We start from the raw sequence: 121,896 nt of genomic DNA, 5'->3' as shown, positions 1-121,896 counted from the left end.
TGCAGACCTAATGCGTATGTAATACGCATGCGTAACGGTCGCATGGGATTATAGCAAGCGCCAGTTGCAATGCAGATAGCAACAATTTCATATAATTAAATTATATTCCGTATAATTTTGTTTGACATTACATTAACTTGATTGTTGTAATAACTTTATTGTACGTGTAAATAAGTGCATGAATTAAAATTAACACAAGATGGGATAAGTCCGCCGTTGAACATGTATTTTGTATGTACAACTGGTGATTTATCCCTTGTATATTATATCTTACACCTGTTTCCGTTACTTGTGGTCGAACCACTTCTATATTGGGTGAATTTCACAACTGTTTGAACGCGGCGTGTAGCGATTCATTAGTGTCGCATATTTTTTTTAAATAAAGAATATTTTTTTAAAATTAAACATTTATAAAATTAACATTGTACCAGTACTTTACTTATTTGTAAAATAGGATAATTAAATTGATTACTGTGTGCGCTACAATTTAATAAACACTAATGACAGCCCGCAGCGGCGTTGAAAGCGCTCGTGAAATTCATCCTATTATTCGCCAGGACAAAGTTTAATTACATTTAGATTATATTATGAAGTAGTATTTATTATAAACGAACGCTCTTGGGTTTCGCTCCATTGGGAATTTCGGAATAAATAGTACCCTAAATGTTATTCCAGGTTGTATTCTACCTGTGTACCAAATATTACCACAATGTGAGGACGTATGTGTTTTACTGGCGGTCCAGTACATCCTCACAAACTTTCGCATTTATAATATTGGTAGGATGCTTGTTTTATTTATTGTGTCCATAGATATGTATCGTGTCAATTTTTTTTTTCTGAAAATTTCTATTTGATTCATTGTGAAATATTTTTATTTGAATCGTACTTAAATTTGATGAATTAGTATTATATGGTATTTGTTACAAATTAGGCTTAAAATTGGCTAATAATTAAATACAACCCTTCACTGAACCTTGTACAGGACGCACGCTTTTAACTCTAGTGACTCTTTGCAATCTTTCATATAGAATTTTGCAATCGTATCTCTTTGCGTATCTGTGCAAACAATAGATTTGACAGACCGTTTCTACCGCTGCGGCCGCGGTGTCATTATAATTTTTAAAATTTTGACATAGACAAGTAGTTATACTATCTTACGTTAAAATAATTAATCTGTAGTAAGGATATGTCAATTTTATGAATGATTGATTTTGGAAATGACGCCCTCGGTGGCGCAGTGGTTAAGTTCTTGCCACTGAAGCGAGAGGTCCCGGGTTCAATCCTTGGTCGGGTCATGATGGAAAATGATCTTTTCCTGATTGGCCCGGGTCTTGGATGTTTATCTATATATGTATTTATTATTAAAATATAGTATCGTTGAGTTAGTATCCCGTAACACAAGTCTCGAACTTACTTTGGGGCTAGCTCAATCTGTGCGATTTGTCCTAATATATTTATTTTTTTATTTATTCCTCAAGAAAATTGACGGATCGTAATGAAAGCGCGGGCGCGGGCGCGGGCGCGGGCGCGGGCGCAGCAGTCGAAACGCTCTGAGAACAACTTTATTCTTATAATCTCACTTCACTTTTTAATTTTATGGCTCCATCGTAGCCAAACGATGATTTTGCCAGTCAAGGTCGAGAAAGCACTGCGAATATCACTAAGCATTATAATCAGTTAGCATTTCTAGAGCAGCACTTTGTTTGTTTCGTTATGTCAATGTCAAATATATACGTATGTATACATGACATATTTTTACTTTTTATTTTTACATGTTTTGACTTTTTATGAATAAGAGGATTTATCTTTTAATATTCCAAATTTTATATCAAATTAATTCTAACATAAAGTTGACCAAAATCTTCCAATGTAGATGCCAATATATATATTTTATAAGTACGTAATGAGTCGATATACGATATATGTTATCAATGTGTGTGAAATTGTATATTTTGAATGATTAATGAATTAAAAATTATTACCTTAAATTTATTATCTTATCGAAAAATTAATAAGTATAGTTTTGCATACTCTGTATTAATCGAGTACAAAAAAGGACTCGTTGCTCTGTCGCATCATCGCCACTGCGCGTTGCCGCTCCGTTGTTTGTCGTTGACGTTCGTCAACTTTGCGTTGATCCGTTGACGACGGAGCAATGGGGCTGCGCTCTTCAGCTATCAAATAAAACTATATGAATGAAAAATATGTTAATGACTATTGGTTGTAAAGTTGCCGTTATTAATCTCAGGTGAGCGATCGAATGTCTCGCAACACGACACTAAGCGATATAACGCAGCCCTTTTGACGCGTCGTCATATAACAGAAAATTAGTACTCAAATAAACTGTTCGCGTTTTAATACTATAGCGCATTGCAGCGTTCGTTGTTCAACTAGGGTAACTGTCAAGAAAGAATTAACACAGGTATATTATTGCAATATATAACAATTATATAGTTCTTATGCAATAATGCCTACACAGAAGAGTACAAAATGATATACTTATTAATAGTATTCACGACTGTAATGAAAATAGCCTTAAATATTACAACTAAATACATTAATAAAACGTAATAATGTAGTAGTGCCAAAATTATCAGAAGTATCCCTACGAGTACATAATATTTTGCTATTTTTAATATTTTGAATGTGTCATGCCAAATTGAAAGTATACATTAAATAATTATAAACTTTCCATAATGCACAATTGACATTTGCGGACTCTGCGAGACACAAATGAAGTTTTGTATTTGTTACTGCTATAGCAGTCACGTGTCCGCGGAAGTTTTCAATAACATATTTCGCACATTTTTGTCATCTATTAAAATAACGGCAGATTTCTTTATAAATATCATTAAACATATGATGTAATGTAATTAATTGAAAGTGGATGCAATGTAGGATTGTCTTTTAAAGATTTGTTGTCCGTGGTCCGACCGCTGAGTTAGTTCTACTGGTCGATCTAGGGAATGTTTACTTAAAGTAAATAATGACGACTGACATTAAATCTGAGAAAACAAATAAATAACATGTTTCTTTTTATATAGCTCGTTTAACTTATGAGGTATAAAGCGGTTTGAAAATTTTTCACTTTTCAGTCGGTTTGATTGCAGTTATTTTTTATCAAATAAGTATACTTTTACCAGGATTTTTGTTATTAGCTTTAAGATGTTTATTTAATTAGAGTATATATGTTCTATTATTATGAGTGGTTTTGATTATGTACGGGTAGTTAATTAACGAGAATTAAGGCGTTACGATGGCTGCGGAATCGTTCGCGTGAGCTGCAAAGAGCGTGTATACATCGAAATATTTTCTTAACAAAGTTAAGAACGTACCAGCGAATGCATTCAATATTTAAGAACACAATGCACTTAGAATGTTATCTAAAAAGCATCCATACTTATGCAATTACTTAAAGTAAAGTAGGATCAATTTAATAGGTAACATTTGACACTTCGTCAAAATTCATAAATGTGACCTAGTTGGGCACACAATATTTATTGTTCCAAAATGTTCCAGAACTACAGACATTTTATAATTTATACCATTAAAATACTATTGATAGAAAGAATACATTTTTGACAGTTCTAGCTATAGGCTGACAGATGTCAAAATATGTGAACTATTAAAACTGGTCCTACTTTATACTACATATTATGGTTAGTTATTTAGATTAATGTAAATTAGTGTATAGTGTAGATATCTACATGTATAACGTATTTGTATATAATGTACAACAAGAAAGTCGTTTTGAAATTGTAGTTTCTGGAGACAATTGAGAGATTGTAATAAGCTTAATTTCCGTATAAGGAGCGTGCCAGAGCAGTGTTACGACTGTAGTCTGTACGGACAGACGTACGTTTCGTTTTTTGCTTTTACGCAACCCTTAGAAATAATCGGCGCACATATACTCTGTTTATAAAGAAAGCTCTGTGTCATTGACTGGGTTTATACCATTGAAAAATGTGTTTGTTAAAATCTTATTTTCTATTCTTTAAGTACATTGTATTATGACTGTGCCGTACCCGGGGTCTATTTATTTAAAATTTAATGTATAAAATCATAAAATGTGCAAATGGTGGACGCCGTGTGACATTCTCAACTAGACAACCATAGATCAAACAGATATAGAGGCTATTTACATTGTCCGGAACGTAACACGTAGTTTTTTGTGCTGTTTTTTTGTTCATTTATATGAGATAGGAACACTTTCGATGGTATTCATTGGTTGGGGTATATCTATATAAAATATTTTTTAATATTGTAACGAATGTGGATCGCAAATATAAAATCTCTGTCGTGTGTGACCGGACAGGACATGAATGCACTCGGCCCTAGCGCACCTTTATAAATTTGTTTTTCAAAAACTGTACCTTGTGTCTAATTTGAAAGTAAAATATTGAATTGTCATTGGTCAAATCGACTCAGTGAAAATTGACATTTCAAATCATATTTCATTAATTACTTTTAAGATAATTTAAATATACACAAGATACCACAGTTTGGTTCATTATAATTTTGTTTAAAGTTATTATTATCGACCACTATGGTCGATTGTTCGTAACATTGAGCTAATGTGTCCGTCAAGTTGCATGTAGATGCACTCTATACGTTGGCAATAGCGAAGAAATTTGTATAGAAGAAATATTTGTAAAACTACATTATGTTACCCATCAACAGCTGTCGGTTGTACATGTTATGTTTGTTAAAAATATTTTTGAATGAAATAAAACATCTTTGAAGTAGAGAAATTCACACGATGATAAGTTACTATCAGAGAGTGGGTTTGCATTTAATTTCTAACTATCGAGTCGATTCGAAGTGACCAGCGAGCCAATCACATTGCGTTGTAGTTGTCGTTCCGTCACAATGGCGCATTGTGATTGGTTACTTGCGTCTAACTGCGAATCGACTAGATGCTGAGATATAAATAACAAAGTCACATATGGACACTGAGTGATTTTAAGTATTTTGTTCGTTACGTGTGTCATTAATAGGTATATCGCTTTTAATAAAAGTAGGTATGTAAAAGAAACAAAGTTTAAATTTGTTTTTATATTGATTCTTATAGTAATGCAAAAGGTTTTTTTGTATATTTTGTGACTATAACGGGATAGATTTATTGATTTAATTAGTATTAGTAAATGGCGAGTGAACTCTTGTAAACCAAATAAGTAATAACTCTTATTTGATACCTTCGTTCTTACATTATGGATTTAGAAGTTGTGTGTAAAATTTGTATTGTGAACTGAATTACTAGTATATGTATTGATAATGTACAAGCAGTTGACGCCACTTAACGTGCTATATTTAGACGTGTTTTTAAGTTTTTGAACCTTATTTTTTTTCTAGTAATTTATAGAATTATATATTTTACATAAGGTATATGTATGTAAAAAAAAATCTCATTTTGCTCTCGTTTTCGACTTTAATTATCTGAATCAAATCTATGAATTTCCCAATTTATTTATTGTTTTTGTAGCATTGATATACGTTTGTACATTTTATATCTTTTTAAATTAGTTCGCTTTCCTACATTTTCGCCTCCACTTGGTGATAATACATGTTACGTGCCATGATATATGTATACTTTTCATAGTTTGTATTTGTAATTTATCAAGTAATTCATGTGTACATATTATTTGTATATTACTACCGAGTGATGACACAATATGGACACTGTTAAGTTTATGAGTACGACAATAGATGACAGTAAATATACAATTGTTATCCACATTCATACATAATAGTTTTTTTACTAACCATATTTATAGAAGTACATAGTCATCTAACTTGATTGAGTGCTCTTCTAACCATCAGCTGTGCGAGCGAGATAGCCAATAAAACAATGTACATACAGGGATCTTAATGACACGATCTTTATTTACCATTTGCATTTTAAAGGACCTGTTTCACTACTATCTGATAAGATAGTTTAGATAAACTAATTACTAGATAAATCTGCTTAAAGTTATTTGCCTGTTAGCTCTGCACTTTTGAAACAAAATGTTTGACGCCATCTGTTCGATATGTCACTCAGGCTGTTACAGCAAGCGGTGAAACCGGACACAAGTCTGGGTTGCGTTTAAATGGGCGTTTGCCTAATTTCGTCAGCGTTTAGTTAAACTCAGTTTCAGTAAGTTACCTTGTAGTGGCTTGTAATAAAAATCAAGTTACATATAGATTAGTAACAAATTGAACAGTATTTTATTACTTTATTTATTCTTCAAAATCATGATTTATTCTCTTATTCTCTGTATAGGTAATATATTTTCAATAAAATAAAATCTTAGGTTGTTAACATTAATGAGTGTTGCCATAAGAGGTTCATATTTTTTCCAACAAAATGGAATAACGTAATATTTATATATTTTCGAACGTTTTAATGTTCGAAAAATTATTTCATATTTCGAGTAAGCAATCTTCAGAACTTCAGAATTAGATTCTCACATTGTGTACGGGTTTGGTGGATCAGCCAGAGTGGGGATAGAATGAGCTCGTTTGGTATTATAATCGCACATGGTTGATACAGATATGAAAGAATCCATTATAATATTTATATTGATTATATAAGTATAATTTTCGAATGTCCATATTTGGATGGTTCAATTTTCACAAATACGTTCAAAGCGCTCAAGGTACTGTATTATAAATTACATAATATTTCACGTTAATCTTTATATAGTCCTTATGTATCTAACAGTGTGTTCCACCAATATTATAGTCTATTTAGTTCATATATTACTCTCATTATTTTATTTGGACTAGGCTGTGAGCAATCTGTACATGGGATGATTGTTAATATACTTAATAAATTATTATGTTGCTTTTGAATGTGTTTCCTTTAACCCAGAAATTTTGCTTGTCGTGTCGCAGCATAAGATTTGTAATGAATGAATGAATGAATAAACGAAAGAATGAATGAATGAATGAATGGATGGATGAAAATATTTATTTCAGACTATGTAATGCTCCTAGGAGTATTACACAGATATAAGAACAATATAGGTCTTACATTTCTGTGGAATACTATTTATATTCCTTGGTCACTTAGTCATATTCAGGAATTCCCAGTACCATCTCGTCCAAATTAATGATGGATAGTTTGTCGGGACGCGAAAAGTGGGACGCAAGATGTCTGGCTCAAAAACATCCAGAAAGTGAATGGGAGCCAAAAGCTCAGGTCAAAACAGTCGAGGCAATTATTCAGGCTAAATCTGGATAAGACGAAATTTAGGGCGATGGCGGTCGCAAACATTCAGTAATGAATAGGCACATAGAGTAAGAATTTACCTTACCCTTAGACCTTTATGTAAGCATTCCGTCATTGGATTTTCGTTTTCTGTATTATATTTGTCTATGTGATTTTTTTTGTTTATCTAGCCACAGAACAGCATCTAGCTACCCCACTGTGATTTCTTTCCAGACTTATATAATACTGCCACGTTGGCTATAAATAAAACTGTAAAGAAAAATATATCCATGGATTTAGGAAAATATCATTTCTATAGCTATTTGTCACAATTATCAAGAACCTTATTTCACGGACTTCGTAGGTACAACTTGTACCTACTAATTCAATGCCTTATTTGTACATATTCTATGCGCACAATCGGTTTGTATTTGTCACAGTGACGTTCAGACAGCAGCTAATAAATAAATTCTTATTGAATTTCAAGTTTTTGACCATTATCAAATCGCAAAATATAAAAAAATAAGATCTCTGAACTGAGTCATGTCTATTATACCATTCGATAAATTCACGCGACTGTGTAAAATCATATCTGAGCATGGAGGCGTTATGCAGTCCCTTAAAGATTTGTGGAGGCATGATACATTAAAGGTGATGTAATAGAACAACGAACTCAAATATTATAGGTACTCGTAACATTATAGCATGGATATTCCCTGAAGTTGGTACCGCCCTCATCCAAATCGATCGACTGACTAGAACTGACGAGAATGCAATCTGCGAGTAAAATGTGTATGCTATATATGAATAGGTGCCATAAGCCTTGTGTAAAACAAGTCTGGAGCCCTTCTAATTTACCTAGATCTTATTTAGTGTATGTAATTTTGTGTATGATGAAAAACAATGAGTCATAGCACCCCACATCATCTTTTGTTTTTGAAACATAGCCTATGACAATCACTGGTAAAGGTCTGAGACCCTCAGAATACCCCGCGTCTACAGCAATAGAAAAAAGAACCGTTTTTGAAAGTTTAAAGAGAAATAGCTATTGAAAAATTAAAGTAGGTACGTGCTTCTGTACTTAAAAGCAATTTTCAACTAATTGCGTATTCAGATTTTTCCAGTTAAGTACCTATTTGCCATAGGCGCTGAAAAGGTACCTAAATCGGACATCTTGTGACACAAGGTGACTCTGATTCTGCTCGTCACAAACAGGAAGGTTTCCTCGTCGGCATGGACAGCATGGGGAACAAGTACTACCAGAACTGCAACTACATGCTGGGGCGAAATCGCTGGGTCATCTACAACCCGAACGTCAAATGGGATTACGACGCTAGCCAGGTTTGTATAAAAAACGGTGACCTACCAAATAGATTTACTTTCTTGATGTTTTATAATATGTACCTACCTAAGGATAAGTTTTGTCCCATTCTGTCAATTTCAAATATTGTAAAGTGATTTGAACAAAAACTATTTTCACTTAAGGAGTTTCTGTCGTAAATGACGGCTTTATGATTCAAACAGTACCTACTTAAGTATATGTTTATTCTTAAAGAAAAAAATCCTTCATCGTTACTCAAACCTCTCATACAAACATTATCAATTTAGATCCTAGCTTCCCGTGGCTTCGTTCCCATAAAAATATTATGGAATGAAAAGTAGGGTATGTTACTAAGCATTCAATGTATATAATGACAATGTACTCGTAATAACTGGATAGTTTCGGAAATTCATTGATTAGTTTCAAAGCTTCTTATATTATTGTTATACACACAAACTTACAAATGGCCTTTTTATAGTTAAATGTTAATTTTATATATTAGTACAGATAACATAACTAGTAAACAGTTCACACTAATTTTCGTGGTAAGGTCGAACAGGTACAATCGCAGTGTTCAATGAGATTTTCGCACTCTGTGGTTAGGCAATTTTTTTGATACATCTCGTAGCTAGCGTGGGAGAGTTCACTACGAATGGCGGTCATACATCATTCACTTACGCTCACAAACTATCGTACGTGCCCACTAGTTTTTTATTACATTACTGTATGAAAAATAAGTTCACAAATTAAAATAAAAAAGACTTATCTACGGAAGATAGTCCCATATTGGGATCTCTTAGTTTTCGTAATATAGTGTGTTACTGATTTAGTGTTATAGTTTGTAAGTCGTAGATTACACTGCGTAAGTAACCAAAAATAGACCATGAAGTCATGAAAAATTACATTTTGTTGTTACTCATGTGTACCAGGTGTCGCCTGAGTGGTTCGGCTGGCTGCACTACAAGACCGACTGCAAGCCTTGTGAGGACATCGCCAAGTACTGCATTTGTTGTTGCAGCTGGTAGGTGCCCTGGACAGTCTTTATTATCAAGTGTGTTGTTGCTAACACTGGTGTCAGATTCTATTTAAGTAGTCTAATGGCTGATTGGAATTTTACGACTGTTTTACTTGATGGTCGCCCGCTGCGGCCGCGCTGTCATTGCGATGCGTTAAGTTTATGGTGGAAAGAATACAAAATCTAAGGTTTTGGTTTTTTAACAACTAGCTATTGCCCCTAGCTTTGACTGCGGTCGCCTATGCTTAAACCCGGGTCATTATCTATATATATTTAAAATTTCATCAAAATTAGCCGTTTAGTCGTGATAGTGTGACAGACAGCTCTCGCTAGATCAGAAATAGAATGTTACCCATGCATAGGTTCAGACGGCATTTGTACCAAAGTCTGCGTAGGGTTCGAATTTTAAAAAAATTGTTAAAACCACCAGGTATCACCGCTGGTTGCTGCCCTACCAGGAAAACGCCACGGGCACAGAGAAAGCTTACTACCCCTATAGCACCGTGAAGAGTCATATATCTGTTTGGGATGGTAAAACAAGTTCCTTTTTTGTATGAAACACAACATCGTAGATATTTTGCTAGCTCCATACTGTCGGCTCAATCAGATCTCTTCGCGAATGATCGTATATTGCGTAAATTGTATCAGAGTTTATTTTCACCGCAAGGAAAAACCAACAATGTTACAAACTAAACCACCGCAAGAAATTGCAGAAATTTGGCGAATTATTTGCCGATAGCGGTGGAGCACGCATAAAAAAGTTTGCTGGGTGAGCTTAAAATATTTATTTCTGTAAACAGCAAAGAGATGGCGTTAGCCGTAACCTTTTTATAATGAATTTATGATTGACCTAATTTCACACGGACTCAACGAACCGATAAGTTCGTTAATTAATTTTAATAACTGTTGTAATCACTGATCAACTTTTTGATTAATGGCTGTTGGGAATAAAATTAAATTAATTAAGAGGGATATTTTTTATATAAGTATAAATTAAAATTACGAAAATTCGGGACCCTTCAGTCGATACCATTTACTATATTATTATCAAAACTAACAACAAACAGATCTTTCCTAGTCACAATATAGTTATTTAATATATTTTTAAAGGATTGACAAATGAAAGCATGAGCAATTGAATGTCAACTTTTATTTCACAGTGTTTTAGGGAATGGTGATTTCAGTGAAGGAAAACATCGTGAGGAAACCTGCACTCTAGATTATAGTTTACATTATCACTCGGTATATGGTCGTAATTTTATATAAGCCTTTAGGCGATTTGACTAAAATCTAAGTAAGGTTTAATTAACCATTCGATAATAAGAGGAAAACATGATAACATCTGGAGATGTAATTGTATTTGTAAGCGAAAATATGAATTAGGTACTAGATGTTGCCCGGGGCTTCGCTCCCGTGGGAATGAGAGTCTATAGCAATCTTGGATAATGTACCTTTCTAATAGTATAAAAATTTTTGCCTCGAACATAAAAACTCTCACAAACGCTTACCGCTTTATAATAATAGATGAATTAATTAAGTAAGGCTTTTTATTTTCAGGTTGTGCAGTCACCAATCGTCCAGTCTGTTGAAGATAGATCTTTTTTGGAATTGCATTATAAATTTCGTGACTTTTGATTATGCAATAAAAGATAATAATAATCACGGTTGTCTGATTTTGACATAAATATTTAAAAATATATTAGTCACATTTTATAGGTCTTATGACGGGGTAGAATGATCGAATTTGCAATGGGTTTACATAGGTAAATAGTAAATATTTATGTATAAATCGTGTGATTTATACATATATATTTATCGTTTATTCTTTGTAGAATGAGTTAGCTCTAAAGTGTTGTTTTGGGATACTAACTCAACGATGCATTCACATATACATATAAAGTAGACTAGCTGCGCCCCGGGGCTTCGCTCTCGTAGTAATTTCGGGATAAAATGTACCCTATGTGTTACTCCAGGTTATTTCTACCCGTGTTGTCAAGTTTCATAACAATCGGTCCAGTAGATTTCCGTGAAAGAGACACAGATACACCTCACATTTATAATATTAGTCGCATAAACATCAAAGATCCAGCTTGATCTGAAAAAGATCGTTTTCCATCTTGATCTGACTGACATCCAGTGTAGAAGTCCGGCGTGATGACAATGGTCACAGGGGCAGAGGTCGTCCTAGTACCTACTAATCGCCTCTATATTAAAACAACGTGAGTTCTAAATAGAATTTTCGCTAATTTCTTTTTAATTTTCTACTCGCATGCTTGTTGCTTTGCTCAACTACTATTTTAATAATTACTAAGTTTTTAAAAGTTAACTATTAAAATAGTACGCAATAGAAAGTATTGGGGTTAACCCAATCTGTGTGATATGTACATATAAATAGGTTTATTTATATTACCTATATCACAAGAACATGTTGAAGGTAGGACTATGTCCCTAAATTCCCATACACAAATTATGTACTTAGGTCCTAAACAATGCGTACATACTATTAATTTAATGTTTTTTCTAAATTTCGAATAATTTTTTTAAAGTCATATCAGTCATTTCTGATATGCAACAGACAGTACTTAAATATTTATTGCGTGTTGCGTGTCAGAAATGACTGATATGTGAAACCGTAATATTAGAAATTTTATGTAAGTATGATTTTATGTTTATTGCATAAAGAAATTCATACTTACCATACCTATACCTACTTCATTTATTCTTAGAAGTCTTATATTTTTATAACTGGAATGTATAAAGCTAAATGAATTTTATTTAGTATATGTAATGTAAAATAGTAAAACATATAAATATAGGTACATAAGTTATACCCAATGATCTGTATTCTTATACCATTGGTAAAAATATGTATCAGTCCGCTCTATCAGTAATTCAAAATACAAATTCTCTAATCACAGTAAGTTGACTAAATCAGTTAAATGCAAACAACGCAAAACAAATATTAAACATACAATTTCCCAATTACAAATTGGACTAAGAAAATTATTATCAAGCCGCGCCGCGCCGGTCTGTAGCTAACTTCGGCGTCATAACAATATTTGGCGCGCAGTGGATGGGGCCTGGTGAGAGGCGTGTCGGGGGGCGGAGCACCCACTTTCAGAGCGCGGAGTCTGGTGGCCCGCAGCAGTCGGCCGGCCACCTGCGGCAAAGGCGGTGTAATGCCACGCGAGTGAGTGACGTGCTGTGGGGCAAAGGCCCGCTCGTTCGAAAATAGAAAACGGAAAAATTGAACCCCAGACCCAGATGGGAGTTTACGAGGAGCGGGGCACGATGCACTGGGTAATATTTTTAAAACGTTTATTCTTTTTTTGTGTTTGAATTTCAAGTTTTTATTCAGTTTAAAAATTTGTTGTTAGAGTTTTTTTTTGTACCTATAATATATTTTTTAAATTTATTTTTAGTGAATTGTACCTATTATTTATTTCGTTCTAATCTAAGGTCTAAATGTCACGTACGCTTGATATGAGCAGTGGCAACAAACATCATGAATTTATTTGTACATTTGTTTATTAACAACATCAAAAGGATAATTTTAAATCATACACGTACGTGTAATACCTTGATGGAGTGTTATTTATTCATAGTAACTAATATTAATGAGTCACATTGAATGAGCAAAAATGAGTTCCATTTTCACTCTTTATTTACCCAACCATAGACATTTTTTTTTGTTTTGTTATTCATATGGAAACCAACCATAGACCATATAGCTTAGAGTGCTGAGAAAAACATATCACAGGAAGTGGAAAGATTGGTTTCCATGTTGACAAAGGATATTTTCTAACTACCACTTGTATCCTGAATAAAACGAATGTGCCCAACATAAATAAATTCACGCGATGAACCCGCGCGCTTAATATAAAAGGTCTGACCTTAATTATTATGATTATTTTAATATTGATAAGAGTTGTGAACTGCGTAGCTGTGTGCATGTGTTTATATTTTTATTCTATTTATTAGATAAGTATAATGGACACTTACCTAATAAATAGAATAGTATTTTTTGGATACGGGGTTAGTAATAGGCTTGTATAAGGCATTATAAAAAATACTACACGTTTTGAACACCAATAATTATTATTTTATACTATATTATACCAATAATTTTTAAATAATTATTTTACATTGTAAAAATGCTATGCTATAAATATTTATTAGTGTTTTAATGCTATACATTTATTTATTCGTTCGATAAGTTAATTCATAGTTGAATGATTAGAAAAGAATAGGTTTTAATGAGTTGAAATCTTTTTAACCATTAATAGTAAGGAAGAGCACGGTCTGTAACTAAGCACTGAACAAAAGAAAAACTTTTAATAATACCTACTAATGATTAACAATATTATAACTTACTCAAACAAATATAAATTATACAACTAGAAATCAATTTTATTTATTTCACATGATGATGGACAACATAAATACACCTTATTGATTTGATAAGCAAATTTATTTGTTATTTATTTGATTATATTAATTACAATTAGCTTCTTTAAATTGAAAAATAGATAGTTGGACATAAACTTACTGTGATAGATAGACCATAGATTATCGAAAAATATAAATGGCGGTTCGCTTTTTAAAATAATATTATTAACGTATACCGACTTCTGAAAAAAATGTTTAAAAAAATGCCCTTCATATGACATATTAGAGACTTGACTTAAATTTCCCAGCGGTTTTGCTCCCGCGGGAATTTTGGGAACACAGATTGACTTGGCGCGTTCGAACACTCTTCAGCATTATTATGAATAGGTACCTATTTAGTATATAAATATATTTAAAATAAAAGTTATACAAATCCAACGTAGATGATATCGGAATTATAGTACTAACACATTCGTGCTATTTATTATAAGTCACTACAAAATTGAAATATATATATACATATGTAACATAACAATTCCACTAGTATTATAAATGCCAAAGTTTATGATATATCCATATGTGTGTGTATGTCTGTTACTCCTTCACGAAAAATCTACTGGACGTTATAAAATCTGGTACACGAATAGAAAATAAACTGGAATATCACACAGGGTACTTTTTGTCTCGAAATTCACACAGGAGCGAAGCCCCGGGGCCCAACTAATTTAGTTGGGTGAAGAATAAGATCAATATTTTTAAATCGCTAATAGGATCAATTTCGTACACCACGTTACTCGTTAAATGTAATAATTAAATCAATTTCGATTGTAATTAATTATATTTAACCACAATCATTTTGGAAATTTCCAGATTTTATTGGTGTAATTTTTGCATTGAGTTTTTATTTAGTACACTGTGGCTTTTCTCACTTGAACCTTAAAAGCGGTGAAAACCTTTTTTTAATTTCGATAAGTACTTAATTGAAATTGTTTGTGCATATTTGATAAATTGTGTCATAACTATAAAGAAGTTTATTGAATCTTGAAAGTTATGCAATACATTCTACAAAATGTACATCTTCGCATTCATATTTAATACTAACAATTTGTTTGTGGTTAGTGTGATTTTTTTTTAAATTTGTTGTAAAAAATCTGCCAAAAAAATATATTTTCTTTCTTTCTTCTTACTATTAACTGGTTATTTGGTTTCTTTCGTGGGTCTAATAGAAGAATTTTTTATAGAATCAAGTAATACTTACCTTTATACTTAGTTTCTTATTTGTAAGTTTTATTGGCCTGAATTGCTTCGAGGAAAGGATTGTATGGCCGTGTCCCTTTTTTTTGCTCGACTTGGGGGGGGGGGGGGCACTGCCGTGTCCCCAGATAATGTAAATAAACAAAAAAAAAAAAGATTACGCTTTCTTTTGTTAGTTTTTGAAGTACTTTTGATAAAATTACATAACAATTTACAAACAAACCATCGCCAATTGACAATAAGAGATTTTTATATAAGACCTGACCTCGGTGATGCAGTGGTAAGGTTCTTGCCACTAAACCGACGAGAGGTCCCGGGTTCGATCCCCGGTCGGGTCATGATGGAAAATGATCTTTTTCTGATTGGCCCGGGTCTTGGATGTTTATCTATATATGTATTTTCTATATATGTATTTGTTATAAAATATAGTATCTTTGAGTTAGTATCCCATAACACAAGCCTCGAACTTACTTTGGGGTTAGCTCAATCTGTGTGATTTGTCCTTATATATTTATTTATTATTATTTATAAGATATTAATATATGGATTAGCATCTACCATAAGCATTTATTATATTAATTTTCATTTATATTACATTTCGTACAAAAAACCAAACACATTTTATATATAAATATTCGATTATATTATAAACTAGAGGCCCGTCCCGATCGTCTCGGTCAATAATATAATAGATTATACATGTAAACCTTCCTCAGAAATCACAATGTCTATTGGTGAAAACCGCATGAAAATCCGTGCATTAGTTTATGCTTTTATCGCGAACAGACAGTCAGACGCGGAAGCGGACTTTGTTTTATAATATGTATAGGATGATTTAGATACAATATTATGTGTATCAAGGACTACGGTAGGAGCGGAGCGAGCCGTGGTCGCCGCCGAAACAAATATACGAGTAATAGGCCTACGCCCCACACCCGTCGTCGTTCACTTAATACCGAATGCCATCCCACTAATATTATAAAGGCTTGTGTGTTTGTTACTTCTTCACACAAAAACGGCTAGGTAATTTTTCTTTTATTTTGGCATTGAGGTAGCTGATATCTTGGATATTAACTTTTAGGGTACTTTTATCCCGAAAGTCTCACAGGCGCTTTATATGGTAGGTGGCGCTTCTGTGCATAAAATTAAAAACGCAAGTAATTGTTTTAAATAATTACAACCAATTATATAACGCGGGTAACACCGTGGGGTGCAGCTGGTTTCTAATAAACTAACACCATTATTCGTAAAAAGTTACCATGCTTTAAGCTAAAATATGTTTTGTCACTGTTGCACTTTACAATATTTGACATTGACAAAACGAAACAAGACACACTTAAGCTTAAAAGTATGCTTGAAATTATTTATGATTAACAGGATAATTTTATATATAAAAACAGTTTAAATTACTTAATTCATTTAACGTGTTTACACATACTTTTACTTGTATGATTAAATTTCGACGTGCCTATACATTTTTAATCATCTTTCCAAACTTTTCAATTTGATACTCACACTCTCATAATTGTCAACGTTGGCAAACATTTTATTAAACTACTAGCAGCCAGACCCGGCTTCGCTCGGGTGAAAACATAATAATTATAAATCTTAATCTTCCCCAGGAATCTCACTACCTATTGGTGAATATCGCTTGAGAATCCGTGAAGAAAACTTCTCACCATCTATTTAAAATATCGTTTTAGAATCCGTGCAGTAGACAGACGCGCAGGCAGACAGCAGAGTACTTTATTTTATATAATATGTATATGAATGTAAGAAACATTTTTCTTTTTGCTATTTATGGAGCGCATATTTATTATGTAATGTAGGGAATTGCTATATAAGGAATTTAATGATACATATAATAATTGAGATTAAAGATAACTATATAGATGTTGCCCGGGGCTTCGCTCCCGTGGGAATTTTGAGATAAAATATAGCCTATAGTAATCTTGGATAATGTACCTTTTTAATATAGGTAGTTTGGGAGATTATCCGCCTCAAACATACAAACTCACAAACGCTTACCTCTTTAAATAATAGTATAGATAAACAAGTTTCAGATTTTTATTATTGTATGAGAAATCGATCATGTCAAAAGAAAGAATGAGAAAATCGGTAAATACGTAACGCTGCCAATTAGTGAATGAGTTATTTAATCATAAACATACAAATTATATTGCAAGTAATTTTAGAACCCTGTAGTGGCATTATATTTATATGTTTATTTCTCACGTCAGTTGTAATCAGAATTTAAAAAAATGTAGGTTTAATTTAAAATGAAAAATACTTCGTGGACTTTTGTTTTTATAATGAAGTCCCTTGCCGTGCTTCGCTTCTTGCGATAGACTCTATACTAAGTACTAAGAGGATTTCATCTGTTTTCATAAATGAAGTTGTTCAGTCAGGCGGGAACTGTGCAAACGAGAAATGGTAGTATAGGAACCTACCTTGGCTAAATAAAAACATGTTATTTATTCTTTCCAAATGTTTAAATACCACTTCGAACTGTAACATTAACTGTACACGTAAATTTCGATGCAATATCGAATTTTCTATTCAATATTCTATTGCATTGAAAAATGTTAGTATATTCGGATAACATCAAAGTTCCATCGGGAAGTAATTTTGTTTGGATTCCCAGAAAAGCCATATGCATTAGTTAGGTAGGTATTTTAAATATTTGCGCTGTTTGTTATGTTTTTAAAGTTTTTTTTTTAATATAACCAACATCTGTAGTTTCGTTTTACACATATAATATTGAATTCTGTTATTTATACATGTTAACTATGTTGCACCTATAGGTGGATTTCACAAGTGAATATATTATAATTTTTATTGCTCCTTTAAATGTAGCTATTTCTAGTGCCACAGAATAACATCAGCACAGAATGGAAGTTGGTTAAATAGGAGTACAATTAAACTGATAAAAAAACAATACGTATGCCAAGCCTTTTATATTCTTAAATAAATTACAACTTCGGCTCTTCTCTCTTAAATAGGTAAAGTGCACCGTGGACCTCCATAACTCGACTACATCTATTTTATAGAAGCCCTTCGACCTCCCTTCAAAAACTTGACATCTCACCTGCCAGGTTAATTTCAATTAGATAATAAAATAATTTTATTTTCAGTCGACAAGATTCATTGACAACGTTAGTATTATTAGCGCAGTAAGTAGGTAGGTTGGTATAGTAGGTATACATACTATGACTATGTAATTCAAAAATTTGCAATGGGTACATTTAATATATTCGTAATATTTTCGTATTGGCCCTGTAAATGAGGCCCAAAGGGTATTTATTTTGCTATTAGGTCGAGTCATGTTACAGTCAACATAAAAAATAGTTTGTTAACATTACTTAACATACAAATCACCCAAATTCAGCGTTATTTCCGACGACGCGTAGAGGTCCATTTAGAGACTGTACCATTGACTGTACCAGGTTGGCGGCTTGCCTACTTGATTTACAAAATGTTTGTTTGTTATAAATGTATAGTGTGAAAAATAAGTAGATACATAAATGTATGTATGTAAGTGTATGTGAGGTAACACTGATTTTCCATAATTGTTTTGTGCCGTCCATTGGTCAGTAGGGCTTACTGTGTACACTGCACACCGTATAGTGGAGAGTTCGCGAAGTGTAATCGCCTCTATTGCTGTCACACATTACTTTGTGAGTCATAAACTGAGCTTAGGAATGGTTCCTTACGGTGGCTATATAAAACACAACAGTTCTATCCATAATATAAAATAAGACAGTAAAATAAAAAATCAAAATGTTTTTCTAAAATAATTGTTCTGCAAATTCTTCCTTAAGCTTTTGGTTGCTTTAAGTGGAACGCGTTTATTAATTACGATGGTGGAGTAAGTTTGCAAGTAATTAAGCTCGATAGTGTTAAAGCTCCCGATAAGCTTTGTGGAAACGCGAAGTTTCCTGGAAGTGTTGATAACCCGTGCAGCGGGTGGGAGTGTCGGCAGCCGTGGCCTTCTTACCAGCGGTAATAATAAAAGTTCAGCTTTATTTATATGAATAACTGAAATGAAATTTCTTCATTTCAACTAATCGACCATTTGACCGGGTTAACAACAAAATGTTTAAAGACATTTTAACAATCAAACACGATAATTAAATGTCATTTGAATTTATCAAGCGTTTTTTTAACTATATTATGCCCGTGTAAACTTTTTACGGGAACAGTTATCTTTCCGGGATGAAAGGTACCCTATAACTTTTTCCATACATAAAACTACATACCTATATGCACAATTTCAAGAAGATTGGTTGAGTAGATAGAGCGTGAAGAGGTAACAAACTTATAATTTCGCATTTATTATAATGTAATATTATACTTAAAAATTGTATACTGATTAAAGGATTTTACTAATTTCTTGGCTGCAAAGTTATTGACGTCACAGGATATTGTTTTTTTGACAGTAGAAAAAAGTAACCGATAAAAACTCACATCTTGTAATTTGGTTAATAAAGTGAACAAAGGGCTAAATTATTTCGTTTCATTCAACAACATTCATTTATTCGCGTACAATATCAATTCCAATTGAACGCATAAAATCTCACACGAGATTCAGTATGAGGTACGCATATTGAACAAATTTTCATACTGGTAGGTCGATACCTACATAGATTGTACTATTGGATGTAATCCGCAGTGTAAAACCCCAGGCCCTGTAACCCCTAGGCGTTCCACTAGACAGTGGAACGCCTAGGGGTTACACTGCCTGGCGGAGGGCCTAGGGGTACACTGCGAATTACATTCACCAACATTGAACAATGATGTGGAATTTTAATTTTCAAAGTGTTGCCAAAATCTTTTTTGCCCTTCCAACTGTCATTAAGTTTAAAGCATCTATCTACCTATAAAAGATCTTATGCCACGGGTGGCGTGTGACGTCTGGTCCCGTCATAGAAAAGGACCACTCCATATCCTCTCGTGGATGTCGTATAAGGCGACTAAGGGACACATTAGTCTTAACAGCTGATAGACAATATTAGCATTCCCAACGAGGGTTGACATCAGGCAGGCTGTAAAATCATAGCCAAATCTTCGAAATTAAATGGTATTTTTTTAAAACGAACTTTGGGCTTTGGGGCGTCATAGTTCCGAATATAACCGGGAGCTAACACGCGAGGTTCAGAGTGAGTTTATTGTACATCATATGCTACTATAGGTTAAACTTGATGTAAAGGCATTATCTACCAATTCACGCTCAGGATAGTGTGTAAATGTTATTTTAGGCGTGTAAACGATACCTTCGTATACCTTTGTAATATTACATTAAACATTACACAGTAAATACATTTTAAGACATAAATGAACCTGCACATATACCAGTGATAAACATACATATAAATATTTACAGAAATATATATATATGTATCTTACAGAGCTACAATAATAATAATATTGTCGTGTCACTGACTTCGTGAAATGAGCTAGTTTTGTAGTGTTCTTTTAATTACATCACACGCAATAAAAATCACTAAAAGGGAGTTCCAAATACGTACAGCCGTAAAGCAAAAGAATTGGCGAAAATTGAGTGGCCCATGAGAGTGGCAAGACGCAAGTTATTAATGCATACACTTGAATGCAGGTTCCTGTCATGAGTGCTTCTAAAGAAGTAACATTTAAAACTCTAATGACCCAGTCATTATAATATACGAAACGATTAAACAAATAGTTATTAAGATAACACAGAATATACAAATATCTACGCTGGCAGTTTGAAGTTAGCCAGTTGAATACGGTAAGAAGGTTATGATCTTTGCTTGATCAAAATATAAATCCAATGCAGTTATTCAAAAGTTGCTTCAGTTTCTTCAATTCTTAGTCTAAAAAATAATACATCATCGCATCGAATGTTCAATGTTTGTGTGTGTGTGTAGTCCGCAGTTTTACCGTTTTTATCGCTCTAAGCATTTTTTTTTCTAGTAATAAGAATCTAGTAATAATTTCAAACTCGCGGCTGCACCGATTTTTTTTAACACAAATGTAGTAAAAAGCATTGCATAATATCTATGCAAAATTATCGACAATGCTTTTATACGCGCGTGATTGCGTATATTTTCCATACTTACAGTTATTTACATTTGCGACTTCTACACCACATTAGATGATAAGCTTTAGTATTTCTATTCGATAATTCAAGATTGTTAGAATAAATACGGCGTGAATTGATATCAAACATAAAACTTTTCGCATTAATGTAAAAATATTATTTAGGATAATATTAGACGGATAATATTAAGTATAGAGTTCACGGCTGCCCACTGGAACTATGTATCATAATAACAAATATCGACAATATGCGTGGTGTAACCATAGATAAAAGAAATGGGGTAACAGAGTGGCAGGGACGCTGCCGCCATAGGGTTTCAAAAAGTGAAGTATTTAAAACAAAAATTATCATTTTTTTATTATTAAATCTCAACTTCGTGTTCAATATTTGAAAAAGCTGGTGTACATAAACAAAGTAGAAAAATAAATTAAATCATTATTAATAATTCATAAAATTAAAATCCAAACATTTGACATGTCTGGCCGTCCAAATCAAAAGGGACCTTGTGGCGGGTGGCACTTAGGTCTTTATTGCCGTTGTTCGAATACAAAACGACGGCAATAATGACGTTAGTGCCGGGCGCCATAAGGTCCCTTTTGATTTGGACTGTCACATTTTATTAATGATTGAATTAAATTACAGTAAAATATTTAAGTTATGATGATTTTAAAATACAATTACATGAAAAATGTAATTGTATTTTAAAAATACCGTTTCAAAATCAATTATAATGGAGATGATCCCATTATAATTGATTTTGAAACGGACTTCCTTCATGAACTACCAACTAGGTTTAGTTCAAGAGTAAGGTGAAAGACTATATTACTTTGAAAATTAATTGAAACAACTTCTTTTTAAAGGTACATAATTGAAAGTTGCCAGCCCTAATTTTACTAGTATACGAGTATCTTGAAAGTGCTCTCGAAATAACGCGAGAAACAATTTTTTTGTTGTTACTAAAAATAATTATCTTCACAGTGAATTATGACCGCTATATTTACACCACTACGGAGAATATAGAATGGAATTAATTAGGTATGTTCTTCATACTGAAATGTTTTATAACGTATACTTATTTGAGTGTAAAGGTATCAAAAAGACGATGACTACGCTACACTAAAACTTATGTTTGCAAAGACATTTAAGAGTCGTAAATTTCCTCAAGTCTCTTTAATTCCACAGGACAAATCATAGATTGTAGACGAGTTTGGTTGTCCACAAACATGTGTGAGATCTTAACACAGGACGAGTCGACTCATCTCTGCCAGATACATAGAAAAAAAAAATATGTCAGATGCAATTTTTCTTAGACCTTTTCATGACGTGACCTGCTGCTGGTCAAAGGTTTCTTATTTTCCCACCTACCTCTGTCTAAGGCAGTTTGCCCATTATTTCAATTTAATGAGGCCATCTCGCCATTTACTCATTGGTCGCTCCACCAGCACTCAGATCAGATACTAATATTCAACAAATTTTCCAGCAACAGAGTGAGAGGTACCTATCATCGGCTTACGAGGGGGGTGGCGAGCTATCACCGGCGGCGCCGGCCGCGTCGCCGGGTTCGCCGCGGGACTGCACCTCGTGCCGCAAGCGCGAGCCGCCCGACGAGCCGCCGCAAGCCGCCGCCGATGACCCCTGCGCCGGCTGCGGAGCCCGCATCACCGACCGCTACTATCTGCTGGCTCTGGAGCGACGCTGGCACACTCCCTGCCTCAGGTGCTGTGAATGCAAGATGCCGTTGGACTCCGAACAGCGGTGCTATGCCCGCGACAGCAACATCTTCTGCAAGAACGATTATACTAGGTCAGTGGAGTTTTATTAATTGCTTTTGTTGACAGAAAGACGTCACGTACTGCGTCGAGTACCTACTAATATATGTATGAAATACACTCCTTATAACGTATATAAGTCATGGATAAAAGAATGGTGTCAGGTGTAAGTAAATTGAAACTAAAGGGAGAGGACCAGTGAGAGGACACTGACCAAAAGTGGAGTTCATAAGGTGGAGATGATGTTATTGATTTCTGTCGAGTCGTGGTGTGTAAGCTGGCCAACAGCATCACTACTCTATCGTGTGCACATTTCCAATTTCCATACAGATTATAATTATTATTGTCCAATCCGTCCAGTAGATTTTGCGTGAAAGAGTAACACACATTCATCCTCACAAACTTTCGCAATAATAATATTAGTAGCATATATTTAATTTTCGATTTAATTTAAATTCGCTTATGTCTTTTAGAGAGAGTTTTATATTAAAATACTCATATTAAGTACCCACCAATTTGATTAACAAATAGCCTTATATATTGAACAATTAACAATAAAGACGAACAGAAATACAGAAAATAAACACTGTATAAAACAAGATGCATCAGTTTTTCTGACACGCAGTTACCAGGAATAATTTTTATGACGCTCTGCGATCATTATAATTTGTTCTTGCGCATTCGCTCTGCCGATCATAAGCACATATTTCAACCAATAAAAATACTGAAGTGGAATACCAATAACGCATTGGTACAGTCGACTTGAGAAGCTGCTACCTTTAAACCCCGCGCCGGGGTAACAACGGCGAATTGCATTCTGAACAGGTTGGCGTGTTGTCGAGTGTACAGCCATAAATTCTATGAAGAAACTATTAAAGAAACGGCAAGTACGTACACATATGTGCATAGTTACGCATCTACTAATTACTAGTATCATAAATGAATCTATATCATTTGAAATTACATTTTATTTACAAAATTGTTTACGATAAATAACTTGCCGATAGAATTTTGGTCGGTCCTATACTTGATATTTATTACGAAATGTGTTGAATTTGATTAGAGCTCTCCTAATATGATCGGAATATTCTGTTATTTTATATAACGTGTCCAAATCACGTTATATAAAAATCTTGCAAGTTAAATTTAACACAGTTCTTAAGCTTGTATGAGCTGAAATTTGGATTGCAACAAAATGAAAATTTAAGACGATGATCGCCTTAAAAGTAAGATAAAACTTGTCACTGAGAATTCGTGAAGGTCAGGAATGAATATCTGCGCAAGCAAGTGTGTAGCAGTGAACACTGGACGATTTTAAATATTTTGTTACAGCCCGGAGTGTTGACATTGATCTCTTTTAAGGGCACTTAAAAGAGATCAATGCTTTAGTGGAGACTTATTGCACCTATGGCTATTACTCAGTCGGCCTGTGCGACTGTATATCATTTTTTAATTACCTTTGCACCTCCGAGTCCTTGGTTTCCACGCGTTTTACGACAATAAACAGAGAATTAGTCTGTGTCTATGTGAATTGAATAAATCTTCATTATCGATTTTGATAAGGTAATTTTAAATTGATGTTTAATGATAACGATCTCCTCGACATATTATGAAGTCCTCATAAAATGTATTTTTCACTTCTTTTGCTCGTAAAATTTCGTAGTTGGATGTAGGTTGCCTTAATTGAGATTTTGTCTGGTCTAGAGCATAAAGTGAAATTTCCTAGTAAAATGTTAATCTTCGTCTAACCAAGGGCGCACATATAGAAATTAAGTATAATAAACACATTTTTAACTATGTTTGTTTTTATATTCTTAATAAAATTAGGCTAAATAAATACTAATTTGTTATCACAATAAAAATTTTGAATCTGAATTTTATTAACGTTAAATTTCGCAGGATAATGAAATATAATTATTTCACGTGTGTAAACAACAAATAACGAGCGCCATTTATTGTGTGACGATGAAAGCAAATAGGTTGTAATACGCTGTATATACTTATATTAAATGGTTTTTTCCTTAACAAAAATATTCTAATAATATTTATAACACTAGCGGCTCGTCCTGACTTCACTAGGGTAAAAACATACATAATAATTTACATACATTCAGGTGACAACTGCAAGAAAATCCGTGGAGTAGTTTTTTGAGTTTATCGCTAACAAACAGACAGACGCGGCAGAGAACTTTAAGGATTCAGGTTTGGAGTACGTACTTCTTCGAAATAAACCTGCCGCCTGCGATTTTGTCTGCGTATAATGTTCTTATTTACATCCGTCTATCATTTTAAGAATCTATTAAATCGATCGAAGTTGATTCAGATAGGTATATCAAATAGTTTAGTTTCGGAGCGCTAAGAATTTCTGATCATAAATCGAGGTGTGAACTAATAAAGTTTTGAATATTTGTCTTCTGTCTTGTCAATGAAAGTGGATTATTGTAATAATCTAGTTTGTTATGATATGTGCTGTATTATAGATAATACATAGAAGTATTAAAAATGTCAACGAAAACATTCTTCCCAAGAAACATCGTCTACAAATATCTTCTGATCTATTGACAAAAAAAAAAGAATAGATAGTTCCTGTTGCAAATAAGTTTGTGATAAAATCTTGCGTGTAAAGCTTCCTGGACTAACTCGAGAGACGTGTGAACAGTGCGCAGCGTCAGCAAAAATATTCTGAGAAGTTAAACGAGTATTGTCATCGCTCAAATGTTTTTTTACACGACCCGTACTAATATTACAAAATCCGAGTCAGTAAATTTACTACAGAAACTATGATATAGGAGATATTTTATGAAATACACTAGCTTATGCCATTGTAATGAACTGTTGCATTTTGATATAAGTACCTTTATATTCTACCATTATACATATTATACCTTTATAGTCCATAATCGTCTTATTAAAATGTTACAAATCTATACAACGATCTCTCGTAGCTAACTTTTAAATAATTAATCAATTATTACAGAAATGTCTATATGCATATTGTATTATATTAGAAGGTATGTTCTTTGGAGTGTGCGTATTTTCTGAAACTCCCACGGCAGTGGGAAATATCGGAGTGTATACATACATACACGCTGCTACAAATGTTGCCACTTTAATAAATCTAATTAAACATGAAGAAGCCATTTCGTTAACCGACTCGGCTTAAAATTACATTTTGCGTAGCTAAAAACTTCATATTTATTTTCGTCAACCAAGGGTTACAAAGAGGTAAAATAATTATTACAGTTCCTATAACATAGTCACTTTTGCAGGTATTGCGACGATTTTTTAAATTCCACATTTATTTGTAGATGTAGTTGTTCTGCTGACGCTACCTGGCGTCGGGGATCGGTGCCCCGCCGCGAGTACAACTTTCCACGAGGTACCTCGATGCCAAGTGACTTCTAAGACTTAGTAAAAAAAATGCTATTTCATTTTTTGATTATGACAAGAAATTATATGTTCCATTAATATTATATAAAGATGCCAAACTGGTTTACTATGTCAGATGTATTTGATCCCTGAAATCGGAAAGGTTCACTATTTTCTTGCGAGGTGTAGTCGGCCACATATACGACGAAAAACGACATCATAAGACAGAAATATTAGGTATATAACTAAGGTGAGTCGCGGGACAGGACATGTCTAATTTCTTATCACAACTTAATACTAAACTTAACATCAACTTGCACAAAACAAAAGCAATTATCTCAACAAGCCGACATTTATAACAGGGGTGGTCAAAATTGAGGAAGTGTAGTTCATACGATACGAGCTAACAGATTTACATACAAATGGCTTATTACCGCGATCGCTGTTATTTCGTACGAATACGGTTGACTTGTCAAGTTCGCTAACAGTTGTCTCTATGCGGTGGTAAACAAAGGCGAGTTTATATTGCATTTGGGCGAGTCGATGTGTAGACGACTGTCGTGGGCGCTTTGACCCCGACAACACAGAGGTATTAACAGATTAAACCATGTTTTTTTAACAGATAACACGATGATACTCAAGAAGCATGCAGCGTGACGTGCCTTGTCAAAAACTGAATAATTACGAGCAAAATTAGTGTCATTTCACTTGCGGACAATGGATTGAATTAAATTAAAAACATTCTAAATTAGTCAAATATTGTGTGGTTTGACAGTTTTAGGGGCAATAACACAATTTCTATTAAATTATTCAAGATATCACTTTTGACTACACACTTTGATGGATGTCAGTTTAGCGTTGATATAATCGGTTAATCCTATAATTTATATTTATAGTTTGTTGATGCAGCAACATCGTCTGGAATAAAATAATGCTCGGCAAAGGCAACACAGAAGCGCCTCGTGACCTGAAGGTCCCAGGTTAGTATCCTACACGACCCATTTGAATTAGTATACCAATCTGACTCATCACTTGCTTGTTTCTTTACAAACTTGCTTGTAAAGAAAAACCTCGTGAGGAAACCTGCACTCCAGTTGGTAATTTATCATCTAGTTTGTGAAATGAGGGCAATCAACTCCATTCATATTGTCAACAGCACAAGTTACCCTCCATGAACCTCTATGGCGCTATAATAGCGAGATTGCAATGAATTTGGGTAGGTTGATGTGCTGTTGACTGTACGATTATGGAAGGAAACACAGTGATGAGATATGAGATGATGTGGACAAGGAGTAAACTGAAGCTACGAGCGTGTCTTGAGTTTGTGGCAGCTTTCTAATTCTGTGATGTTTGGGCGCATACGCATATCTGATAAACGTACGTACAGGCCCTCCGACCACGCGCGCTATCTCACCACAGACATCTCTAAGGCTCCTCTCGGTGAGATCAGCGCGTGTCACAAAACATACAAGACAGCGATTTCGCTATCCAAATAATTACTAAATTTATATTGAATGTAATCGAGTATACATAGTTTTATTATAATACAGTTTAACATCAAGGTGCACGATGCACCAATTTTATTTTTAATGCATTTAATAACAACTTTTGGATTTCCCATTTATTTCTATACAATTATTTATTTGTTAATTTTGGCGGATTTGGTATAAATTGATGGTTTTTCATAGCTATAAAAGTCACACTAACTAATATATATTCACGCATTCGCGCCAAATCTGCACCAGCTTTTAAAACACTCAGCGATGATAATAGTCACGTAATAGTTTCACTCCAAAAACAATAAAATATTCAAGCAGTAAATTCATTGTGTGTGAGTGAGAGTTATGTACCTACCAAATCTTGTTAATTGTACCACATTTATTTACTTGTAGGTTGTTACCTAATTTTTACTGTTAATTTTAACCGATATGTGGTACTAAGATGAGGCAAAGACCACATATGTGTGTTGAAAAAATGATGATTACAATTTTGATTTCTTAAAATATAGCGTGAAGGATATCATAACATTCGACTGACTGACTAGCGCATCAAATTTTTAAATATAATGTACAAGTTTATGAAAGGTCTTATAAAATATCTGTACGTTATTTACATTTAATGTGGTTGCAATATTAAAATCATGTGAATACATGAACTAGCTCCGTAAAAAAAAAAGAAAATTCGAGTACGTTTTGGAACGATTATTGAAAGTGGTCGATGTCAAAGCTAACGCGGCGGGACGGGCCATCGAGTCGTCTGCTCTCATTGCCCGCGACATCAGTCCGATGTTTTCATCCGATGTCGTCATTGCAGCGACAGCTCGCCACTCCAAAACCAAGAACAAGACAGCTCTGAGCTCACGTGTCGGGTAAAAAAAAAGGAGATAACATTTTGGAAGTGTTAGTACAGAGGAACAAACTTGTATGGCCCCGCGGCGTGGGCGTCGCTGCTGTTAAATTTTGATACCAAAATGAAGAATATTTTTCCAAAACTCTTAATTTATTTTTGATATGTATTGCCTATAGTCAGCGACGATCTGAGGGTATTCAGAAAGAACTGGTCAGAGGTTGTGCAAGATAGAGAGAAATTTAAGGGGATGGGGGAGACCTTTGTACAGCAGTGGGACAACAAGGATTAGCAAAAAAAAAGTGTCGTTGAAGTAGATACAACTACTTGTTTAATTAATGTGTGAGTTCATGTTGTCAAATTTATTCTATTTTTATGTAATCCAATGTTGCCTCACTTTACCCGCAATTTTACCGCACCAATCTGTTCCCCAGAGGTAATTCTTGTAACTTGACTCTTGGCCATTAGGAAAAATATGAAAAACTAAAGCAGACTATAAATACAATGAATTTTACTCGGGGAATTGTGACTAAAAGGACATATGTATAGAATTCAGTTGGTTGTGAAAAGGCTTGTAATAAAAAAATAAACATTTATTTTCATACTTCTTGTGGAAATAAATAATATTCCGACGTTCGGCTGTTAATGGTGTGAAAGTGTAGAATTGCAGTAATATTATCAGTCTTTTTTTTATAGCGGCTGGCAATGTGAACAATAACAAATAGAATTTACGCTTTATTAGTTTCGCATTGTGAACAGCATTTTTCCAGATTGTATATCAAATGTATTGCAAATAATACCATAGGTACAAAATCACGTTGAAAAATACAAAAATTGTTTTGAAATATTTGCATTCCCTTTTTTTTGGCATACATGTTCCGGTTTTCGTCTCGTATCCGTATAGAACTAAGTAGGTATGCTATGCAGAAGAGACTAATTAATCATTTGTTATTTTATTATTTATTTACACCATTGTTTTTGCTGTTTGGTTATTTTATTATTACACGCTTCCTGAGACCAGCGGCGGGGCGTTATGCTTACAATTTTATTTTTTTATATCGTTTTTTTTCTATCCTTCAATGGGCATCGACTGTAAACTAAGTATAAGCACTTTTTTTCTATAAAGCAACCAAACTCGGCGTTTTAATCCGAACGATTGAATAGCGTAATCCGTCGCTGCCCGGCGGCTTGTGTAAACATAAATATAATTTATTCTATTACCAAATAGACGTTTTGTGGGCCATCGGGCGACTTTATCTCCGCGTCCTTTCCTACTCAAATAACATTATCAGCTCCCAACGCGGGTGAAATACAAGAAACAATAAACGTTTGTCGTAAACTGACGTTATGTGGACATAAATCAAAGTCGGCCCCGGCTTCGGGACACTTGTTAAATTGCTCATAAAAGTCTTCAACACAACGAATACGCGTATATTAGAGTAGCTTTATGGCATCCCGGCGCTTCGGCAGCGTTTGATTGGTTCGGCTGTCTTCGGCCGCTTTCGACTGCCGATGTTTGAACAGGGAACTAGACAGTTGGCATTGTAAAGGTCATAGCACATTTACTTCCACAATGCAAGATAATGTTGTAAAGAAATTTATACTATACTTATAGGGATCCTCTGAGGAAAATTTAACGCTCTATTTTCAATAAACGTGATGTTACTCAGCTGGGTGGGAGCGGTAGAAGTGCGCAGACAGATTATTTGCAACTGAAGAAGTTAAATACAAGTTGCAGGCTTTAGCTAAGTAGTGTAACGGCTTATAGTAGATAGAGGCTGGATTTCCATTCCGACTAACTAAACTGGACAACTGAAATGAACCAACTAACTCGCAACTAACCAACTTTTTGTTTGAAGTTTGTGAAGCTAGTCCGATTCACCGATTGAGCCCGACTTGCAGATTTTGTTTTGCCTCGTAAGGACCTTTTGAAAATTCCGTAGTGAGTACAGTTTCCAGAAGCGTTCACTCTAATGAAAGTCAGTTTCGGTAATAGTTACGATTTCATTTCCCTTTACAAATCTGCTGCAATTAAATATTTTATTATTTACCTTACAAACCTAGTTGAACCAAAATGTTTTCACGATCCTACAAGATTTCTTTTACGAACTTAAGGACATCTATCGACGTAAGCTTTCAACCCCAAAATTCACATTATCTGTAAAATTGTTTTAATGTAGCCCGTGACACCTGTCGCGTAAACGAGAGAAAGTGCTCCTCAGCATGACCTTCGCTGCATCGATGAAATAGTGGCATTGTCGGCGGCCACGCTGGCGACCTTGGAGTAGTGACACACTGCCAAATTGAATGTGTAGTGTGGTTGGTAGTCATGTAGTAACTAACTGAAGGCTTATTTACCAAATTAACCCATGAAAGGGAACTGTTTCCCATTGTCAGGTAAAGAGATCCAAGTGTTTTTCGTAGAGAAATGTATAAAGAGAAAACGTAGATTTTAATATTGGCATTTATATTCCTTCAAAAAAGCACAGAATTGCCGAACAAAATCAGAATTATTTTTCACGCAAACGTGAATAGTTAGTCAAAGTAATCACCAAAGGCTTCGACCGTGTGTGACAGGCTTAAAAACGACCGTTACAGATACATGGGTACTGTTAGTACAGAGGTTTAACTGGACCGTGTTAGAACAATTTAATAATAAAACGTGTAGAATAAGGCCTGGGACGTATGTGAGAATACATCAAAAGAGTTGCTATTGTTCGGGAAAGATTTCATTCTTATAGGGCCGCGGGATCGCTCTCCGTAATGTCTCAATGATCTCCACATTTGTTTTTTTTTTTTTTAATTTTATATCGTGTTTGCGTTACGCATTGTAAATATTTTTAATGGGATTGCGATTTTTCAACAAAAATCTGATTTTATATGCCTAGCAATACAAAAATAGCGCATAAATCATTATTTTTCATATATGTTATGTATATAGATTTATTCTATGATATTGGTACGTTTTTTCGATAATATAGCGTACACAACAGTGCTATTATAATGATTATTATATATAAACACAAATATTTCACAATATTGCCAGCCACATAATTGATAGGTGTGTAAATAGCAGCTTGTGAGAATAAAAATACAAATAAACATGAAACCAAATATTATAATTACAATAAAAGACATTAAAACTTCATGTCGTAGTTTTTAATACAAAATGACGGCGGGCGCTGCGGTGCCGACGGATGTCGATGCGAATTCCATATCATTGAAATTATATATTCAGCGAATGTCTCAGAGAAGTTCACTGAACAAGTTTTGACTCCGTTAGATTTTGATCTGATAACGTTCACTTATTTTATTATTGAGATTTCTTGACGAGCGCTATCACTCATTTCTCGATGAGGCAATAATAACAGTGAGCTTAAAAAACTGATTCAAAATTCTACAGGACCTGTAGTTTTGACTTTTTTCTATTCGGTCACTTTTGAAATCAAGTTTCGAAACCGATTTCTACATGAGAATAATTATATTTCGTAATAAACAAAGGGGCTATTTTGTGGGTGCAAGAGGAGCATTGTGGTCGCAGCTCAGCTTCTAACTTAAGTACTTACGTGTTGTGTTGTTGACAGGAAGCTGGAAATCGAATGGAGATTTAGCATGATTAAAATAACTCATTCTTGGGATATAAGGTTAGTCTTACTTTGATGAATACGAATTACTAATTATTTTGTCAGTTCACTGATCTACATCTAAAAAAAAACATATTTTTAGTTTTTTATAAATAAAAGCTATTTGATATATATTTATAGTCAATAAAATTTGATAGCTATTTTGTACAAAAACAAATTATATTTTTTCATGATACATAAAAAATCATATAACACATAAAACTTAACCTAATACTATATTTTACATTTGTAAATACTGTTAAAAATAATTAAAAGCTAAAGCTAAAAACTACCATAAATTGTGATACGTAAAATGTTCGTGTTTTGTTTGATTCGCTGTTTGATTCCTAGCTCTTGACGAGAAATGCTAAAATTTTGAACATAACTTTGCGCTTGAGCATATCTTCGGGAGTTCGCCTGAACCGAACCTGTTTCCTCGTATAGCACGCCGACTGTGTAACGCGTACGCGTGTACTATTTTGTATGGAGTTGTGGCTAGACGCGTGTTCGGTGTGCACCGGCCTTTATACTGTTCTCCTCACCCACGATTATACAATTACGAATATTTTTTACTTTTATCTCCCTAGTTGGCATTAATTGAACAAGTAAAAAAAAAATGTAAAGGACTTTTGTAACCTACATAAATCTGTCGTCTGTCTGTCTGTTCGCGATAGACTCAAAAACTACTGCTCTGATTTTCATGCGGTTTTCGCCAATAGATAGTGTGGTTTTTAAGGTTTAGGTTTATATTTTATTATGTTTTTACCCGATTTATTATCTGTAATATTTTTACAGATAATAAAATCTTTCCTCACAATATAAATCACGTATTTTGATAGAATATTTTTGAAAAGTTGTGAAAAGTTGTATGTATATACTTCTACCATTATTATATATGTATATATATATATATATATATATATATATTCTCGCATCAAAATCCGTTGCGTAGTTTAAAAGATCTAATCATACATACATACAGAGAGACACCGAGGAGCTACTTTGTTTTATACTGTGTAGTGAAGTTCGATTGCCGTAAGTTTTCCGAATAGAATGATTATTAAATTGGGTCACACTCAAATAAATCAAGGTTATTGTTTTATTATTTATTGGCTTATTAATGTAATTTATTACTGAAATAATATTGTTATTCGTATAAAACTTTACTTATTATATGTTCGATAATGATAATACGTGTCATGTCATGTCATTCACAAAATCATTTAAAATATTATATTTAAATACTGACTACACAGTACAGTCGACAGCAGATCGACCTACCCGCCACTTTACCGACATTACTAAGGTACCACGGTGCACGATTAGGCAGAAAATTAAAAAACGGAAATTATTTTGTTATATATTTTCTGTCTGTCCGTGTTACAGGCGGTTTATTTCGAAACTATTATTATTACAATCGTTAATTAAAAAACAATCCATATGTGCGCGTCGTGTATGGATAGGATTTAAAAATTTATTTGACACCGTTTGAAAGTCAAAGTTAATAGTGAAAATGATTTGCTAGTCTCAATATTATAAGCTTAATCTATGCTTGCCACTACGGGACTCTTAATGGTTGAAACCAAGTCGCACATAACCACTTTTTTATATTTCCTCTGGAAATGTCCAGAGGGAACAAAAAACACAAATTGTATATCTAAGGGAAATTCACGCGATCCAAACGCGGGCAATTATAAATAATAGAAAATAGAAAATCTTAAAAAGCAACCGTTTATGACGGGAAGCCATAGACAACTCCACACTCTCATGCATGATATTTTTATGCAATTAAAACATTTGACTTACGAAGTAGGTATAAAATCATTATTGTATTATAAGTGAAAAATATTCTTATAAAATATGTGGTTCTGTGCATTCATAATATCTTATTAAGAATTACTATAAATATGCTATAGGCTCTCTTATTTTATTTAACATATTCTGAACTGAACATTTTATGTACAGATATTAAATTTTTATGGCAATATTTAACGACTTTACAATACACGATAGATATAAAATTTTAAGGTTAGTTTTAACCGTAATTTTGCATTAGTTTTTCAAGGAGATGTCCGCTTCTCGTACAGGGATTTGCAATATATATATACTTTTTAAGTTTATTATTTTTGAGTGACTTTCGTAGTTATTATTTAAATGGTAAGTTGAGTAACAACATGCATTTATAGGTACTATAAAATCACAAAGGTGTCTAAAACATATTAGGTAATTTAGTTTATTTTTAATGAGTTGTAGTATGTGGTGTTATGATTTAAGTAGCTTTTATATATAACAAGCCATATAATGAAAAAATACGAAGACATTGGTATTAACCTATACCTATGTAAATCAATCATGTAATGTCACTTATCTCTGTTAATCCACCTGACTTGTCTATTACAGAAGGATTTTTAAGATATTTTTACTACATTATTATATTTTTTTACCTGGAGGTTGTGGAACAAGATCTGAGTTTTGACTCTCGATGATCATTTAAGATTCGTACCACCACGTGACATATTCAAAGGCATTTTTGAAGTCAAGACTCTTGGAAACCTAGCATGTGAAGGAAATTTAAACATCTTGTTTTTTGTGTATTGACGTAACAGCTAGGCTGACAATGTTATTAGACTTTCAATAAAGTTCATATTTTATGGCGTTTTTCAAATTATTAGTATGAAATTTTTTTATTATGATGAATATTTTTGTGGTGCCCTAACAGATGATTTGCACAGGGTTTCGCGGAGCACACTTTGAGAACCGTTGATCTAAATAACAAAGAAAAATTTTGGAGTAAAAATTATACATTCATCTTTATACTAGAACTTTAGTAGGTACTTATATCAAGTACCTAATCTTGTACGCATTGACGTGTATCACCGTTAACATCCGCCCAAAGATTCTCGAAGCGAAATCATTCTAAAACACCTAAGTATGTAGGTATTTTTACTTAGAATCGATTACAACTGGTGACTCTCATGTCTCGAGATAACATTTAATTACTACCTATACATATTTTTTTTATTGCCACTCCCGTAGTGCGTTATCAAGATCATCTCGATTCGTATGTTTGTTTATGAACAAAATTTAGATATTTTTTTTTTATTGCCCGGTCAAGGCATGGGAATGGTCAGTGGCGTTATCGAATTAGACATATTAATATGCGCGCACCTTAACACGAACCATAGAGTTTAATGTTTACGTTTTTGACTTCTTCATCGGGATGTCTTTTTTGAGGTTAGTTTTGGCGCATTTCTAATGCAGTTAGGTTCGAAATCAACGATTTTTTTAACTCTGCTTGTTGCTATTGGCTACAAAGGTCAAACTTGCAAACTGAATAGGTCCAAGGTTCGATTCCTGATGTTGTCAAAATGGTAAAAGATCTATTTATAAATTGAAATAGGGTTGGGATGTATTTCCATATATTTAAGTCTAGTACCGCTGAATATCTCACGAATCGCGTTTACTATAACTCAATACCTATAAATGTAAAATATGTTTGTTCTATAAGTCACTAGTTCAAAACTTGAGCATGTAGCGTGAAATTCGTGCCGTACTGCATCCAGCCAAATCCCACCCAAGTCTCACTCTATTCAGGTAGATACTATAGTATACGGGTATTATATACCCAGATTAGTTGGGCTTACCATTTTATTAATTAAGTACTAGATGTTGCCCGGGTCTTCGCTCCCATGGGACTTTTTGGGATAAATTATAGCCTATAGCAATCTTGGATAATGTACCATTCTTATGGTGAAAGAATGTTTGAAATCGGTTCGGTAGTTTCGGAGATTACCCGCCTCAAACATACAAACTCACAAACGCTTACATACCTCTTTAAAATAATAGTATAGATGTTATGATTTGACGACCTCGGTGGCGCATTGGTAAAGTGCTTGCCTCTGAACCGAGAGGGCTCCGGATTCGATCCCCAGTCGGGTCATGATGGAAAATGACATTTTTCTGATTGGCCCGGGTCTTGGATGTTTATCTATATATGTGATTGTCATAAAATATAGTATCGTTGAGTATCCCATATCACAAGTCTCGAATTTACTTTGGGGCTAGCTCAATCTGTGCGATTTGTCCTAATATATTTATATATTTTAAGGATTATTCTGTGGAGGTCCCTGTTAATGTACCATAATTATTATTATTCTAGTAGAATACACCACGTAATGATCCGGCGATCCATACATCCTCCATCGCAGCGATGATACCGTAAATAAGTGCAAAAGAGCAATCAATCCAGCAGACATAGCTCCACATATAAAAGTCTAAAATCAGTTTCTCTATCAGACCGTATCCTCAATAAAATTCTTTATGTTAGGTACTTGGTACGTAAACTTTGTATTGGTCTTTATAAGGTTCGCGATAAGGTTGATTCTCGCGGATTACAGTGGTTGGTTGGCGGTTAAAAGTTATTCTCCAGGTCCCGATGATCGCGTGACGTCACGGCGGCTGCGCACATGCCGCCTGACGGATTAGCGTAAGGCGATCAAACTCGTTGTTATCACGCGAGATTTTTTTGATGTGTCCCAGCTTGATGCAGTTCTATGCATAGGGCAAGTAAAGCTTGGTGGTAATGATGTGCGTGATTAACTGCTGATAATATTTTTGTTGAAGGTTATTAATATTTGGGAAACAGTTTGTGTCAGTGATATAGTTAATAAATCGAACTTTCGATTTTTGCAAAGTATGTTCAGATACTTGTTTAATAAGTACTAGTAACGTTGTAATGTCTTGTCTTGGTATATTTATTCAACAGTATCGACGACCTCGGCCTGGCTGGACCAGATAAACTTACCACGCTGGATGTTGCTTCAGAGCTGCACTCGGCTTGTCTACCCCGTCGGGGATTAAAAACCGGTCAAGTGCGAGCTGGTTTTGCGCACCGAGGGTTCCATAAAATTCGCTTTGACTGACGGCCGGTCATGGGATTAGAGCCAAATCTTCTAAAGGTATATCTTTTACTAGCTTTTGCCCACGACTTCGTATGTGAGTAAAAATCCGTGGAAATTTCAGGAAATCCCTTCTCCCACTCCCCAGTTTGGCATTGTAGGTTCCACATGCCAAATTTCAGCTTACTACGGCCAGTAGTTTCGGCCGTACGTTGTCTGTCAGTCACTCAGTAACGGAAGAGTTTTAAATATATTGATTGGGACTGATGCGTTACGGTCGTAAATGAAACGGGGAATACGCAGGATGACAATGAGAGGGAGAGAGAGAGATGTTTAAAAGACCTGTCCATTGATACTGGGCCGTATAGAGTAGTCGTTAGACGAGAGAAAAATTAAATACGGCACCTACCATTTGTGAATTCTTTAGGTACATACCGTTCTCTGATCAGAAGGTGACATGACAACGGGATAACAGTGAGAGAGTACCTACTCTTTCAAATAAAAAAGAAGGTCGTTTGATTAACACAGATTGTGAGATTGTGCCTACATTGAACATTTAAATTTTAAATCAATCTTTCAACAAGACAATTGGCACCGGATGAAACCAATGATAGAACTACGCTATCAATCTTTGACATTTTATCATACACCAGCGGCCCGGCCAGGCTTTGCTCGGGTAAAAATATAATAAATTGTACACCTAAACTTCCCTTAGAAACCACACCACCAAACTTCTATTGGTGGAAACCGCACGAAAATTCGTGCAGTCGTTTTTTAGTTTATCGCGAACAGACAAATGTGTTAGATGACTTTGTTTTATAATATCTAAGGATAACGCTAAGGATAGTATAAATAAAGTCGCTTCATGAAGCGATTAAGCACGCTTAGAGCAACGTATTTTGGAGCGGGGTTTTTTAATAGTTACTGTGATTCTTATGGAAGTTTGTTGTATATTTCTTAGCTCAGCAAGTGCTCCTATAGTCCTTACTAATATAATATTATAAAGAGAAAAGATTTGTTTCTGTTTGTAACTAATGAATAAACTCAAAAAAGCCACTGATCCTATTATATAGAACAAAAGTTCAGGAGTAACATAGGCTACTTTTTATTATAGTTTTTCCCGAGCGAAGCCACTAGTAGATAAATATTTTGCGTGTAATTGAAATGATAATATGTGTAGATATGTATGTTGAACCTTACCCACGGCGACACTCTGCGTCTGCGTGATGTCTAAACAAAACTTTTGTCCCGTTTCCTACTAATAATATTTATTAGTAGTATTTTTACTAATACTATAATAATATTTATTTTAAATTTATACGTTTATTTAAATTGTAAGCTATTAGTTTTAGGATTAGATAAATATTAGCTTACAATAAGGTACCTAACGCTTGCGTAACCAGGTTACATACGTTTCTTTCTATAGGTAAATTATTAGATTTTTTGATTATAATTATAATTAATAGCTAAAGAACAGTAGGTGGCCTCTTATTTTTGCTTATGGGTGAATTTCAAAAATTTATATCTATCTGAAACAATTGAGTGTGGAGGGAACTACTCCTTATCTTCTCGTGGAGGTAACCAAATGGCATGTATCATGCACCGTGTAGCTGATACAATAGCATTCTCAAAGAGGTTGAGGTTGGGCAGGTGAGGTTGACAAAGGTAATGACAATTAAAAAAAAAATATTTTTAAGCTGATACTGTTATCGATCACCAGCCATTTAAACGTCCCTGCTGAACTCTTGGGGCACATGACATCCTTATGGTAGGAAAAGGAGCAGATTATGGGCTATGACAGTTTAATTATAGGCTAGGACGGACGGACGGACGGACAGACAGACATGACGAATCTATAAGGGTTACGTTTTGGCTACGGAACCTTAAAAATAAGTCTTCACGCGGCATCACAACTCCTAATGAAACTTGGAACACGCGAGAATGAGATAGACCATTCCTGTTCATTAATACTTATCCAATAAATGTTTCAACTGCTACTACTGTACTAGCTTTTTGCCCGCGTATATTTTACCGGGATTCATCCCGGTAAAATATACGCTGTAGCTTTCAAGCTACCCTATATAATTTTCCATACTTCAAACCACATGTATGCAAAATTTCAAGAAGAGGTAACAAACACACTTTCGCGTTTATAATATTATTTAAGTTTCAAGTCGTTTCAAATAATGCTCAGTGCACCTACGTGAAATGGAGCATCACTCGCATGATGTCATTTGTGAGATATTTTATCAGACATTATCAGAGGAGGTCAAACTGACCCCAACCGACCCGGTTCATTGATAGTCGGGATAAAGTTCAAATTCAATGGATGGCCACGACATGATCCGGCAGGTAAATGTTACGTAATCTATATTTATGACTAGTGACGTGTCTCGGCTTTGCTCGTGTGAAACCATAATAAATTATAATATATATAATAATATATAATTAGGTGTACCTAAACCTTCCTCTAAAATTATATATTGGTGAAAACTTGAACAAATGTGCCTGGTAGTTTTTGAGATTGCGTTATATAGACAGAGGCCAAGGGACGCGAGAGGGGACTTCTTTTTATTATAAGTAAGGATTAAGTAAATCTATCCACTTCTCAGAAAAGTTTAATTTTGATGAATAGCGATCAAGGCAACATTGTAATTTAGAGTGGGTTGCACAAGTCAACAATGACGTTAACTTTAATCTTTAATCAGAAAAACGCAAAGCACGCCATTTTAGAGTTAGAGTCAACGTCAAAGTTGACTGGTACAACTCAGACTGGAATGATACATTTCATACCCCGACTCGTCTTGTGTTTAATCGCCGAGAAATTTGCTATGTCGTCGGTGCTATTTATACATTTTCACTATTGTCTAACTTCACGTTCCCACGAAGTTCAGTTTCAAGTGCTTATAAAGTTTCGAATACAGAAAACTCTAGTCTAAGTTGTGTAGGAAGCTTACCTGTATCTACATACCAGAAGGCTTAGTGCGTGTTTGCATTTCATTTCTCACCATCGAATCGATTCGAAGTGTGACGCAGCGAACCTATCACATTGCAGTGTGGTTGTCCGGCGTGTATTGCCCGTGGTGTATAAGGATGAGTTGCACTTTAACCGGCGCGCCGCTGACGTTAAGACAAACAGCCGTACTTTGCGTTTTTCTACGCACGTTTCTAAAGTTATCGTCAATGTCGACGTCGCAATCCGCTCTAAAACAACTCCAGTATTTGGCGTATTGATCAACTTTCCCTAATAAGATGAGAGATTTGACTAAAGCCAGACCTCCACAGGCACTTTTTGACAGCATATTCTTAAATAATATTTTGCAAACCACATTTCACAAACGTCTTCTTCTGATAAGAAATGTCGAAAGAAAGTTATTTTTATCAGTGTTGATCTATATCTGGAAGACTAGACAACGTAGAAACGGAAATACAACTTGAGAAACTCGATAAATTCCAACGAAACTGAAAGTGGACTATCTGAAGTCCCCCGGAGTCTATTCTAGACCGAACTTTATTATTTGTCGTGTCGAATTTTCACTGGCATATTTTAAAAGTTACTTCTCACTTTCTTAACCATACATTGAATTGCTCTACTACCCTCCATCGACTTTGCGTCCGAAGATTGTTTGTTTGTTGACCAATTTCAAACATTAAACATCTTTTCTTTGTATATTTACTTTGGAAACGCCTGGACGTAGTTTTCCCGGGAACATGGAAAAAGGAGAAACTAAGCCACAAATGCAGGTAAAAGAAACTGTCAATTGAACCCGAGTGAGATTCTCTTTACGGGTTTATTACATTTAGTTCTTTACTAAGAAAACGTCCTGTTTGTCATTATGTAGTACTTGAATTATAGTAAATTTTAGTTAGTTTTGAATTAAAAAAAATAGCTGTGTTTAACCGTAAACGAAACGAATATTTCTGTGGTGTTTGGACAGACTTAAATTTAGAAATTATTAACTAAAAATAATAACATTGATTCATCCTTACATATTATAAAACAGTCCTCATGTCGCGTTTGTCCGTATAAACGAAAAAATCCTATAAATTCCGGACGGAGTTTCTTACGATTTTCACCAATAAATAATGTGATTTCTGAAGGATATATCAAATAAAACGTATCTTCATTAATATTATTAAACCTTTTTCATTGTTGATAATGGCGATTGAAACTGAATTGTTGGAAATAGTCAAGAAATATATGTAGGAATTGAAGGAAGTTTTAATGGTAATTTATTTAAGTGTTCGAATATTTAGAGAATATTTTATAATCGAAACCACGGGATGCAGTTACTTACAGTCTTTCTGAACTACATTTTTCACCATTGCAATACCAAACAGAATGGTCAAGATTGGTTGACAATCGCCCAGTGTTGCTAGCCAAGGGGACACATCGCCCAAATTTAATTTCTACTTTTCATAGTTTCTATATACTTAGTTGAATGACTTGGTTTTTTTTTTTGTATACTTTTTCATCATGTGCTGTATGTACTATTAGAAAAAAAATATAAGATACAAAAGAGGTAGGCCCATATGGCATGTTAACCAGGACTGTTTAAATGATTTCGGCAATTTCTTTCGGCATTTCTTTTCAGCTGTGGTTGTTCCGTAATGCCAGTAGTTTATAGCTTTATGAGAAATTACTGGGCAATATAAAATTTGACGTGAAAAAGTGTCTGTGTAGGTTTAATTTCTGAATTTAAATGATTTGATTTTGAACTCCCGTGTGGTCAAGCGAAATATAATAATGTACCCCTAGAGCGTTTACTCAACGTGACGTAACACTGTAGTATCGGTGCGTGATCGGCACGGGTCCCAGTGTAAACATAAACAAAACTGTCACGCGTGTGCAGACAGCCTTATCACGCGTCCGGGTCACCGGTCCGCTTATCTTAGGGCCGGTGTACAACGATAAACGATGAGACCAAAGCATTGATTCTACTTATTGTACAGTCGCCATCTTCCACCATTAAAGTTGCAGGTAAAGTTTCATGACGATTTTGATTGATTATGTAGGAACTGAGTAGAATAGCCGTATGGTACTCTTAATGGGAAAATATACCTACTTCAAGAGACTCGGTGACGGGTTAATGAAGGGTAGAATTTTTTCGTTCATGTTGGTCGCCTCGGGTATAGGAAGAAGAGGAACGAGTAACGTCCTTTTTTGTATCTGACCCGCTGTTCAGTCCCAAAAACGGACGTTGCCTAGTAATTTTTTTTCCAGTTATTAAAAATTTCCGCTACCCAAAACCCTTATAAATCTATGCCTTATTGTCACGGCAATTTTCATGATGCCCTCCATTATAAATATGGAACTCGACCTAGAAATTTGATTGATTTATTTGATTAAATAATTGGAGGACTTTATGAAATCTTTTGCGTGAAAATCGAGCCTCATCCATCACAGGTTGTGAGAGATTCTTCAGTCTATAAAAAGATACGTTTTATATTTTTAGTAATTGAGAAATTACATATTATTTATTTTTATCTCTAGATTTTTTTCGGGTAATTCATTGGATACGTCTGTAATGAAATTAGTGGCGTGAACTTTTAATTAAGTGAACCACGACTAAAGACCTCAGTCTTTAGTTTAGTTTAATAAAGAAAAGCACGTTGATGAGACTTAAAACATTTAGACGCAAATTGGTAAATTAAAATCGAGCATTCTGCGTATTGACATTGTCATCATCATGTCTTGTTTTGAATGCCATCTCCAGTTCAGTGACACTTCATCTTTTCTCATAAAACGGCCTCACTTTTGCTATACGAAAATATATTCGTAATATAATCGCTGCGGACGCGATGTCGTAAAATGCTGGCTTTACAGAATCGTGGCTGCGCAGAATTGCCACTAAATATCCGAGAGAAATGTGTCCTGTCGCCGCTCTTTTATCGAACCGCCACCTGTCACTGGCTGTCGTTCCATCCGCTACACATGTAGGAGTAAGTACATAACACACGTCCCCGACAAATTCGTTATTAGTGTTTGCGTAAATATTATCGTTAATTCTTTTAAGTGTTTGTGTTGCTTAGGAATTATGTAGGTTTTATTTTTAATTCAGATGTTTGAAAATTCCATAAAGAGGAGGCGCAGAAAATCCTATTCGCGTAATGTAATTACACATTCACCCACCTATAAGTATGCTTTTATGCGAAGAATGTTCATTTTTTTCCATCTGTATTCTTGATTATTATTTTTTGATTTGTTGTTTACATTTGTCGTTGTTATGTTTTTGTTAGATGTTATGGTTCGTTAAGCTTTTTGGAAAATATATATGGAACGTTGAAAAAAAAAATCCATTTTGTTTTTCAAAGCCAGATGACGATTCTTATAGACTTTCTTTGATAATGTTCACCCTGTGTCTGTTAAAGGGAAACATTAAAGTCATATTGTTTTGTATATTTATGTTTATATTTGATGAAGCATTGGTGGTGTAATAATTTGACGACCTCGGTGGCGCAGTGGTAAGGTTCTAGCCACTGAACCGAGAAGTCCCGGGTTCGATCCCCGGTCGGGTCATGATGGAAAATGATCTTTTTCTGATTGGCCCGGGTCTTGGATGTTTATCTATATATGTATTTGTTACAAAATATAGTATCGTTGAGTTAGTATCCCATAACACAAGTCTCGAACTTACTTTGGGGCTAGGTCAATCTGTGTGATTTGTCCTAATATATTTATTTATTTAAGGCGCTCGCCTGTGGATTAAAAGGTTCCAGGTTCAGATACCACTCGTGCCATATGAGTTTGTATACCAATGCGACTCATGTATAGTAGTTTTCATCGACCACCACTAGCTGCTTGTGAAGGAAAACGTCGTGAAGAAACCTGCACACTGGTTGATTATTAACTTGTGTGTGAAATGGAGAAGGCAATGGCAAACCACTCCATGAATAGTGTCAAGAAATTTGATGTGTGCGTTTGAATTCTACGTAATGATCTCGACCCTCAGCCATGAGAAATACGAATGAAGAATATATTGATTTAGTAGTCGTCATGATCTAGTATAGACTAATGACCTCTTATAGGTTATCTCGGCGTACGCCTGTAGACGCTACATAATCATAGAATAGATCACAAAACACACTAAATTATGCCACAGATGTAACGACTGTATTTTTTTTATATCTACAACCAAGTAGAAGTAGTAATCCACTCATTCTACTTTCTATTTTAAGTTGAGAGATTCATGACTAATAGTGTATTAAAAATGCAACTGATCGTTACCTTCAGGTTGGTAAAAAATGGCTTTTATTAAAATACAAATTTAACATTTTTGGTTGAAAACTTTAAAATATTTTTATCTAAGTTTTTTTTTATCTTTAATTTTTCGTCCTTATGATCGCGAAAATAGAACTGAAATAGAACCCTATAAAATAAATCGATAAGGATTTATTGTAGTAAATCAAATAATTTATTTTATAATGGCTCGCAGGATACCGCCGAAATATTATTTTAAAAAATATGTGAAACATATTGTATAAAATTAATAAATCTAAATATACAGAAGTGTACATTCTGTACTGTAGTTATTCTGGTGCTACAGAAGTAGTTCGGTACTTCTATGAAGTTCCATGTGTTATCTCGAATACGACACATGCACATTGCATGATCTGTCTGACGTGCTGACGTAGTGCCATTTTTATGACGATATGTGATACGGTGAAGCTCTCAGTACGCAGAATGTTTTTTGCCCACTTTAGGTTAAGTTACGGTCGTTTACGATAAATCGTGCAAATAGGTATGTGTTCAAATAATGCTCTTCAATTTGTACAGGATTAACTTTGAAATTAATATTGAATTCTTGGTTGGCGAATAAATAATATGAATATTTCAAGTAAGTATACAAAAATAATTTTAATATTTACAATCATTTTTTATAAGCCAATCGGTACACGCACTTTGGAGCTAAGAAAACGGAAGTGTAACCGAAAACCGCACAAATATTGTTTACAAAACATTTGACCTACAAATTCTTTGTTAGGGCAGATGGCCCATGGGGTCCTTTAGTGTGTCTTTTGAAAATAAATCATACGACTACGCAATAAAGACTGGTTTTGGTCGAAGCCACCAGGGAAGCTTGACAAACGAGCGATGTCAATTATTATTGTGTGGTTTCTCCTATTGTGGCTTAGACGTCTATATTTTGTGCTGTCGTCGGGCACAATAACGTCGCCCTTGTTACACTCTTTTTGTTCGTGTTGTATAATATCCCTTTTTATAGCTAGCTTCGAAATTTTAGACGATTTTACTAACATAAAATTTAAATATTATTTTTAATAAGCACACAATTCGCTTGCCGCCGATTCTGCTGCTTGGAGGTAAGATTACTGATATTGCACTATTAATTATTAATTAATTATATGTCCCTATGTGAACGGACCTTTAGATTATTGGCTGACCAAAAAAAGGTCAATAATAGTGACGCAAGAATAAGGAAACTGCATGGAATATAAATTGATGTGTGGAATAAGAATAACGCACGTGACGCACGCTACACGAAATGACTATTATAGCCATAAAACTGGCAAATATTTTATTATTTTTTATTTTATTTATTATCATACATCTTACATTACATTATTTTAATACGTTAAAATGAACTTAGTGCAGTCTGTAGCAAAGCACCAACATGTGGCAATAGACGGACGAAATCAAAGAGAAACAGGTTAGGATGGTTTAGTCATGTCTTAATAATAAACAGAAATAATATCAAAGTGCATTGGGGTAAGCACGTCTGAAAAGGGGGAATCAAGAAAGTCCAAACTACGGATGTAAAACCTATAGCAGCAGAAAACCTATGTTAATATTAATTTTTGCCCGCGTCTTGGAATCGTGAATTTCTGTGCGAAAGCGGAATAAATATGATTTTCATACAACATTTCGAATAGTCATTTGGGGATTGATTTTTGAAAAAAGTAGCCTATGTTTGAATAGACTTCTTTAACTGTATGCATTCCTAATTTCATCAACATCGGTCTAGCGATTTAGACGTGAAAGCGAAATACACAGACAGACAGACGTTCGCCTTTATAATATTAGTAGTAGTATGTATTGGTACTCTAGAACAACGCCGCCGACCCGGGTATTCCCTCGCTCAAACATATTCAAATATAGTCTTTTGTGGGCAAAAAGCACGAAACTAGCAAAATAATACGATTTATCGCTTCAAAGAGCTTGTATGCATCCAGCACAATCGGCTGCTTACCGACGCGTGTGTAGCCCAACCGTGGGGCTGGCGGCATGAAAAAAGCAGAATATAAGGATGGAATTAAATATAATTTTAACCCTCGACGAAAAAGTGTTCAAGTTGAATCTTTACCGGAATATTTGCGTCTGAGGACAGAGGCAAAATATCCCCAAAATTGAAACTAAAAATTAAAGTTTACGATGATTTCCTTACTCATCGTAAACTTTTAGTTTGATAATAAAATATATTTTTTTTAGTTTAACTTTATGATAGTTATTTTTTGTTTTTGACAAGTAAAAAAACATATTTGAAATAATATGTGTATTTATAAAAGTTGACAAACTTACATCATATGTGGCGTATGCTTTTGTTTTGTAAGAAATGAAATACAAATAAGTAAGGTTGCCATGGTTTCTATTTAGTAGCTATAAATTACCACGTTTCTGAGTTTACCTTTTATCTGTATTATAAACCCTTTCTAGATTCCTTCGTGATTTGATATAAATTTCAACATTATACTTTGGCGCATTCCCGAGAAAAGTCTTTTGTCAAAAAGGTTTTTTTACCCCAAAAATCTGCAGCTTTTTTGGTACTATTCACATATGACAGAAAAATATATTTTTAGTAGAAATATCATAATCATTTCTTATGTTAACATATAAGAACGCAAAATGAGACGACCACTAAATCATATCTAGTTGAGACTCTCGAAAGCACAATTACTGTAAATTAAACCATTTATTAATTCATTCATGTTAATTGCGATACTAAAATAATGTTTAATGAATTTTTATATAATTATTTACTATATTTTTATAATGAATATTATAAAAACTCCCTGTTCCTCCCATAACTTTGCTATTATTAATGTGCAAAGAAATCACATCGTAAAGTTCAGTTAATATTCCTTAACCAGGTACTTAGTACAAATGACATTTATTTTCCGTATCCAATTAAAATCTAATTATATTTCAGTTGGAATAAATGGAACATTTAATTAAAATATAAATAAAGTTTTGTAAAAATGCACGTTTTTAGTTTTATATTAGCTGCGTCCTGGGGGTTGCTCCCGTGGGAACCTCGCTAGGTATAGCTAGCCCGCTAAATAAATACGACTTGATACTTCCTTCTTATGTATTTATAAAAGCAACGAGCAAGAAAAGCCTACGAGCCAGGCTTTTCGTTCCCTTAATTTTCGTCCCTTAAATTTCCATCCAAGAAACGAAACGCAATCTTAGAGAAATTATATTTTAATATTCGAAATTATTTCGAAAGTGTTTTAATGGCTACGTGTCCCTTAGTCGCCTCGTACGATATCCATGGGCGTTATCATATGACGTGTTATTATTCTAGGGTAAAAAAAGTGTATTATACTTTTTAAAATATTTCCCATTCTGCAACTTGTTCCAAGGGTTGTTGTTCATTTGCCACAAAGTTAATTCGTCACTGAAATAAAGTCTGTAAATTTGTCCACATCTCAATGTTCTTACAGTATAAATTCGTCACGTTTTGATGTAGAGTTTTGTAAATTGGTCACAATGTTTTTTTTTTCTTACTAACAGCAAAAGGAAAACGTGGACAGGTATTTCAATAATCAACTAACGACTTGGAACTATATGTTACACTAATTGTATTTTCACATCTATATCGAAGGTGGGGTAGATACAGCCTGCTAGGATTAATAGACGGGCTCTTAGTAGTAAAATAATTACTTGACTTAACATTGCTTAGGACAATATGTTAGGCCATTTAAAAATCCCAAATCACTTTGTGTCTTAATGATGACATCTCAATATGTTTTTTTTTTATTTGCCCTGTTGACATTAAGTGCAAGGGTGGACAGCCCTTGTGCGTAAATAAATAAGTCGGTTTCGATTATTATTCGAGTTGTTCTCGAGTGGTCGATTCAATCGATTGTTGGTTCACTGGGGCTGTTTTGTTACGTTGTTTGTTCGTTTGTTTTATTGTTTCGTTTGAGTTAAGTGGGTCTTAGTATAAATGGAAATATTGTTAACAATTGTTTAATTTTAAAGCGTTTTATAAACATCAAATGTCCAGTTGAAATTGTAATCGTTTTTAAATTTGCTTATATCGATTTAAAAATTACAGATAATTACGATTTTAAAAGTTAGTAGATAAAATCCACCGTCAGTTTATGCTCTGGTAAAACCATAATAAATTATTCACATACACCTTCCTCAAGTATTACACTATCTATTGGTGAAAAGCGTACAAAATCTATCTTTGAGTTTCTCGCGTGCATACAAACAGACGCGACTTCTCTTTTATAATACGTAAGTATTCACTTTGATAAACGTCAGTAAGTATTAGTCTCCTAATTTAGCTCAATAGTTTGAAACTGTAACAAATCATAACAAATTGAATACTTAATCAATTAAATAAAATATTAAAATTCAAAATTCGTTATTCATCCATATTAACACACAATTATTACTTTTAAGTTCTTTTTACCAAAATGCACCACATTTTAAATTTAAACAAAAATCACTTTCTTATCACCCTTGCAGTGACATCTACTATCACCTTAAACGGGCAATGTTCATGCAAAATTGAAATCAGCCACATGCCACGTGCTTCCCAATTAGCATATCAAGACAGATACTGAACGATTGCATATTTCTATATTGCATATATATATATATATATATATATATATATATATATATATATATATATATATATATATATATATATATATATATATACTATGTATACAATTATTATAAAGAGGTAAGCGTTTGTGACTATGTAAGTAGGTATATACATTAGACAGAAATTTTAAATAGTAATAATATGAATATTAAATTTTAACTGATTGTTCTATGAATTTAAATTGAATTGAGTCCGTAATTTACAGTATTTACTTATAAACATTAATTTTGAGTGCGACCTCCTCTCATCTTGCTCTCATTCAAGCCGCTGTGCCCGCCGGGGTCCATAAATATGCTTTTTTATATAATTTTTAACACCATGTCAACTTTATAGTATGCAATAAAAATATTGAGTTTGTATTTTTGAGGCGGGTAAACCCCGAAACTACCGATCCGATTTAAAAAATTCGTTCACCATTAGAAAGTTACATTATGCAAGATTGCTATAGGCTATATTTTATCTCAAAATTTCCACGGAACGGACAACATCTAGTCATTTATACGTCCCAACCCTTTCGTATACGCAATGAGATTTGAAATATCCGTTTCACGTGAGAAACAACAGCGGTAGTATTCTGGTTGTACGACGTCACGCTGGCCCCATTGTGCCGCGCGGCTCCGCCTGCCCGCGACCCCCGACCGCGACCCCGCCGGCTGTTTATTTGCAAACACAACGCACGCCTCCCCGCTGCGCAAGCGCACCCCACAGACATCACAATATTCACAATTTGTCGCGATTTTGGTAACTCTATACTCGCGGGTGCTTGCTCCATTGCGCATTGATACTTTCGTACTTCCTGGTTTTGTTTGGCTTGCGCTTGGGCCGGTGAAAAAAATATTTTATTTGTGTTTCAACTTTTGCTCGGACAATAGTTTTTGTATTTCTAATAGTCGTGGAATAGTTATACATGACAGCTGCTTCTGTAGTCATTTCTGTAGTGTGTTTTTATATAAATAAGCTGACATAAACATTAAAAATATGGAAGTTAATATAGCACGGTTTTATTATTGAGCACGGTTTTTATTATTGGTCCTTGGTCCTACAATTTATTTGTCATAATAGTTTCCAACACTGACACAACAGTTCACAACTCCAATTTAATTAGAACAAGACAAAAATTAGTTCTTTTGTAATATCTATCGAAGTCATGAACGGATTCTACTTAGAAATTAAGTAAAATTTAATTATTAAAGAGTTATAGTCAAATAATTATGGCGTTTTGTGGGTTATGCAAATTTATATATTGAAACATACAAACATTTATATTTATTTTTACCGCAAACTATATCACCTATAATATCGTCTACATTAGAACACTTTCGAAATATACATACTTACATCCTTACTTGTTACAAAAAAGCCTCCTCTGCCGCGTCTGTCTGTCTATTATTTCCCATAAAGTCAAAAACTACTGCACTGATTTTCATGCGGTTTTCACCGATTGATAGTTGTGATTCTTGAGAAATATTTCATATGTTCGGTCCGCTAGTTACGTTATAAAAATAATATTTACTAACATTATCATTTTGTAAGCGGGCGAAGCTGCGGAAAACAGGTAGTTAACCCTACAAATATTATAAATACGAAAGTTTGTGAGGATGTATGTGTGTATGTTTCTCTTTCACGCAATATCTACTGGACGGATTGTTACGAAGTTTGGTACACGGGTAGAATACAACCTGCAATAGCACATAGGGCTTTTTATCCCAAAATTCCCACGGGAGCGAAGCCCCCGTGTGCAGCTAGTACGATACAAATCAAATATATAGTTCATGGTCCGCCATCAACACGTAACAGAATCAATCGAAAACCAGGATCGCTTTCGATCCATTCGGCCACGTGTTGATGCCGGCCAGCCACGTTTTATCATCCAAACGGAGCCAACCAGCGGCAATAAACAAGCTTTTATGAAAGTCTTTCAATATTATCGACGACAGTGCAATAAAAATTTAAAACAGTAGGAAACAAACGGACAAATAAAATATACATTTAGATAAAATTTAATAGGCATTGTAAAACCCGAATGACAAATTCGAGATTTACGCTTTTTTTTTTAATTCGTTTCCATTTACGACGCTGATATCTTGGTAATTGTCGAGAGCCGTTAGTCGAGATACGGGTCCCGTATGAAGACGTATCGACCTATTTCGCTTTTAATCTTCACACACAGGTACATGAATGTGCGTTGAACTCTGATGATAGATCAAAATAATATACTTCAATTCATAATAAATAATGAAGTTTTTTTTTTAAGAGAAAAATATTGTGCCATCCATTTGTTATGTCATCTGAGTAGCGAACATTCTTACTTTCGATTAGATTCTTGATTTATGATAAAGAGTTCACGCGAAAGAAGTCGCAGGCATCAGCTACTTCAAACTAAATGTGACCCCTATATACGTTAGTTGAACGTTGTATTGGAAACTTGATTTTAAAGAGATTTCTCTTTTTCTCCAACGGTTCAAATACATTTTAATAGATGAGATCACGTAATCAGTCAGACATACAAAGTAAAGGACTGTTCACACGTGTGTCTCCATTCCGATAACCTTGTGATGGAGCGGGGACCTAATCTCGCGGGTCCATCGTGCCACTTGTTATCTGTCAGGCATAGAGTGACCACGGCTGTCACAGATGATATAGAAAAATAGATGGCAACTACAGGAGCGTCATTTTTTAATCTGTGACTCACCGAAAATGCGGGAGAGGTATGATTTTCGTACGATTGTAATTAATTAAACTGATTAATTGTAATGACATTGAACGAGTCGAGTTTTTCGAATTATATAATTTTTATTATTTATCCATTTAATTAACCTTCTGACAAACGGAATAAGTTTAAATTGGTTTCGTCTTATCTGAAGTTGCATATGCATTAGTAAAATTGTTATAATTGATAACTTCAGCTGTCTACTTCATTTTTAATCCAATTATGTTAATTTTTAACATATAATTAGTACTTATGAATATCTTATTGACACTTGTTAAATTATAGAAATTATTTTCCATAATGTTACAAAATCGACACGCGTCAATCCTTTCCTTACAAAATAGATTAGATGAATATTCATCAAATTTATTTATTACTAGCATCCCATCTGGGCTCCGCTAAACCGTAATATATTATTTATACACTTAAACCTTCCTCAGGAATCACACTATCTATTTAAAAAGCCGCATCAAAATTCGTTGCGTAGTTTTAAAGATTTAAGCATACATGACAGACAGTGGAAAACGACTTTGTTTTATTATTGTGTAGTGATGATTATACATAATACTCCTTTGCGTTATGTAAATCAGGATGTAAATATATATATTTGCATTATTGTACATAGCTGTGTAGGACATATGTTCGTAACATTGAGCGTAGTAAGACACGCATTTGAACAGTTATTCAGCATAAATTAAGCGTAATAATTTACTTACGCAACTTAAGGCGCTGTACTCGCAGACTTCAATTTTGCCAAAAGCGCCACCAACACATTTTTATCTTCCCATGTATCTTCACAATTTCTTTTATTACTTAAAATTAAATTTTTGAACAGGTTATGCCACATCGGATAAATATTTTTATTAGAAAGTATGATAGTTTTCCATTACACAATTTAAATACACATTACAGTTGACTAAATCAAAAATGGCGGCTATAAAATCCGTTTAGTTTACTGTGACCACTTTGTTTAATACTTAAACTTTCTTTCTATAAAAATTCTTTGTCTATTGTTGCAAATCTGTATTCTTTTTTTCGCATAAAAATTAAATAAATTGACAAAAATGCGAGGGTGGTTAATGTTATCGTCTTTAAAAAAATGTAGTAAATAAAGAAATTAAAAATACTTGTATGTAGTCAGTAGTCACGTCTTGCGTCTCTGTCGCTCTGCCTGCCATTAGTGTTGTGGGGTAAAAACACATTGACGTAATATTCGCCGCTATATTAGCTCGCAATGCAACATATGCAGCTCTGCCTATTGCCGACCGCTGCAGCCAGCTCTGCCTATTAATGGCCGATGTATGACGATGTTTTTTTTCCACTCGTAATAGGTTTTTCCGCGCAAACGCTCAATGACGCGGATAATCTATCTAGGGACGAAGTATTCAATTGATATTTTAATTTTGTAACTGGAATATTTGTAGGCGTGAAATGTGCGATAACTTTATCGTATAATTAATGTTTTTTATATGGGAAATTTATACAGGAACTAATTGCGCTCCGGGACTTTGCTCCCGTGGGAATTTTGGGATAAAAAGTACCCTATGTGTTATTCCAGGTTGTATTCTACCCGTGTATCAAATTTCATAACAATCGGCCTAGTTGATTTTCCATTTACATACACACATATATCCTCACAATCTTTCGCATTTATAATATTAGTAGGAAAGTATAGGTTCTATAAATGTATCAAAGTGATGAATATATATTATTGAAATTATGACACCGTTATAATTTAAAATTAATAACTAAAACCTGTATATTTATGATTTGGTTATATATAGATTTGCGGGCAATTTATAGCTTCAGTCAATATTTAGGTTATTGTTAGAATTTATTATAACTTATTCATTTATGAAATGTGGATGTACTTAATAAAGTGGTAGGTACTTTTAATGATAAAAGTGCCAGGCCATGCCGTGTGAATATAAAAACTTGTAGCAATGATTACTAGAATACAAAAGTTACTTATTTCGATAAGTATATGTTTTTGCAGCTTTTGACAGTTTAGGGGCTGCACCACTGCATTACTGAACTGCACCACTGAATTAATTAGGTACCTGTTGGTTTGCACAAATATCTTATGAAACTCACAAACTTCGTATAGAAATTCATACTCTTACTCTTGAAAATCTCGTCACATAATAGTGAAATGGTCGTGGTTTAAATGTGTGAAGTTATTTCCCAAACGCTTGACTGAAAGTGGTCTATTTATACCACTGTTAACCTCGACTGAGTCAGGTAAAATGCACCATCAATTCATTCTAATTTAGCTATGCCGTCTAAAATTATGATGCTAAGAATAAATCAGTCCACACCAACCACTACCATGAAAACTCGAAACTTTGTCGAACTGTTTTACACGTACCATTGACAGATTTGTTAGAAGTGTCACTGCTCTGTCGTACTTCGTTGCGTCGACGCAGCGTTGCAGCTTCGTTATTTTACTTATAGGTTTGATAAAGACGCACGTCGACGCTCTGCAATGTTGCGAGCAGTAAGGCCGTGCTTTTAAGCAAATGGGTGTTAGAAATATTAAACGAAAGCCAGTGCCCCAATGGGACGTTAAGATGGCTGACAATGATGGTTTCTAATATGTAGTATTTGGTTCTGGTATCACTCCGTGTTCATTTTTTACTCGTCGTGTCATCGGGCGGATTATATTTGTAATGATTAATCAATACGTGACATAACAAATGTCTTCCAATTCTTGTTTCCCTCTGATTAGTGACTTGTTTCAGTAGTAGGGGACAAGTTTCGGGCGATTGGCGTGCAAAGCGTGACAGAGTGAACCTCAAAGTTGCGCGGTGTTAATTAACGACCAACGCCATCTATCGGTGACGCCCTATCAATCTCCCAGCGACGCCGCTGAGCCATTTGTCGTGCGCTCCGCTAGGAATTTGGGACGAACGCTTTGCCAGATCTATTTTTCCGGAAAAGGATATTTTGTTACTTTTCTCTTAGTCTAGCTTATGTTTGGAGACAGTAATCATAGAATCTTAAAACCTGTTAGGTTTATGTTAATTAGGTAACCCTTTTTGTCAGAACTATCATTGCTTGCGTCCGGGACTTTATATGCCATTCCAGGTTTAATCCGTCTGATGGATTTTGCGTTGGAGTAACAAATCATAATCAGAATGTAATTTATGAGACTGCACGACTAATATATACTAAAATAATAAAAGCATTTACAACATAATTACTATAAGTTAAAATTAAAAATTAATACTAAAATAATAAATACTATTGAAATAAAAAAAATAATACTAAATCGCCGTTATCGTGCGGTAAAATTCCCAGAAGGCTGGCGACATTTCCTCGTTCCTATTTCTTTGTAAAGGGTTTTGCATCCGCATTCATTTTAATTTTAACTATTAACCATAATTCATTAGCAGGAACAAATATCGTAGGTTTTACAACATTTAACGGTATCTTCATGTATAAGATGGAATCGGGAGTTCTAGAAGCACTGAAAGTACAAATACTGTCCGTTCGGGTCCAGTGACAGAAAGGTGGTGGTTGTGTTACTTGTTGAATGCAACAAGCTCTTCGGGCAATAAAAGCCAGCATCAAAAATAAAATTACATTTTGGTGAATAATTCGATACATATACTTTTTAATTTAGAATTTAACAAGAGCTCAGTATTTACATACATTACATTTTGTTTAAAAGTCAACATGTATTAATTTTTAGCGACATACATGGAATGAAGGGTCTGTCAACATTTATATATTTTTTCATAATATCCTTAATACGGAGCGGCTCGTTACAATCGCATTATCATACACCTGTTACGGGTAGATTTCAACTGTTCCATTATGTATTCGATGCCATTTGCGCAACTACGCGTGGCAAAATGTCTTTTTTGTTACCCGTTTCATAGAAAATATAAAAAGTTATGAGAGATATTAGGTATGTTAAAAATGTTGATTTACGAGTTGAATTATCTTCATTAAAATAGAATTTATGAAATCTTGAAATGAAATTTATCGCAAACCAAAACAGAAACCGAATAAATTTTTTTGCTTGACTTCTGGCAAAATGATACCAAAAGAATGGGTATCAAAATACCGATATGCAGCCATTATAGCACGAATTGGCGTGTTATATTCCTTTGGCGTAACAGATTATTGTCAAATAAAAACTGCCGCGCCATTGTTGGAGCGAGCGTGGCTAATCGCTGTTTTTCTTGCATGAGAGACGCGGTCTCATTTTGGTTTTCGGTTTCGGTTCCGAACGTTCGCTCGTTAAGCTGACACGCCTATTGCAGCCCTTTTTAATTTGTTTGCTTGGCGAGTTAATTTGTGAGTGACCTCAGGTTATCATTATGTCATTCATATATAAGCTGTACTGCGAAGAATGTGATGTTAAAGTCAACGTTTTTTGAATTGGACATAATTAAATTTTGTCGCTTAATATTCACTTGCAAAATGTCGACGGAGTGCTTTCGAGACGATTTTAATTATGCATGGTCATGGGAAATCTTCAAAAAAATAGACCTAACGGGAAAGTAGATCGATCGTTGCGGAGGGGAAAAGCGTTAGTAATTTTTACTTAACTTACGAACAAATGAAGTTTTGGACCTAAGTATTAAAATAAAAAAATAGTTTCGAATTTAGATAACACTTTTATGGTCTTGTTTTTGGTAAAAAAAAATTACTTACTAAATATTAACTAAAAAGCACAACACTAAACAAAAATTAGAATCCTTTATATGAAGTTTCTGGTGCAAGGAGCCCAAAATGCTGGCGGCATTGCCACGTAAGTATATATTATAAAACATTGTTAATTTTATCCATTATCACCTGTGACATGATAATGACCTTATTCTGAAAGTTTCAAATTTAAACATTGCGTGTGTGTTAATTATTTACTTAAATATTCAGTACATCATAATGACAGTCGTTAAATCTAATTGAAATGCTCGACAGATGTTGTTAAGGACTATTATTAGCGGACATGGAGAAGAAAAGGCAGGAATCACACATGATAGGTAAAAACCGTATAAAAATTCGTCCGGTAGTTTTTGAGTTTATCGCGTTCATACAGATCGACGCGACCTCAACGATATTTTTATAAATATAAGTAAGGATAAGGGTTCTACAATACCATAACAACAAAGAATAGTGGTGTGTTGGTGAATGTAAATTCAGATTAACGGTACATGCAAGAACTTTTCGCAAACGTGATAAAAAGCCGTATGAACGGATACACGAATACTGTCTCTCTCTCTCTCTCTCTCTCTCTCTCTCTCTCTCTCTCTCTCTCTCTCTCTCTCTCTCTCTCCCTCTCTCTCCCTCTCTTCCCCCGACATAGAGCGTCGGAGTCAAGGATTAGCTTTCCTAGTTTTTGTATTTTTCTCGCATAGTCTTCGGTAACCTTAGTTGTCAGACTATTGGCACGCATATCATCCTTTACGACATCAAACCAGCTTTTCTTTGTTTTGCCACTTTTCTATTTTGCCTCTGGATATAGTTTTGTGTATTCTATCACCAGATTATATTTAATTAATTGTGGGTTACGCACCAAAAATACTTATATTTGGAGTACCTTGCTGACATTTATTGTGAATTGGAAATTCATTGTATTTTATCAGTAAAATACGACCGTGTTCAATTTATTTGTTCGAATTATCTACATCGAAAACAAGTTTTCGAACAGGTAACCCTCGTTGTTTTAAAATATTTTTCATTCTACCTAAATCATGTTAGCTGTACGTACACACTGGGATTAATAGTATTTTAGAGCACTAGTCAACTTTGTCGTTGACTTTAACCTGCCCGGAAAAACGCAAAGTACGTTTGCATCCGCCAATTTTGTCGTTGACTTTGACCTAGGTACCGGAGTTAAGACAAAATTGAGTACTTTGCGTTTTTCTGCACAGTTTAAAGTTAACGTCAAAGTCAACTGGCACAACCCACTCTAAGTGTTGAAAACACACACAGACAATAACCTCGTTATCATGCCATCAGCTACACGAAAGCGTTCGCGGAGTTTAGGCGGAACGCGCAAAGAATAGCATTAGCATTTAGACTGACTCGAGATTGCTGTTGTCGTATTGTTAGATAATATCGATACGTAGGTAATTAACGGGGTTTTAAACAACTAGTTGATCGTAAGATTTAACCAGAATATGCTCTCGTGTGTGTGAGACTAAGTAAAATAGGACATTTTGTGGGGCGTAATCTTTACCTACATCTCGTTACAACTAAAGCGAATTTAATCTTTGTCCTCATTCCACTTCTGTATAAGTTATAAAAAGAAGTCCCCCCCTGAGGCATACGTCTGTCTGTTTGAACGCGATAAACTCAAAAACTGGCGGACGGATTTTTTTTTGTACAGTTTTCACTAATAGATAGTGTGATTATTGAGGAGAGTTTAGGTGTATAATTTTTTATGGTTTCATTCGACTAAATGTAATTTTGTCTTTATAATTATTAGACTAGATCAGTTCGCGTCATTATCCCCTTCATCATACCCGCGTGTATTAATAAAGTTTCGTCTCATAATCCGATTCTCAGAATTTGCCGAAAATACAATCTTTTACATGTCAAATATAACTCTGAGCAGGTAAATATAACCTATATATAAATAGCTTCGTAAACCATATCCGTAGGTTGCTGTCATAATCACCCACTCATTATAATTGTTTTATTTTATATACTTTTACAGTTTTGTTTCTATGGGCTCGCTATTTTTTAAATCAATCATTTGATTTAGCTAAGATTAAGTATTTTTTTATTTATGCTCTAAATTTTTTGCCCTCACATTGTTACTATGTACTTAAGTACTCACCTCCTATTTGTTTATATAATGTTTATTTGTCGACACTTAAGTGAATCATGCTGAGTACACTTGTTTTTGGTTTTGCAACTGGCCATGTTTCTATTGTTTATTTTTATATTAACTTTTGTTGTAAAACTGTTTTGTGTACCTAATAAATAAATAAATAAATTAGGTTCGTTCTGATCACGGGTTTAAGTTAGATTTAAAAAATTTTTGAGTACCTAATTGACGAGGTCCCCGGTCTGGTCAAGATTGAAAATGGTCTTTTCAAGATTACCTTGTGTCTATGTGTATATAGTAGTAGTGTTATAGTAGTGTTATAGAGTATATAGTATACCTGAGATAGTATCCCATAATACATTCTCGAACTTACTTTGGGGCTAACTCAAAATGTATGATGTCCCTATATGCAAATTTCTTATTCGTTATGTTAAATTTAAAGGATATATTTTCATTTTCAATCTCAACTTGACTCGATTTTCGTGTTATTCAACAACTCATTAGCGAGCGAAAAACTCGAGAACATCGCAAGGCCTTCGCTCCCTATTCAAATTCTCACCTCCGGGATGTGCTGCGAATTATAGAGCGTGGGTCAAGTGCAGATAGCATCGCTCGTGACCGCGAACACGACGCCGTGGTTCGATCGCTTCATTCTAGTGCTGGCCGGAGGTTGCGGCCCCACTGTTGGCGGTATCAAGAAACTATATTCGTACCTACTTCCTTATTTACATAATTAACGCTACTAGAGCCAGTTGAACAAGTTATTTTAGGTCATTTCTGTATGAATTAAGGAATTTAGCAAACAAACTCACTTTCACATTTAATTTCATTATAGTTAGCGTGTCGACTCTGATGGTTTTTGTGATACTCCGTTTTACATTTTATAATACATATTAGGATAATATATTTAAGTGTATGAAGACGCTCATCGCCTTGAACGAGAAACACAAGAATAGCTGTGTTTACGCCGTACCGTGGCATGCCTTAATTGAGAGAAATACCTATTACTTCCAGCGTTTTAGAAAATAATAACTGAAAGCCATACCTGTTAGCAGTTTTTTGGCCTAATGAGGGCACAATTAAGCCAACAAAAGCGATTCAGCAAGCCATTTAGAACGTAAAGAACGCGCTGCTAAGGAAAATTAAAATTGTAGTGTGAATGTTTACGTCAATACACACCCTTATTACAATTTTATTGCTTTTTCGGATTCCTCTCCGCTAGCACTGCATACTTCGCTCACTGGGAACGACAATACTTCTCAGAATAAGCAGTGGATAGAAAAATTAACTTAACTGCACTACTTATTTACTCCAATGGATACTTAGCGGTTCATCGTAGAATATTCGAAATGTTTCAATTATGAAATTCTGCTAACATTATTTGCTTTGGGTGCACCTCGGTCGCGCTAACATTTACACAGAAATATATCATAATTGCGTTTTGAGAAACTTTAATTTGTATTCGAAAATTACAGTCCAGGAAATGCTTTAGCTTCGTGTGGGAACCGGAATTGCATTTGCTAAATATTTCAAAATAATCACGTGTCCTTTTGGCAGGGATCTTAACTTACTTCACATAGGTACATTTCCATTTAAAATAAAATTTGCACAACAAGGTTATTAGTTATTGTCCTTATTTTTAAAGAAAACACGTAAACATCCTAGTCCACAAACGAAATAGTTTTGTCACAAATTCTTGCGGACGAAATTGGTATTCCTTATAAAGATTTAGAAAATGTGTTTTTAAAATGTCTGCAAGAGTTGATCGTGATAGGACTCATGGAAACGGACCACACCGATCAGGCCAAGGGAAAAAGCTGAGACAGAGCGCGGTCAACATTCGTACAGCGTTTTAGGTGTATTGTACCTTTGTTATTATAATCATGTATTGTATTCTCTGGAGATTGAACAACATAACGTATCAATAAATTCTATTTTTATTTTTTATCTATATTTTTTTTTAAATTTCGAGTGTAAAGATAAGGTCTTATTTAACTATATGTCACAGCAGTAAGTGTAATTAATTATCTGTCCTGTCCTGCCTTCGTTGGATACCCGAGCCATTTAAAATTTAAACACCAAAAGCTCCGTCAATCGCACTATTGGTAAAAACCGTTAAAAATCCGAATCGTAGTTTTAGAGTTTGTCGCGTTCACACAAACAGCGAGAAGACAGCGGGACTTCTTTTTACAATATGTGTAAAGAAAACCTTTATGGTTATAAGATTTTATCATGGATTTATTAAGTACTACTAATTCCATGGATTTTCTTTAATTTAAAAATGGTACTGACATTGTCAGACTATACATGTCATGAAGGAGAATCGGAATTTATTTTTGTTAGATTAAGACGAGTTTTTAGATTATTATTACAAATTAGTTAAAGAATGTTTGGACTATGATCTTTCAATGTTCTTTCTTGATTTTACACAGTTGAGTGCATTTTGTTCATGGTGAACTTAATTCATTTTATAAATGTTGTAATTACCTATGAAAAATAAATATCTTGATTTTTCACAGAATCGGGGGTTTTTTTTTCAATAAAACCTAGACAAAGGAAACATTATCATTATATATGTATATATATAATGTATATATGTACATATGTATGTATATATGTATATATATACATATATGTATATATATAATGATCATTATATATATACATATATAATGATAATGTTTCCTCTGTCTAGGTTTTATTGTAATAAAAAGAAAAGACGCGTACATACGTGTCTTTACTTTTTGGGTAGTGCTGGGACGTCTCACTCGAGTCTCGAACCCACTATCGGCCATCTCTTGGCCGGATGGTTTTAATTACCCACTAAAATCGCCCAGACTAACCTAAGAGACGACTTTTTTGAGTTTTACGAGAGCTATGTTGTAGGAATTTGTGGCTAGATCGTAAATAGTTGTTGCTATAAACCCGGAGGTGACAGAGTACGTTATAAAATGTGTGATAATGCAACTCGTTGCGATATGCTTTGGTGCGGAAGCGAGTGTTGTATAAATACACTTAAGATCGATATCCCATGATATCTATAAGTACTTCGTTTTTTTATTATTTATAATTATATCAAAAATTGCCGTCTGATCGAGGCGTTTAAATTACAGGAAAACCCTGGATAAAGCATTAGGAATTTCTGTTCAACTTAGCAATAGCTACATAATCATCTTTTAGCTATCTTATTGGATAATATTTTATCCGACCTGATCGGTTCTTTTTTTACCTCAGTTAATTTTGACCGTCACTTTGTTTAGTTCATTTCGCTTCTGGTACCTGCTTCGGAACGAAGATTTGAATAACAAACTCTCTCAGCTCCATTTTAGATTCCAGATATTACCACCAATACATACAATGGAAATTGAACCGTTTGTTGCAGGTTATACGGTTCAAAGCGGTGTGCCCGCTGCAACACGGCTATATCGGCCATGGAGTTGGTGATGCGCGCGCGCGACCTGGTGTTCCACGTGCATTGCTTCTCCTGCGCGCTGTGTAACACCCCCCTCAACAAGGGAGACACCTTCGGAATCAGAGATTCAGCTGTTTATTGCAGGTATAAGGGTACTTTAGTTTGTTTAAATGGATTTGTTATACATGTCACAAATGGTTTTTAAGACTTGTCTGGTCTAGTCTTTAGTTGGTCTGATCGAATCATTCTATTATGCATGTGAAAGAAGTTAAAATGGGAATAAGACGTGTTTTACTCTCTTTTCTATAGACAGAAGTAACAAAGGTCACATGGAATAGCCGAATAGAAATTTTTCACATTTTGCGTAATATCTACACCGCATTTCCGTAAAAGCTAATGAGGTAAAATAATCCACTATTTTTGTGTTTGTAGGCTGCATTATGAAACGATGCCGGAGTACGGTCCCCACATTGCAGTTCCGGGTCCTCCGCAGATGTGCCCGGGGCCGTACGGCGGGCCCCCTCCCGGGCCGCATTACCCCCCTTACCCCTCCCCCGACTTCTCCCGGGTGGAGGCAGACGTTCCCAAAGGCGCCTTTTTCAACGGAGCCGCCGCCCCGCCGCCGCGACAGAAAGGCCGCCCCAGGAAAAAGAAGCCTAAAGACCAGGACCTCATGACCGCCAACCTCGGTGAGTCTCACCATAAATTGCTCTGAGCCAGTGCGAAATACACAATTTACCCTTTTTTTATTTTATAATGAAAGAGATTGTGAGAATGCACCTCAATAACTTTCCTGACACAAAATATTTAGCATAACACAAGCAGACACAATTTAATGCGTGAGTGTTGATACGGCTCGTCAGCGCGCCGCCAACTTACGAGTTCCCCAACAATATTGATACAATACCCGCGCAACTTTTCGCCGGCAAAACGGTTACAATTTTATTAACACATTAAAGTCAAAACTGCACTTACCTCGCCAGATTATCAGCGGCGACTTCCCGTGTGTGTGTTTTTTATAAAGTTAATTTTTTATTTTGGTCGAGATATCGAAACCTGTCCGATTATCTGGTCGCCAGCACTCGGTCCGCCGACACCGTGCACTCAGCCCCTGACGAAAATTCCTCTCCAAATTAAAAAAGAACGTTGAAAACCCACGGAAGAATTATTTAAAATTTGAATCCTGAGCTAGGCTAATTAGATCTAAATGAAACTAGGCGTAACATTGTTGAGTATGCAAACAGTATTACACGGTATTATGGAAAACGAATCGACCGTATTGAGAATGGGGGCAGACATTTTTTTGCTCTAATTACAAAGTCAATGGAGCAAAGGAATTAATTGAAAGCCATAAAAATTGCTCGGTACGCGGTTCAACAGCTGCTTAACTGAATTATTAACTCCGCACCTCTCGGTGCCGAGGAGTTTTCAAACTCTAATTGCGCGGTTCTACATATTCGAGACAAATTAAATTAAATAGACAAACAAATTAAAAGAAAAAGTATCTTACCGGCGGTTTCTAGTGATCTTTGTAATTTTTAAAAATAATTTCCAATTACATGCAATATTCCCAATTAGGAAACTTTATTTCGAAGCAAAAGTTTAAACAAATTACTAGTTAAATTACTTATAAAATAGTTTTCATTGTACATAATCTTGCCTGAATTAATGAGGCACTTGGAAACGATATTATAAGACTGAAGGGAAACAGGGAAGTTTATTTGATTCATTGATTTAATTGAGAAAAAATCTTAACACGATGCCCTACCATGATATGTAGAATGTGGTATTCCTTAAGGTCCACTTTTGTTTCTTATCTTAAATGACCTTTCGAATTTTATTAAAGTTCCAATTATACAATTAATTTCACTTTAAATACAACGGTTAAATTTCACTTTAAATACAAACGGATTATGATGATTTCTAAAAATATAGCGAAATTAATCAATACTTGACTTTTAAAAAATAATCAAGTTGAAAAAGTTATTAATTAAAATTTCAGACATACTAAATTACGCCAATTATTAAAATATGAGCTTATAGAACTAGTTGGTTCTACACAGTACTTACATCAACTTTATTCCTTGGTTTAGGAAATTAGTTAAACAAATGATCCGGAAGCTACGTAATTTATGCACAGAAAAAAAATATGACACTTCCTCAGTGCCTTTTTATATCATCATTTGGGGAAATTCCGTTGACAAACCGAAAGTCCTCTGACATCAAAAGTAATTTAGTCAAAAAACTACGAAACATATGATTGTATTTCTAAAACAGATATAAAAAATGACCAAAAGACCAGCGGCCGATCGAAGTTCATTTTATCAATTTTCTCCAATTATCTTTGAAAATTTAACAAAGTTTTTGCATTTACTGAAATTACAGTCTATGAAGCATCTAACCTAGTTTCCTAATTACAATCGATAAAGTTCAATCGAACTCATCGATCGAAATTTTCGATTGTGAATTTGCACAAAGCATTCGAAAAATATTTAAGAAAATTTATAAAATGAACTAAGTACCGTTGCGCGAGAATCGGGATGCAGTTTCCAAGTTTTTAAAATATAAGTTTCCAATGCCATGGTCATAAAACGAATATACCAATATCAAATATGAGCTAAAAGTAACAGTTTATCTATCTGCATGTCTCCACGAAATGACTACAAATAACCTGGTAATCTAAGGGACACAAATATCAATCAATTTTACAATCCATTTTGATTTATAATACATATTACTTACTTTGTGATTGAAATAATAACGACAAATTGTCATAACTTTTTTTAATACATTATTGATTTGAGATATTTAAATTTTAAATATTTAAAATTTGTCTAACAAAGTCTAATATTATTAACTAACTTAATTCTAATAATTTTTCCATATTTTTCAAATACGATTTAGTCGATATCGATACCAGACACACTGATACGAGTAAAACAAAATGCTTAATAATTTAATAATAGATTGCAGAAACTATTAAAGTCCCCAAAGATATACGTAGTTATACATATAAGTGCTTCGGCAGAAAATTGTCGGTTGTTACTTTAATGCGACATGAAAACGGAATTGTTTGTTTGCTACTGTTTCGTGTGTGTAATTAAAATTCCATTATTTTATTAAGTCAAAGGCGGCTGGTGGTTAAAAAACACCTATGAACAACCTAGGGCTGGTCTAGAATAATAAAAAAACAGGTTTCTCACGTGTTGGCTCGCGTGTCCGACAGGATTCAAAGTTCATCATACCCGCTCGCTACATTTCAATGAACCGACGTTTGAGACCGGCGCTATACTTGAGGATATAACCACAAAATGACGATAGTGCAACACATTATAATATATTTAAAATAGCTAAGCTAAATTAGTACATTGTACATAACGTATTATGCTATGGAAAATAAATTCTGTGCGTATAACGCACAAAATCTTTATTCTACGGAATATCAACGCATTAACTAAATAACTCAATTACTATATAATACAGAAAATAAAGTTACTTAATAGGGCGCACATTACCAATTTTTTAAAATTTGTATTGATGTCCACTGATGCAGTTCCACGGTGCATTTCAATAATGCAGTTCCGATTTTATTAATCAACCTGTACATTCATGTACCGTAAGTATACACGGGACTTACTCGTATAGGTATGTTTAAATCGGATTATGAATAACGAATAATCTTGTTTTACCATCGAGTATTTTCTGTTCGCTTCGATTTTCAAAATACAAAATGACAATATAATTATAGTGAGCCGTTTGTCCGAATGACAAGCAGTTTCGGGTGTTCGGCTGCCGGTATTCTCTTCGTTACTTAGCGATAAATCAATTATTATGAGACGGTCCACTTGTTATCTTAAAGTAAACATATTTTTAATTCAATTACGTTTGATTTATTCGCCAGCGAGTGCATGCAACAATGTATACTGATGTGATGATATTCTCGGAGACGTATTATCTACTTTTTCTACCAAGTTAATTATGATTATATTAACTGTAAAAGGTATCGGGACAAGTTCAAATTATATCTTGTAATAAACATTTTTAACGAGGTCGTTTATGAAATAATGTTGCGAAATAAAATTTAAACAATATTTAGTAAGGTAGGTACCTACTCTACTTAATTTTTATTCGCAAATTATCTGCCTTGTTGTATAACCTTTCTCGTTCTCGCAAATAAGTATTTTACCAAAAAGTGTCCAAATTAGGCCCAGGCATTTGTGCAATGTTTTGTGAGTGTTCAGTATAAGATATCCATGGCTAATATATAAGTAAAGTAGTTATATCAAAGCTGCATACAACATATTGAGAGCACTGGAACTACTGTTAGCTTTTCGCGTGTTATAGCAGTATTAATCTGTGCATACACTGCAGCTGTGGATTGTTGAGATATCCAGCACAGCGGCACCCATTGTGATGTACTGATTTTGACTTGCAGGGGAAAAAGCGCATTGTTTCTTGACGAAAGTCTACCATGAGAACGGTCTAATACCAGCGTATTAGAATTTTAATCTTCGAGATCTAATTAGACAGTGGAACAGTGGAATTGTACGAGTCCTACCATTGTTTTGATTAACCCTTAAAAAACAAATTAAACATCGAATCAATCAGAGAGATTCTGTATCTTTCCAAACAATGTTAAAAACATTTTACACGTCAAAAATGTAATTAATGAAATATATTTCTTCCGTATTGATATTTCAATAGGTCGGTATTTTTGATCGTTCAACACTTTTAAGTATTGAACTATAAAATAAACTGAGCTGTTACAATACAATATGCTCAGTAAAACGCCTGCCGACTTATCAGACTATAAAACGCCCTAGACTTTAAAACTTCCTACAAAACCGTTCGTATAACTAAATGCCTAATAACAAATTCCTTGAGTGTAGTTTTTATAGCAATCTCGACTTGAGTGTTTGGTTTCTCGTCTTTATGTGCAGTAGGTATGTTGGTAATTATACTTTTTATAGGTATCCGTTTTCAGAGGGTGCTCACCCTACGTCAACCGATACCGAAATGAGAGACTGTCGGCTCGCTCCCCGCTATGTACATATAAATCTTCTTCTGTCCGGATAAGGGCGGTAGATATAGTTATTTGTCATTTAGTGGGCAGAACAAAATAAATTGTTTTTAGAATGATACATTATAATGATTGAACTATGAATAAAATTATAAAGGCGTGCGGCGCGGCGTCGCGTCTGAGGGAAGAATTTAAATCAAGTAATGATTTCGAATTGATTTTCGATTACAACTAGGTTTTTCTTAGCGGGTTTACTTGTAGCCTCCGGCAATCGCTATTCCTTGTATTGTTTCTTTGACGGGAAAATGTGCCAACATCACTTCATCCACACATTCTATTCTGATTGGCCGTTGTGGCGGCACCACCATTTTTTATAATTTTTTTTTTAACCCAATCAGTCAGCTAACAAGTACAGTACAGTCATCTAACAGCTTGTAAGTAAAAGGCCAAGTCATCGTGAATAGTGATAAATAACGAATTATTCAATGTACGTTTATATACGTTTTCTGTTTTGTACTGACTCTAGCGAGCACACTGGAGACAATATAAATATTGCAATTATTTATGTTTTATTTTATTATATTATTTGTAATAGTAGTAGAATATCCAGGGATCTAATTGACTTCTGTGAAGATATCACTATAGAAATATTAAAATTGTGCGAAGTGACGAACTACCCAAATACTACACTTTATTTATCTCGATAAACACAAAGCGACGAGCAAAAACCCCGAGTTCTCATGTAGGAGTTTTTGTGAAAATTTCATAGTACAAATAAGGCACACGATTTGCCTATTAAGAACTAGGCGGCACCTGTCGCGGACGGGAGATTAAGTGATTAGTTCGCCACAATCCTATCGCCTCCCACCAATAAATTATGCGACACTTGGTCTCAGAATAACATCTCTGATGTAGCGGCGCTCGCGCCGCTTTTGGTCAATCCGCTTTTTGCCCGACCGCCATTTTCGCGGATCGTTCTAGTTTTTTAGCGATTCGTTTCGAACAAGTCGTCGGCCATTACAATTATAAGGGAACGTCGCCGGTTTGCGTAATGCGGTGAAAGGCGACAGGAGCGGCGCAGTCCCACGCGCCTACGTGAGCCGTCGGGCCCTAAATGAACCCACGTATGCGCCTATTGCTCAAAAATACGTACTTAAACATTTTTCGGTTTATTAATGACTTTGGGCTAAATAACAGCAGTTATTTGTCCACGCAGTAAAACGATTTTCACGTATTATATGGTTCGGCCGATTTTATGGCTCCAGATATCCAAATTGAGATTGATTGGATTTTATATATATCCTCGAAACGATTTAAGAATTTATTTTTGTATATTTGAGTATATTCCTTGAGTTTATTTTAGTTTTTTTTTTAGAAGAAAAAAAAAGCGGTAGATTATTTTTCAATTAGACGTTAATCTTTCCTCGTTTTAAATACTTATTACTTAAGCTTAAATATGGGAGCTCGAGTACCGTGGATGTTGGAACATTTTGTTTTACCTACATTTATTATTCTGCACGGTGTAGTCCGACAAGTATTTCTTTTCCCAATTTATAAAATTATTCCATAAATAATGATATACGACTTTTTAATTCAGTTTGTAGCTCGTAAATATACGCAATAATCATATAACTAAGTAATCATTAGCGTTTTGTCCAAATGAACACATTGCGCGCGTGTTTGGTCTCAAAATCGCCAGACGGCGACCTGCCGGGCCCGGCTACTTGAAAAAACTTCCAGTCACAACACAAAATGTAATATTTACGGTGATACTTAATTTTCGACTAGCTCCGGGCTCCCGCTGCCGTGTATGTCGCAGTCATATTGTAGAAATCGCCGTTTAACAAAATGGCGCGCCGCATTAGAAAACGTCGCTGTTTTGTAAAGCCTCCACTTTACGTTGATCTAGATTGTGTTAGCGATACGCTATACGAAGTGTTGTCTAACGTTTAGCTTTACTGACAGTAGTAACATAGCCATGGGTTTGAAGTCGCAAGCTATAGTAGTAAAGAACACATTATTTTTGCTGTGTAAAGTCCATACAGTCGACCAAATAAACCTTACATAAATGAACTTGCGCTTTTGGGATAATTAGAACATTTACAAAGCGGCGTAGCAGTAATGGCGCTATTTGTACGATGACGTCATTCAATGTGGCGAACAGGCATCAGGCGTTTTGAAAAACGGCGGAATTTAAAATATGGCTGCGACAAATATTTAAAAAATAAGTACCTACTTGCTATTTATTTAATGCACGAAGATTTTACTGATCCTGTGCAATGTACCATATTTTATTTTATGTTTCATCAGTACCTAATAGTGAAAGAACGTCCATTTGTTAACAAACTATCGAATTTTAACAAAATATAAATATTAGTAGGTATAAACTGAGGGATTATGTGTGCTAAAGCAGACGCGTGTTTTCGTTGTTTCGTTTCGTTGTTTTTTAAGCAATATGTAGCACTTGTTCTGTCGACAGTACTTAGTAGTAAACAAAAGCAAAAATAATTAGACTTAACCTTGTCGGAGTTCGGGGCGTAATCAACACGAGATGACATGACTTCGGGTGATATTTTCTTAATAATCTAAATCTCTAACCAACAAATATGCATTATCTTCTAATTGGTTAATCTATACTATTATTATACAGAGGTAAGCGTTTGTGAGTTTGTATATTTCAGGCGGGTAATCTCCGAAAGTAGCGAACCGATTTAAAAAAAATAATTCACTCAAAAAATATTCCTACGAAAGCGGAGCCCCGGACAACATCTAGTTTAATATAGGATGTAGTACAAGCACTTGCGTCATTCAAAATCACCTCGTACGCCGAGTCGCCGACGCAAACACACCGAAAACAGTTACCGTTTATCGCACAGAAATCACAGTTGTATTTTCCTAGCAGAGCCACGATCTGATTGCGGGGTTATTCCGGTGTCACCCAGGGGACGTGAATAAGGACGGCTGGGTGATACCACAACACGTGGCCTCGCCGCCGTCACGTAACATTGAGTCAGTTGTCACGTGACACTCACGTATACTAAACTCGAGAGTAAAAGGTTATGCTCGTGTACACGCCGTTTAAACATAACCTTACATAATTATTGTAAAACAAAGTCCATTGCTACGTCTGTCTGTCTGTTCGCGATAAACTTAAAGATGTACTGCACGGATTTTCATGTGATTTCCACTGATAGATAGTGTGATTCCCTAATATAGATTTATTACGTTTTTCAAAGCCAATTTAAAATAAAATTAATTAACCGCTTTTTTGTGAGTTCTGTTATGAGAATGTGAGCGGTTTTTTGATTAAATAGGTTATTATAGCATATATATAAGTTTTGTATTGTTTGTTTTTGCTTTTATTTTATGTATTAGTGCTTGTCTACACGAAGTTGTACTTCTATTCCTTCGACAATTTATACCTTTTGTGGAACACGTCATATATTTTTATGGTTAGTGTGGAATATCACAAGATGAGAATTTCGATGTAACACGGGATTTTGTTCTATAGAATACGCGATGCAATTTTTATGGCCTTTATAGCGAGTATGTCGTAATTGTCAGGTATTTGACGAATAGCTGGTCCCATTGGCTTTCCGATAATCATGTCGGTGCTTACATTATCTGTAAATATAATATTTATGACTTGATTTTGAACATTATTTAAGAAACATTTTATTTAACTGTACTTAAGAATATTTATACGCATTTTATGATATATTGAATGTTAGGTATCGATATTCTAAATATCGATACCTAACATTCAATATATCATAAAATAATGAGTATTTAAAAAATTAAGGAACAGAAAATCCTTATTGCTCAATCACGCAAAATCCACTTGACATATTTTGACGAAATTTGCTACAGGGGGGTAGTTTATATAAACCTGGAATAGCAAATAGGGTACATTTAGGGTACATTGTATCTCCCACGAAGCGGTGGTGGTGTAATGGTTAAGACGCCCGCCTTTGGATCGAAAGGTCCCAGGTTCGAATCCTACTCGTGCCACATGAGTTTGTATACCAATCTGACGCTACTCATGTATAGTAGTTTTCATCGACCACCACTTGCTTCCGGTGAAGGAATACATCGTGAGGAAACCTGCACACTGGTTGATTCTTATTAACTTGTGTGTGAAATGAAGAAGGCAATGGCAAACCACTCCATTAATAATGCCAAGAAAGTTGTTGTGTGTGTTTCATTCCACGTAATAACCACGACCCTCAGCCATGAGGAATACGACTATGAAGAAGTATCTCACACGGAAATTATAATTGAAGATAAATAAAACACTGATTATGATAAATTTGTACAATTTTTCTTTTTCTTATTTAAGTCGATGATGTTATTTATTTATTGTCATTTTAATCTACTCTCACTACTGTCAAGTTCGTGAACTTTTGACCCTTATAGAAAACGACGGAGCTGCAGCGTCGTTGCAACTGTAAAATATAAAAGTATTCGAAGCACAATAGTCTTAGCAATTGAGAAAAAATAAGTTTTAACTGCCCAATTTCACTCTAGACTTGACCTAGCAAACGCATTTGTCAAATTCTTAGCGCACACAATATTAGTATCTATGACTGATATCATTAAATAAACCTCGCATTGCGCACACGCATGACGCATGTATGTAACGCATGAGGGCGGAACTGGGCGTGCCGACAGTACGCCTTCACCACGTGATCACGTGAGCGAGCGTTACTTCGCGTCCACATCGAGATAAAGTTCGCGACGCGATGCGATGCGACGCGACGCGATACCGACATATCTGATAACTAAATTTTATATGTTCGTTTCGCGTTAATTTATCTTAACGAGGACGTTTGATATTTGATTGATTTTTTAAATGGAAGAGATAAGAAAACAAAAGATAGTTCTTTAACTAGTGCACTTTATGTTAATATCTCGATTTTTATTGTGTAACGAGCGGCTCGACTCTGCTTTGTTCGAGTAAAACCGTAAACCTTTCTCAAGTTTCATACTTTCTATTGGTGAAAATCGCATAAAGATCCGTCCGGGTAGTTTTTGATTTTAACGCGTACCGACAGACAAACGCGACAGGAGTTTATAAAACATGTATGTATTAACAGTTGCATTTAAATTTGCAATCACACTTTATTTTATTTTTCATATAAGTGTAGTTTACACAATTCTACGTCTATATTGCCATTGAATCCACATTAGGTAGATATTTTCGATTTTGATTTTTTCTAATGTAAGAGAGAGATAGATGTATCCCGTTTTCTGTAGAACCTCGCTGTACTCAATTTGTCTCGTGTGTAGTAGGTATAGCCTAGACCGATATAGCGTAAATGATCTATATCTAGTTTTGACGACCTACAATTAGGAATTCCCTAATGAATACGCTGCATTGGTTATAATGTGGATACACGAGTATAGACTTTAATTTGCACGGAATCATTACAAAGTATCGGTTACATCGATTCCGAAAACACAATTTCAACATCAATCATTTGATAATTGAAATAATATTAATATCCGATGCAAGCTAGCTCGGTTGTAACATGACTCTTAAATTAATGTAGGCAGGCCAAAATTCGACATTGATTGAATAAAATGGTAACAAAATAATATCTTAAATTCTTCTTAAAACTAATGATCTACCTCTTGTAAAATTCTGTTGATGTGTCTTAGATCCCGTTGTTGGTGAAATTCACATTTTTTTGTCACTGGCAAGGACTCGCCAGCTTGTTTCCGAACGGTGGTGTGACCATAAATTACTCTCTAACAGGCGGACAGATAAAAAAATAATGCTTCCTACTTCAATAACGGGAGCGAAGTAAATTATACCTCGTAATGAAGTTGTCACATCTGCTGTGTGTTTCAAGTATACTACCTACGTGACGCACACACCTTTCCTTTTTTTTTTTCTCTTGTTTTAGAATTTTCTACCAGCATTCGGTTTAAATGCAATGCCGCTATAAATTTTGTATGGCCGCATCTACGGCTGGTGATTTATTTCCCGCCAAAATGTGTGCCCAGATTTTTTCTTTTTTTTTTCTGTAGCGGCCAGTTCGAGTAGCGTGTCATCCGACGATCTCCCGATAGTGACCGCGTTTCGTGCCCGACAGTAGTTGATTAAAAATAAACACTTCTTTATTCAAATAAAACGATATTCGACGGTGTTCAGCTTTTCGTCTCTTTGTTTTCATTTAACGATAAACTATATGGACCACGGAGACATTCGTGCCTAGTGAAAACAAATTTAAACAATAACAAGGCTTGCACGTTCGTTGTAGGGAGTTTTGTTACGGCTTTGGGGAAATGTGTGATTTTTTGAGTAGCTCAAAATTTTGTATTCCTACTAATAATAAAATTCTTCGGCAGTTTATTCGGAAGTTGATTGATAGTAGATATCTGTCACAGTTAGTTACACGATTACTAATGAAATCCGAAGCTAATGGGATTTATAACGACACGTGATAGAGATACACATCGTATATTTACTACTACCATTTATTAATTTTGCTTTTTTTTTAAATATTTTATTCTATTATTAAATTTAAAAAAATCATATTAGTAAAAGAACAGAAACAATTTATAGTTTATAGGTTATATAACAATGTCAGATCATTATTGAAATTCACATCACATAGGAGCTGAGCTTCGTACCCCACGACCATGATTGCTCCATACCACGTTTTTTCCATTCCTCTTAACGATGAGACAAATTATAACGAGGGTTTGCTGAATACCTCACTACTAGTTACAGTACTGGTTTCATAATAAAATGATAGGAATGGCCTTCTTGCGCTGACGCGACGTCAGGGAAGTTAGCCGATTAATGCGAGTATGATGTTGTTTTTAATTTATATTTCCAGCGTTTCAGTTAACTTTTTTTTAGCATTTTTGCGTCTTTTCTGCCAGTATTACTGTTTTTTTTTTAAATCAGTACTACATTCTAAATAATTTAAAAATGTTGAAATTGGACATAATAATAAAATACACATTTCCAGCCATTTACAGACATTTCGGAAGAAATTTCATAGTTGGCATTGTTTTTTGACTAAGAAAATAATTAGAAAAATAAATAGGTAGGTAACCTACGCACGTTTACTTGTTCGTACATTATCTAAATAAATAAAATAAAAAATCGGGTTTTTCGATGAACCTGTGTTAATGTGATATCCGTGTCCCGGCGCCGCTATCTACTGGCCGACATCTGTATCAGTGGCCGGCTCCAATAGCTTTATATTCAACCACTTATTTATTACCTCCAGCCCCTGGCTGCTTTTGGTTTTGTCCGCTCGGCACACGGTTTCGTTTTTGGTGATTTACTGCCAATGAGGTGACGAGGTTCGAATTAATTTATAAACCAGTAAGCATATTTTTTTATTATAAACCAGTAAACATGTGATATTTTGATATGTTCAATGATGTATACCATTAAGAACTGTTAAGGATACCGTGTATTGAAACACCAAAGAACGGAAACCGTCAATTAAATAATATAGTTATTACAAAAAGTTACCTACCTTACCGCGCATGTTTAATTTCATTAAACATACTTTTTTGACTCGTTAAGGTGACGTTTACAAATAACATTAAAGTAACCATTGGATTTTATTAATATGTGCCAGTAAACAAAAATACAAGATGAGCGAGCCATTAAAATTGTGATAAGTTTTGCTTAGCTCGGGCTGAGCGGTCGCTCGTCGTCGTAGTGTAGGGAAACACTGTCGATAAATTAACTTTAATTTACTCGTTACTTTTTTGTTAATAATTTTGAAAATTTAAAAAAATATATATTTATGTGTTTTTTGCCTGTTACTGTTTATAAATTTCTATTAGTTTTATTATTTTAATATTGACAAGAAGGAGGGCAGTGTGTAAGAGTGCATACTTACAAAAATAATTTATTAATGTGATCCCAATGTTTATAGAAATTAATAAATGTGTCGCTCCAAAAGAGCAAGTTTTTACCTGACCAGTCATCTGCTTATTCCATAATCGGGTGGTGACTAAGACAAGTATTAGCACTTTTAAGTTCAGTACAGACAGCAGCTCCAATACTAGTTTATAGGTCTTGTATGTACTGTATTAACATTTTCCAACTAAGTTAATTAATTACTTAGCTAACACTCGTATCACTTATTCTCGTTTCAGTGTAACGTTTTCCACCAGTAAAACGATGTTTGTTCAAATTTGGTACCTAAAATGGCTAGAATGGAACCTGGAGTACCATTAGGATGCTTTTTATGGCAAAATTCCTGCTGGATCATAACCTCGGGCAACATTACTCTGTATTACTCTAGTAGTAGTTACTAAACTTGCCATTTCATCTTATGGAACGAACATGTTAAACGTATACCTATCCTTCTACGGAGGTGAAAGACATTGTCTTCAAACATCAATCGATTACAAAATCGTCATTCGTGTTCAATCACTACTTATGTTTGTACTCGTATACATTTTTCATATTGTCGTCTCAATATCCGTTTTGATATCTATCGTCGCCGTATAACTCGACGTTTTTAAGCAGTAATAACAGCACAAAATACGGGCCTCCGGCAGCGGCCGCGGTCGCCGGTAGTGCCCCCCGCTGCTGTTATGTGATACAACACATATGCCGACAAATTACATAATTTTCCCTTCATAACCTACCTCAGGAATGCTCACAATTCGAGAAATCTCTTACCTAGCTTGTATTACAACTACTTAAAGCAAGTCAAGCTGCGTTAATAACTCCATATTTCTTCAGACCGAGTTTCCGCACAGTCATATCATGACCGGCGTATATAATATCGTAAAAAACCGGCCACCGGACGAAATGCTATCAAGTAGGAAATCTCATTTTTTGCCCGCTCCAAAACATGAATGGTGCGTACGATTTATGAGATCACAATGTTCTTTTTATAACCCACCCGGTTTTTTTTTCTAGACCTTTTTCTACGATCCCGCGCGTTATCTTTGTACATTTTGTGTCTCAATCTATTAATAATGTATTCTTTTAGAGGACGCGACGTTTTGTGTCGATCCTTTATTTCGATAACATGACATGAGCGCCGGCACATCTCTAGCCGATGATTTTTAGATATCTGTATATGTTACATAATATTTGCGATTGATTTAGAATAAAATTGAGATTAGGGTCAAGAAATGATGTGGTGTGTGGCTTAGAACGGAGCCTGTAACGGACATACATTTCAAAAATAGACTTGTTGTGGTTATGCGTGCAATGCCCAATGCGGTCATCGACGTGTAACAAAAATCGAATTGCACGGGCTATAACGAATCGTTTTGGCACGAACGCCTGAAGCGACGCCGCGCGGCCAGCGTATCTTGAACTCACGACCTATACCTGTTATACAAAAGTATTATACATTATAGGGATTGGTAGTAGCTACGTAGCTGGGGAGCAAGGGTCCCGTAGTGCTGGTCACCGGTTTATCGCAAAGACGTAAATAATGGCGGGCAAACACTGGACGTTCGTCAACACGGATCGCGATCGGTGCAGGACACTGGGACCGCCTTTATTATTTTAGCACGCGAAAGAATGTTATTGAATTCCTTTGCGCTGTGTTTTTATACGACCAACCTTTAAACGTTCTAAATTTTGTGTTTATGTACTTGCTTAAAATGGAAATATAATTCTTGCCGCAACGTACATTTCGACACTAGGATCTAGTGCCAGTTGGTCGCCGAGGTCTTATCTAATATTTAGTGCCTGAACGACCACCTATCAATACCCAATGCTTGTTGGGAGTTATAATAAACTACGATCAGCAGAAAAATTGAAAAAAAAAATGAAAAATTACAAGATGTTTGATATTATTAAAAACATACCTATAGATATTATTATCAAATCAAAACATAAAATATATAGTATAGTTAGGTATAATTAGTAGTACCTCATCTCAGCCTTGGAAGATAGGCGAGCAAATGTGCAAATTTTACCCAAGCAGCAAACACCACAATATGATAGTTTAAGTATAATTACAATGTCTCGTGATGTTTATATTAAAAAAAAACCTTTTAGGAAACCAGTTTCCAAACTCTGGAGAGTATAAAGAATTTGTTTTTTTATTGATTTACCTCAGATACATTAAAATATAATATTTTTTTATATATATTTTTTAAATGAATAAATCATTTATCACACCATAGATAAATAATTGATATCACATATCATATAAGTCATTTTTAAAGTCTACAATTTTCTATATGATTTTACTTTTCTTATCTAAACTTAATCTAAACTGCCAATGGTATCGTAGGAAAATTTTAAAAAGGACAGCGGGGAACTAGCTCCTTTTGCTTAGGGTTGAATGATGAGGGTCCAACGGGAACTGGGTACGTAGAGTAGGTATATTTAAAACTAGTGGACCGCCCCGGCTTCGCTCAGGTAAAACTATGTAACGCAGCTACGCTTTGTTTGGAATCTCTTTCGATGTATTTCGCCTGCGCTGGCACATTTGGATCTACTGTCATAAATTTTAAAATTCTAAATCCGCTCGAACACTTTGACGCGTAAACATTACGATCAAGCTAGCGAGGCAAGAGGGTGGCCGTGATAAATTTATAAACATTAAATAAAATAATAAGAACAGACCCAATAAGGGTAAGTGCTCCATTTATTGTGAATATATATAACGTATCACCTAATCTCTATTTTAGATTTTTAATTTATATTTAATTGTTCTAGGTTAAGACCTAGAACAATTAAGTTAAGTTTTATAATAAACTTACTTTACTACCTACTGCCTAGTGCGTATTTACTATACCTGACTATAATTAAAAAAGAAGCCTCTGTCACCCCTGAAGGTTTTGTCTATCTCTGTGCCAAATACCATCAAAATCGATCCAGTAGTTTTTGAGTTTATTCATTATACAAACAAAATAATACTAATCTTTTCTCTTTATAATATTAGTATTATATTTAAACATTATTCTCTATTTTTCAACGTTCGATGGTTTGATAAAGGCACTTTTTACCAAAAAACAATATTTACACTCTAAAATTAAAGCAATCAAACTGTATTTTCGTATCATAAGTCAGTGTTGAAGGTATATAGAATATATTAACTCGTGCGATTTTACACAATTATTCTTACAGCTTGAGGTAGGTGTGCGCAAGCGCAAACATAGTTCACGCCTGTCAGCTACCTATTAAAAAACTAATTTGGAACGCGACCGTGCGTTCGAAAGCAACGCATTTTACGCGAATCGAGACTCCACACACAAAATAAATAGTGTGTAGAAGAGTAACCATTGCTTTCTTGACTTTTTGACTTGACTTAACCTACAATTGGCAAACTGACACCGAGACAAGAAAAAATATAAATATAACAAAATTAATAAAATAGAACAAATGAATTAAAAAATTCATATTTGTAAGTATAATGAAATTCTCGTTTCAACTCTTGATTACAATCATACGAGAAGACTACTGAAGATAAAATTCAAATCAAGAAACAAAAGTAGCCTAAGCTCCTCATGATATTCCTTGCATATTATTTAATTAGAAATCAATATTTTATATATTTGGGTCTATGTAAGTTAATGATATATTGTGTATGAGCCTCAAATATTGTAGATATCTAGCGGCCCGGTAAAACAATTATAAATCATATACCACAGGAATCATACTATTTTTTTAAAGAAACCCGCATCAAAATCCGCGGTGGCGTAAATATCTAATCATACATCAGTGGGCGAAGTGCGGGTTAACATTTCACATCTCACCATCGAATCGATTCGAAATGAGACACAGCGAACCAATCACATTGCGCCATTGTGACGCAACGACAACCACACTGCAATGTGATTGGTACGCGGCGTCACACTTCGAATCGATTCGATGGTGAGAAGTGAAAATGCAAAAGCGCTCTTCGCCCTCGGAACACACAGCGCCTTTGTTTTTGTGAAGAAACGATAGAGCCTGTGACGCGTCCAAACACGTACATGTATGAGTAGGGCCTACACGTATAAATGTTACTAGAACATGGTACATTTTAAGGTGTTCCTTGTGTACTTCTTTATTGTATAGTCTTGCCATTAGCCGCAAGCAAGTAAAATGCTCCAGCGGTCCTTTGCATAATTACGCTACTAATTGTTCGCGGCCAGCCCTCGGAACGGGAAACCGAGTGTTAAACCAACAAATGTGTGCGAAAACTGTGCCTGAAAATAGGTTACAAGTCATGATAAAATAGAAATGAAATCATTTTACAATTACGGAGCTTATAAGAATCGCCTGGAGTCAGATCCGGTTTTTGTGCAAATGACTTGTTTGTTTCATAGATTAATGATTTTGTAAAACTTAATACAAAAATGCCACAGAAGTAAAGTAGTAAATACCTACTGCAAGTGTTGTAATAAAATCTTCTAGAATTCCGTCGCTTTTCTTATTAGAACAAAATCTTTACTAGTAAGATTAATTTTAAAGGTACGACTACATTGCGCTCTGCCCCGTTCAGTCTCTCACGCGCCGATCTCAAGTGTAACCTATTGTTTGCTGGTATCGTGTCATCGACTGCTATTTGCCCTGTCAGGGATCTTTATACACTATTCATCGCTTATTGTTACAAGAAAACCTTACGAGTGAACGTACTTTTAGATTTTTCAAGAAATAAAACTGCTAAATATTATGCAAGATGTTTGGTAGATGCAAAGTTCTAGCGTACATCACCGAGAGTGCGAAGAACAGTGTTTAATAATTAAACCTCCTACGTCGTGACTTAAAACGTTTGTAATAACGATTAAAGTATGTTACTCAAATAATAAAACTAGAATAAAAGGGATATTTACTATGGAGTACCTAACTAACTTATGCATCCTATCAGTTACTATCTTTATGGACAGTGAAGTGTCATAAAAGCAGTAACGATTATAGTAATGGCATGCTTACATGTAAATATTTCGCGTTATCACACGCAAACATATACTATATAAGTATTAATTAATTCAGCAGATAATATTGTCAAGTTATTGAGTGTGTACAATTACAATCAGCGAATTTGCAATGCGAATTTTTTAACTTTTTCTTTAAGTTATAAACTTGTTTAAGGAAGGTTACATTTACTCTGCGATGTTGACAATGTACGAATAAATTTAAGTACAAATTATTAGGTATATTAATTAATCAAAAAGAGAGTAAATCTCCAAGTTCTCGTAGATAGTAAATAATTAAGAATTTAATAATAATTTAATAATATGCGCTGCCTAATGTTTTTTTTCGATATATCGAAACGTACAATCAACCTACGCAAATTCATTGTAATCTCGCCGCTATTTCCGCGCCATAGAGGTTCATGCGGGGTACCTTGATGTGCTGTTGACTGTATGTACGTCTCTCAGTCTACTAGTGTGAAGGTATATGCGGAGAAAAACGAAAATACAAAACAACATGTGAGACGACTAATTATCATTAGAGATCGAATGATATCACTCGTCTCCTCGCTTGTTGATGAATCATAATTTCAAAATTAATCACAAATGCACACGCCAGATTAGGACACGGGCGCAAGGGTCATGTTTGATGTTACATAATTATTGCAATCTAATTCTTATTATCATATTTTTTCCGACATCAAAAATGTCACTATAGTACCTCAAATGTATAGGCGATGTAATAACCTAACTAATGCCCTTAGCAATCAGCATTTCTTCTCGTACCCAGATCTGAACCCTGAGTATCTGGAGCTGGGGTTCCGCGGCGGCGGCGGGCTGGGCACCACGTCCCGCACTAAGCGCATGCGCACCAGCTTCAAACACCACCAGCTGAGGACCATGAAGTCCTACTTCACCATCAACCACAACCCGGACGCTAAGGACCTGAAGCAACTCAGCCAGAAGACAGGGCTGCCGAAGCGTGTGCTGCAGGTAATTATTAATTGTTTTTTTTTTAATTTGGACACTTACGTCTTTGGCTGGAATTAAGTGTAGTATTACAGACTCGGTGTCCAATTAAGTTTATGCTATTTGAATCTTTTTGGTTGTTTTCACCTTGTAAGTTCACCAAAGAAAAAAAATACAACATTCCTCAGCGCCTTTACAAGGTTAAATGCATAATTCGGGTTCACTAGCCTTCTACTACCATAAGACCATTAATTCATTTCAAAACAATGAAATGTCAATCTTTGCATTGAAAATCTTCGCTCAAATTAATACATAAATTTCAGGACCCATTTTTCTATAGAATGAGCGCCCTCTGTCCAACTTACTTCCAGTCATAATGGGGTGTCAAACTGTTTACATTCGAATATATACCTAATTCAAATTGTTCAACGTACATCACTTAGTTTGCTGGTATATTATTTTTCTATTACCGCATGGAAAATATAAGCAATATATGTCGAAAGACGGCGAACTTAGCCGATGTGTGTGGAGCAATAACATATGTCAATACGAAGTGCCACTTAAAAACCAGTAGCTAATGCGAAATGTATGTACCTATAGATAGCGAGGCGAGTGCAAACCGCGAATGTATAAGCAACACACTACGCGTGAAAGTTATCAGGGTTTAATCATTTTTGAAATTGACTCAGATTACAGTTGCTGTACTACTATGCAGTGTTTCAACAAGTTATCGTAAGTTTTGAACCACAGATTAACAGACTAACTTTGCTGCTCCGTTTCCTTTTTGTCCTGTAAGAAGTATACGAGTACAACAACACTGAATGATTAATTAGGTACGTATAGTTATGTACATTATCATCATTCGTCACGATCTTAACGTGTTTTGATATACTTTTTGATTATGTACATTATGTACTTTTATATATTAGGAAAAATGTAAGAAACAATAATGATAAGTCCTTCTGGCATGTTAGGGACCAACACTGTTCAAATGAGTGTCTTTCGGCATTTCTTCTCAGCAGCGGTCGTTTCGAAATGCCATTAGCTTGTAGCTTGTGATAAATTACTTGTTTGATATAAAAATTACGTGAAAGAGTGCCTGGGAATGTCTAATTTTTGAACAAATCAAATTATTAGAATTTGATGGGCTTGATTGACAATTAGGTGATGCTATAGTTTCGTTTTTTGATTTTTCGTGATACGACACCATAAAATTAGTAAGTTCTCGTAAATAAAATTATTGAATAATATTCGTTATATTGAATAATATACATTATAATTTTCGAATGTATCTTAATTGTTTGTATACGTTATTATTACCAGTTGGATAAAAAAAAAAGAATAACTATTCTTTTCAAATTTTTGCACAGTCTGTGTAAAATATAATGATTATTAAATACTCGATATTTGAATGTTTTTTAAGTACCCTTACCTTTATTACTACTACTCTATTTGATACTACACATATAATATAAATGTTACAGGAAAATTTTATCTCAATTATTTTCAAAATGTTGGCACGAGTGTAACAAATCCTTTTTAAGAGCGCAATACTATTATGCTATGAAGGTTTGTTATAGTCAAGAGACTCTTCAATAAGAAAGCGCAGTCTAGCTCTTCTTAGTTCATAAAGGAAGGTATTTTCATGAAGGTAAATTTAAATCGGCTTATATAAGCAACAGACTGTTAGAGCAACTTCAACAGGTGAGTTCACTTCTTATCATTAGCGTCCTGAGAGCTATAGTTACTGTGTTAGTACGGTAGAAAATAATCTACACCCATATCTAACATATACTTAGTTCGTTCGTAACATAATACGAAAATATGCAGAAGAACGTGAACACAGGTAGGTTCACCATGTGAATGTTGAAGCGATTCAGGTGCTCGACAACAAGTTTGTGAGGATGTATGTGTGTATGTATGTTTCTCCCTCATGTCTAATACATAAATGTATCTCACAAAATCTACTGGACGGATTGTTATGAAAGGTACACAGCTAGAATATAAACTGGAAAAACACATAGGGTACTTTTATCCCGAAATTCCCACGGGAGCGAAGTCCCGCAACTAGTACTCTATATTTTTAGACAGATTTTCAACACGACTATATAAATTCAGCTTTAAATACATGAAGCATAAGGTTCTTACTTTATAAACGTCGAAGAAATTCTGAAATTAACAATCGGAAAAGGGGCTGGAAATTTCAACCCCTCATGTCCAACGCTACAGGTTCTATATGTGAGCAATGGAAATTATTCTTATTGTCGGGAAATAGAGCTCATTTTAATCACACTATTCCGTATTTTCCCCCTTATTAGACATGAGGGAGAAAAATATACTTAAGTGCATTAGGTACTTGTACAATTCTAAGACAACGCGATACGAACGAGAAAACTTTTAAAAAACTTTCTTTTAAGTGTGTAGCTACTTGTATTATGTAGATACCGACACTCTGTCACACAATTTTGTGACACAGATTTTTATCTTCACGTTTGTATATGCAAATTCTTGTGTTTGCTTTTACAGGCATGCAATACTAAATATGTATAGCTATACATATGTATAAATCCAACTGAAAAAATGTTAGAAAAACATTAGCTGGTACATAAACAGGAGTCAAATTCATAACTCCTCTAAACTCCGTAGACAGGGGATAACACAATCCTAATAATTTTTACACACACGAGCACAATGACCCTCACATCGCACGTGTTATTTGTGATGCTGAAACAAAGGCAATTTCTTTGAAGACGCCGTGGCCTGCATTAAAGAGCCGCCGACCAAACAAATCATCCCAATATGAAGGTCTAAACAGTAGAAAGATACGCCGAAGTGTACAAAACGTATTAGTGAGCAGAATGGTAACAGACGGGCAGACGCAGTGCGTTGTGTCTAGAGAATTAGATCTCAGTGCTTTTTTTTTTCTGTGTAATTGCATCCGGTTATTAATTTTGTCTATGGACAATTGAACACGTATTAATAAATCATTTGCACAGCACAAAATTCCTATCCGCTAAACGCTAAATTCTTGTAAAAGTTCCAAGGCATATAAAGCCGACGTGCCGACGACGAGGAGAAAGAGAACATTGTAGTACAACAAAACCTATGTATGTACCTATATCTTGCATAAATTAACGACGTATTATCGCACTATAATTGTTACCTACTAATTGTATGTCGGCAACTTATCATATAACACATTGGGACATCTATATACTTACTGTAGTAGAGGTACGTATATATATCTAGTTGTCAGCGCTGGTGAAATCCCTCGTCGATCGATTCACGGGGCCCGAATAAATTCCCCCCTCGACCAATTAATATCCGGTCCTTCTCTACTCTCTCGGCCTCCAAATCTAGATCGATATTTTTTTCGGCAAAAAGCCTCTGTCCCGCCGCCATTTTAGCTAAGCATGCTTTTTTCTTATTCGTGTAAGTCTGGAGTCGCGATTTTACTTTTTGGTTATGTTTTGAATTTTCAATGCGTTCGGGTGGATCGACATTGGCAGTTTCATTTGTGGGTTTAACGCGAAAATATTGCGGTTTAAAGTTTCACAATTAGAGTTAGAATATAAATTTCTATTTTTACTGTATAATAATGATCTCCTAAAAATACTCAATTTAAATAAATATATCCTATATCCATTCTGTTAAAAACTGAAAATGAAAGAGTTATATAAGCACTAATGTAATTTTACTTTCTTAAAGTAATTACAATTAGTACATTATAGGTACCTAATAATTGTTTGGCGAATAAACAATATAAATAATTGATACAAACAATACTTAGGTCAAAAGAATTGAAAAGTTTTTATGACTTAATGTTAGTACAATCATATCCCTGAATGAAAAAATAACTCCACAAACTTCATGCCTATTAAAAATTCTAAAAGTCAGCAGCACGCAGCTCGTCGCATCAAAAATACCTATTATTAAATACGAAATGAAATACAGAATACAGCTGTAAAGTTCGAAAAGCGTAAAATATGATTCGTGTCGAGGCTTTTCAGTGACATGAGTAACAAAGTCCCTGGACTAAGATTTATGCCAAACTTTCGTAGGTCCACTAATTGCGTGTAGATACGAACTTGAACCTTACTCCGCAAGCATTAAGGTCGCATTATTTATCGTGATTTTGAAATTAAGTAAACTTATTTACATTTGGGTGAATGATGTACTGCCCCTTGAGTTACCTTTCTGGGGTTCAGTCCATAGATATTTTGCATCATTAGCTTGGGAACGAAATATTTGCAATGGAATGAATGAATCGACGTTTTGGAGTAGTTTTTCTAGTGACAGTTAATCTTAGTGAAGCGACAATACCTATCACCGAAATATGTTCGGGGCAAATGTATTCATCGTGGGTTGGCCAACAAATAAATAGAAAGCCTACTACCAAACCAAAAACAAAAATTAGAAATAACTATCCATATCCATAAAAATATATATATATAATATAAATATTATAAATCTTTATGCCCAGCAGTGGGTCACGGAGGGCTGCAGATGATGATTATGATGATCCATATCCATATAGTGAGATAATTTTGTCCATGTCTAAAATTTTTGCAATTAAGTAATTCACATTTGTTTGGTTCCTAGTTCTTATAAATTATAAAATATAAAAATAATCTCGAGGCGATTATATTGTCGATAGAAAAAACAGCGCAGTGTCCACTGCTCGGCTGTGAACGAACTGCCATGTGACAGTACAGTTGTGACACAAACGTGTAGTATGAAATATATAAACTAAAACAGGTGGTCTGCTTAATTGCTAAGGGCGGGCGCCGCGTCGCCGTCATGTGTAGAAATGGTGCTCCACAGGGCTTCCACTACGTCTATCTCTAAAATACCACTATGGTCACGTACAACACTCTATTATTTAAATCTCTGTAATTTTAAAAATAAAAGATCTTAAGCGTTTTTCCGATTTCTTCCTCAGCTCTTGAACATCAGTCGCGTCCGTTTCCTTTCTAATCATTTTCGCACGGTCCTCGGCGTCCCTTGTTTTCAAGCACGCATGTCATAAAAAGATACTAATTGGATCATTAACAAATTGTATGGGCACATGCCAAAAGAAGTCCCCTTTATTATAAAGAAAAACCAAGGAAATAATATTAATATCTCGGAATTAAAATTAAGATTGCCAAGAGACAGAAAAGTAATTACATTCAGTAAGTTGAGGAAAATAAGAGGATTAAATGCCTCATAAATAATCGATATATTTTTATATTATATTATTTTCCTTCATGTTTTACCTTTTATCCTATTTCTAAACGGGACAATGTGTTCGCTGGTTCTGATTTTCTATTTCTTATACAGGGTAATTTGTATTTCATATAAAAAAGGAACACTTAAAACATTTTTAGTGTTATGAACAGTTAAAATTCAAACGAGTTAATTTCAGTATCGTTACAATTAAATGTATTGCATTGGTGGGAGCCCTGCGACCCAGCGCGGGCGCATTTAGAACAAACCACGCCATATTTCTCTCACTGCCTGCGCAATTACGTGATTTGTCACCCGCTCCGTTCACTTTTTTTATATCTACCCACTGAAAAATGTTCCCGACTTCAAGTTGCCGTAATTAGCTGATTGAAAAAGTGCGTTCCCCTGTTCTCGTTTATTGTGTGATCATTCACATTGTACTTTGTAAGTGATACTACGTTTAATCTCCTCACAGTTTTATCGATAGTCGATAAATTGGTCGATTACATTCGAAATATCAAGGTGAATTACGATATACTTACAGTTTTACTTTATATATATATATATATATATGCATCTCGGAGTATTGTACTATAATGAGGAAATAAAGAAAGCTTTTAATTATGATGTGACTTTATATCGAAAATAAAACTTTTGTTTGAAAGTTTTAGCAAGCAAAGCGTGCAGTTGAAAAAAAACTTTTGTTTGAAAGTCTTAGCAAGCAAAGCGTGCAGTTGAAAAGACGACTCACCCCGTCAATTAGTATCGGATGGTCACACCTCGACGTTAGGCCAGATATAATTTTACTTTCTAAGTACATTTTGTGACAATATTTAGAGTTTGTGTCTGTTTAATTTTGAACTTTATAGGAATAGCTTTACGTTGGTATTTCAATGAAGGAGTGAGAACAGATTGCAATCAAACGGCCTAGTAATTAGTCCGAAAGCATCGCGCCGCGCCGCTCGGTTGGGCAGATAATTTCCGCTGTGTGTTCAAAAGGAGTCAATTTGTCATTCGGCGGCGCGAACTCACGTCGAGCGGACGCGTCGCGTCGCCCTCCTAATTTATTCAAATATTATTTATTTAAGGAAAACGGGACTATTAATCACAGCTCTACCGTTTTTATTTACACGTACGCGGAATGTTTGAGCGCCTTTGATGGAGTTTGTTTGGACATTTATTAGGATCTCCTTTTGCGGCGGTTTCAATGCTTGCTTAGCGGTTGCGCCGCCCTTTCTTGATCTTATTTATATGCTTTTTGATACTCTTACCGTTCTTAAAGTAATCAAACTTGATAATTAACTTTCACGACTAGCTATCTCTTCATGGAGTCCATGCTCTCTCTATTTAACTTTTTAGTAAACTCTTCTCAACTCTCATTAAAATTATTTTTGGTGGTAAATTTAACGAATTATTTGGACTACTGCCTGTATTTTCGCTTTTCGTCAAGTCAAAATGTTTTAGTTAAGCTAATTGATAATGCCAGGATTCAAAAGCCAGATATCTCACACAATTAGTATAGTCAGGATAATTTGTGGGCATCCCTCAGTCACCTGCACGCTCAACGTTTAATCCCCACGTCGTCGGTTGAGTGATTCTGTCTCGCATAGAAAGTACAGAAGGTTACCCGTTTATAAGTGCTAACTAAACTGAGCTCGATCACATATGCTTTTTAAAAAGTGGAGAAAATTTTGTGGTAGAGTTGATAGATGTATTTTATTAATTGATATGACACAATGCACTGTTGTGTCAATTACTTCATTGAAGTAATTTAATATTCTTTCGTTATCACACATTCAACTAGTTAATTCCTTGGCAAACTGTTTACACATCAATATAGTCATAATAATTTATTGTTTCTTAAAGACAAGTAAGTTTAAAGTAGTGAATAATTTGTTTATAAATATAACGTATAAATTACAAGCTGTTGCCCGCAGTTCCGCTCGCGGTAACGATCCGGATTTCAATAATTAGGCCCGGCTGTTTAGTCGACAGAAACAGACAGAGAGACAGAAAATCAGATAGACGTTCGCATTTTTAATAATAGTGTGGATTCTGCATAAGCAAAAGACAATGAATATTAGGTACTTACCCTGTAGAAGTGTCTGTTCTGAACACTGTTTATTCAATGTTTCCAGTTCGTTGGTTCTGTGTCCAAAGGAAGTGCTATCAAATGGAAGTCAACAAATTAGTCGAAGGATTAGTTTAGAATCGCAATCGGTTCTGTTTGCCGAGTTTCGCCTGGAATATATTTGAATACAGGCCGTTACTCGTATGTAGTTTCAACAACCTGTTAGTGTTTATAAAAACCTCTATGTAATCTAACGTGTTTACTCTCGACTTATTCTTCTATCGAGTGTGTTATTTTATTCAAGTCGCCTGAAGGCATCTGACATGACTTTTACGACCACCTCTCTCTCTCTTTCTCCTATTGACTCGACTTAAAATGGCAGATTCACACAGTCATCACTAACAGTCTCAGTTATATTAGTGTCGCCATTCTGATTTATCCCGAGCACTAAATCCTATGACAATGTCGCAAGCCAGCGTTTAATAGTAACAGCCACATTTATAAAGCAGTCACTGGTATTCTGACATTGTCCGGGGACTGATAGCGCGAGCCGATTATTATCAGTTTGACGAATAGTGTTACTGTTAGTACGTTACGTCTTAATACCGCACGCGCTGTGAAATGACTACTCTATTATCATAGTTCAATGTATGGTAGATGCAAATTAGGTGCGTTTATGCAGCCTTCGAAAACATTTTGCGGTGTCTCCGGTTAACGGCTGAGGTTGTGGGAAAACGCTGATGAGAGAGAGAGAGAGAGAGAGAGAGAGAAAGTGATCTCGCCCTAGTATATGAGCACTTTATATCCGTACGAGGCGACTAAGGGCAACGATAACATTTCCACGAATGATGTCTTTGATTGACGTCACTTGTAAAATCACAGCCGAATATTGAAAAGTTTAAAATATATCACTATTCTGACCTTGGGCTTCGTCGCCCGACAGCTCAGAATGCAAAGTCTAATTTCTGAAAAATTTCTACTGAGAAGTTCTTACCTCGGTTAATTCAAAGCATGTTTTTTTAAATTAGATAAGTTATTATATCTAGGTACCTATTTAATTGTATCTGTAGTCAGCTGGTTACATTTAGGTTGTTTGTTTTATTGTATTATAGTCACAGATATAAAAAAAAAAACATTACATTGATTATAGCTGAAGACTAGCATCGCGACAATTGCAATTCTATCAATAAACACAAATACTTAATGACAATGTTACAATTTAGCGATAGGTGTATTTAAAAAAGAACACACATGGCGGCATGGTTCTACTGAAAAATTATTACGCGCCTTGTTATTTATAATGTGTCATTTTTAAAGCAAATCGAGCCGTAACTCGTTACCATTCGAATTGTTTTCGCTTGCAACTTTACTATTACTCGACGTGTCAGTATTACAAATTGTTGTGATGACCCTGGAGTCGGTGCAAATCAGCAGTGGGAAAAATTAGGCGGGAATTGTTATAGACTGGTAGCCATAGTGACGTCGGGTAATTTCAACTGGCTGGGAAATTTATTTCCCCGCATTAACACTGTGTGAAGGCTCAATTCAAAGGTTGTTAAGTCGCTATGTGTGCAATTGTTATTTTGAGAGAGAAAAACAGGGCAATAGAAATAGGACTGTATGACTCATGTTTAAAATAAATATATTAATTTTATCTTTGGTGTGACTGCTGTAACCGTATATGTACTTATATCTAATTTATTTTAGTTTCGAGACTGGTTGGTATTCTCTCAACAATGCTATATTTTATAATATTTATAAAAACCCAATTTCGAAGCCAAACTGAAAATGGCAGCTAACCAATCACAGTGCGCCATTGTGTCGCAACGACAACCACACCGCAATGTGATTGGTTCGCTGCGTGTCGCTTCGAATCGATTCGATAGTGAGAAGTGAAATGCAAATCCGCCCTTAGTTTCCATCTTGACCGGTGTTTAAACCCGGGACCTCCGGTGTAACAAATCGGCATGTGACCAAGCCGTAGAGGTTTTATTACATGCAACTTTGTTTCCATACTTTGAGTGCATACAATATATTGAACAGGTCGTAAAGGCATACTTTTCGAGTCACATGTTTAACCATATGGATTATGCGTGATCCAGATACTTAAGTATCAGTAAGTATTAATTGACCAATATACCTACAGAAAATACTAATACTGGTTTTTGCAATTCGTTGCAGCGTAAGCTTCGTTATATTTCCTTCAGAAATTAAAATAAATAATTTCGATACAACTACGTATAAAATTATTATTTATAAATAACTTTTGCCATTAAGTACAATAAGTATAGTGTTTGTAAATCGTCGTACGGTTTTAATATAATAACGCACTAACGTAGTTATCCATGTTATGTTATGGAGTTAATTAATTTCGAATCAATCGTAGGTTATATTTCACTAATTAATTTTTGAGGAATTCACAGAAAATTGCAAATTTTTCTATGAAACATTTGTATCTATATTCGAACTCAAAAATCCCAATTTTGTTTACATTAACGGCATTATGATTGACGACGAAGTATAATAAAGAACATAACTTGCTGCATCCCAAGATTATGTTCTATCCGTGTACTAAATTTCATCGGAATCCGTCTAATAGAACACGAGATATTTCGCGTCCAAATTTTCACATTTAAATTCGACTATACGATTCCTTAGATGTGTAAGTTTATTCAAATAAAATGTTTTCAATGTACAGAAAGTTTCCAACGTGACTCGAGCCTTACAATTGCATGTAAGAAAGTTAAATGCAACTCTGCTGGAAGGAGTTTCCCAGTAAAGTATCTTGTGGTTTTAACTTTTACTGGAAAAGTTGGAATCCCTTAACCAATGTATGAATAACGCTATAGTTCCGAGGAACTTTGCGAGGAATTATATAACAGCTGAAATATATTTTTAAAATATATTATAGATCTGTCATGTTGCATTAAGTATCGTCGATATTTTACGTCCGATGATTGGATTGCGTGTTGTCTCTAAAAACTTTTTAGTAGCACACCTATTGTCAATTACCAAAACCGAGAGTTATTAAAAAAAAAAACTCCATTCATCTTAGAAGCTCAGTCGGTTCATAGTCGATCGTTGTCATTTGTAACAATATTTTGTTAGACCACCGGGTGTCTTGTTATCTGTGCCCGTCGGCATGTGTCGACGCGAGATCATCAATCGTGCGCCAGCCAACTGCTCCACCACACGTCTACTGAGGTTCTCAGTCATTTCTCATCTTTGCGACATTATCGACTGTACTGTCCCATCTATTCCCAAATCTGTAGACCATACAATCCTAAATGACGGTAGTAAGAAGGTATACCTACATGTATAATACTTAGATCACAGATGTATTGGAAACTATAACTCCCGGCTCCATAAATAATTTCTACCGTGTTTCTGAGACGCTGGCAGCTAAGAAAGAAACGATCGTCTAAATTTGGCATTAGGCAACATCCGTAGCGGCCATGACGCGGGGGCGGAGTCAACGTTGCGGTCGTCCGCGATTGGCTACGAGATTTGCGCGCCGTGGGAACGTTCCACGTTTGAATCTTTGAATATTGCGCGCATAGGGACCCTATTATTGAATCCGTATAGACAGAAGAATGGAATATAAATTTCTTCGCTATCTCCCTGTATCTTATCCATTCAACGAAACGAGCCAATTTGAATAAAGATAACAAACGTTAATGCCGCAGGTTACTAATTGAATTTTTTATGTGGTTCTTGACTTAATAATTGCGCTTCCGCAGCAGGCAGGTACAAATTTTAGCACGTGCACATCATCGTGGGGTTCGGGACGGCGGCGCAGAACAACGGAATGTTGCGCATGCGCGTTGTTGTGCGGCGACGCTCGCGTCACGCTTGGCTGCCTGGCGCCCAACGGGGTAATCTCGCTAATTACAGATAAAATCTGCACTTCGGAACGTAACCCACAACGGCGGAACACTCTCACGTGCTCCACAAAAACGACGTGTCCTGAATCGAGCAAGCAAAAGGAACAATCGAGTGAGCTCAGGGCCGGCCTGCTTCGAAACCTTTGATTACGCCAGCATATTATCGAAGAAAATTCGGAGGCTCAAGTCGGTCTGGTTTTTTTGACAACCTTTATTATGCTTAGCGAAACTTGTGTTCTTTTTAAGGCAATGCGACATTTCTGCAGGCGACATTTCAATGCACCCATATAATTTTCACTGCCGACACCAATGTTGTTTATTTTTTGTCTACAGGTGTGGTTCCAGAACGCGCGAGCGAAGTGGCGGCGAATGGTCACAAAACAGGAGAACAAGATGGCAGAGAAATGCTCTCCAGACGCTTCGTTGGAGATGGACATGTACCACGGCTCCATGGGCTCCATACAGTCGCTGCCTCCGCACAGCCCGCCCTACAGCGTGATGGGGGGCCCCCCGAGCCCCAACTCCATGGATTGTCCATAGCCCCAGTTCTGCGCTTTATGAGCGCCCCAAAATGGAACTTTGTGACTTTCAGTGTATCGTCAATCCATGACCTGAAGATTTGGTGTCGAAACAAACTAGTAGGAGTTGCAATATTCTAGCATGAAAAGTGTTTATTGTACTTTGTAACTAATGAATCTCTGGACTGGACTAAATAATTATGAATGAACCTGGTAATGAAATTAGTGAGCAATAGTGATTGTAAATTACTAAATGTAAGTATTTGGTTGTGTAAATAAATTATAGTAAGAACAACGAGAAATTTGTCATCTTTTTGAATGCTTGACATTTCGTTTCATCACGTGCTTTACGTACATACGTTCAAATCTGGATTCAGACTCTCCACGTGAAATCGATCGTGACCATCAGACAGATAAGACATAGGTATAGCAACCCATAAAGCATTATCCTATAGGGAGTTTTCGTCTAATCTGAAATATATATAATCATGAAACTATAAGAATAGGTATTTAACGTTTCCACTAAGATTTCATTAGATCTATTTGTAAGCTAATGCACAAATGGATAATCCAGCTTTTACCCAATAGATATCGGGTTTACGACTTAGTAGATGCATCGAAAGACAACGATGTTTGAAAGCAATATATATATATATATATATATATATATATATATATATATTTAGTGTCATGTATTTATTCATTCCGATACTATTTTTCGGAATGAATTACTTAGTATTAACAAAACGCTCTTTGAAGATCGTATCAAGAATAAGATTTTTTTTTGTCTTTCACAATAATTCAACGAAAGATTGAAACAAAACTAAGTAATCTATTAAATATGTTAAATAAACCGATTTTATATTGTCTTTTGACAGTTGGGCCTTATGTTATCTGTTTCAATTCAGGTGGACTTTTAATCTACTTCATATGTCATTTATGAATACGTAAACACAGTAATTCGTATATAAAATAAGTACGCGAGAGTTTGGATATGAAGAATCTATCAATTGGTTCATCGAACCAAAAACATGAAGATTTTTTAAATAATATATACTATTTATTTATTTGATTAATAATACCTATTTAATTTAGAATATAAGTGTAGTATTACGGAACCATAGAATGTAAAAATTTCCATAGAATATACAATATTATTAATAAGTAGTAGTTAAATGTAAGCAATAAATGTGAAATACTTATTGGGTTCGGCCATTGAAAGACATTCGTTAATGTATGCAGTGGGATGCACGATGCACACTCAACTGTTCCTGTAATAAAATCTCCATTGTTTGATGTGAGAGCGTTCAGGCCGAGAGCCTATAGGAATGAGAGACTAATGGCCGCACCCAAAATATTGGCCGGTAAAAACAAAAAGACAAATTATCAAGATAAAATTTTCCAACACATTACATACTTACTTTAAAATTTGCATTAGTAACGTTATTTAAGTAGATTTATCTTTTTTAGCATTATCTAAGTATGAATTCCGGCTAAGTACACGCACTGTTAGTTCCTTTTTGTATAGATTTAAAATAATAATATATGACATAAATAATCTTTCAGTAATTTTAATGTAGAAACACAACAATATCATAAACACAAACTATACTGACATGACGGGATGTTATCTAAGTATTTAAAAAAAATAAAATCATCTTTTCACGGGATTTCAGATTTTACGCATAGAGATACATTTTCTGCTGATCATTTAAAGTAATTCATGATTGCATGGCATGTTATACATATCAGTTAGTTATGCTTTGTTAAATTGTTTAAATTAAAAAAAAAAAAATTGAAATTCAATTGAAATAAAAACAATTGCGATAAGTCAGTTCAATATTATTCAATTATTTCTTCATGAATTGTAAATGAAGAGCACAAATTATCCGAATCTTATAATTATAACGATCTGTTAATAAAAATATTCCAATTTTTATACGTTTTCTTTTATTTTACTATATCCACTGTAAACTAGAAAATTAAAAGTTATCTCCCTACCTACATACACTTTTATTATATTAGGAAAGGTAAGTGGCAATAAAACTACGTAATAAGATCTTGATCGTATGTCTGTTGGTAATCTAAACTAAAACAAACAACATCTAATTCATTTTTAATTAAAGTTAGTTTATATGAAATTCATGCGATAGTGATCTGAGACGTCATAAATTTGGAACGGGAAGCATTAGTAGGGCAAATTACCGGATCGCGGGCGGCGCGGGCGCACGGAGTCCGGAATAGGCCCCTGCGCGCGCACGGTCCGTTTGCCTCGAGGATTTCGTTCGGAAGTTAAACTTTAGAATTACGAGCTGTCACATAGGCGCGTTCCGCGGAGACCCTGAGTTATGTAGTTTTAATTAAAACAATAAATAAACCGAAACCGGTAGCGGCCGCTGGGTGGTCCCGGGCGCCTTTTCCGAAAAATTCCTAAACGTATCAGCACCGTTTAGGTAGATTATCATTAGGCTTGTGGGGTCTACGGATTTGCCGATTCGCTAATGATTCTTGATACCTGGTAGACTTGTAAAACGCTAACAAACGTAGTATGACCAGTCGTGTATCTACAATACCAAGACTAGTTCGCTCCTACGGCGTTGTTGGTGCCAGTGGGCTGAAGTTGTTGTTGCTTTCAATGTGCTTGATAACAAAGTTCACGTGATGAGCGAAGAGTGAAAGTACTATCTAATATCGCTATAATGACGACCTCGGTGGCGCAGTGGTCAAGTTCTTGCCACTGAACCGAGAGGTCCCGGGTTCGATCCCCGGTCGGGTCATGATGGAAAATGATCTTTTTCTGATTGGCCCGGGTCTTGGATGTTTATCTATATAAATATATATGTTATAAAATATAGTATCGTTGAGTTAGTATCCCATAACACAAGTCTCGAACTTACTTTGGGGCTAGCTCAATCTGTGTGATTTGTCCTAATATATTTATTTATAATTCCATGACCGGCAAAGTACATAAAGTTAGTGATGACGAAGCATCACTAACATCATCAGTCGAAGCAGGTGAGATTTGTTAGGAGCGTAAGCGTGGAAACCCCTCGTCTCACACTCACATGGTAAACATGCGATAATATGTATGAATAGTAATTGTACAGTGCACACACTTAGTACATTTAACTTGTATCAGCATGACATACGCCGCGGCGAAATCTAACTAGCACACAAATATCATTCATCGCGTTCACTCATATCAATTATCAATCTTATTAATAAACATCGTAAAATCATTCAGTTGGTATCAATCGCATCAACTTATCATTCAAGATCGTATGGTTTAGAAAGAGACCGTACAGTAATAATATTTATTGCACGAACAGATATTACGAGGTTCGAACGCGTGAGATACTCCATGCAAAGTTCATGTTCGCAGCATAGCAGACAAACTCCAGGAGAGCCACCTATACTAGTACTGACATCTGTTGCGAAAACCAGCAAATTACACATTACATTTTATGGTAATGCATTTTCTTACGTGATGTGACAAGCTCAACAAGTGATTTCGTCTAGGATGATATGCATGTGCACGTGCTAACAACTAGGGATGACGGGGGTACGGACCCTGGACTCCGACGCTCTATGGCTGGGGAAGAGGGCGGGATGACGGTCAGAGGAGAGAGCAATAGCATAAATAGTTATTTTTTCGCAGTAGATACCTACCTTCTGCAAGTAACCCTGCATGAACCTCCATGGCGCGGCGAGTCTGCAATGAATTTGGGTAGGTTGATGGGCTGTTGACTGTACAAGACAGTATATGCCATATTATTGCACAAACATAAGAGGTATATATTTACTGGAACCGGGCCTGAAGAGCTAAAACTTTAAGCAAGTTCTTGAACTTGCCCGTTGAAGATGTAAGACGAACCGACAGACTGTAAATTAAGTATATTTCAAAGTCCATTGAATAGCGCCATCAAGCCACCTGTATGCACAGAACTTGTAGTACAGTCGACAAAACACATTCTGTTACCGTGGCAGACGAGCTAAACATACAGTCGACTATATGTATTAGTTAAAGATTGAAGACCAGGCTTCTAATTTCGCTACTTTAGCTTGACTTCAGCTGCATTGTAGTTGGACCTCAAACCTTAACAGATTTTTTTTTTCGTTTATACGTAGTAAAAGAAGATAACATATTCCTGGAGATTTATATAAGCGCGATCAATATAATAACACGCGATTGAGGGGCCGGGATCAACTTAGTTCTGAATAGGTAAATTCATCTCATTGTGTGAAATATTACACAATTCCATGAATTGTAGGCAAAGAGTCTGGGGCTCAATTATTACGCACTCGAAGTTCAATTTCTTCGATTTTCTCCGAATTTTTGGATGTTTCTTATCTTTTTCTTATTCTTCCTATATCAAATTCACGATCGGAAAAGTTAAATCAAACGCATCTATATTGATCGAATTATTCTCATTTAAAAATTTGCTTGAAAACTTTGAAAAATTGAGAAATTTGATGTAACGGCTTGCCATTGCGTGATTAATTGGGCCTCAGGGTTCTAGTTACTGTGGGAAGTTGAGAGGAAACTCGAGAGTGACATAAGGTTATTTTAGCAGCGTTCTCATGCAAGTTACTTAGTTGTACCTACATAAGGCCAGTGCAGACCTGCATGCACGTAAATATTAAGTAACTTTGAAATGTAATTTTGTAAATAAAAGCGTAAGTACCTATAACAGATAGGTATAAAAACTAGAAGGGTGCCGTTGCATTTAAAAGTTCGACTGGCAGACAGACAGTTAAACAAACCGCGCCACGGTCCCAATCGCCCTAATACTGCACATGAGTTTTTTTAGGAATGAACTTCAACTATTCATCCAAAAGCTTTAGGATATGGACTTTAAAGTAAGTGTTAGTATGTCAATCATTTCAAGTTTGCACACAAACAAATAATAGATGGTCTATGTTCGAAAATTGAAATAATATTTGTATTAATTTATATTCTTTATCACGAAACGTCGTGTACCTAGTTCAGTGACAGGCCAACCTAACTTGCAGTTGCGAATTCGTACGATATTGTCCTTTCTATAGTATATCTACAAAAATAAAAATGTGTAAAAAATTTACACTTCAGAGTCAAAGTATTTGCATTTTTAACAACCGTTGATAAATTCAAATTTAATTGTAATTTTATGTCACCATTAAGAAAGTAAATTCTTTCCTGATGTACCATATATTTTTGCAACGTCGTTTAGCAATTTTAATATCGCCAATGTTGAGGGGTGATTTTATTGTTTTCTCACGGATACATCCTGACTCACGATATATAAACTTCTAAGAAACGAAAGGAAATATTTATCAAAAACTTAAAACAAATAGTCTTGTATTTCTTCAGAAGTCGTGACTCCTCGAGTCGCCATAGTTCATTCTGGTTGGGGCAAAAACTGGTCGCATACTCTTCGAATCTGCAATCCGGTAGCTCATTCAAGGGTAACAAGGACGGACTTATACCCGGGCAGGGTAGACAGAGCTAGACAGCGATAGGTAGAAATAACGGTACGACCACTTTTCGGGATCCCGTCTATGTTTTATTGATATAAATAATTCTTGGAAGAGAATTAAATCGTTTCATCCAGATTTTTGTATCATTGATTATATAATATTGTTATATAAGTCCCGTGTTTCGCGTACATATTTATCTTGTTGATTTTGTTTTTTTTTTGCAGAATATAAAAGTAAACAATTTATTTATTTAAAATAAAAAGTTTTTTTTCGATTAGCTTGGACTGACAAGTTTAATGGCAATTTATATTATAATTGTTTTTTAATATGAAATGATTTTTACCAAAAATTATTGACATTCAACTCTATCTCACTAGTTCCATTGGATATTGTCTCATGGAACTACTGATAATTTTTAGATTCAAAGACTTAGTAATAGAAATAGTGAAAACAAATCTTCACAGTAGGCCTGGGATGGTGGCCAGCTGTAATGGGCTAATGATGGCTTCAATGTTGACAGGATCACACAGTTGACGGCTGACTGCTTTGCACAAAAACTTAACAAAGAGGGTTGATTGACCTAGTAAATAAAAAGAGAATAATCGCACTTTTCGGGGCAGGTGTATATTACATGCCCCTGTAGTGACCAGCCGACTGGCTCACAAATGCTTATTAGCGCCTGCATTCGGAATCGAAGCTAGTTAAATTTGCTCAGTGAGCGTGTCTGTCCTGGGGTTAAGGTGGCCACATTTTGGAAGTAATTAAGTATAATTTTTTGATGACGTGTCCCACTTCTGAGCCTTTGGGGGAGACCTTTGTCTCCCCTTTATTTTTCCACACATTTTGGTCTAATGCATGATATCAAAAATTAAGTATAATATAAGAAAAGAATGTTTATAGTTCTCCATATCGTCTCACAGATGTTATTCATTGTACAACACTAAAGTGTGTTGGGGGTAGCTGAAGCTTAATCTAGTTAAGGGCTGCTATAATAGCTTTTCGTGGGATTCAAGTTCGCAATTAATATACTTGTGTTGTGGAACACTACAATTAATGTTGATTTTTATGCACTTTCACCAAAACATTTGCCACATGGTCATACCAAATTCACTTCAGGTCTTTCTCTGTATTTTTTTGGAGCGGAACATTCGTGCCCAGAACATTCACAGATGAGGTTAATGTAGTACTAAACACCTGCAGCTATGGTCCAACTCGAAGGTCATCGGGTTAAGGATACAGGTGGTTTTGTCTTTAAATAACTTGATACGATGAGGCTGTGCGGACAGAGAAAAAAAAGAACGAAAGAGAAAATAATTCAATTTTGTAACTATTTCAATTAGAATCAACACGACGAAGAAGAAGACCTAATTTCATTAAAACTGTCCAGTAGTTTCCTTTTGAGTTAAAATTATTTTGACGTAACTATATTGAATTGATTTGCTGCGAAGTCAGCTTGAGACATTGAATTAATTTTAATTTTTGATCTACAGAAATATTGCATGTCTAATAGGATGATATTCGTCATTTGATACTTACCAATTGTTTATATTTGCATCACTTTTATTATAAATAAATTAGCGAACGAGAGTTTCATTTTGACTAAGTGTGTGTGGTCACCATACAGTGCGCGTCAAGGTATTCGAGCGACAAATTAACCACTGCACACAAGTTGAAAATTAAATTAACATTACTTTTCCTCTGTAATTATCGGTAATGTGATATTTATTATTTGAAGTTTAGCAACAGAGTACCTACTAATAAAAATAGCTTTTAGAATAAAGTTAAAAAGTAAGTAATAATTTTTTTTTTTTGCCATATCATAATGCCTTTTTAATTCTTACATTTTTTTTATACTGCTGCTAGAAAACAAGCAAGCGGCATTTTGATGGCAAGTGGTCACCGCAGCCTATTGACGCTTGCAACACCAGGGGTGTCACACGCGCGTTGCCGGCCCTGATTAAATCTTTTCACGCCCTTTTTAAGATCTCATGTTGCCGTCTCCTGGGAATACCGTGGCACTATACGCGGCGATAACTGTATTAGTGCGACATACTGAGTCGTTACGAGATAACTAAATTATGACAACATAATATATATAACGGAAGAGTGTCCAGTTTGGTGCCTAAACCTCATTGTTAAAAAGTATATTTGTACTTAAGATCCACATTTTTCTCACAATACCCACGTGATTGCGAGACTTATTTTGTATGAGGGGTCTTCATGACCACAACAAGACGCGCCTCGAATATCCTCATCTATATTCCTCATATTCTAAAATTAAATAACATATGTTGGCGACTAAACAAAGAGTTATCGTCAAAAATATAATTCACCAAATCGAACTCGAAGGAAAGCCGTAGCGTTGGTGCGTACAATTTCGAACTGGTGCACAATGGTATTTTAAATTTTATATATGTTTGTTTAAGGTTTGAATTCCTTTGTCACGTTCCAGGTGAGCGGGAGTCAGAGGCACGACACGACCGGCTTGTTTTTATAAGTATAAATCTGGAGTTGAAATGTTCCGTGCCATTTTAAACGGCATTGCAGCTCATATGTTGTCGATGGCCTTTTTTGTTTGTACCTACTTACTCCCTTTTCAGTAGGAGAGACGCATACAGTCATAATTATTATTATTTCTCTCTTTATTCAATCGTGGTTGTTAATTATCGAGCTGCCCCATAACTTATCATACTCGTAATAATACACAAGTTTATTTGTTGGACAAATTAAAGAACACCCGACTTGAAAGTGTTAATATTCATTTCGCTACAACTTTTGAACGGCTGAACCGATTTTCATGTAACATGGCTAAAAACAATCGGGATAAAATTATCTATGACACAAAAAAAAAAACTAAACGAAAATAGGTTCATCCGTTTGGGAGCTACGATGCCACAGATAGGTACATAGACATACACAGACAGACACGTTAAACTTGTAACACCCCTGTTTTTGTGTCGGGGTTTAAAAACGACATCCACAAGCCACGTATTATCATTTATTCAGTTTAATTTATATATATTCAATTTTACAGAATTACTAGAGTCCCGTTTGCGCTTCGCTCGGGTAAAACCATATTAAATTGTATAATTTACTATATAATACCTTAACCCGCCGGAATCACATCACATATATATTGGTTAAAACCGTATAAAAATGCGTCCGGTAGTTTTTAAGTTTACTGCGTACAAACAGACGCGAAATGTGGACTTATCTACACTATAAAGTGATAAGAGTTTGTGAATGTGATTTGTGGCTTTGTGAGTTTGTATGTTTGATGCGGCTAATCTCCGAAACTACCGAAACGATTTCAAAAATTCTTTCATGTATTCATTTCACCTACTGCTATAAGCTATATTTTATGTCATCTCGTTGTTGGAACAGACCTTTGACGAAGAGATGCGTACAGATGTACAGTGTATTATAGTGAACAAAACAATCCGTAACTAAGGAAAACTTTGTACCATACTACATCTGAAATAAAGGCTATTTTTATTTTAAAATTCCCACGGGAGCGAAGCCCCGGGAAATATCTATTTTTTATAAAATACGTTAGGATGTAAGAACTCATAACTCTCGTTCCCGGGGCAGTCGAGTAAAAGATATCAGGAATATGACAGTTCACCTCTCAACACCAGCGTTATTAATTTGGTCGCTGATAGTATCTGAATCACAATATTTTGGGGCTGCGTGTGTACTCAATGAATCAAAAGTAATTGATCACTACACTCGATCGGCGCAGGCGCACGTCTACACGGCTTTTGTGGTTTCAATTTGTTTGTTTTTTAAATGTCCATAGGTGATTTAGACAAAGAATGTCGCCAATACTTTGTTTTTTTTTTTGTACCGAAGAGATGTTAATCTAACTGTAGCGTTGTCACTATAATGACATACCTATTAATACAATTATAATAAACAAAATGCTAACTGAAAGTGCCAAAGAACACTTTAGACTCAGGTCCCATTGCTACGTTGCGTCGACGTATCACGTTGGGGCTCCGATGTGCTGCATTGCTTTTGACACTGACGTGCATTGACGTACGTCGAATCTTCATACAATTTTTCTACAAAAAGAAAAAAAAGAATATTTATAATTTTCAACAACTGAGAAGTTCCTATTTTACGTTAACTTTAATGAAATTATAATATTTATTTTTGATTTTGTTCGTTCATAGGTATGTTTAATTGAGGTATGGTTTATGTTTAAATTGTTTTATCGTTTCCATTCATGCAATATATTATGTTAACAATTTTCATCACAAAAATCCCTTTTGTTGGCAACTGTCATTCGCGATTTTGCGAATAAATCAATTAGTTTCACAGCTCCAAACTGCGTGTAATTTAAATCATGTAATTACACGGGTCCTCATTGCGTAAGTAGAATACAATAGTATATTTATGATAAAATCAATGTGAGAACACACGTCTAAATATTACGTCGTTAAATACTAACAATTTAACCTATTAACGTGTTTGTAGGTATATGATTGTTTGAAGTTCCTTTTTTACTTTTTTCTTTTTCCATAGACAAATTAATTTTATTATTTATTTGAATTTACATTTTCACTATAAAAATAAAACTAAATGAATAAAATTAAAACTAATTGAAAAATGTCTTTTACAAAACATTTTATTTTTAATATTGACTATATTCTACTTCTTTGACAATTTTACAATCAAACAAATCTGACATAATGATTTTTAAAAATCTTGAACTAAATTTAAAAATAAACTAAATTAAAAAATGGTTAACAATTTGGGCTATTGATTTTAATTGCACATTCATTATTAAGTTGACAGACCAAGCTGAATTTCGTAATATCACCGCTGAATCTCTATTATTCAAGCGGATCCTGCGTCACAGCACAGCGCGAAAGTAACCAGGAACATTCAGTTTGCTCTCAGATGTCAACTATAAAATTATAAAAAATTTAGTATGTATTATTAAATATTATAGAAATTAATTCAATCACCGTACGCCAAAATCCCCGTCGTTTTGGGAAAGACCAATATCTCAGCCCTATCGACAGCGTCCAAACACCAGAGAGTCTATTATTGCGTGGCGATTTGATGAATGGTTCCATTTCTGGTGCCACGTGGCCGCTTCGCCCTCCCAACGTTGTTAGGGTCAAAAAACAGGCCAAACTCACGTTTCGCCCTTTTCACCAGAACAATGGACCACGAGATCTTGGGAAATAGACGAGTAGGTATTTCACCGGCATTATTAGAATGAGCTTTGTTTTTTTTTTTTTTCATGTGGGTGAGAATTTTTGTGAGTTTTATTAAACACTCGAAATTTTGTGAGGGTTTCGAATGTTTGATTGTTTAGGATTGTATTAGTTAAGTATGTAGATGTCGTTTTGATCGGTCTGATAATCACATTTGTGGTGAAATGTGATGGCGGCATCGCGTGCGGGTTGGTTTAGTCCTAAAAGTTATGGTTATTAATTATATTTATTAAACCATTATTAAGATGAATATAATAGTCATAACCATACATATAATGTGTGCTTTTATGATCTTTTAAACATATTGTTACCTGGTACACAGGTATTAAAAGAAATTTTAACAAATAAATAAATATAAATATATTAGGACAAATCACACAGATTGAGCTAGCCCCAAAGTAAGTTCGAGACTTGTGTTATGGGATACTAACTCAACGATACTATATTTTATAACAAATACATATATATAAACATCCAAGACCCGGGTCAATTAGAAAAAGATCATTTTCCATCATAACCCGACCGGGGATCGAATCCAGGGCCTCTCGGTTCAGCGGCAAGAACTTTACCACCGCGCCACCGAGGTCGTCAAACCGTATTGTCAACAAACAATATTGTCTCCATACAAAAATATACTTAATAACAATTTCACACTTGCAAGTCATCAATGCACTCAAAATTATGCCCATATTTTGAGATAAAAAAATGTAGCAAAAATAAAAATTTACATTAAAAAAAAATCGAATTAATACATAACGTTAATTCGTTTCAGTCGACTTAACCCGACAACAAATGCTACTTGATAATAATTCATAAGGGTGGTAGTACACAATACGCGACACCTGCGCAGCGATCTAATCCGGGAGCTGATCAAATATAATATTAAACATACTTAATCCCGTTGGTTTGCATGGCGCAGGTGCGGCGATAGGCGCATTTGCTCCTGATTGCAATTTATTAACAACTTATTTATTAACTACGCATGTTTTATTTTTTTGCTTTTCATCTTCAAACGGAATGTATTTTGACGTATTTTTTAACTGAATCTAAAAAGGGATGGGTAGAATGAATCTGTATTAGCTTGATTTTAAATTTTGGATTCGTTTATTGGGAGAGAGGTACCTGTTAATTTTAAAGGCAAACATGGAGTAAGTACCCGGAAAATTAGACCTACCTATTTTAATGTTCTGTCAGTTGATTATTCCATAGCATACAATTACTTATTGTATTAATTCTAACTGTTGCTGACCGATGTAAATTAACAACCACATTTCAATAGTTAATATTTGAACTGCACTTTAAAGCCAAACAAACATCAGAAGCCGCTAACATGGAGCTAAAAAGAATCACGCCAAATAAACATGTTAAATCACGTAAAAACAAATAATTGGGTAAAGCACGCGGCGAACACGCGGCACGCCGCCCGTCTTTACAATTCCTCCTTCATGACAGCGCGGGGCCGGCACAGTGGAAAGTCGACAGCCCTTAATGAGCGTACGCCTTCCGGACCCGTGAAATTTCATCCTAATTTGTACATAGAGGAAGAGCAGAGCAAAGTACACTTTTCATTCGATTGCTGTATAAAGAAAAAAGAAAAGTTGGATTGATTGAACCCTACTTCAAAATTATTTCGCCTGCATGAAGCAACTTACAAAACAATAAAAAATCTAATTCGGTGAGGAATATGCTGCCTAATTTTGGCAAGAAAATACCATTGGAAAATGAAATGAAGTGTCTTTTAAAAAGTAAAGATTCCACTGTTGTTCGTTAGGTCATGCAAGGTCAAGGTATCCTTGTCATCCCGTATAATGAAGTGTGCTTATATGTGGCTGTCAGAATGTGAGAAGTTGTCAAAAGGCTCTGGTTTATCTCTGGTAGGTACGCCGGATTCGGCGCACTATTTTCTGCCCTATTTTTAGTAGTACAATGATAGATCGAGTCTGAGTCTCACGACCACTTCATTGACTTTCACTTCTTATTGATTCATTTTGTTATTGTATTAGGTACCTATTACCTATTTATATTTACAGATATTGCAACATATTATTCAGAAATACGTTTACTTTTAAAACACAATAAACTAATTTTATTCCATAAACAGGAAAACTAGTTTGAGAATATATAAAAAAAAAATCAACCATTTAGTTTACGAATAGGCGCGTGACTAAGTTGTGTCCGTTCACTAGGATGTGGACGGATCTGATCAGAATTATGGGTGGAAAGAGAGAGAGAACGCTAAATGCAGGCTAGGTTAAACCTGGTTGAGTCATTTTTTGACAATCCGTGAGATGATTCCACACAATGGGTGTTGCCGATCACTCCTCTCATCTTCATTTTTTATAAAGTCTTTTAATTTAGTCTTTTATGGGCTGTGTCGATAAATACTTTTTATTTGTTTAGTAGTTTTAAAAAAGAAACCAACGTGTACATTGAATATTTGGTCATTAGCATAAGACAAGATCTCAACTACGTATCCCCATTAAACAAACTAACACATGCATTTAATTATGCGACAAAACCTTTAGTCGACAAAATATTGAATCACACAATGGAGACACGTTAAAAGTTGCACAAGTGTAAAGTTTGTTTATAGTGTTTAGTCTGATTACCTTTTTTATTTCTAATACGTTTGCAATTTTGTTTAGGTTTTTCCTTGTTTAGATTTTTGTCACAATTAAAAGTTTATTTCAATAATTAAATTCTCATATAATTAAAACGCGTATTGACATACAAAAAGTAAAGATTTTAGGAAACTATTTTTGTTGTATTATTTGTTTTATTGGTCCAAAGTTCATCACAGTTACATAGGTGACACATAATACCATGGGACACGTTTCCCTTTAAAGAACTACTGACCGCAATTTTATCAAATACCTATAACCTATAAATACGGAAACATGTAATAAAATACAACCAAAATGCTACATTCCGTGCACACATTATTCTGTGAATTAATTCCTTGAACCGGCTTACGACTAATACTGCTATTAACCTCTAAATAGATTGTTTACTTCCATCGAATAACATATCACGATCGCACCCGCCATTGGATTTGTTACGCGATCCGATTATATATAAAAAAAAACCGCCTATAATAGACACGTGGCGAGAAATAATAAAGTTGGCAAAGAGGTTGGTAATGAAGAGAGGCGCGTGGCTGCCGCGCGGCGGAGGACCGAACGCGGTCCCAACCGCAACTACACTCGCCCCTCTATTGACATCTAGGGTTGACAACATCAAATTCATATTTAACATTTTAATTAATGTGAACTCTGTATCAACCGATGAAAGAGAGACGAGGCTCAAAGATGTTTTCAAATGAAACAAGCACTAAAAATAATCTGATATATCAAAGTCAATAATTATCTGTTTAGAATAATGCACTTCGCTGTATGTTAAACTATTATGGAATGTTATAAGAAAAGCAGTTGAAATATTTTAAAACATTTCTGATTTCTGTAACAATTTTGTTGTAATACTGTTTTACTGCTAGCCCTGCTAGGTTTTTGGCAAACACGCTCACATGGGAGTAAGGTTACGAGTGCTCAGCCCTACGGGAGGCGTATTAGCGAACTACAGGAGTATTTTTCGACACGCGCCGCACGTAAATGATGCGATTACGTCATGCGTCTTCGGGTTTCAATTAGAATTTTTTGAACTAGGGCTTATAGTAGTCAATGGGAGAAAAATAGTTTTTAAAGTATCTAACTAATCAGGACGTCGTCAAATAAACTTGCATGATGACTACTAACGATAGAAGTTTACCAACAATTTATTTCTTTTTAATTACTATAAAATACTCATGAGGTATTAAGATTTAAAAAGTATTTCAGAATTACGAGAAAACAATAATTCAAAATTGGAAAGTTACAGCGTTCAACGATGTCGCCGGACACCGCCAAAAGTTAGCTTACCTATAGAAAAAAAAATGTTGAGATTGTTTCTTTTTATTTTTACAATTTGGCGCCATGTAACGACCTCGGTGGCGCAGTGGTAAAGTGCATGCCTCTGAACCGAGAGGTCCCGGGTTCGATTCCCGGACGGGTCATGATGGAAAATTATCTTGTTCTGGTTGGCCCGGGTCTTGGATGCTTATCTATTTATGTATTTGTTATAAAATATAGTATCGTTGAGTTAGTATCCCATAACACAAGTCTCGAACTTACTGTGGGACTAGCTCAATCTGTGTTATTTGTCCTAATTTATTTATATATTTATGTTAATCGGACAAACTGATTCCTATGATTTAAAGATTATTAATTTCTTTCAACCAAACACCTTTTTTTTGAACCATAAAAACACGATGTATTGATTTTTAAGAATGAGTTCTCGAAACCCTTAGTACAAAACAATATTCCAGGCTATAGATCAATCAAGGAGAGATGCCGTGTTTACTTCCATGACCATGTCACAACTTAAGCGACGGCATCGATGATAGATCGTGTGCACTGGGTTTTGTCAACCGAGGTGACGCTGGGCCACGAAACACGCGGACGTAGCGCACGAATATTGTAGATTTGCTCTACAGGCATAAATATTGAGGGCAATCGATATTAATTGAGCTCAACTTAAAAAAAAAGCGATATAAATTAAATTATATTTATGCGATATTTCTGTAGTTAGCCCAATCAATTGACCCAACGTTTTAGGTAAATATGCTATGCAAAGAATTTAAATTTCACTTTCTACGTCTATACAACACACAGATATCGATTATCAATAAATTAATAGAAGTAATAGTTTAAAATCTTCAAAATATCCTTTCCAATTTATACGACCGCACACCGACTCGCTTCACCGGTGACCGGGTCCGATATCTTGGACGATTGTTACGACATTTTCTCGTGCAATCTTCAAAAGTCTATTTAAAACATTTTTTTTCATTCTGCGACGATGAAAATCATTATACTTACTCGTAGTATCAAACATAGTCGCTTCCAATTGTCTGTCCCTATGTATGCTTAGATTTTTAAAATTACGCTATGAATATGAGATAGAGAGCCTGTACAGAGTGATTCAAGAGGAAGGTTTATTGCACCCGTGTGAAGATCGTTAGTCTTACATAAACGTAAAAATAGTATTAGTTAAGTATAAAACTATTTACTTAATTTGATTTATTACACAGTTCCGATATTATCTAGCAATATTTATATATAGGTACAAATGACCCTATTTTATATGTGAATTTTAATGAATTTCAATAGGTTGATGTGCTGTCTACAGCATATAAAAAATATTGTTCTTTTTTTTTGGTGTTAAATGGTAATATTTTTAGCTAGTTATGATGGTCGATAAAAATAGACGAACTATTTATATTTGTACGAGAACGTAAGGCATACAAAATATACGAGTGCACATGCCTTACGAAAATATATACTTAAAAAAATATATGGAAGAAAAAAAAAATATTTTTTTAATTTTCAATTCTTTTTCTAGCCACACCCGAAAGGTGTCCAAATTCTCTTTTTTTATTTGATACAAACGGACATTTTGTTAGGCAGCGGTCCGATTTATCGGCCGGTCATCTCATAAATTATAAGTGATGGCGACAACCCTCAACCCATTCACACATGACTCGAAGGAGACGTCCCCTGATAACACTACCGCGAGATAACAATACTGACATACTCTCCTTTCACCTGCTTTGCTTGTCCACTATTTCATATTCAAAATTTCCTTCATATCTACATATGTTTAGAGTTATAAATATACGTCGTAAATACTAGATGGTACCCGGGGCTTCGCTCCCTTTAGAATTTTGAGATAAAATATGGTACAAAGCAATCTTGGGTAATGTACATTTCTAATGGTGAAAGAATTTTTGAAATCGGTTCAGTACTTTCGGAGATTACCCGCCTCAAACATACAAACTCACAAACGCTTACCTCTTTATAATAATAGTATTATGTAGCTATCTGTCTATTACTAACTAAGAGTGTGTGGCGCCCATCCTAGAATGGACTTCACATCCACCTGGTGCTTGACGCAGATAGCATTCTCGTGGAAACTGAGCTGAATCTCAAAAAAGGATTATTTTTAAGCTGGTCCCGGGTTTGGGGTGTCATAGCCGAGACCGGGACGCAGCAACATAACATACGACGGTGAGAAAGTGGGGTGAAAATTTCCTCACGATGTTTTCACAAATTACCATGTGTGAATCAGATCGGTATACAAATTCAGGTAGATTGTAGGATTCAAACCTGGGTGAGGCCTACCTTAAGCTTAACCACTACTCATAATAAACAACAAACTTTGCTCAATTACTGATATTCATGTCATTATACCAGTTTAGGACAAGTCCATATCCTCTTGTGGATGTCCTATGGGGTCGCCAAAGGACACATAGCCTTGGTAGGTTGTGGAAGTAACAAAAAATACGACGTCGAGTCGATTTTGATATTGTTATTTTTTGGTTGAAAGAGAAGGATGATAAATTCGATACATCGATGAAGGATTTATCGAATGCAAAATGTCTGTTCAGATTTTTAATTATCTTCAGCTCGATTCTAGATCCTGGTAGATGTAAGCTACTTTCAGAAGTCGGATTGTGATTTAGTATTTTCGTAAAGAAAACTATATTATTAGCGATTGTATAGTAAATAATACATTCTGATGATTTACAAAACAAAGGAAATTAAAAAAAAAAAAAACTTTTTCCATTTGCCGGCCGAACTGGCTGGCCGATGTTTAATGAGAAAAAAAAAGTTGTCACAAAAACTGTCAAATGCGACATCTGAGACAATATAGATTAATATGACGCTTTCAATCTTTTGAATACTGAATAAATAAAATAAAAAATTAAATAGCTAATAGGAAAAATAAACAGTAAATTACGAAATGAGGTGGTGTATAGTTGTAATAGTTGTAAGTATTGTCTTTTGTTGTGTGTCCTACATGTTGGTCGAAAAAATTAACTTTAAGATTTATTTCTGTGAATCTAGGACCGTCCTCGATGACGGAACCTTTCGTCGTGCGTGTTCTTTGTTATATGCCATATGCAACAGTCCCGCATCTTTGCCCGTGTGGGGATGGCGTCGATGGGCTGGCTCATCACAGCCTCTCGTGCCGTAAATGCGTCATTAAACGTGGTAAATTGTTAAAGGCAGCGTGGCGCCCTAATTGGCACTAGGCCGCCACGCTGCCCTTAACAATATAGTCCACCGATCTCTGTCACTATCCTCTGCCTACCGTTTTAGTACCAAACGGCCTGTCGTGGGATGATGGCAAGAGACCGGATGGAACGACCATAGTGCCCTGGAGTTTGGGACGGCCCTTGGTATGGGATGGCTACATGTGTAGATACCCTGGCTTCGTCTCACCTCCCGGCCACTGGGTCTAAGGACGGCGCAGCCGCGGCTGCTGACGAAATCCTCAAACAGCGTGAATATGATAATATACTAAGGTAATTTTTACATATTTGAGCCGTTTGGGGTTGACATTGGGGCCGTGAAGGTCATCGGCATGGGCCGATGATTATACAATTTAAGGAAATTGTATAATCATCTTCACTAAAATTATTGAGGTGATACCTCACCAGAAGGCTGATATATATCTCGCTCGCCCAGAGAATAAGCATTGCCATTCAACGTGGCGATGTTGTCAGCCTTCTGGGCACGTTACCTCAAGACAACGAACTGCAGGGACTGGCATTTCTGTAAATACATGTATGTTTATAATTCTTCCTTTTTTAAATATAGTTATTTTTAGTTATGTAGTTATTTTTATTAGTTTTAGTTTAATGGACAGATTATCATAATTAATTAATTTTTAAAATAAACTCTGCATAGATAAATGCTGACTTTATATTCAAAAATAAATAAAATATTATAAACCTTAACAACAGTATAAATTAAAAACTTAACTGGATGGAGACTTTACTGGATCGAAAGTGTTTGTTTGCTAAATTCGCTATCAAACCAATAAATTTATTCTAAAATAAATTTCAGTAAGTAATTCGTAATCTTTGATTGAGTAAATTTGATTGGTTCCCATCGACGTTTAAAATATATTAATGAATAATATTTCTATTTATAATATTTAGCTATAAAACGGCTCCAAAGGTCTCATATAACGGAATTCCAATGAGTTTGGGTACCTGGGCTGGGTGGATCTGCCGTTATCTGAAACGGATTTAAAATATTCAGCAATGAATATTTTAAAGCCACGGGGAAACGGGCAATATATCTTCTGGTCCTGTGTTATGTGTACATATATACATATAGAAAAAGGAAATAGGAAATACCTATTAGCACAGAAATAATGAAACGTGAGGTTTCGTCAACTCAAACTCAAATTTATATTTGAGTCAGGTACTGGACAACTTTCTTCTTTCTTTCAGATCTTCATTTGTCATTCAAAATACAAAACAGGTTGTTAGCTCGATGATTTTGTATGTCCACAATCTCTATCCAGGATAATGAATCTGGCAATTTTTCGAATGGCAAAAGCCGCTGAAGTATTCATAAATTTTTCTCAAGTTTGGTACCAAGGTATTTGGTTTAGTATGGTAGTTATTTTTAGAAATCCCATACGAAATGTTGTTCAGTATCGTGGACTGAGCAGAGTATGTCAATAAATAAATGACTATATATTTCTTTGAATAAGTTCGTAAGAGATGAGATAATGAGAAAACTTGGTGTGTATGTGTGTGTATTCCCTTGGATATGTATTTTGAATTAGCGCCTAGGGGCCATGGTAGGTTAATTTTCAAAACAAAATTTGATGGTATCACAACACAAACGTCAAAATTACTGCCTACTGTGGAAAAAGTTTCACGTACCCATTAATTGTTGTTACAATTTTCAAAATTTTCAAGTTCAACTAAATTGGGAAATATAAAATTAATGTTAATTTTGTCAATGTTCAGTTGTTAATGTTATTTTTGTGTTAAATTTTGTCAAACATAGGTACCTTACCTACTTAGTATTTTCTATAGCACCAATATTTTATACTATAGGTAAACTACCAACATATAGTACCTACACTCAATTAAACATAGGTATTGTACCTATGTTCAGTTGAGTGTAGGTATGTACCTATGTTTGACAAAATTTAATACAGGTACCTAATTCAAACTAAAACGTGTCAACAAGAAGTAATCGCGTAAAAAAGTATTTAAAAAAATCTCAACATCAAATCTTCAAAATCAAAATCAAAATCAAAATCAAAATCAAAATCAAAATCAAAATCTCAACAACGTTTTTAACTTTTCAAATGGTCAAAATCCTTATCGGTTTAACAAAAAGGGAAAATATAATGAGACATAATCTCTGACTGATTACGCACTAGTAGTGCCGTGAAATTGATAATATTTTATAATATTTGCCAAGTAACCCTTCGGCGGCACCCCGCTGTTCTCCGTTTTTTTCTACCCCTCTATTATTTGTACTGGCGGTGGTGCAGAGCGTCGGCGGATAGCGGAATTATTTCATGACAATAAAATTAATGACAGTCGATTAAGCAATTATTAATATTATTTTTCTATTGAATTACATATCAAGACACCTTTATTTCGTGTCATTTCTATAATAAAAATATACTAAATATATTTGTTATGTGAGAAAAATAAATATTTTTTTTAATTTTTATTTTTTTCTTTAAATATATTATTGAAAACATTAAATATTTATATACCATTTTTATATGTTATGTTTATATAGGTAATTATGTTTTTAATATATTTAATTAGTATTAGAAAACCCATTACCTACACAATTATATATAATAAAAATATAACTGATACAGTCATTAACTAATGAAAATTACCTGTTGAATAACTACCCTAAATAAATATTAAAATTAAAAAATTACACTCAAAAAAGTATAAAAACACATCATTCCAAAATATAATTTTACATTCTTTTGTAGTTTTAAGTAGTTTATTAAATGTATTATTTTGTAGGTAGAAGTTTTATTACTATATCAATGGCGCGGCTAATCGCTTCCGCTTATGTCTTTACCATACGTCCACCGATGTTACAGCACCGACATTGAAATATTAATGCAAGGGTTAAACTGTTGTACAACACTGTTTATTCTAAACATGTATTTGTAAAGAAACAATACTTACTAATTTGTTTAAACAACGTTTTTTATCAAAGGGTGGCGTTTTGATATCTTGCGTCATAATTTATTGACGTGTCACTTAGAGCTGTGTAGGTACATGACTTTATTTGCGAATCTGCTCAATGTTTAAAAAATATATTATTGTAGTCTTTTCGCATTATATTATCACTTAAAATTAAATTACTCTTTATCCTGCTAAATATCCCTTAGTCTCTCAACGCTCAAGCGAGAGAAGCGCGGCTCATATTTAAGAGTGATATTTTTGTCATAACTTCAAAAGTAATTTAAACGTATGGACGTCAAACATCAGAGGCTAACAAACACTCCAATATACGAATGAAACAATAGAGAAACAGAATACGTCATTATGTATTCTGTTTGTCTACATCAAAAACATTATCAAAATATGTTTAATGTGAAAACTGTTGATTTTTTGTTTCATTTGTATAGTGGATTGTTTGTTAGTCTCTTTTGCAGTGTCGATATTTGATGTCCTCCGTCTGATTGGATGTAATGACGTCGGGACATATGTCGCAACTCACCGACCCCCTACACGCCCCTCTGCCGACCCTCTCCGCCAATTACTGACCTCTCCTAGGGGGAATAATCTGATATTTAGCTTGCATTCCTATTTTCGGGTTAGTGATCGACCTTAGTTTAAAATTGTTTTATTTTGTTTGCGAAAAGATTTTGCGTAATTTAGGGTTGCGTGTATTTGTAATGATGCGCATTTGAAAGTGTTCCGAAAGGTAGTTTTTTACTGTAAAAATATTAGCAGTCATATAATACATATTTTTTTTGCAAAACATGTTTAGTTATAAAGTACTACTACTACTGTTACTAACGAAAAATGGCCCACGTCCATTATACTTACAGGGTTACTGGTGTCTAACGCATAAACTTCCAAAGGCGTATAAGGTACATAAAGACTAACATGTATTGTACTACGACTTTTGTCTAAACGTAATGAATACAAACATTTTCCTTCATTTAATTTTAATGTCGTTTCTATAAAACGTTAACTCTATCTTCAATTCCGCTACATAACGCTACTGTACTATCTCGTGTTCCTTGGCTATTACATAGAGTTAAGATGTGTAGAATCGCAAATTAGATTGTATTATTTTTTATATGAAAAAAACTACGAATCACGAAAAGTCGTAGAATGAAAGTTGCTGTTTTAATGAACCCAATTAGTATTTAGGAGGTTATGCGTTAGATACCAATAACCCTGTATATATACATATTTGATTTGATGTTTTTGAAAACAGATAAAAAAACATAAAAAAACGGAAAAGAAAAGAAATACAAAAAAGATGTGTGAGCGTGTTACGTATAGGTGACGTCTCTCTCAGGAGCACGCTGGACGTGAAACACAGTCAGTTGTTAACAAATGAAATTAAAACTTAGCCACCAGCCATTGCGGCACCAGAGGCGTATACAAATTATTTTGTAAATGGTTTAATTATTTCCTTTATAATTATAAAAGTTTACATAATAGTTTCTAAATAAAAGTTTGTTACACTTATTGTTTAATGATATAAACGTCGCACTTAACCTATTTAAATGTATTTGATTAGGTTTAACGATATAATATTTGATTCAGTATTTCGCATACATTTCTCCGTTTTTCGGCAGCGGCGAAGTTTATGTCAGCACTAAGAGGCTACCTATTTATCTTTCCTTTCTTCGAGAGATACTAAATCTTCAAAAAAAGATCATTAAAACACTAAATACATTCTGGAATGATTATCTTTGTCGCTATTAAGCTGTTCAAATTCCGTTTCGTACTGGTAACTTTAATATCACACTGTTCCAACTAGAGACGTGCAAGCTTTTCCCAAATACGTAATTAAACTGGAAATTTAAACATTTTCCCTCGCTAATTAACAATATCAAGGAGCATTTAAAAATTGTTAAACAGTTCCGCTTTCAAGCATCAACGAAAAGAGTTTCATTTTTGATAAACAGATAAAAATTATGCACAAAGTTCGTTAGGGAATCGCAAAAAGGCTGTGTAACCGCTTATTTGTCGCGGCAAAGCAATAAAGAATCACGAGACCATCTGGTTTGGCATGACAGCTACATGTTTATCGAGCAGCGGCAATACATCATAGGACCAACCCCGCTGCTAATGAAGTTATTGTCACGCGGTTCCTGCAACCACTTCATAATGCGTTCCGTCCATTGCTCAAACATTACAAGGGCTGTCAAAACGCAAAACGACGAATAATGTGCGGTGGCTTATTTAGGTTATAGAGAGAAGATCTTCAGAAATAAGGAGATTTTTAGTGATCAATATATAAACTAAATCCCAACTAATATTATTAATGCGAAAATAATAGGAGATTTTTATCGATCTATATAAACAAAATCCCAACTAATATTATAAATGTGAAAATAAGCTTTTTTGTTTGTTTATTTGTTTGTTACCTCTTCACGCTCAATCTACCCAACCAATGTTCTTGAAATTTTGCATACATTTAGTTTGAAGTATGGAAAAGGACATAGGATACCTTTCATCTCGGATAATTAACGTGGACGAAGCCGCAGGCAAAAGCTAGTTAGACATATAATAAACAAAAGGTGTACTCGCATGAAATGACAAGAAACAACATTAAATGATTTTGTTCCAGGTTTTTAAAGTGTTCAATAAAATAATATTCAAATATAATTTTATATTTTCGTCCAACGAGAGGAATTTTCCATTATATCAGTTACAAGCGGTGTTTTAACAATGAAGCAATGTTGCGTGCAATGTGCGATCGGTGAAAATTTTTAAAAAATCTTGAATATTTTTCTGCTGAAAGGAATAACATTACATAATGTCATGAATTCAATTAACTTTTTGTTGTGTTTTCTGTTCAGCGAATAATATATTTAATAATAAATTAGGTAAAATGATATTATTCGATTCCCCGCTGCTAATGAAGTTATTGTCATGAGGTTACTGCAGCCACTTAATAATGCGTTCCGACCATTGCTCAACCTTACAAGGGCTGCCCAAATACAAATATATTAATATGTATTTTTCAATTATATTATACATGTTGCCGAATATTTGGTTAAATACAATCCTTACTGAGATTTTAAATTTCTTCGGAGAAAATTACTGTGTAAAAATAAGTCGAGGAAATCTAAGAATAAGAAGGTTAGGACTGGTCATGGATGGTAACATTTATAACAGGGCAGATTTAAAAACCCTCTTACAGAGCTGGTCTGTGTCCTAGCATTAATGTTCTCGTTGTTATCTTGTCCCCTGAAAGCTGAATATATTTGATAACCTCCATTTTTCTACTGCGGTGACAACCCTATGCAATAATGATCGCTTGACGAATCACTCGTCAATTTGTGACGCCTGTAGACGTCTTTATTGGACACTTCCTACCGATGACATAGTCATTACATTGTATTTTCGGCCTTTGTTATGGCTAATATGATATAATTCGATAGAATGATTGGTATCAGTGTGATAAAAAATGTATTTTTTAATACTCGTGCGTAATTTTTAGCATCAAAAGTATTTTCCGCATTTTCATCAGAACGTAATCTGCTTTAAGTGCATTTTTAAAATGGAATAAACGTTTTATGATACTAAAGGTATGTTCGGCTCAAACATATTACTTTACATTACATTGTAAAAACTATTTAAAATGAACAGAGACGCATTTAGAATTATAAACACTGATACTATATTGAAATCCATTTATATATAATCGTGACAAGATCAAATACCCTTTTTTATATTCAAAGTAATGTAAATCCTACTATTATAGGCCAGTTAAGTTGATAGAACAGACCTCTAACATACATATTGTAAAATTTTCGTGATGAAATTCAGTTTCATTATTCTATACATGTATTAAAGAAGAAGTTTATAAAAAACAAATTCACACATGACTGTGTGAATTTGTTTTTTATAAACTTGTCATCACTATAAAATTAAATACAAACCTTAACATATAATATCTCTGGAGAACTGAACTGACGACCTTTTTAAATAAAATTAATTAAACATCTATTCTTTTTCTAAAATACATTTCATACAACCAGCAAACGGCCACAAATTAAAATAAAATTCTTATACATTTGTCGACTTCTTCCCAACTTTCAAGTACTCAAAATCATTGCTTCCTGTCTCTTGTCATCATTTAATACAAACAGGTCCTAACGTGGCATACACGCGATACTGTATTGTTAAAGATGTGTAAAATCATTTCTTGTCAATGTTCTGTGGTGGCGAAAATTGATAATATCTGTAATACTCGTAACTAAGTTTAGTGTAGTTAGACAAAGTTTTTTTTTTTTACACCGCTCAAATTTTCTGATTAGATACAGATGATGATCTAAGTTGGTTTCCAAAGAATTCGATATCGAAAAATTACAAATTTGCATCTTTTATACAAATCAGCTGATCAGACTTCATGGGAAATTTTACATTATACCTCTGTCAAATAAAAAAAGATATTATTATCAGATAAATTTTACATTAATTATCTGATAAAAATATCTTTTAATTAATAGCGATCCCAATCGCTACAGCACTATACAATGCCCTGAAACATTGAAATTTTACATTATTTCTCTGTCAATCTCTTGGAAATTGTTGTAAACTATAACCATGCCCTGAAATATTGTGAAAAATGTATTCAGTGAATAAAAAAATTACCAACACGACATACCAATTATTTATTCACTATAAAAGCAGAAATCAACGCACAAATAAGATTGGACACCGAGCCGGGAGATATAGAATCTTATCGTAATCAGTATCAACAAAGCACGTTGCAGAAAAAACATGGCCGCTTTAAGCGCTATCTCGATCGTTCGGCAGGTGTACGGAATATAATAAGTCACAAACTCCAATACGACTAGTGTCACGAGTATATCTTAATGAATAGTACTTATTTCTAAATTTCAAACAAAAGTTTTTTGGGATAAATATCCATACTTAGAAAGTAATTTTTCCTTCGTATGTACATTTTACTGAAATAAGTCCGCGCGCTTCTGTGAAACAATAGAAGACTTATACAATTCCCTATTTATAATAAGTATTTAATTTCTTACACATCTTACAATAATATATTTTATAAATGAGTGACAAGAGCAATGTTTTAATTTAACTAAAATATATGGGCTGTGTAGTTATGATTTATATTCTCCCCTTCCTAGGAAGAAACAATGCAAGCGATATTGATTGATATTGTTTATCAACTGATTAACATTGGAGATAATTCGAATATTTAATTCAGCTTGTGTCACGGATTATCTTCATAAACTGAATTCATCAAAAGCAAGGTCACTCTAGAATCTTGAAAAATAATAAATCTCTCCATCATGAAAAATAATTATTGCAAGTATTCGCCAATCCTGTGTAAGACAGTGAGATATGAATATCCGAAAAACTCATATTACTTAGATATTATCTAAGTAATATGAGTTTTTCTGACCATCAGCAGTTATTTATAAAAACAACCCTAAGTTGATCATAAATTGATATCTTAGGTACCTTATTTTTGATTCTGTCCTCATTTTAATAGTTACAAGAGCACTCACACATTGAACCTCACACGAACTGACATTGCAGTGACTTTGCGTGTTAGCTAAAATCGTCAGCTCCATGTGGTTAGAATAATAAGGACTTAGGATCCAATATTTAGGACTAATTGCATTCCGAGAAGATTCATGTCGTATTTCAAAATTCGTCCTGTTTATTTGTATTCTACTTTTTGCTTGGTGTGCCGGACAACTAGTTACATCATTAATTTTATTTTAAAAATAAAATGGTCCGTAATTTTTAAAATTTTTACTTTAAATATTAAAATAAGTAAATAATAACATAAGTACAAATTATATACTAATAATATTCACATAAATGCCAGACTCGATAGTCTTGCGGTAATGTAACGGTAACAGCTGGCCACACGTTATGTTATGTATAAAATCTAATCTAATTAAATTTATTCTAATTTAGTAGTGAAGTAGATGTAATTACTTATTTAGCATAATATACTTTAATTACCATCGCCATGTTGAATGGCGATGCAGATTCTCTGAGCGATATATACCAGTCATCTATCACGGGTTATCGCTTTTCTTTCGATAAATATATAAATTATGCGCAGAAGTTCCTCACGGCACTGATTAACCCCAAATTACGCATATAGATGGAAACTTGATTGGTCATAAAATATTAAATGCTTTATTTTTTAACGTTGACACAGTTTTTAGCTATAATAGCACAACTCCTATGTAACCTAAACAGCTATAATAACCCCCATATGAAGTCTTCGCCGTCTGCGCCGGCCTCAAACTAATTGTCGGATGATGAGATGGCGTCAGGATACTGCATAAATGGCATTACAAGTAAATTAAGAAATCTATGTGCAACTGATGAGAAACCATTTAATCTACCCTAAAAAGTAGATTCAGATAGGTACCAAGTGGCACAAGCTCAGTGCTAGATAAAGAACGATGAAAATCGATGGCAGTGTGATAAAAAATCTAAATAGTTCAACATATAAAAATTACACAAGAATAACACACTTAAATACCAGAAAAGTTCGCAACAGGATTCGTTCATAGTGAAGATACTTCACGGCGTGTTTTGTTAACCATTGTTAGCCACTGCATTTTATGTATTGAAAAAGATACCCTACATAAAGTTGCAATTGCAAGTTGCTTATTGAAATTTTTTATATCAAACCAAATCTTGTTTCTATTTGACATGAAGTTAGGTAATGTTATACTTAAACATGGTAGACATTTTTGACTACAATTATAAAAATAATTTCGAATAAGTAAATACTTTAGGATTACGTTTAAAACATTCTAAAAGTATATCTATATTATTCAAGCCTGTGCTGTCTATTTAAGTTTTCATCGTATCTTTGACAGATAGAATTAAGTCTTCCTGACTTGTACACAACTCTGCACTGGCGCCCTTTTCAATAGCGGGAATGTTATTTGCTTTTTTCTGACAAATAAAAATCATTTGTAAATAAATAATCTGTGAAGAGGTTAAAAAAAGGAGCGGCGTAGGAATCAACTGAACTGTTTCATGTGATTACTGTCTGTTCTTTTGGCCCTTCGTACCTATTGAACTAGTAATTTCACACTCATAGAAAACACATATAATTACATTATTCGGCAGTCGTGTTTTTTGTTGGCTCCAATAACGGCTGCAATTATTTTAAGGAGGCTTGATTACTGGCTGGTGGGTGACTGTGCAGTTTTGCTAGCGAGGGGCCTATTTTTAACTTGAGTTACCTGCTCGGCACAATAAGTCGGGCCGGGGCGCCTTTTTTCATTTGCTTAGACTTAGCAGATTTTAAGTTAAAATTTTTCTATAAGTCAATCTTGGAACTTTGCATACATGTAGTTTGAAGTATGGGGATGGATATAGGGTACATTTTGTGAAAACTAACCGAAAGCAAAATAAACGCATTTTTGAACTTAGTAAACAACCGAATTTGAGATGACTTCCTTTATATTATCGAGACATGTATCGTGAAAAAACAATACAATTTTTCTTTACTTATATCACATTATTATTGGCCAGTTAAATTGATACATAACAAACCTCCAACACCTTTCATCCCGTAAAAATATCTGTTCCCGTGGGAAATTCACGCGGGCGAAGCCTCGGGAAAAAACTAGTCTTAATATTCGTATAAAAATAAATAAGTTGAATTTTAAAACAATGATGTTCTCGTCACCGACATAGGAATTGAGAAATCGAAAATGAATATGCCTCTCGTCTTCAAGGCTAAGCCGGGAATGATCCTAGCCGATAAAAATACTTTTGACAATATGAACGGAGAGTGCATTTTAGTAAAATTGTTTGTCGACTTCACCCGAATAATCAAAAAGGTTTATACGATAATAGTCCCCTTGTGGAGTTGGTGGTATGAAAGGTTCGATGCCTGCCGATGCGCTCACGACAGGTGATGCACTTGAGCTTCACTCTTTGTGTTTAGTTCTCTGCACTTCACTGGCAACAATAACTATAACATCCTTTCATCGCTCCGACGACTTTTTTTTGGTATTATTTCGATTTACATTTTCAGTCAGTAGTAAATGATTTTCCTTTACAAGTACACTGTTTTTCCCCCTAAAAATGGTGTGTCTGATTTCGCAATTCTATCGTCACCACTCTTGCCGTTCGTAAGACTGGTATTATGTACAAATGTAGGGTGTTAGGTAATAGAAATTCTTAGGTATGGATGGACTGCATCACAGAAAATATATAAGAAAGTTGTGTTGAGTGAAATATTAAGGTCAATAATATGCGCTTAAGTTAAACACCGATATCTATAAAATCATGAGCGCCGCGCCAAAAACAAATAAGCAGACATTTTTTTTTATTTTGATTTTAGAGCAATTTTATAACAAGTTCACAACACTAGTGAGGCGATCGAGCAAGAACGAAAGAATGCAAGTGCGTAGATAAAACAAACTATACAATCCCATCAAAACTATTTGAACTAATCTTAATATTATAAATGCGAAAGCAAGTTTGTTTATTTAGTACTTCTTCACGCTCTATCTATTCAACCAATCTTCTTGAAATTTTTCATACATACAGATGTAG

At 34.7% G+C, this 121,896-nt stretch overlaps 2 protein-coding genes and 1 long non-coding RNA gene across 5 annotated transcripts; all 3 read left to right on the top strand.

Moving 5' to 3' along the window:
• The first annotated feature begins 7,610 nt into the window (after nt 1-7,610).
• LOC128683007 (probable NADH dehydrogenase [ubiquinone] 1 alpha subcomplex subunit 12) lies at nt 7,611-11,188 on the top strand. The gene is made up of 5 exons (XM_053768136.2): nt 7,611-7,843; nt 8,408-8,533; nt 9,443-9,534; nt 9,959-10,059; nt 11,086-11,188. The coding sequence occupies exons 1-5, from the start codon at nt 7,736-7,738 to the stop codon at nt 11,115-11,117; spliced, it is 459 nt and encodes a 152-aa protein (XP_053624111.1). The 5' UTR covers nt 7,611-7,735; the 3' UTR covers nt 11,118-11,188.
• A 1,456-nt stretch (nt 11,189-12,644) lies between these two features.
• On the top strand, nt 12,645-94,492 carry LOC128682992 (protein apterous-like). Of its 3 annotated transcripts, none has more exons than XM_053768101.2 (6): nt 12,651-12,828; nt 22,737-23,053; nt 61,999-62,172; nt 62,461-62,717; nt 80,694-80,896; nt 92,369-94,492. In XM_053768101.2, exons 1-6 carry the CDS (start codon nt 12,793-12,795, stop codon nt 92,573-92,575), a joined length of 1,194 nt encoding a protein of 397 aa, XP_053624076.1. In that variant the 5' UTR covers nt 12,651-12,792; the 3' UTR covers nt 92,576-94,492. The 3 variants fall into 3 exon arrangements, with proteins under 3 accessions (XP_053624077.1, XP_053624076.1, XP_053624075.1); XM_053768100.1 differs by having other exon boundaries at nt 22,731-23,053; XM_053768102.2 differs by lacking the exon at nt 80,694-80,896 and having other exon boundaries at nt 12,645-12,828; nt 22,731-23,053.
• Nucleotides 94,493-109,980: 15,488 nt separating this feature from the next.
• On the top strand, nt 109,981-116,197 carry LOC128683308 (uncharacterized). The gene is made up of 2 exons (XR_008406273.1): nt 109,981-110,102; nt 115,940-116,197. It is a non-coding gene; the product is annotated as an uncharacterized LOC128683308 (long non-coding RNA).
• The last annotated feature ends 5,699 nt before the right edge of the window (nt 116,198-121,896 follow it).

Source organism: Plodia interpunctella, chromosome Z (assembly GCF_027563975.2).
Source record: "Plodia interpunctella isolate USDA-ARS_2022_Savannah chromosome Z, ilPloInte3.2, whole genome shotgun sequence".
NCBI lineage: Eukaryota > Metazoa > Arthropoda > Insecta > Lepidoptera > Pyralidae > Plodia > Plodia interpunctella.
Note: the sequence above shows the minus strand (reverse complement) of the source record. Positions and strands in the feature narration are given on the sequence as shown.

What these genes read in the sequence shown, in the direction of transcription:
- LOC128682992 (XM_053768100.1), top strand. Translation starts at nt 12,793, where the DNA reads ATGGGAGTTTACGAGGAGCGGGGCACGATGCACTGG. An exon ending in TGCAAGAACGATTATACTAG is followed by an intron (nt 23,054 to 61,998) that starts GTCAGTGGAGTT and finishes CGTTTGTTGCAG; the next exon opens with GTTATACGGTTCAAAGCGGT. An exon ending in GATTCAGCTGTTTATTGCAG is followed by an intron (nt 62,173 to 62,460) that starts GTATAAGGGTAC and finishes TTGTGTTTGTAG; the next exon opens with GCTGCATTATGAAACGATGC.
- LOC128683007 (XM_053768136.2), top strand. Translation starts at nt 7,736, where the DNA reads ATGTCTATTATACCATTCGATAAATTCACGCGACTGTGTAAAATCATA. An exon ending in GGAGGCATGATACATTAAAG is followed by an intron (nt 7,844 to 8,407) that starts GTGATGTAATAG and finishes CGTCACAAACAG; the next exon opens with GAAGGTTTCCTCGTCGGCAT. An exon ending in TGCATTTGTTGTTGCAGCTG is followed by an intron (nt 9,535 to 9,958) that starts GTAGGTGCCCTG and finishes TAAAACCACCAG; the next exon opens with GTATCACCGCTGGTTGCTGC.